Source organism: Neopelma chrysocephalum, unplaced genomic scaffold (assembly GCF_003984885.1).
Source record: "Neopelma chrysocephalum unplaced genomic scaffold, ASM398488v2 Primary Assembly neopelma1_23b, whole genome shotgun sequence".
Taxonomy (NCBI): domain Eukaryota; kingdom Metazoa; phylum Chordata; class Aves; order Passeriformes; family Pipridae; genus Neopelma; species Neopelma chrysocephalum.
Window position 1 is genome coordinate 760559 of NW_020897692.1, and position 144179 is coordinate 904737.

Consider the following 144179-nt stretch of genomic DNA (forward strand, 5'->3'; position numbering starts at 1 on the left):
TACTCATAGTTACAGCTCGGAAATGACTTTTTGATTAATTAAGTTTGTTAGACAGCAGCTGAGCTTCCTGAATGCTAACCTTATGGGGCTAAAAGTTCAGGACGAAGTTACTGGGAATAACTGTTGCTGTTGAAAAGGATTCTTGTGAATGCACTCCAAAAATTTTAATTATTGACAAAATATTACATTCCTACTTTGAAACTGACTTTAAACTTTAATAAGGGTAGGTTTATTATGAGAAGGATGCTGTGTATATTTCATGGGTTTGGTAGATTTGTGTCATATTTGAAACAAATTTGAACCGGACTTGCCTTTCTCGTATTGGCCTTTTTAGCCACCAACGCGCTTGCAAGAAACGTGGGTAGAGCCCTTCCCAAATCTTCGTTTGCGAAGCCTAGCCATGACTATGAAACAAATGCTGTCTTGAGGACATAGTTTATTTTGGGAGACTGGGATTTATTGACAAGAGATTTTTATCAAAAACATTTTATTGTTTTTACAGTTCACTAGCGTAGTAGATAATAACTAATTAATTAATTAATAATTTGAAAATAAATTGGGTATTGATATTCAATGAGTTCTGAACATGTTGGGTTATGCCCTATCAAGTTTACATTGCTGGTATCACATTCTGTAGCTGCTTTTATCTCTGAAATACTATTAAAAAAATCAGTGAGAACCCAAGGGTGGCACTCCACTAAATGTAGACAGTAAATGGTTTGTCCTTTCCCTGGTTCTGAAAATGCTAATAATGTTACTATGGAGGCTAAAGGATGAATACAGGGATAGGAATCTTACAAAGCAGCTAGGAAGGTTGTAATTTGCATACATCAGTGAGACCTTTATGATGATGGGAGAATGAAGAATTAGTCTCTTCTAGGGAGTAGCAGAGCATATGGAAGAGGGAACTGAATATGCTTGTAAAAAAGGGAAGGGAAGGGGGATACAGAGGGTAGTATAGAAAGAGTTATTCCTGAATAGAATTAAGTACATCCTAGTCACTATATCTCTGATAAAGTACAAGGGGTGGTGCTGTGTTGGCTGAAACTACGCAGCTGTACAAGGATGATTTAATTGAACTGAAAGAACTCCTCCCCATCCCCAAATTAAAACATTTCTAAAACATAATTTTAGATTATACCTCTGAAGTGCAAAGGTGTTGTAGATAGCCTGTTTTGCTGATATGTAACATACCAAAGGTAGTGACCTTAAACCCTCTGTAAGACTTCTTCAAATAAATTCCAACTTTTCAAGTCAGTTGCTGTTTCTGGGATATATAATTGAAGCATCTTAATCACGATTTATATAAAAACATGAAATTTAGAATACATGGCATGCTTTAACATCTGAAAAAATATTTTACTTATATTGGTACGATATCAAGTCACATGAGGATCATAATACAATCTTATGTATTGGAAGGCTTCCTACGTTCAAAGCATGTGCAAAAAAGATTTATTATTATTCTGAATTCAGTTTTTAGGAAAGTGGGTAAAATGCACTTATTTTTGCCTATTATTATCTATAAATATTTGTCATATAAACTCTGTAGTCTTAAACAGCTGTCATTAGGCACCATTCTAATGATTTTAATAGATCTATGGATTTAAACTTGTATTTCTAACTGAATTCTAGTCCTAGACAGCAGAACTTTCATTGGTATGCAGTGAAGACAACAGTGGGGATATTCTGATTATTTATAATTGGAATGCTAAACAAAATAAATTCAGGTACAAAACCCAACCAGTTTTAACTCTGCTTATTGATGTAACTGTGCAGTAAGAGTTTGAAGTATTTGTCTTACTCAGTCCATTTAATTTAAATACCCATTCCCTTCCTCAAAGCATCACTGCAGAATAAAACTTGTATTTTTTTGGCTGAGAATGTGTTGGATTTATGTATTTATAAACTTTCAAGTCTAAGGTGAATGTCTTTCTGCATAGAGGATTGTTTACATTAGTGTACCAAACTTCAATTTCATGAATAAAGGTGCTCATGAAAGTGTCATAGTCTGTGAAGCACTGATACAAAAAATAAAATTAACCTTTTAAGAGTAGATAAATTTGAGCCATGTAACCCTGAATACACCTGGAGCTTCAGCCTCCCCATCCACCAATGGCATCACTGTAAGCAGTCAACTTTTAGCTGAGTAAAGTTGTGTAATTCTCAACTGCAGTGGCACTTCTTACATTTCTTTAGCTTGCCTTTGTATCCAGAGCAGTTATCATTGTAGCTTCATTGACACTTCCCTTAAATATAATTTATCCACAAAATATTAACATTTTTATTGACACTGTTTACAGTAAACTTATATTTACAGGATTTAAGTAGACATGCTTAGTGTATTCGGAGTTATATGACAGTTGACTTCAAACAGAAGAAATTATTCCAAGCAGTATGCAGTCTCTGTTAATAAGATGCAAGCTGTTTCATTCTAACACTTCAATAACTTATCTTAAAGGAAAAAGCTATTTAAGTCATTTGAGTAGATCAGAAATTCTACTAGTTGTACAGTCTCTGGTCCCCTGCCACCTACCCAGTTGTACAAGAGTGATCCAGTGTATCTGACTTTCAAATGAAGGATGTGAAAGTAATACCAAAAACAGTGTTAAAACTTTGCAAAAAAATTCTAAAATAAAGGCTTTTGCAATCAGGATGTTTTGGTTGCTAGACAAAAATGGGTGGGGGAGTGAATGGGTGGTGTAAGTTCATTATGGAACAATTTAGTATCTGTTATTTTGAGCACATATTCAGAGTGCTTAAAGACACCAGAGAAACTCAATGTTTCGTTATCAGTGTGTTTTGCTATCTGTGAATGTGCCACACACCCACATCTCCCACATCCTGCCTCCATTTTTGCTTTCCCTCAAGCTAGGGAGTTATAAACCATAATTTAAATTCCAAGCATCAGTAATAACTTTGTCTAGAAAGAGACAGAGTGTTAAATCTCAGCTTCATGTTGGACGAGAAAGGTACAGTTTGATCAGTTTAAATCATTCAGTATTTAAGGATAACCAGCTGCTGCTCCTGAAAATAAGATGACAACCTGATCATAGATGCTGAGGGTTTCATCTTAATGCACTCCTGGAATGATGAAAGCAATAGGAAGATTTTGATCCAAACATTTTGACATTCAATTCTGAGTATCTTCAGAATGAGAATTTTTGCCATACCTAACAGGTATATCTACATCAATCGGTTGTTAAGCATCGGCATTTTTTTCCTACCCCTGCCATAGTTAATAGGTTGTTGCTTCCCACGTGAGTAAAAGCCAAGCTATTTTTGATAGTGACAGACAAAATGTAAAGGAGGTGTCACTGTTATTATTACTGTGTAGTTGTCCAAGTATGACACTTGGAAAGCTTGAAAGCTTTTGCCTGAATCTTTCATGAAAACCCATCTGAGTATAGGCCTCTGCTATTATTCTTCTAAGTGCAGAAGGAGGCCCAAATAAGATAATGGTAAACATATTCTCCATTATAACAAGCAATACTTCTCTTGACTCTATCTATTTACGCCATCATTTCAGCTTTAGGTTAAAAAGTAGTGGTCTTAGGGCTTTTTTTTCCTTTTTAATTTGTTGGTTTACCAAAAAATATGTTTATGGGTTTTTTCTGTAAGTAAAAGCATCTTTACTGTGTTGCTGTTTCACTTCTTGAACTCACTGTTCTCTTCTCTTAATTTTTTCTCTGTGATGAAATTATCTTTTGTTGGTTTGAAATTCTGAGGCTAGAAAAGCAGATAACCAATTTGTGCCATTTCTCGGTTTAGAATAATACCCTTAATCTGTTCCAATAGTATCAGCTATAAGATATTTAGAAATTACTTTCTTCTTTGCAATGTAAGAGTTAAAGAAGCCACTAATTTCTATAAAATTATACTTAAAAATAACAACAGCAAACCAAACAGGTAGCAACTGGATAAACCAGAGGGACTAAGTATGTTATTCATCAGATAAAATAAGTATTAAATGCTTAAACTTTTTGTCTTCTATGTTATATTCTTTATTTAGTTTATTCACATTTGGAAATAGAGGAATGGCTCAATTTGTTACCTTGATTATTTATAGGAATTTCAGTAACCTTTTAAGTATCAACCATCTATGTGTTTTACACTTAGTGGAAAATGAAATGTGTGTGGGTTTCCAAGGCAGCAGATGAAACAAGCCAACTTTACCATTGTTCTGACTTTTTCACAATGTCACTGTCTTGGATTTCACATGTGTGTGTGATGCTGTGAATAAATTCTATGGGTGAAGAAGCAGAAAATAAGGAGGAAAAGAGGATTTGCCATGTGGTTTCATTTTAACAATGTGGAACACAGGGTCTCACACATACAGGCTTTCCTTACTCCCTACGGGATATCTATCTGTAGGCCTCTATCAATTTCTAGGAGATTTTCTATGTGAAAGGATCCTCCAGTTAATTTCAGTGTATAGCTTGTTTTAGATTTATCTTTCTCTTACATCTTCTCTCTTCCTTACCCCTTTTCAAACCTTTTTTGAAAGGGGGGGAGAGGGATAGATTAGAAAAAAAAGGAAAAAGAAACAATGAAAGCAATGTTGTGCATGTATCTTTAGAAGCATTTTATGAAATACCAGTTCTTTGTGCTGACTAAAAATACAATTTGCTGTATTCTTCTTGTTGCTTATGGAAAATGCAGTATATCTATGCACCCATTATTCTTCACATACATACAGCAGTCTCATGACTGAGGAACATGATGTTTCGGGCTGTGTCAGAATAGCAGAAAAATAAGAACAAAGCTCAGGTAGCAGAGTGGAGACAGATACCACACTGTCTCAGCAACACATTCAGAGACACAGACTGTATTGTATGGGTAGTCTTTAATGTATTTTAAAATGTGGAAGCAGGTAAAGGGCGACTCGCTTTGTAAGTTCAAAAGATGGGCTTCAGTCTGATACATGCTGAGAACAATTCCCCCCTTACCTGACTGAAAATTGTGTGAACCAACACAGAAATCTACAGGTCACGAAGCTGCTCCTTTCAAATGTGATTTCTAACGTAATTTCGTTTTCTATTTGGTAAAAATAACCCTACCTGAAAATCACCTTGGCAAGCCAAGTGAAAAGACAGAAAAAAGAAAACCAGTGAGGCACTGTTGTGAGGTACTAGTTCTAGGGTCACTAGGAATATTATTTTAGAGGGTTTCAGGGTACTGTGACTCTTCCTTGAAAAAAAAGACTAATGTTAAATGTAGATCTTTATTAGCTGAAAGGCACTTTATCCAATATTTGTGAGAAATGAGACAACATTTGAGTAATACAGGGTAACACTTTAAATATTTTTTAAGTGTCGCTGATCTTATCACCCTGATCTGGAAAAAAAACCTGTTGAAATTGCATTGTAAACTGCTAATATAAACTGTGTGACTGGCCAGGAGTGGAACTAACTTGTGTCTTTAAAGTCAGTATGTCTCTAGAATCAGTGTAATTTAATTGAAATAGTTCTGCGTGTGTAAACAATTCCTTTGTTTAAAGAAGATTTCACTGTTTAGTTTGCCTTAAGTAAATGCTGCCTTTTGTTTGTCTGTAAAACATTTGATTAAATGTAAAGACTTACATAGACAGCTTCTCCTCATTACACTAGTGGCTGGAAATAAGTTGAAATGATGCAGGTATCTGCTGTCTAAGTAAGTATCAAAAAATATCATTTGTGTTTACAAGAAAAACCCATGGAAACATCTGAAGCCTAGTCCTAAAATCAAACTGAACTCTCCTAACACCAAGACAGTATTTAAAATGTTGAAACCATTCAATATACCAGATTCTTTCCTTGATTTCTTTAAAAAAACATTTTAATCAAACTCTAAATTTCCTACATGGCAAACTACTTTTAAATACATGACTTTCTACTGAATTAGTATTGTAATATGAGAACCCACACTTTATTGTGATTGTAATGGTATTGAAAAACAAAATAACCAAGACAGCTAGCATAGCATCATTTTCTTCACCAGCTGAAATCCTTCTATAAGTCATAATAATTCTTTCAATGTACTCTAGACAGGGTTAAAAGTATACCACATATTCAAATAACTGCATTTGCTATTAAAAAAAAATAAATGTTGAAACCACAAGTTCATGTTTGGTCCATTTTCCTTTGGAAGAATTCCCAAATTCCCTTTCAAACTAACAAAACAGAATTTGAGTCCAGTCAAGAAAAAAAGTACACAGAACAATTTTTTCATGTCCATAGAGCCATTCACAATGCAAAATCCATAATGAATTAGCTTTAGATCTTTATGCTAGTGTTACTTATAATATATCTTTTATTTGTAATGCCAAAACATGGGACATAGAAGTGGAACAGAAACTCATGAGACATAGAAGGCAGAATGATTGTTAACACTTTGAAGTCTCATATATAGCTGGATAGTGTTTTTTTCTTTGCTTGTGTGCTTTGGGAAAGTATATCCCTCATTCTCAAGACATTCTCAAGCCATTTAATAAGCTTTATTCAAGATTTCAAGTTAGGTGTCAATGCTGAACAGAACCTCAAAAATGCTCATTAAGCTAAATTTTAGTGGTTTTATCTAGCCCAATTCAAGGAATTTTTTTAAGTCCTTAAGTTCCAATGGGAATAACTGCTAATGGTAAATGACAAGTATTAATTTTTGAACAAATGTGAATATATTGGTAGTGTTCTTAAATAGTTCAAGGATTTTTTAATAATTATATAATTCTGAGACACCTGTCATGTCAGAATATAAACAAATACTACAGTTGATTGTAGCTACTTCTGTTACAGTTAATGTTGAGATTTATTCTGTTCATTCATGTTGGTTTATGTAAAAGAGTTATTTGTAAGTTATTTGTAAGGAATAGATACTGCCTTCTGTTCTCACCCCAAAAACATGGTGTAAATTACCTTTTCAAGAGTTAGAGTTGTAGATGATGATACAGGATTTAACTCATCTTTTTCAAGGTTAATTCAAAAAATGTCTACTGCCATCAATAGGGATTGAAATAAATTCCTGTGTCGAAGGCCTAGAAATCCCTGTACGTTAAACATTAAATAACCATGCTCTTACTTGTATGAACCAGGTACACAATTATATTTGCTTTTTTTTTTTTTTTTTGTAATATATGTCTCCTTTGATTAGGCAATGCTGGATGTTGCAGCACATCATGGCTGGCTGGTGACTGCTCTGAATATAACCAATCTGGTGCAGATGGTGGTTCAGGGTAGATGGATACATGACTCTTCCCTGCTTACTTTGCCCAGTATAGAGCTACAGCATCTTTACCTTTTTCGGTATGTAATTCTTTTAAGCATTAACAGTTTTGCAATTTCTTTCTACTTCCCACTGCTGATTGTGTTTGAATGTCATTGTTGTGCCTGAGAATGTTCATTAACGAATCAGAAGCAGAACTCTGTCTTTCACAGTGATGCTTTCCCAAATGGATTTTCTGTTTCTGTTTTCAATATTCATTGATTAATTAACCCCCACAGATTATTTTGAGAACCGTGATTCCAGACAAATTAACAAGAGATCACTGGAAGGGTTCCAAGTCCTAACAAATCTAACTCTGTATGTTAATTATCTCTTTATTTTAATCCATTATAAAACTACATTAGTATCCATCTTAACATCATAGATAATGCTAAGCTCTATAGATGTCTAGATGATGCAGTAATTAATGGTAACCAAAAATATATGACCAGCCTTTAATAACAGAAACCAGTATTGAGTTATACCACCAAAACAACTGAATACAAATGTTTGCTTTCCCTCCCTGGGCATATGTTTTTCTGTCTGTATCAGGAAGTGGAGCCAAGGCCAAAGGAAGAGTGTGCATGGAGGTTACCAAGGACCTATCGAGTGTCTTCCCGAACTAATGGCTGCCTGTGAAGGAAAAGAGAATGTTTTTGCTTCCATTTTGGACAGTGAGTTGCAAACAGAGCACATTTCACAGGTAACACTTTCTGTTCATGATTATTATCAATGTGAGTGGAAAGGAAGAGTACTTAGGAAAAGAAATACTCTCTCTACTTTCCCTCAGTAAATATCACGTGATGTTCTGTATGAAGCGCAACACATCATTGCTCTAATTTCAAGGTACTGCTACCTTTAGAAAGGTTCTTCTCTACCTGCTTTTTTTAATATTATTCTCATTTATTCCCTGCTAACCAGTAACAGAGTCTGGTTTATGGCTAATATTACCACATCTCTCTGCTCTAAAGATGCTTCTCTAGGCCATTCAATCTGGTTGAGTGTTATCCACCTTTTCATAGCCAGCTCTGCACTAGGAATACATGCATTGCAAATGTCATTGTAGTTGGTTTCTGAAGTGGTCTGTCAAACACCCTTTTTTCTGAGAATACTTTTAGTAGAGGATCCAGTACTCACTTTCTATTTGAAACAGAAAAAGGAGATGAAAATTTCACGCTTCATAGGGGAGAGAAAAAAATACTATTGCAAAATGTTGAGGCTGCTACAGTCTTATTTTCAGTTTGATTTTCAAGCCATTCCCAGCAAAGGACAGCTATGTTCTGTAGCATTCATCACATGCTAAACCTATTGATTTGAAATAAATGTATGAAAGATGAAAATTTTAAAAGCTATACTTCAAATGGTTTTTTATTTGAATATTTAAAAGGACAGCAATATGTCCTGTGTTTGACTGTTCAGCTTCAGTTAAACCTTTTACTGGTATGCAAACAAGAAGAAAAGTACTTAAATGTCTATAACAGACATCTGCATTTGTAACCAAATTAACATCAAAATTTTGAATCAAGAAAATATATTGACATCAAAAAAAGGCTTCCTTTAACAACAGATTTCTAACATAATACACATTGATTTCAGTCCAACTTTTAGATGTGATAAAAAATTAGAACATTGTTGTAATTAGTTCAGGGAGAACTCGGAAGTAAACTTACTTAATTTATTTGCATAAATTGCCATTCTGTTATCTTTAAAAGCAAATGCAAATTGGTTCTGTCTGATATGATGATGGTTATTTTGCTCAAAAGTGCTTCAATTTGCGTAGCAATCTGGTGTCGTCTCTGCAGTGAGGCGATCCCAGGTAACATACAAATCCTGAATTATTCCAGAAATTAGTATGTTTAAAGCATCAATTTAAGTGCTAATTGCAGTAGTAATGAGAAAAAGCAGTACTACTGTGAGATTTGCATCTACTGCCCCATCAGTATGCCTGGAACGGCTGCTGACTGGCAGAGGATTTGGCTGCTAATTAAATAATTGTATGCATGGCAGTGTTCTCGTCTGATTCAATAGATGAAGATTAATCCTCAGATAAATATGTTTGGCTGGTATTGAAATGTCTTAGCAGTTTCTTCAAAAATAGGTTGCGTGTATGTGGTGTGTACACTCACACTGTGCATGACTCTATGCCTCTATATGTCTATGTTTGTAAATACAGATGCATGTAAGAGGGAAGAACATACTGTCTTGGCATCACATAAGAAGAGTTTTATTTCCATTAGCTGGGAATGGCCGTACTAGGAATAGCAAAGCCATGACTATATTGTGTAGGTCATTACGAACATGAAAACCTTTATACCAATACATTATATTCTTTACAGGATTTTTTTCAGGAAAAAAAACTATTGTAGTAACTTGCACAGAATTAAAATTCAGATTGAGACTGCCTGTTGGGTGTCTTCATATGTAAAGTCTTTCAGTGCTCACATTGGCAGGGGCCAACCAAGAGAAAAATTCTTCAATAATGAATGCATCTGTATGATATATTTTCTATAAAGAAAGAATATTAGAGTACAGAGTTTAAGCCTAGCCTTCTGGCACAGACATGAACAGAGTCAAATAAAGTGGTAAGTATGCCACTAAATTGCCAAAAACATTCTTTTCCTAACAAACCATTTACTTCTCACTGAAAGTATAGTGAACCCGTATCTTAAACCTGTTACTAGCAGGAAACTGGTGAGAACTGCTTGAGCTTTACATAAATTTCAGGTAGACAGGAAAAGGAAGAAATTTCACATTTGGAAAGAAGAAAATATCTTTGATAATTAATTTTTAAAAAGCACTATTGAAGCTGCTCATGGATTTGGAATATTAGGCTAGGTCCTGGGGAGACAGATTATTGGCAAAAATACTAATCATGTTGCCAAAAGTTCATGAAGAATTTCTCATGTGATTATGATTTAAATCTATGGGCTTGGTAGGTAAACATATAGTTTATATGTACATGCACATGTTGGGCCTGTTGACATATTTAAAAGGAGGTAATATGTGCTTTTGTCCTATACAGCAAAAAAACTCAGTAAAATTGTCAAAAAATAACTAAGTGACAGGGGAGCCTGCATTTAATTTTCCAAAAGTTAGTGTTAATTCTAAACCTCATTGAAAGTCAGCAGGGCTTTAAAAGCTGGCAGCCTAAATTCAAAAACTATTTAGACTAACCCCAATCTTTGGTTGAAGCTTTATGTTTGTTTCAGTGATTCATTCTGAGTCATATATCTTTAACAAATCTTTTCCAGTTTCTAAGTCACTTAGACACTAGGCACCTTTTAAAGTATTAAGTTGATATTGATATTATTGAAAGAGAACAAATAAACTTCAATATTGAAAATAAATATTATCCCTACTGTAGTATTACCTACTTTTACTCTGGAAGTATCTGTGTTCCTATAATCTTTCGTTTTCAGCTGCGACTACTTGACTTTTTTCCCTTGGTGAGAAAAGCATTTCTTCATTTCTCCCTATTGCACGGATGATAAAAAGACAGCCTACTCTTCATACTGTACCAATGATCAAGCAGTTCTAACCTGGTCTTTAATTTTCAAATACACAAGGCCTGTAAAATCAAGGAATCATAGAATCCTTTAGGTTGGAACAGACCTTTAACATCATCAAATCCAGCTGTTAATGACCGGATGGCATATTACATCTACTTTCTTATCTAATTAGAAAGTTACTCAGAGTTACTTTAGTTTGTTTGCACTGTGAAAGCTACATAAGGACATGACAGTCTTTGAGAAATAGTATGTGTTTGGGTTGTATGGTATAAACCAACCCAAATCAGAGTCTTCACCAGACTGTGGGGAAAGTTACAGGTAATTCTACTAAAGGAGTTCATACATTGTGATCTCTGCTGAAATTAAACTTTGTTCTAACATATTTGTAACAGATCTTGTCCTCTGAGAGAGTACACATAAAAGTTTTCAAGTTAAATTATATCTAAAGTATAACAGAAGATTGGTATATATTAGGGTGCCTCTCCTGAGCACAGCAGAAGTAAACTGCTTAGATGCACGGAGACCCTCACAGAGTAGCTCTATAGAGTTTCTACAGTAAAGTTCTTCTTAAAAACCTTTACATTAAACGTAAAATCATTTGCCAGTTGAGATGTTACAACTCAAGTTGTCATCCAGTGTGATCTGCTGGAGGTGGCTTTAGTAGTCTTTTGTTAAATGTATCAAAATCCTGGCAATAATTAGTTCATTAAGAATGTCAGTGTGTTTTTTAATCCTTCTTCGAAGTGCTGCCTTTTTTCCCCTTTTCACTTCAGAGCTGGGACAGAGAGGGACATATTTTCACATAAAGTTCTAGCTGTTTAGTTTCTGTTACAATTTTTCTGTCCTTTCTTAGCTCAGACACCATTAAGAATATCAGTGCAATTCATCCATGTCCCCTGCTTTTGCACTGCAGTTCCTGAGCATTCACAGCTGGCCCTCCCCACCTTCTCCATTGAACAGACACAGCTGTTCATGCAGCACATGGAAGAGGAAAGAGAGAGAGAGAGAGATTAGTTTTTAGCTTAAATCAGTTTTCTCATTTGGTTCAGCCAGGCTCTGATAATACAGCCATTTTAATCCAAATAAGCCTATGCTGCAGCCTAAATAGGCAGTCCTGCCCTCCCCGTGCCGTTTTCACCTCCCCTGACCCAGCTCACTGCACAGCTGCACAAACGCTGTGTTTGGTTCAGGCGAGGAGGTGGGAATGAGCATCTGGGGACAGGAGAGGAGGAGGGATCATATCAACCCTCTCGCTGACAGGCAAAATGGCCTGTAGCCAAGTGGCTACGTGAATGTTTGTGCCAGCAGGGGAGGAGGCTGAACCACTTCTTTCAGTGGCACTGGAGCTTCATGCTTATTCAGAGTCACAGGATTAGAGAATTTGCTTCCACAATCAGCTTTATGCTGATCTAAGTTCATGCTGTCACCAAAATGATTAGCAAGATGATCCATCTAGGTGCACAATCCCAGCACGGTGATGCCAACATACCAGTGATGGAAAGGGGACAGCTAGCTGGTGGGGAAGACGCTGGAGAGAGGGACAGCACCACGGCAGTGCAACCTTAGGTTGGCTTACCCTGGCTACTGTATCCCTAATTATGTATTGACATATACTATTATTGCCAGCATGGCTCGTGGCAATGATGTCTGCAAGAAGCAAACTGAGCTTTTATTAGGGCTCTGGGCCTTCCAGCACAGAAAAAGTAATCAGACACATCAAGCACAATCTAAATGAAAATACATTTTGTTGAAACACAAGATAGTCAAACTAATACTTAAAAAATAAAATATGCTTTAGTCTTTTTCCAGATAAAACATTTCTGTTCCATGATAGTATGCAACAATGCCTACCCTCTTCAGTCCCACAAGTTCCCATTTTGGCATCTGATGGCTCTGTACCAAGATCAATATTCTTCTTTCCTCCTTCTACTTCCCACCCTCTAGCTTTTCATATATGCTGATTCCTGTTTTGTTCTGGGAGTGGAGGGGAACAACAGCAGGGCAGAGGGTGGTTCTTGGTCTTCTGGGTATTTTACTCCAGTGCCAGCCTCATCCATCTTTTTCAGCCATAGTAAGGCCACAAATCACTGCCTCCATTCCACAGCCAATCCCATGTATTTTTCCTAACAAATTTCATTGAGTGAACATGCTGATTTTCTTTTTTACTAAAGCCTGCATTACTCCCTTCCATTTTTGTCCCAGCTTCTCAGAGATGCTTTTCTTTGGTGATAGAGACCAAAATGAGAGAGACTTAGGGCTGCATATTCAGGATGCCTTTTTAAGGTCAAGAGACTGTCATATTCCGCTACACAAATTGTATCCTCTAGCAGTTCTCTGCACAAGGATAGAAGAAAGTTGAGGACCTGTTGCAGTTCAACAGAAACCACAGAGACTTAAAATTCCTCAGGAGGACACCAGGAAGGAGAGTTCATGAGAAAAACCTGAAAAAAATAGGGATAACTTTGGATATGCAGTTGAACTTTTGGTTAATTATCTGAACTGATCCTCTGAACTCTCTGAGGTTTGCCTATTGCTAATTAGCACTGCAGTGGCTTGTTCTTTATGGATTATGCTAAGGAAGTTTAATTTAAAACTTAATTATACTAGTTTTTAAGTGGCTTATAGGGAAAAAAGTACTTTAATCGGGAGCAGTAAGGAATTTTTCCTGTGTTCAGACATTAGTAGTCTTAGTGAGGCATGTGTAACGTGCTTGAGGAGTTTCACGTTTATTTTATTTGCTAAGAAGAAAGTCACATAAGAGATTAATGCAAAGTATTTTATGCTTATGATTGAGAGTCATATGATTATATATGATATTCTAATACACAATAAAATATTAATATAGAATAAATATGTGGACTGCACATTTAATTGTTATTGTTACAGTGACAATGATTGTATAGATTGTCCTGTAATCCACAGGGATCTGTTTTTTCTACAGGCTTGGAATTTCTTGTGCCGTTTGCCAATTCTAAACGTCAGTCTGAGCATTAAGGGCAGTTGGGATGACCCGGTTCAGCCACAGAATGAAGTACCTGTTCCTTCTTTGACAACAGACGCACGAGATGAAAAAAGATGGATCAAATTGCATGCTGATCAAGAGTATGTGCTCCAAATAAATCTGCAGAGAACCCAGATGGGGTATCAGGTAGATTATAATTTCTTTCCCAAGTACACAAGTGTCCAATAATATATTTATATTATCAATGATGCTTTATACAGTATAACAGGGGTTTTTATGGTTTGAGTATTATTTGAGTTATAAACACTTTCAAAGGCTTTTCTGTATTAGTAGTGAAGCAAATGGTTTTTTTTTTCAGGTTGCAATAGGATAGTTAATAGGCTCTTAAGGTAAAATCCTAGACCAATTCAAGTCAATGAAAAAAATTCAAACTAGTTTATAAGCTTCCCGATTGTATTCCCAGGTGCGTTCAATCTGCATACCAGTCTCATACCTATAAATATGTTTTTACTCATAACACATCCTCAGGCCTTTACTGAGGATGTTTTCCTTATATTTTACATGTCATGCTTTTTTGAGCAGCTCCTAGAACAACTTTCACATACAATTCTTTCTCACACCTACACTTCAGTCCCACCCCTTTTCCCATTTAAAGCACATCCCACTGCCTCTTGGGCTGATCACCTTGCTGGGCCCTCAGCAGGTCTTCATGTGCGAAGCCGGAAACCCCAGCAGCTGCACAGGTTTCCACCTGGTCTGCCTCCAGCAGCAGAAACTTGCTGTACCTGCTTGTCAGCTTTTGGAAGAGTTAGACCGTGCCTCCTGCATTCACATTGGGCACTGCTGGCACTGTAGCTGTCACTTATTTATAGATGCCTTTTTCTGTCATTTACATACCATGACTGGCATATGGACCACCATGATTATAGTTTTGCTAATTAATTTCTCTAACATTTCAAACAATTAAGAATTATAATTACCAGCATTTTTGTTAAGATATGAAGAAGAGCTCAAGATACAAGTGGAGAACAGTTTTAGATGTTACTTCTGAGACTCTTCAGACAATTTCATTTCGATAAAAATAGTAATGGAGATACATATGTTCTGTTGAAAATCTTGAAGTTAAATTAGTTAAGAATTATATTTGAAAAGTATTCTTATTTCCCCAAAGATTTCTTGTCCTGACTACAGCAGGTTCACCATAACTGCAAGGGGAAACTGTCTTATTTTAGGAAGGACAAAGAGTCAAAGCTCATCCATACATCATTCTATTTGCTGTGCCAGTTACCAACAGAGACTTTTCCTAGCCAGAAGCCATGGAAAAGAAAGGAGCAGAAGCATTTCATGCAGTGATCACTGTTTTATAAACCTCTCCTACAATTTGATCCCTCTTTTGTAAGAAGCAGCTGGATCAAACTGTTTCTAAAGCTTCATTGCTGTGGTGGTGCTTTTTCTTCTGTATAAATCTTCAGTAAAACCTTTCCCCCTACAAAACACAAAATGAATGCTGATTGAGTGTGCATCATTCTGTCTTCAGCTTCCAGCAGTAAAGTCACTGTCTTAAAGAATAACTAAAATAATCTTTTCTTTTGCTATGTCAACCTCAAATAAATATTTCTCGTGCTGTTTTTGTCTTTATATTAATCTTGAACAATGTTGTTTAGCTTTAAATAAAGACACCAGGTTTACAATTAACCCTTCTGCAGAGAATAACATTCGAAATATATTAGATTAAATTACAGAAAGGGAACCCTATTTCCATTCAAGTTTTAGTAGTTTACAAAATAAGTGGAATTGTATCTCATATTCTGGATTTTTATCTGTGGACTATGATTTTTCTTTTTTTTTTAAACCCTTCATCTAGAAAATAAAAACAACAATATTTTAGTCTGGCAAAATTACAGTCTTACATAACTAGTCATAACAATGTGTTTTCAAGGTGTTTTTCATTCAAGAAAAAATGGCATTTTGGAAAGGGTATTTATAGTTTTCCTAAGCTGTTTCTTTTCCCCAACAGGGAAAGCAGGACAGTAAAGCAATTGCTCCTCGATTCCCCAAAGTTAAGGATGAAGGATGGTTTTTGATATTGGGAGAAGTCGATAAAAGAGAACTCATCGCCCTGAAAAGAACTGGATATGTCAGAAATCGAAATACTGTTTCTGTTGCTTTTTATACTCCAGAAACTCCTGGAAAGTATGACAAGTTTACAAATAAAGTTCTCTTAATTATTATCTTTTCTGAGTAGTCAAGACCTAATTTCCAAAATAACAATTCTGCTTTTACATTTTAGGTGTATCTACACACTGTATATCATGAGTGACAGTTACCTTGGCTTGGACCAACAGTATGACATTTACCTGAAGATTGTGCCAGCAAGTACTTCAGCACAAGTCACTATGGAGGTGTCTGATGCCATGAGTCATCTGGCTCTGAAGTAAGGCCATCTGTCAGTCAGAAGTCCAATCAGTCAAAAGAACTGGTCTTGCAACTAAGACATCTGGTCATTCTGGGACATCCAAAAATGCATTTGCCTTAGTGGAACCAACTTCAAACCTCAAGACAACTAGGAAATTTAAAGTGACTACTGTATTGACTCTGATGACACAGAGTTAGCCACAGTGGCCTTACTCCTTTATGAAGATTTGTCTTTTCTTGTTTCATCTCTCTTCTTTGGGAAGTCCTTTTGTTAACTGAATTTTAAAACATCAAAATAAAAGACTGACCAATAATGTCATTTATGCAAATTCAGGGCTATCATCTTCATTTTGAAAAGTGTTCTATAGCCTGTGTATTAATGGCATTTAAATAGTCAACTTTTTTAATTTATAGGGAAAAATACAAAATTTGATCTAAGAACTGCTGAAAATATTGATGGATGTGTTATATTTCATGTTTAATAAAAATATGCCCATAAGAACATTTTGCATTGTATTTTTATGTGCAAAATATGAGAGATGTAGTAACAAAGTCCTCCTCTTATGCATAGTACATTTTGAAGATGAGAATCTAAAGGAAAATTTCACATATTTATATTAATTATATAAGCAGTAAATGGGGTTATAAAGGCAAGCTAATTAGTATAAAATATTTCCAGTGTAGCAATGATGCAATTTATATAATTAGATAATAAAGTTTACCCTTTACTCTTATGTACATACATATATATACACACACACACATATATGTTACAGACTTACAATTTCTGTAGTGGTTTTTCCTGAATTTTGAAGAATTAGGGCATATAAAACTGAGAGTCCTGTTCTAGGGCTCAGTGATAAAGTGGTTGACTGTGTTCTGTAAAAAAGAGAGCATGAGGCAAAAATGGGGTTTGCAACAGGTGGCTTGAAGAGTTCTACCAGGCAATAATAGGTACTGTCTAAGAGTTGCCCAGCTCAGTGATAGTACCTGCAAGACATAAATCTGAAGGGAGAAGGTAGCAGCATCTATCTGCTGCACAATAAAGTGATGAGTCTACACATCCTGAGGCCAGTCCTCAACCTTAAGAGGATTCAAGATGCTGACCATGTACTTGGAGGCAACATACTGCAGAAACATCAATGCATCTTTGTTTAGGTAGACTAGACCTTAAACTGAGTATTACTCTTTGCACTTGCTCAGCTTTGCATTGAGCTGATAAGGATTAGCTCTCTGAGGGATCATGTGGCTGTCTTTTCCATTGTATTTCACCAGATGAAAGAATACAGCAGAGTTGTTGCCTGGAAGCTTCACAGCTGCACCCACATAGAATCACAGCATGTCTGAGTTTGGACCTCTAGAGATCATCTGGTCTAACCCCTCTCCTTAAGCAGGGCCACCCAGAGCTGGTTCCCCAGGACCACATCTCCAAGTATGGAGACTCCACCACCTTCCTGGACAACCTGTGCCAGGGTTTGGTCACCCTCACAGTAAAAAAGTGTTTCTGGCTGTTCAAGGGGGACCCTTCTGTGTTTCCTTGTGTGCCTGTTGTCTCTGGTTTTGTCACCAGGCACCACTGAAAAAATCCTAGCTCTGTCCTTGTTAACATCTTCCATTCAGATATCTATTGATAAGATTTCCCTGAGCCTTCTGCAGGCTGAACAGTGCCAGCTCTCTCAGCCTTTCCTCATGTGAGAGATGCTCCAGTTCCTTCATCATCTTTTTTGTGGCCCTTTGCTGGACTCCCTCCAGCATGTTCATGTCTCTGCCCCAAACCAGACACACTGCTCCACTAGTGTGGCATCACCAGTGCTGATCACCTCTCTCGACCTGCTGGCAACACCACACTGCAGCGAGCAGGAGGCTGGTTGATTTCAGTGTCAATAGTTAACCATTAATTCTTTTCATTATATCCAGCACCTCTATATTGTTGGAAGCATTTTTAAGATAATCAATTCTGTAGCTGAGTGTTTTCATCACCTGGTGATGAAAAATTTTTTAATTTATTATTATAGGTAATATATTACCTATAGAAATGTGCCTAAGAAAGTGGGACAATAATAGAAAAAGTTGTGACTATATTTACAGCTGGCTAGATGATACAATTGCCACCTTTGCCATTTAGACTATAGCAATATAATATAGTATTGTGTCACAGAGCAAATGGATTTTTCAAATTGGTAGGCAGTAGTTTGGTTATTCACACAGTTTCTTAGTCCATTTTTAAGAGAATTGTTTCATCTAGTCCACAAGTAAGTTTTCACAGAAATTAAGTCCTTTCTTAGGAAAAATTCCTGGCTGAAGCAATGTATTGTCCCTCAACAATTTTAATTAATTAGGAAAAAGAACTATGCCACAGACAAACATCATACCAACATAGTGTTGCTTCATAAATGTACATCACAGAACAGTCTAACAGCAGAGTAGCAGACAATAGCTTCAGTATTCTGTATTAATCAATTAAAGAGTTTCTGTAATGTCATTTGTACCATTTGTACTTTGGTTTGGAAATGCTGTATTTCCTAGCATATTAATTGCTTTTAGAAATAGTTTGATGAAATTTCTAAATAACATTTTTGAAACTTTTTTCCTTACAAAAGTATTGTATTCATGAAGAAAAGTCTGAAGTAATATAGAATGAATTTAAGCAAATTGATTAGAATCAGTATTTAGCTGAAAAATCCAAGAGAAAGAACTCCTATCTTCCTCCCTCAAGAAAAAGAGGTTGTGGTATTTTTAAGACGGTTTGATTAACTAGTCTGACAAGCATCACTTCTCTGTGAAGAGGCTTATTTACTAATGAGAGGTGTTGAATTATCACTGTCTTGCCTTCCCTCCACATTTAGGGTAGAGTTCCCTTTAGCTCCTTCCACTTCCTGTAAAAGATATGAAAAAACAGATAATGTTCAGAGACATTATCTGCATTAGTGGCAGTAAATTATCATGGAATTACTTGAGCTCATCGTTCTGTGATGTGGTATATGCACTATTGTAGCCTATGAAGTAAGTAATAAATAGGGCAAAGTAAGGCAATACAAGCTAACCATATATGTTTTTTCCACAACCTAAAGGTCTCTAGCTAAATTGCATATTTGGGCCTTGATTTAGTTGCTTACCTGCAAGAGATCTCGTCGAGGACCAAGGGACCGCGGCAAGATCTGGTGCCATTTAGTGTGCAATATCTCATCTGGCCTCTACATTCTGCTCCAGAAGAACATGCACTGTCTGTAGAGGGCTGTCAGCTGTGAAACACAGTGCTGTTGTGTATGTCACTCTCTGTGCATGCCTCAGTTAAACTAAGTCATCTGAAATAGCATTAGGTATCTACATTCAGGTAACCAAACCGAGTCCCTATCACTTGTTTAGTCATAAGTATGCAGTTCAGTTTCTTAACTGCATCTAATGAAATTTAAAATAACCAAAGACATTCCAGAAGACAGGAAGTCTTTCATAGGTCATGTGTCTCTTCTATTGTCTCCACATCATGGGGGCCAGTATCATGAGGTGGATGCTTAGATACTCAATTAACTAATCAAGCCCATGCTATTTTGTAAGTCAGAAGAAGCATAAGTGTTTCAAAACTCTCTCTTCCAAGCAATTTTATGAGAAGGGAGAATTCTCCTGCTTCATGAGAAATATTTTCTGACAAAAGGTTCGGATATCATAGGATGCCCAGACAGACAGATCTACAGAAAGGGTAGTGAGGCTGCTGCTGATAGTGGTTACTCCCATTTCTACTTACACACTGTGCCTGTTCTATCAGCTATGTTTGATTCCCACGTGTCTTTTTAAAATGGCAAGTCTTCTCAGAGCGCACTGCACTTCAGCAGGTGGTGCCAAGACTTATGTCCACAGAAATTTTGATGCACATTTTTCTGAAGTGATTTGCAAAAGCTCGTGAATGAACAAACTGACTTTGTTACTAATGTCATACATTGGTAGCAGTAAGAGGTTAAGCTGCTTTCATGCAGTGCGTGAAAGGAAATTCTATATTAAAAGAAGAATGTTATTTTCTGGAAAGCAATTGTACTGCTTGGACTGAGTCTCTTCATAATTCCTACAGAGAATATAATTCCTATCTAGACAAAAGGAACTAGCTTTATAGTAAAGGATTCTCCACAGTGATTACACCATCTTGTAATTAAATATGTTTACAATATATCTTGTACTTAGATCTTCTAATGAGCACCATACTGCATCAACAGGATTTGAATCCAGGACTCTCCGAGTCTTTCTTCAGCATCCCTATCCCTAAGAAATCACAACCACTTTCTTTGCTCACGTCTCCTCAGAAAGAAAGAGCATTAAAACTTCACTAAGCCTAAGCATTAGGCTTCACTGCTGCTTTTTCCTCCAGCTTAGTCATGTCCTATCAAGACTCTCAATCAAAATATATACCTGAAATAGAAGGCTTGGATCTCTCCTTGCAAAAGATCCATACACAGCGGAATTGGTGACATCCCATTCCACAATGACAAAGATCACACAGATGAGAGGACAAGATGGAGATCTCACGGAAAATACCATGTGACCACTGAGGGGGATGGGGGTGCCTAAATCTAGACTTTACAACAGAAATGAGAACATGGAGGGGAAAGGAAATTAAATACAGACATTGGCTATTGTTCATATGCTAGAAAACCCATGAAATAAAGAATGAAAAGTGTTCTGGGATGAATATTATCATTCCAAACTATAAGATTCCCACTAATTGTAATGATAGCAGAGGTGAATTGGGCATTTTTGAAAAATCACGCTCTTGATAACGATACATGTACCAGTAGTTATAGAGCTATTAACTTTATGCTATTAACTACTGGCAAGAACAGTGGTAGAAAAGGGAATCTAGAAATATCACCATCCTTTTCTAACTACCCTCTGAATCTCTACATAAAATGTGATAAACAGCATTCTTCACACAGTAGCAAATTTGCACCTTGGATTGCAAGTAACTCAGCTTCTATCAGGCAGTGCTAATGTGGGAAAATTAGGCTTACGGTTTTGGCAGCACTAATTTCTTCTAGCTAACAGGATGAAATTTTTCAGATGCCAATAACACATGGTGAGTTCCCATTATGTATTTTTCAGCAAATCCAACTAATTAGGAACTAATTACGAATTCTGGTAGCACAGTAAGATCAGGTTCTGATAAACTGTCATCTTTGTAGCTGTGAAGATTCTGCAATTAAGCCTTATTTTATTTTCTCAAATGCTGGCAATGCCTAAAGGCAGAGCTGGAAAAAATATCCAGAGGACTCTGTCTTCTGTAACCTCCGTTAAAAGGCCCCTTCATAACAAGATTAATCCCTCCTTTATTTTTTTGCTTTTTTGCCCTAAAATACAACATAAAATTGTTCAACTCTGTACCAAGAGAGACTAAGTGACTATTTAACAGTTTACACCAATTACAGGATCTTGTTGTTTCTTTGGCATGGTTCTGCCCTGTCCCCCACCAGCCTGCTCACAGTCTCCCATGTTGCACTTGGACTAAGCATTCTGGGATAGGACCTTTGAGGGAACTTCATTCTCTCTTTATAGGAAATGTAGCAGAGAGAAAGTCCTGTTCCATGATTAGGTTCTTGCAAGATACAGTCTACAAATAACCACATAAAGCCCTACTGTGCTAAACTCAAAATATGATGCAATGTTACTTCGAGAATATTTTAAGCAAATAAGACAGGTGCAAAATATGCCTCAAAGTTAGCTGTATGATTGAGGCAAATGCCAGTTTAATTTTAGATTTTAATTCTAAGTGACTTGATTCAAAGAGAGAACGAGCTACTCTGGGAACAGAGGGATGTGGAGATTTCTCAGTTCTTGGCAATTAAATGCTCAGAACTGACAGAAGTGAAATAGTTATGGGCCATATCCACGCACATGATACACATCTAGTGGAGTACAAGTTTTGCCTTTGCGCCTCTCATATATGTTTACTTAACTCCTACATGCAAACACTGACATCTGTCAGCCTCATCCTTGTGGATATTAGGAAAACACGTGCTCTCCTCGAGAAGATAGCCTCCATAATTTACATACAGTAGCATGTGCATCAGAAGACTTCACAAAGACCTCTTAGCAAAAGGTTTGTAGGTTGCAGGACACATTCACAGAGGTTGCAAGTCACAGGACTTCGTTTTCCCCCAGTTCTATATAGTTGCAGTGTCGCCTTCTGCAATGCTCCCCAAATCACAGCCAGGTAAAGTTTCTGAAACTTTTGGTAACAATTTTTGCCTCCTGTTGATAAGCTAAACACAGAAATTGCCACCAGTAGATAAATATCCTTCATAAAAGTTGGTTTGGGTTTTTTTGTGGGTTTGTTTTGTTTGTTTGTTTTGTGTTTGGGTTGGGTTTTTTTGTTTTGCGATTGTTTGGGTTATTTTTGTGACATGTCAATATCTTGTAGCCAGACTGCAGTAGTAGAGGACTTTTGCCCTAATGCTGCTGATGGTCCCCAGGTTTCACCTTCACAGCATGACATACCTGAGGGATGCTGCAACAGCACTTTCATCGTGTTCAGTCTTATGAAAAGCCTGACCATGAAGTTAAAACTTGGACAAAATAGAAACAAACTTGCTCAACAGTGTGGTTTTTTTCTTGCATCTATATTCATCATCTGATTACTGCAGTCTCATTTCATAAGCCTACAAGACCTACAAGAATAGGTAACAGCTAACACAACAATTATTTTTGTCTCTAAACTGCTCGACTCAAGCTAGAAGCACAAGAAAGGAAATACCAACTGTAACCCTGAAAACTTCACTTAGACATCAAATTTGCAGAACACTTAATTTTTCAGTGAGTTACGGACTGTGTAACCTTTATGAGAAAGCAGCTGAAAGCAAAACTGTCATCTTGTCTGAATGAAATTAATTGATTTTACCTGTTCTAGAATTATCTAGAATTAATCCATCTAATATTTAAGCTATCTACTAAATCATTAAAAAAACCATAACTAAATTATAAATTCAAGTATTTGTAATCGTAAAAGGAACTGACTTAATCAATGAATTCATCTAGTTAAACCCTAAAGAGCCAAGAAATGCTACCAATCTCCTAGAATAATGTCCATTCATAAAGCCATGAGACATAAAGCAATGACACTCAAACTCCTTAGGTGCTTAAGAGCAGGAGAATGGACATTTGGGTTATGAAAGCTGAATTAAGCAGGATCATACTGTTGCAAAACAAAAGTCATGAGATAATTTTTTTTAATTTGTTGATGTGTGGAAAGTGTTTTGGGGTTTTTTGTTTGATTGGTTGGGCTTTGTTTGGGGTTTGTTTTGCTGTTTAACTCTTTCAGGACTGAAGTGTTGTGCATCATCTTTGGCACATAAATACAATCTGGACTTCCCTGGGAAATTGTCACAGAATGTGCATTGATAGATCTTCCCTTATAATGCTGAAACCAAAATATCTGCATCAATGTTTGTGTTCTCAGGAACACTCTGAGAGAGACTGACACTAGACACTCAGTCCACTTTCTGTCTAGTTTGTAGGAGGTACTCAGTGAGGTGTCAGCTTCCAGGCATTGCTCAACAACTCCTAAGTTTACAGGGAAAGTTCAAGCCCACTCCTCAGCCCTACAGATCCTACAAGAGGGGAGGAGTATGACAACCTGCCAGGTCATTCTTCAGCTTCCTTCACTGGCAAGACAGTATGCCCAGAGGGATGCTCTGAGGCACTGTTTTGGGAACAGGAGCCTAAATTTCTATTCCAAACTTAAATGCACTTCCAATAAGTGAAACTTGTCCAAAATTTTGCCAGGACTATGGTCTTCAGGGAATGCTGACCTTAAGGGACAAAAAACTTTAGTAAATAAGGGGTTTTTTCTAGAACAGGTCTGGATGGATTGCTAGAATATTCTATTTTTGTAAACATTAAATATAAGAGGAGAAACCTCACCACAAGAACATTGATAAGAATTCCAAACACTTCGTTTCTTCACTTTAAAAACATGTAGTGCCTACTTAGTTGTCTGAAAGTCCTGGGAAACAGCTGGATTAATTTAATCGAATCAGTGAAAATCTTTTGAGAAACACGAGTGCTTCTAAGGAAACGAACAAAACCCAGAAAGAAAGCCCAACATTACATGACCAAAAATTACACTAAAGTTTCTTTTCTGTTGGTGCATTGCCCTTTTGCTTCAGAGACTGAAGGATGAAAAACATTCCCAACATATATTATTAGCAGATTAAATTTAGTTTCTGCTGATACTTTCAAAGGATTGGGTGAACGGATAGTAGCATTAGTATTATCTAAACCTTCACTCAGATCGAGGACTCAAAGATTAACAGCTGCAGATTTTATAACATTTCTAATTCAGGGATAAATTGTATTTTCTAGAATTGGAGGCATAAGTAACATCCTAAATTCTTAGGAACCATTGACTTTACAGAAACAGACTAAGAACTCAGGACCATGAAAAGATGAAATTAGATGAAAAAAAAGATGAGGAACATAGGATAAGAATCTCATCTGCAAGGAGGAACAGAGCTTTGACTCCTGCAGACAGGGCTGCTGTGAGGCAGTAGTCCTGTTTGGTTTTATTATATTATCGCTTCTGCTTTCATTACACCATATAATTTTGACATGATGCCACAGCTTCCACAAAAGCATGCCTCTACCATTTACCTGATGATTAGGGCACATTAGGGGAAAATGTGGTCAGAAAAGGGAGGAAAGAACCGAAGGAAGGAATTTTGTATGCGAGCAGATGGGATAGTGGAATGCAGCTATTTTTAAATAAGAAAGCACAGATCCTATGCCTCATTCTGAAAGACAGCAAGCTTCTATTTTCAGGGGAAGATTCCAAGTAATTTATACTAAACAGAGAAGCATATCTCCTATAGTCTTAAGCAAGGTACCAAAGTAAGTTACATTTCTGTGTTCTATCCCTGTGCTAGACTTCCCTCTTCATAGGCAGTTACCCAGTCTCATTTGAGATACCAGATTTTCCACACTCACCAGATAGGGGAATTTAAGCACTTCACATCTTGATTTCTATTCTGGGTGCATTTACAGGTGAGATTCTTGCCAAAAAGCCTTTCTTAGGCTTTCTTTATATACCTAAAGAAGTTCATACTATTAATTTTATAAACTATATGTACTCTTCTTTCCATTTTACACACTTGCACTCGCAGCTCTCATGCTGTATCATACCAACTTGATGTTAAGAATAAGTAGTCAACATTAAAAACTGGTCTGTTTCCTTACATTTGGAAGCATAGCATGTGACATTAATAAAATGGAGTCAGTTACATCAACATTTCTCAGGGAAGGAAGAATAAATAGATTTGTGGTAGAATGTTACATGTATATATATAATCCTATACATTAAATATTTTAGTAACATGAGCATGTTACTTATTTAGGTGAACATAACAAGCCACTGAAGTTAGCAGTAACTGTTGCCACTGCTACTGAAGCTTCCTTCACTATGTACCCACTAAAACTAACATTTGGAAGGGAAATATTTCTTTGATTCCTTTGAAAGAGCAAAAGGATTACTGACTGGAATCAGATCTCTGTCTATGATTTAGATTTATGTGTAACTGGAGAAGACAATCTCCTTTAAAATTAACTTTCGCTGCTTCATTTCTTTACTCACACCCCTTTATTTTCCTGCAATTGAACAGGCAATTATGAATGAGAATAACAACCATACTTTGTCCACAGTCGTGATTTCATTCTTTTATCTGCCCCTGTTCTTTTCATGTCAGAATGCCAGTCCAGCTCAGATCACCAATGCCTTCTCTTCTCCAAAACATAAAACTTAAGGCTATGAGAAATAGCAATGCAATAAGATACAGAAAGAAGGTTAAATCAAGTAATTCCCTGTTTGAAAATTCTATTTTTCCTAATCCTTCTTCCTTTCCCATAATTATGACCAGTCTTCTGTTTCAGCCCTCATTTCACTTCCATTTCAAATCCTAATCAATCTAGTATTGCTTTTGCTTTATTTATATCCTTCTTTCTCTTTTCTGTGGTGTACCTACTTTCCCGCTGTAGGTAAAAATAAACACATGCACCTAAACAAGTTAAAAAATTATTTTCTTACTACTGCTGCTACTCAGAGTACCTTTCTCTGGTTTTTCTCTATTTTCCATTGCCTTTTCAAATTCTATGCCTTTGTCTTCAAACTGGGTCCCAATATCTGACTTTAGCCCTGCCTTTTTTTTCTTTTTTTTTTCAAATCACCTTTGCTTTGTGATCTGTTATAACCTTTATTAGAGTAGTTTGGTTTTGATCCCAAGTGCTAGTCACAAATACCTTTGTGGCAGATCAGGCTCTCCATTGAAGGAACTCCATGCCAGTATCTAATTATAAGTTACAGTAAAAGATGAGCTAAACCAAGACTCATTTTCTATCCATCCATTTGGTGTATTTGCTGAAGATTACTCCGTGTTTTGAGCGATAGGTGTTTTAGACCTATCTTATCTGTATGGGCAGAAAGAGGAAGAAAGCACTCCTTCCCTTGGGCAAAGAGTTAAATGGTGTTAGACATCTTCGAAAGGTATCAATATGTAAATACAAATGCTATCAGTAACACCTAGCATTAAGATTAGACTACCTTAGAGTCTTCCATCTTCCTAACTTTGGCCACCTTTCTCTTGCACCTTAGAACACCATCTGTGATTGCACTTGTCCCTGGCCAAACAATCACAAAATCAGGAAGGATTTTTTCAGCCACACTTTCATTGTTCTTTCACTCATACTGAAGAGGGATGAACACCACAAACCTAAATCAGCTTTCATTTGACCAAGGGGATACATATTTTTTCCAAGGTTAGACTGTCTCTTCTACCATCTGAGGCCCTCAAGCAACAGCTGGCTGAGAAAACAGCCAGGCCACAAAGCGTGTACAGAAAACTTCATCTCCAGGGTTAAATTCAGCTAATGCTCTCTCGGTCATGAAGTACTACTGAAACTGTCAAAGGCAAAGGTTGCTTATCATGTGACAGTTTAAAAACAGATTTCTTTCAATTTAGGTATAAAATAGCAAGTTCAAATATTCCACACTCGAACAACAGCAGTTGTCAGGCCCCACACGTGCACTAGATGGGATCATGACACAGAAGGATATAAATCTACATTCTTCAGATCATAAATCAGTCAGACGGACTGACTGACCGCAAACAGGATGCCCATAGGACTGGGCTATTTTCCAGCTGCCCCATGACGAGATTCTCCTGGTGTATTCAGCATTGTGAGAACCAATATAATGGTCTGATTCAGTTAGATCTTCTTGTGTTATGTTTCAAACTGTTGAATATAGATATCCCAGGATACTAAAAAATACACAGTTCCAGTGTGCTGAACCTATACAACTCTTCCCTTGACAGATCAATACATTTCCCACCAAATATTTTATTTCTGAAATAGTTTTTTTAAAAAATTAAATACATTTGAAAACAACTTGCCTAAGCATACATTTGAGGCAAACAAAGTAATTTTATGTCATGCTTATTTTTTTATCTATACTAAAAAAAAAAACAACCAAGCACCCTATGGGTTTTTTACTTTAAAATGAGGGGAAAACCCTATAAGAAGATCAGATCTGGGGTACAATTTTTACACAGACAATTTCCAACATAAATGCTAGTTATTAGGTGTCATGTAGAGTCAGGAGTTGCCATGGAATCCATTTGCCTCTAAACCAGCTCCTCCTGCTGGAATACTTTCTCATTATTATTTCTTTCAGCAGCACAAAAGGAGCTGGCTTACAGAAGAAATGTTATTTTAGTATAAAGTTTCTACGGTGTCTGCAATCAGACATGAAATTAAAATCTAAATTTAAAGCTATATTTCTGTTCAAGTGTAAAGCAACATTACTGTGGTCAGAAGAACAAAATCATTGTAGACTTTTTATAGATTCAGCGAAGCAGAGAAAAGAAATTATAGCTGAAGTCTTTCTTTCAGCTGTCTTCCCATAAGTGAAAATAAAAGTTGTATCTGATGTCTACTGTTTACATTTTTGCTACATTATTCTCCCATTATGCTTAACTTTTCACGTTTTCATACTAGTTATTCTGCACAACAGCAGCCTCATTAGCAGCCTAATTACTAATGTCCTGGTACACAGAACAGTGTGTGCATGCTGAACACTGGGGTTATTAGGCCAGTGAACTCACTTGTTGTGATGTCAGTTTCAATAGATGGATTTCAGAAGAAAAAATATAATCATGCCTTCAAACTCTTGACACACCAATTATTGAGTTTCAATTCTTTTGTATACAATGTACTGCAGTGAGGCTGGAGGACAATACTGGAAAGAAACCAGCAATATTAGAAAACTATGTCAGTGATTTGTAGCTTGGCATGTAAATACTTATTATTAATATTATTGTTTACTATAGACATTGACTAGCATTGCATCTGGAAGCCCTAAACAGAAACAAGATCCTATTGTGATCAACACTGTATGGAGATACACACAGCCCTTGCCTCCAAGAGCTTATATTGTATGGTCCCAGCCTTGTAAACCGATCTGGGTCGATAGATTCTTGCACCCCTGTGGAGTCCTCCAGCCCTCCAAGGCAGTCAGAGCTTCCTGCATAACCTTCCTATACGAAAAAGTGGCAAGCAAGCTTTGGGTGCAGGGAGCCTGTACCTTTCTAATCCATTTCTCTCCTACTCTTTAGCAGTTGAACTATGCCCAGACTTAGACTAGTCCACCCTCTAATCCAATTTCTGACCCTTATTTACATCTCTCCAACTCAAGAATTCTGGTCCTGCCAGAGAATCAGAGGAAGCTCTGTGCCAGGCAATACCATTCCTTCTCCAGCCCTAGGTTTTCTAAGGTCCCGTAACTGCAGATAGATTTCTGCACCCATGGAGAGGTCTGTGGTACCTCTCAGGAAGCTCCCCGGAGTGCAACAGACACTGGACAGCCACTACCCTTAGAAAAGCAAAAGAATATAGAGACAGAGAATCTTTTGCCCTGGAGGGAAAGCAGAAGGGTCATTGGAGCCCTACAATGAATAGAAGCAGCCCAGTGTCAGTAAACAATGAGGGCTGGGCTGCGGGGCCAGGATAGGGATCCGCAAGCTAAGTGTTGACAGCCAGAACATTCAGGCAGGAACCTCACTAGCCAGGGCCCGCCCCACATTACCTGAGTGAAGAGAATAAGGCCGGCACAGGGATGGCAGCTGGGCTCAGGGCAGAGCCAAGGTCATTAGACAAATCCATAGCGGCAAGGCAAGTCCAAGGTCAAGGTGGGAAGTCAGTCCATGGGGTCAGGGTCTAGGTCAACAGGGTCCCTGGTGAGGTACAGGCACTGGACACAGAAACCCCTATAGCCTGGCTCAGGCAAGCACTGAGGGCATAGTGGGAAGCTGCCAGGTGAGGCTGGTTGGGGCTATTAAGGCTCCCTGGTGCACTCAGGGACCTGACACCTACAGTCTTCTTCTCATTCTCCAGTATGGCTGCACTGACAAGTGGTTGGGTTCAGCCATGCACCAGGAGCATTTTGTGCTGAAGCCAAAATTAAAACCAGACTGCAACACCTCCTAAGGTTTTGGCGCATTTCAAAAATGCGGCATTGACATCACCAAGCTATTGCCAGACCAAAGAAATGCCAATTCCTTGTTCATCTTACCAGCTAAATCATACAGTAAATTACACAGAGCAAGTAAGCCCTTGAACTTCCTTGTTCCAGCTGCAAGTAGTGGACACTCCTCAGGAGAGGCACTGTGGGGAAAATGTCCTTTTAATAGGCTCTAGCTTCAGCTGGTTACATCCAGCTATCACAGTATATAAGTGGAGTCCCACCATCAGTGAACAATAGAAATCAGAGTTTAGACAAAACATTTCAACAGTGAGGCAAAACTTAAATAAAAAAATATTAATTATGGGCATGTAAGAAGCCTTGGGAATCACCCCTACCCCTCAGCAACAGATTTAGCATGGTCTGAAAGAGATTGAAGCTGGATTCAAGATTACAAGTTTGGTGCTGTTTCCCTATGCCCCCATCCAATATAAGCAATTGATCCCACAGTGTTTTCCTCAAAGACATCATCTCATCTACATCATTTCTGAAGAAACCAGTTACAAACTCGTTCATACTGCAGTTGCAATAAGGCATCTATTCACCACATGGGGAACGCAGAGGACAGTAGCAACAGGCTTGCAGAGCGCCCAAATAATTCAGAAAATATTAAGCGACAGAGACATTCCCAGTTTAGTGTACAACGCTCATAAAAGCAATTAAACTTGTAACCACAAACAAGTGAGACTAAAACAAGGAAAGATCCTATTAAAACTCATGCAGAGAATGCTTCCCACCTTGCCTTTCAATAAAACTGTAAGCATCATGATGATTATGATACACACCAAGTAGAAAGGGTACCAGCTCCAGAGCTGTCAGACAGCCTCACATGCTGTGTCCCTCCTTTTTGGTCTGATCAAGCCTATTCTCTGAGGTGATAGGAGGCTGAAGACAAGAGTTTCAGAGCAGCAGAGGGGGGTAGTTCCTCTTGCTATTGATTTCATCTGAAATGGGCATGTGTTATTTCAAAGCGAAGTGTGTCCTCAAGGAGGGTTAAACTGCTCTCCTCCGCTGAAACAAAGCAGTGATACAAGTCTATTTGTGACCTGTTAATTATCAGGTTGATAGTAAGAACAGACTGTGGAATGGATCCCACTATTTTAAGCATTATTCTTTGGGGTGCTGAAATTTAAACAGGCTCCCGCTGACAGATTTTCCTCCGACTAATGAAATAACTTCTTTGCTAATCAAAGCCAGGCCTTGGGAGAGGAGATTTTGGTGATAGCCAGGGGTTGGAGGAAGCCTGACATAGTTCCAGCTACACCAGCAGACGTGAACAAGTGCAGATCTTATTCTGTACCTGAGGCCTGAGGAAGCCCACCCTCCCGAGGAGGGTCCCCTTGCCATGAGCTCCTCTGGCTTGCCTGCAGCTGGAATGTACCTGGGCAAAGCTCCCACAAGGACGTTCCCTGTTTGGGACTGGGAGAGTGAAATCCAACATAGCATACCAAAGCACATAAAATACCATGAAAGGGACGTTTCGTACCCATCACCCCCTTCAAAGCTCAGACAAGCTCAGATGCCCCTCTCTTTTAGAGGTGAGGGGGGCAAGGTTCCAGGCAGGTGAACTTACAAACTGGGAGAAGAGCGGGGGGAAGAGCACCAGTGGTCGGCATTGTATGGGCCCCTCTCCACTCCTCGCCGGACCCCCTCGTGGGGGACACTAATTGGGGCGGCAGGACAACTCTGGGAAGTGCAGCGCTGTGCGGAGCGGTGGGCACGGGGGGAGCTGCGAGGCGCCGCTTCCCGCGCTGACGCCAGCGGCGCGCTTGTGCGGCGGGATGGCGCGGGCGCGTGGCGCTGCGGATCCTGCGCCGTGGGAGGGGAGGTGAAGGGAGGGAAGGCGAGGGCAGCGTGGGGTGCCGCTGCCGAGCCCCCAGAGAGCCCGCAACCGAACAAAGCCCTCGACAGCCGGGAAGCCTCCCCCGAAATGCTGCAGGGGCTCGGCGGGGCGGGAGCGCACCGGCATCCTGGCTCTGCCCTCCCAGGAAGAAGCGCCGCGGGGGAGCGGCGGCAGAGCCCAGGGCGCCCGCCCAGCTGCGCCTCTGGGGCAGCTCCCGCCATGGGTGCTAGGGCCCCCGCTTCCGCCAGGAGGAGGGAGAGGAATAGCGCCATGGCGACCTGAAGGGGAAAGGGGTCACATGGGGGAGCGAGCCCTGCGTGGGGGTGAGCTCCGGGCGGCGCAGGGAGGGTGCGGCACGGCCCGCGGGGGCAGCGAGGGCGTTGGGTGCCGGCCCCGGCTCCGCCTCCCGCCGTGGGGCCGGGGAAGCCCAGAGCAGGTGAGGAGGAGCCAGGACCGCCCGGACCGCCGGGACTGTCCAGGAGTGGGAGGGTAACAACATACGCCGGTGCAGCAGAAAGGATATCAGAGCTAGGCAGAATGTCTGTGAAGGGACAGGGAGGGCAGCAAGAACTTTCTGAATTTTGTAATTTCGTCAAAGTTCCAGTCCCGTGTACTTCCCGAACCTCTCAAAGCATTTCAACTCGATTCGGGAGTTCAGTGTACCAGGCTTCTTTGGAAGTGTAGAAGGCAAGAAAAAATGTCATTTGGGGTAACTGTTACTGACCACGAAGTAGATTTTTTTTTTTAACGTTTCTTTATATTTACTATATGTTTTCTTTCGCTGCTCCCCGTCACAGTAAGATAGCTTGACTTCCGATCATTAGCAAGAGTGTATTCAATAAGATAAGGGCTAAAAGGTACTGACCTCTGACTGCCCCGGAAAAAATGAATATAAATCATCTCGTTACATTTATACCAAAAACAATAAAATTGAAAGGAGAGCGTAGTGAAGTGTTCCTCCTCCCTGCAAAGCATCAGTTAAAAAAATCCACGGATATATCGCCAAAAATTGTTTGAAGCAGTTACCGAAAATAATGAACAATAATGCTAGTGGTGGAATACTCTAACTTTGCAACGTTTCGGTAATTATTTTTAAGAGCTGCATTCGGAACCGCTTGCTTATATCTGAGACCTGGTAGCCAAGGGTCTGTTAACTATTTCCTGTGTTAAAGATTCGGCTTTCTCCTTGTCCTGCTCCCCTGAACATCCTAATAAAATTAGCGAAAGAGCCGGAATAAAGCACCTAGAGCATGGTTTGAATCTTGAAGGTTAAGATCTAGATCAGTTAAAACATATTAATTACTTCTGAATGGTCTCAAAGAGCATTTGCCGTGTATATTTATGTCAATAAAGCCTTGATGAGGGCACGGATGGAAATTCACATCACACTCCAATTCACCAGGGTACCCAAGTGCGTGTGTCTGAAGTTACTAGGTTTTGAAAAAACATCCTTGGTCTCCAAGCGTCCATACTCTTTCAGGCACCCCCAGGGCTGGGCAAATGAACCGCGTCTCATGGACAGGCGAGGCGGTGGCGGGGCGCTTCCTTTGGCCATGAGGGTCCATGCGAGGTCGGATCCCACCTCTCGCCGGTTCAAAGAGGAAGGAGACTCGGCGTTTGGAAATCTGTCTGTTACTAATACCAAGTTGATTTTTTTTTCAGCAACTGGGAGAGCGACCCGCGTAGTTAATTCACTAATATTGACCTTTTTAAAACGCTATCAAGAAAGCAATGTATAAGTGATGTCTTATGTTTGAAAAGATTTTTCTCTCTGCATAACAAATGGCCACCTTATTCTTTAGAGGGAATTAGTAAATGCATCCAAATTCATAAACTAATAAATACATCAGAGTGCGCCCGAATGTGCTGGAGAAAAAAATGGATCTGATTTGTCCTATAGGAAAATGGCCCAGTAGGGTTTTTCTTTCTTTTTTTTTCCTGCTTTGATTTGTACAATTTTTACCCCTCCCCCTCCGCGCACACATACACATGCTCACTCACACATGCTGCAATATACGCTGCATATTGTGTCTGCCTACACAAGTTTTCTACTACGTATAGTTGGAAACCTGTCTATGAAACGCTTTGTTTTCACTCAGCCTTTCTTCAGATACACATTTTATTATGCGCCTTTTAAAATCAAATTGCGCTACAGTACCTATTTATTCAATCTTCCAGTATTATCTGTTTTCCAGAGCATTCTCTCACGAGAATAAATGCATCTGAACTGAGCACAGCTGTCCATCTGCTTCAAGCGACCGGAGGGTCTCTATCCCTCCTGGAGGGGCCGCAGCAGCCGTGCGCCCCCGAGGTTCGGCCCCTCAGCTCGCAGGTGTCCGCTCCGCTCCGCCGCTGCCTTGCACTCCTCTCTGATGCCTACTGCGCCGAGGAGTTACCGCGGTGCAGTCATCCCGCAGCGGTGCGTTCACTTCAGTTGTTCAACAACATCATGCACTCGAGTCCCTTCTAGATAGACAGGCTACAACGGGCTCGGTGACAGGGAGCTCTCGGCTCATATGAAAACTACGAGTTTAGCTACTGCGGGCTACCTCTGCCTATACACCTGGAACAGAGCAGTTCTAGGTCTGATTTCCGCTTTCATAAGTCGAGCGTTTTTGATGAAGAAAAACAAGGTTAATGTCTCTGAAACGGCCGAATTCTCCCATCATTCAGGGGCCACCTCTTGAAATCTGCTGGGAAATGGCCCTAGCGTTCTGACCCCGCGCTGGCGGTTCTGTGGCGCGCTGACTTTGTCCACGTTTGCTGTAACTTCGAAAAATTGCCCTTCGACAGCCGGTCCTTTCACATCTTTTATTTTATCTACCGTAACATTTATATATTCAAAATCTACACAGGGGCTCGTCGACGCCGAGCCTCCGGGCCCTGGCCACAGGGGAAACCGATGCGCCTGCTGACACCCATACGGGCTGAGGGGAAGAAACTGAGTCCTCGGACACCGCGAAAGCGGATCCTCGGTGAGCTATGGGCTTCACTGGCGCTGTGTGGGCTTGGTAAGGTGCATGCTCATGTCCTCTGGTATAAATTAGCAGAAGTGTATCCTACTGATCTATTTATTTTTCCCAAACCAAGGGTGTTGTAAAAGACATTCTCTGCAGCTCATGTTGACAAATAACTGGTGAGCTACCTGACAGTGTTAGTCCAGTTGTTGCCCATATGTCTAAATAGCCTCCTAGAGACGACAGTGCCGTGAGAATTACCTCAAATGAAAACCAGAAGGAAGATTTTTTTTTTTTCTTTTCTTCTCCCCTAAACCCACTTTACACCTGAGGGCAGTAATACACAGGGAAGATTTTTTAAAATTCAGTATCGCTTTCCTCCACAGCAGCGATCGCTTTACAACATGACGGAGGGCGGGGAAGTGTGCGCTTTCCCCCCCCTTTCTTTTTTTATTTTTTTAAAATCCATACCTTCACTAAATGCCTTGCATTCGTGTTTGTTTAACAAAGAGTCGCTTCGGTAAACAAGGCAATCAAAAGAACATTTGAGACTACGTGGATACATTTCTCTGCTGCTTGTAGACGCCTGAACACCCAGAGGAGCTGTTGAATGCCTCTCTTCCCGTCTTTCCTTTATTTCCCCAAATGAACACAGGGAAAGCTTTTAACCGAGAGGAGATTTAAGGTGATAAGCAACGAACAGGCAGTCGGCACTGGAAGCCTGCGCTTTGAGCTCCAGCCGGCCGCGGAGCAAAAGGGATTGAGTGCTTCAAAGGCTATTTTTTTTTTTTACTTTTCTTTTGGTTGACGTTTTTCTTCTTTCGAAAACCGAGACCATTTAATCTTCCTCGAAATACTCCTAGTGTTGCCTTGCCAGTGCAATTTCATTTTAAACAACTATTTTAGCCAAAGTCTCACACCGATTGGTTTGGCAATTATTTCAGCCTTTTGAGGCTTTTAGGGAAGAGTCTACAAGCCTTCTCCCACCACTCTAGACGCTCTCTCTCTGCTCTATCTACTCTTTTCAGGAGCCAGCAATTTTAGGAGCAGTCTGGTTTTTAGAGGGTTTTTTTTGTTTGCTTTGTGTTGTTGTTGTTTTTTTTTTTCCCCGGGGAATACGCGACATTAGGTATAGTCCCGCTCCCTGGGAAAAAAAGAAACCCCACACTCACTTCGAGGGCAGTTTCAAGGTGCTTCTGTCTCTTGTTGTAGGAGAATTCGGGTTTGGGTCTGGGGTTTCTCTCTCCTTTTTTTTTTTTTTTTGGTCTGTTCGTGGGACATTTCGGATTTTTTCCAGCGCGTATCAAGAAAACGCGTTAAAATCTTCCTCCATCCTTCTCCTCCCGCCCCGCCGCAGGACTCGGTTCAAGCTATCCCACAGCGCATCAGCTCGGGGGCTGAACAGCACACGGCTAAAGGTGGGGAGGGAGTCATGGACGCAGGAGACGTGACCGCAGCTCATTTCTCACAAGCAGGACCACTTGCTCGATGGGCTTTTGGGGTGGGGAATTTGGGGGAAGGGGGATGTGTAAAACTGCGGCGATCCTCATAACTCCGAGGTCCCGTGGGACCTCGGCCTCTCGTCTCCGGTGCCAAGCGGAGAGGCGACGGCCAAAATACCCACCTTAACAAAAATAAGCCCCTAACAGGTACACGCGGGGGAAGGGGTGTGTGTGTGGGAGGGGGTGTCTGTGTGTCCCCGTTCCCCCCGGCTGCGCCGCCAGGTCAGAAGGCGGACACGGGGAGCAAGGGGAGAGAGGGGAGGGAGTTGTGTTCGTGTGACGTCACCGCCCCTCCACCAGTGGGTGACCGAGCGCGGGCGGTGGCGGCCAATGGGAGGCGAGGCGGGTCCCTGAGTGGCACCGGGGGCGGGCCCTGCCCGGGAGGAGGAGACGGGGGGGGTTGGGGAAAAATGAAGTTGTGCTAAAAGGCTTTTAGCCATCAAGTTATTAGGCATTTCTCAGCCGCAAATTAGGGATTCTTCATTAATATCAACCTCGTCCCCCTACCCCACCCTGCCCCACCCCACCCCCCGTTATGTGAGACGGAGAGCCTGGGAGCCGATAAAGGGGATGGGGAGGCGGCAATGTCTGTCTGCCCATCGGTGCGAGGAACAGTGGCAGGCGCAAACTTTTCCCCGTGCCATTAATGAGCCAATTAAAGAGTTGGGCTTCTCACCCCGGGAGAGCTCTCTGCAGGCTGCCGGGCTAAGGGACTGAAGGTAGGTAAAAAGAAGATCACAATCCACCACAAGGTGCCTGCCGCAGCGAAGAGCTGCAGTGATGTGCGGGAGCTAGGCTGTGGGTCGCTTCCCCACGGTGAAAAATGAGGAAAAAAAAAAAAGATAATTTTGTTAGAAAAATGTGATGTTTGGGTGGATTCTGGCTCGGGGCAGGGCTGGGCAGAGCGTGCCTCCCCTGGCTAGTGTGCAGCTGAGGTAGACACCCCAGCCATCCCCCCGATCCAAGCCGGAGAATGAGGAGAGTAGCCGAGAAGAGGGGAAATTTAAAAGAAAAAAAAATGGGGGGAAAAAAAAGAAAGAAAAAAGGGAAAACAAGCAGAAATACTCCGTGATTGGAAATGTTTCTCCCACTGCGGGGCTGGCAGCACGCAGCGCGGGAAGGTCTGGCCGCCCCTGCGGTGCCAGCCTGAGGGAGAGCGGAGGGGTCGGCGCAGCCCCGGCAGCACCGAGACCGGTAACGCCTGTGCCGGGAGCCGGGGACTGGCTTCTGCCGCGGTTTCATTCTGGCCATGCAGTGCACACCTGGGCTGGGGAGTGCGAGGGCTGTGGGAGGAGAGTGCGGGGCAGGCTTCTCCGTGGGCACGCTAGATGGGAACACTTTTTTTTTTTTTAATTTCCCCTCTGGTGGGAGAAAATACTACACCCACCGAAGGCTGGTTGTTGATTATTTCTCGCGGGTCTGCTGCGGCGGTTTGTGCCGGCTCTCTCACTTCAGGACTGCTGTTGTCTTCACAGAGAGAGGCTCCTGGGAAGTCACTCAGCTTTTTGGGAGGCAACTCGCGGCCAGGCGTTCGGCCGTCGGATTGACAGTGGACAACGGGAAGAAACGGGATTACTATGACCCTCTTCCGAGGAGCTCTGCTGCCCGCCACGAGTAGGAAAAAAGATCAGATATATGTCGTTTGGTTGCCTGGTGCTTCAATCTTCTAGTTTTTATTCTTTTTTTTTTTTTTTTTTTTTTTTACTCCAGTTGCTTGGAGTGCTGGCATTGGATAAATGCCTTTGCCATCCGATTGACTCTGCTTTTCAGAGAATATATACTTTTTTTTTTTTTAAGAACACCTCTCTGCTCTTCAGTACTTGTTTGCATTTTACACAACAGAACGGTTTCTCAGAGTAGTGGGCGCATTCAGAATCACTGCCTGATGCTCCGGAGAGATGAATTGCAGCTGAGTTTCCCTTTCACCTTTGGATGAATCTCTGGAGTCTAAATTGTAGCAAGGAAGGGGATAAAAAACACGATGAAAGAGAAGTCCAAAAATGCTGCCCGGACTAGACGGGAGAAAGAAAACAGTGAATTTTATGAACTGGCTAAATTACTACCCCTGCCCTCCGCTATCACCTCGCAGCTGGACAAAGCATCCATAATCAGACTCACCACCAGCTATTTAAAAATGAGGGTGGTTTTCCCAGAAGGTAGGTGAGAATGCCTATTCGCCTCTATTTTCATTCCTATCCAGGTGTCGCTTATCACTTTTACCTTAAAAAAAAAAAGATAAAACCGATGAGGTGGTGTGCTCGGAGACAGAGTGCTCTCCGCTGTCACTTTTCTCTGTTGTAAATACTTTCCCTTTAGTTCCTATGACAGGTCTGGTTGGGGACTTACGATGCTTTTGTCAATACTTGAAGGCAAAGGCACTGAGCTCTGCTGCAAACTCGTGTTTTCTTTTCCCTTAGACTCCCAGTAAGATGTGCATCCCCCGCCAAGCACACGCGTGGCGAAAGAGGGAATGATTCACCCCTATTTATAGACATTCTGTGGGGCAGTTAGTATATGGGTAAATATTTACATAAGTCTATGCAAAGTCCTAAAGCCTTAGTTCAACTATCGAGCAAAGGTGCGGTGTAGAGGTACAGGACACGCATACAGGCGTGCTTACACACACACTCTAAATAAATAAGTCAAGCACGCCGAATCGCATCATCAATGTGCCATGTTTCGTTCTGGGGATCACTAGGGCAATTTGAGGGCTTTAACAGACCTCGGAAATTTTTAACAGGAGTTTTGCACCCAGACATCCAACCCCCCTGTCCACCCAGTGCTGCAAAACCAGAGTCCCAGCCTGGGCCTGATTCTCCTCAACAGGCAAAAGTAAACTTCACGTTGACTTCCACGGCAGCAGCAACAGTCCCGCCTGTCTAGCAAAAGAAGTCTTAAGCAACCTGAAGTTTCTCGTGTCTTTTGCTTTTAAGTAGAATTAGGATTTAAAGTGACAATCTTGGGGCTTCTAAATCGGCTGCCAAGAAAAACAAACAGCACGAAGTTAAGAGAGTCAGAATAAAGTTTTTTCTATGTTCTCACTCTACTGATTTTATAGGGGAAAAAATAAAAAATGTTTCATGAACTTTTTATTTAAATCAACTCTGTGGAATTGGATCTGTATGAAAGAAAAAGCATGAAGAGCTTTTCTTTTTCTTCTCCCAATCTAATACAAAATTCGCTACAACTTTTGTTGAAAAGTGTGTGTACATAAGAAACAACATAATGCAGCTATGTCCCCCTGTGTTTTCTGTAGCTGTATCTCGACTCGATTGGTCTGTACTTTTTTTACAAATCAAGAGTGTGTATATGCCCTGGTTTTGTTTTGCTTTAGTTTTGTGGAGGTTGGTTTGTTTGTCTGTTTTGGGTTTTTTGTTTGTTTGTTTGTTTTAATTCTATTTTTCCAGATAAAATTGGTGGACCATTGGTATTAATTCTACTTTTTAAAAATAAATATGCAATGTGGCAGTCATTTGGATGGGGGGAGATGATTCCCCCCCCCGGCCCCAGGTTACTTATGAATGCTTATACCTAAAGTCCACAGCAGTAATTTCCAATCCAGTGCATCTTACAATTTCTTTAAACAATCTTCCGTATTTCCGAGTCACTTATAACCAAAGAAGGGGTTAAATGAAACCTTTAAAAATAGTAATAATTAAAGCCTTCATCAATCCACTTTCCTCTTCTATATGATCTGTCACCTTGAAGATCATTATGCGGGACAGTCTTCTGTTTCAAAGGCGACCGAGTTGTCCTTTATATTGTCAGCGCATACTTTATAAAAATAAAGCTATTGCAAACCCTGATGCCCATGATGTTCCTAAAAGGATTATTAGCAATGATTTGTCAACTCCTGCGGTCTCAGTAGGCTACCTTTCTGCGTGATTTCGAGCAGGTCTCGTCAATTACTGGTGCCTATGTAGCGGGTTGTTTGATCAGAAGAAGCATATGGTGTTGCTTGTAGGCTGCGAGTAATCATGGGAAAAGAAGAATAGCTGATCCCCGTCCCTCGGTGGCAGCGCAGGATGCCTAAATGCCCTGGGGAACCGTGCGGCGAAGCGCGCCGGGGCCGCTGCCGGCCGCAGCAGATGCTAATTTGAGCGTGGAGGCAGAGGGGGCGGCTGAGCGGGGCTCGGGGGGCAGCGGAGCCCTCGCAGCCTCATTAAAGGCAAACTGCAAATTAAAAAGAGAGGCAGCGAGCAGGCACGGAGGGGCTCGCCCCTGGAGGCGCTGCCGCGGGAGGCCCGGCGCCGGGCGGGCGGCACATCCACGCGGGACCGCCGCCCTCCGTCCTCCCCCGGGGCCGTGCAGGGCCGCGGGCGTGGGCGCGCTGCGGGCTGGGCGTGAAGGCCTGAGAGCGGGGCCGCGGCGTGGCGTGGGGCCGGGTGGCTTCTCCGCGGGCTCCTTCGCCCTCCCACGTCCTTCCCATGGAGGCGGGTGGCCGCGGAGCGCGGCCTGGTCCCAGCCCCGCGGGTTTCCCTGCACTCGCCGCGAATAAACACGAGCGAGTCGCCCACGAGCGGCCTCCAGGCGCTGCCGCCGTGCCTGGCCATGCGGGAGCCGAGCCCAGGTGATTTTCCCCGGGACCCCGGGGGAAAGAGTGGGCTCCGGGAAGCCGGAGGAGCGGCTTGGGCTCCCGATGCGGGTGTGCCTGTACTTGTCCGGCTGCGGCGGGGAGGAGGGAGGCGAGGAAGAGGGGGGCTCTTCTGGTCTCCCAGTGTCCCTACTCAGAAAAAGAAATCATCACTTCGCTGGGAAGGGAGAACAAGGTAGTGTCAGTCGGGGAAATGACGCACGGAAAGGACAAGCCTTTCTGAAAGGAGGAGGCAGGGTAGGGATGTTGGATGGATGTAATGGGGGTCCGTTTGCTTGTATTTCCCTGGGGAGGAAAGCGATACAACTCATCGGGACAGATCGACGAGTTGGTCAAAGGGCTGGAGATGAGTAGCAGGAGGCTCGGGAGCACGGTGAAGTGTCATGCCGTACATTTAAAGAGAACTTGGAGGAGTCAGAATAGAGAATCGTTGTCTCCCTAAGAGCAAGCTGCAGTTCCAGAGTAACTCACACCCCCTCTCCCTGGTACAAGAGCGAATTTCCATCTGCCCGGAGAGTGCTTGCATAGGGCTGGTTGCAAATAATCACGTACAGAAAGATATACACTCCTCATCACCGCGCACACGCGGGGCTGGGGACAGGGCGGAGAGAATCGGTATGCGCTTGTCTGCATATTTTTATGTCTGAAAGGTCCCTATAGAGAGACAAAGTGAGTAGATTTCGGGCTCATTTTGGAAACAAGAGTTTTCTAGGAGTGAAATGCAGGTTGAATCACACACAGAATAAACACGTAAGGTTTCCTTCTCACCCCCAGATATCTAAACACAACCAATGACACTGGACAAACTTGATAAACGGAGCAGAGATTTTCCAACGAGCTCCCTCTCGTAATGGCTGTGTAGTTCTCCCAAGCTATTGAAACGCTATTGGGTTGTTCTATCTACCTTTGATTTCACTTTATTACGTCTCCAGCAGATTAAAACTGTCAAGAACGAAAAGTATTCAGTGGCGTAGGTTTCTCGCATCCTTTCAGTGTTAAAACGCTTCTGTTCAGGAGGAGAAAGTTATAAGACATATATTACTTTTCGGTGATCAGACAGCTTTGGAAAGAGTGAATATCTGTTAAATTTCTGAAGAGAGTAGGGAAGATTTTTAAATATTAGTCTTTTTTTGGTTTTGTTTTTCTTTTTTTCTTTTTTATCCCTTTTAAAGCAGAACTTTTTAATACACTAATTTGCGACTTAACGTTCATTAAAAATAACGAAACACTAAAATTTCAATTTAACATTAAACCATTAATGATAAGTGACGTGGACACAAAAAAATATGTAGAAAAATCTCCGGGGTGTCGAAGCACTAAAAAGAGTTTTCCGTCAAGAAAGATCCGATCGCTATTACTAGCAGAGTAATTCTTCACTGACCCTCGGCAGTATCGAAAAGTGAAGGGGGAACAAAATTAATAAAACCCAAACAAAAAGTCCAAGTGGCACAATAAATAGATTTTGTTGTTGTTGTTTTTCTTTTTTTTTTTTTTTTTTTTTTTAATTAGGAATACTTTAGGGGTCTGATTCTTCTTACTCGGAAGAAAGAGGGAAGAGGAGGGTTTGCAGACTGTCCTAATGAGGATGGATCCTTTTGGCTCTGAGGAACATTCGATTTTCAAGACAAAAGCAGAGACTCAGTTTACATAAACTTTCGCCGAATCAGAATGGTTAACATTTCAATATTGAAACCCTTAACCTTGTTTTATTTTAAAGGGGGAAGAGATCAACAGAAAAAAAAAGTCTGTTTCCCACGTGGATAGGTGATTTAATGCTGTTTTTCTTACTGCAAAGGGAAATGATTGAGCATTAGGTTTCAGTGTTTATTTTCTTACAGAAGTTTTTCTCATTTAAGCTACAGTTTACTCTCCACGCTGCATCTCTGTTTAATTCCAGGTTTGATGTGAACTTAAACTGTGAAGTGCAGAACTAAACTACTAGCATGATCGTTGAAAAAAGAGATTTATGCATTAGAAGAATACTTAGTGAGATAAGCGGGGAAAAAATCATATTTTCTTTGGGAACATGCGACCGTTTTCATGTTGGAGGATATTTTTCAACTTGCATATAAACAGTGTGTGCATTGATGCAAATTCTTCCTCCCCTTTTTCTTCGAAATAAGGGCTATTTGAATTTGCGTCTTCTGTAGAGATGAGTAAGTAGTTGGTGCTAGAAAATGTCCCTGATTTCCCCCCCCCCCCTCCAATTTGGGCATGGTTCCGTTTGTTTGCATTTCAAAGCGCGATTCCGTTACCCTGTGTGTGCCAAAATCCTGGTATTTCTTTCTTGAGTGAAACAGCTTCGGCATTACTTCCACTACCATTTTCTTAATAGGGTTGTTTGTTTAGTCAATAGGGCTTTTCCTTCCTGTTATTATTATTTTTATAAAGAAAGCGGGATGCTAACTTATCTGTGCTTCAAATGAACACATATGATTTACCGAGACAATAAATCTTTACAAAACCTTGCTAATGGCATCTGCAGGCAGTTGGAAATGAGTAGCTTTTTTTTTTTTTTTAACATAGCTTATTCTATTTCATCTGAGCCCTCCGACGGCGACCCAGTCCCTCACAGAAGCCTAGTTTGGCCAAGATTTTGAGTTATCATTAACCACTGCCTGTTAAATTAACTGAGAAATCAGCCTTGTCGGGCTTTAGGCGATGGCAGAACGGAGCGCTGGCGGCACACGGTTTAATTAAATGGTTAATCGAATCAAGCTAATTCCTCGATAAAACATCCAGTTGTCTTTTGGCTTGCCGGTGACTAGGGCGTGCAGTTTCTGTTCCCGCGGCTCCCGGAGCTGTTATTTGACCTTTTCCCTGGACAGCGAGGGAGAATGACCATGTTGTAGATGGTGCCCGAACTGTCCTGCCTCATTCTCCCACAAAAATTCTCGTGCCTCGCTTCTCCCCAGAGCAAACTCCCCGGGTGTTAAGGCGGCAACGGTGCTGGCGACGGGCAGTGGGAGGCAGGGAACGTGCTGCTTGAGGAGCCGCGCAAGGAGGTGATATGCCCCGCTTTGGAGCGGCTTCTCTGGGCAGGTTGCACGAAGCCGGTGTCCGTGCCCGAGCCGCCCCTCCTCGGCCTACCCAGCACGGCCAAGGCGGCTGTCGGGGCTGAGGGGAAGGGGCGAGCCCCAGGGCAGAGGTGGCCGGGGTTCCTGCATCCCGCGCCCTCCGCGGGGTCGACATCCCCCTCGACACCGGCGGGCAGGAGCGAACTGGTGCTCCTCCTTCTTTAATAACCAGAGAGCGGCTGTCAAAAGGGCAAAGAAAACGCGGCGAAACAAAAGCGAGCGCAGACGTCCCCGGGCCATGGCCTCCGGGAGTCTCCGTGTAGATCCGGAAGCGCGGCGGAGGGTTCTCTGTCCGGAGAGGGAGTTTGGAGAAACTCCTGGAAGAGGAACGCGAGATGGACCTGCTTAGACCCAGACTGGAGAAGAGTCCTTGCGGCTGCCCCACCGGACCGGAGCCCACCGTTGCCCTGCAGCAGCGGTCTGCCTCTGGGCGAGTCCCCTGAGCCTCTCCCTCTGCGCATCCACAGCAACAGGAGAAAACTCCCTGGCTACGGGGGCTTCGTCTTCAAGCCAGCATCTACCCAGCGTGCCCGGCTTCCGTGGGCCTCGCCGGGCTGCGCGGGGTGGTGCGGCCAGACAGGGGTAAGCCCCCGGTGGGGTGCCCAGGGGTTCCTTGCCCCCCGATGTAGCTGCTCTCCAAGTCTGACCCCCAGAGAAGCGGGTGTGGAGCTCAGGATGGGCTCTCCACTAAGTGCTATTAAATGGGGACTCTGCCGTTGCTTTCACGACCCTGAATCCGGATTGTGCTGAGATTTCATGATGGAGAATCCGTTGGGGAAATCGCAGTAACTGCTTTTAAAAGCCGGCAAACCAGCACAAAGTAGATAAGGGCTTGCATCTTCTTGCCACCCCACCCCCACCGGCCACCTCCGCCCCCCTTTGCTATTGCCAGACAAAGGAGGGAGTCTAGATGGGCTCTGCTCTGCAGATGCTCACAGAGGGACAAGTAACCCGGAGATCAACCAGGGCCAAGGAGCTGCCTCGGCCTCTTGGAGTCTCATTTCCCTGTGCCAGCCTTCTTCAGTCTTTGCCTAGATCAAATTAGAAATGGCTGAGGAATCTCTTCCCCCTTCCGTGGCACAGAGGAGCTTCTTGCGACAGTATCGCCACTGGGTAGGGACGATGTCCACCCAGCCCCTGGTTCCATTGGCTGTCGATATCAAGGCTTGCATCAATCAGAAGATGAGGGGAAGGAAGGACAGGGCCAAGTCAGTCGAGTGCAGCGGGTCTGGCCGTGAGCCTGACCAGGGGGACAGGCTGGCGGTGCGGAGAGGCTTACCCAGTGCCGGGGTGGGCATGGCTAGGTGGGGAGAAAGCATTTCACAGGGACCCGCCGGTGTAGTGAGCCCATCAAACCGATGGACACGCTTTTTGGTGTGGAAAGCGCAGTGGTTTTCCACTGGAAAATGCTGGGAGAAATGATGAGTCAGCACGAGCGCTCTGCGTAGGTTCCGCGCAATCTAGGTGCAGGCAGCCGGGTAACGAGGTTGTTCGCAAGCTAAGCGATAGCCTGGCTAAAACGCCTTTATTTATTTTCTTTCTTTCCTTTTTTTTTTTTTTTTACCCCCCCCCTCCCCCCATGACAGTGAACAGCTTCTTGTGGTACAAATAGTTTATTTTCTAAGGAAAAAAATTCCTTGAGTGGAAGAGATTTTTAGGTAGGAGCCTATAATCTATATTTTGTCAAGAGTATCAAATTCATTCTGAAATAAAAGCTCGATCCATTTTTTTTTTTCTCCTTGAATAACACAGCTGGATGATGCCTTGAGCTTATGTTAGACGGTTGCTCATCATTCATTCGCCAAGAACTGGCCTAAATGGTGCCTGTGGGATTAGGTCAATTTTAGTGGATCTACTTCGCCTCATTTGGTTACTAATTGGTTTCTTGTTTTATAAATCGAAATCTCATTTTCAGGAAATTACAAAACCCATGCAGCCAGTCCATTGAGGTAATCCGTGGGTCGGGGGTATTTAAATGGAAATGGTTCTACAATGCATCAAGTATTAAGCAACAGTAAAACTTCCCCTCTATTTCCAAATGAAATGTGAGCTCGCTAGCTCCTTAGATCCATAATAGATACATCCGTTCTAAGGCTACTTATGTAAATATGATAAACCAGACTGCGGTGGGGGAGGGGACGCAGGGGAGAAAGCAAATTTTATCTGCTGAGGTTAATGTGGCATATCTTCGAAATCTTCCAAAATAGATTATGTTTTGCTTTGTCTTCGGCCACTTTAACTGGGAAAATACTTTGCCTAAAAACGATTTAGTTATCCTTCCGCTCACAAAGCTACTTGTTTCTATTCCAAAGCTATTATGCTGCTGGCTCTCCAAATTACAAGAGAATCTTTAGATCTTGTTTCCAAGCGTAATCCTGAAGCAAAAGGGAGAGCTGATTTCCTTGTTTTGTTTTAAATAGACAATCAAAGGATTTGCAGAATATTCTGCGGTAGGTCAAGTGCAAGAAATCACAGTTTGCCCCCTCGATAAAAGAAAACTGGATGTTAAAGAGAATAGACGGGGGGGAAAGGAATAATAATGGACGAGGTTTTCTCTTATAATCTTTAAAACAATATTCAAGGGGCATCAGGAGAGGCCATCGATTGGTGAGAGACTGGGCTTGGCAACGAATAGAAATAGTCTCCGACTTGAAAGTCCTGAAACATCTGGGGAGTACAAAGGATCATCTCATGTGACAGGATTTCAAAAAGCCCGTTCAGGTAGACGAGTAAAAACGTTTAATTATAAACTATGAGCAGTCACAGCCCAGCAGCGCGGGGGTTCCATTGGAAACATAGCGAGGAGCTCAGCGCCCCGTAAAGAACCGCCTTCCCGGACGGGAGGTTAACCTGCAATGCCCGTGAGCTGTTCATTAACCCAATGAGGTCGGGTTATTTTCCTTTTTAGAAGAAGAATAATTAGAGCTGTAAACTTAGATTAATAAGCAACTTAAATCTTAGGAGGGGAGTGCAGATTTAGTCCTGACTAAAGAAACTTGTCACTCAGATTTCTCTCCGAATGGAGGGACGCGGAAAGGAGCCGCCTCTGCGCAAGCGGGCTGTCCTGCTTTCCCGGCAGAGAAACCTCTGAGGAGCTCTAGAAAAACAAATATACAAGGGCTTGTCTCTCTTTCCCTGGAAGCTGTGCAAGATTCGCCAGCTCCTTCCCGAATATAGGGGGCGGAGGTGATCCTCCATCCTGGTGGTTGGCTCCCCATTAATTGGCGTGGAGGAATAAACAGAAGGGAGCTTGTTTCTGGCTGGCGCCCTGGTACACGCTGGGGCTGTAGGATGAGGGACAGACCAGAGAGATGCTCCTGCCTTTGTAGGGCTGCGAAGTTAAGGAGGAAAGAGGGAAGTGTAGGAGTGGTGAAGAGTCAAGCTGTTGTGAAGAGGTGGACGAGGAAAGAGGGAGAAGAGAGGGAAAGGCGAGGACGAGCGGGCGCACTGCTCCGGCGGTGAGGAGGGCGGGCAGGGGCCGCCCTGGGATGCCCCGTTCAAACAGCGCGGAGGAAATCGTTAGCTTTGTTTGGACCAGCAAACACCTGGGTGAAGCCGGTCAACAGAGAGGGATGCTCGTGGCTGCCCTCTGTTTGCCTCGAAATAGCTGGAAAACGGGGTCTTGCCTTTCCCGAACCCCCCTCGCGGGGGGATAGACTCCTCCGGCTCGGGTCTCGTCACCCCCGTGCGATCTGCACCCCAGTCATCGATCAGGATTTGTATGTTTTCCCTCCCTTTTACTTTATCTTAGTGTTTGTGCGTGTCAGGCTGGGCCTTCTTTCATGGTTTAGGCATCAAAGGTTTTAACTAACCCTTTAAATTACCTCAGCAACAACACAGTGAAAAGGCATCCTCCATGAATAGTTTTACTCAGGTGAAGTAATTTCCACCTGGCTTTTATTTCTTATTACTTTGCATAGGGGAAAACAAGCGGCGTCTAAAACATTAGACAAATCCGGAGAGACTCATTTCTGGAGGGAGCTGTATGGAGGCAGATCACCCCTCCCCGCAGAGGGAATCATCCCGCCCACCGGAGCAGCGGGAAGAGAGATGGGGATGGAGGTGAATCCCGGAGACCGACTTCGTGGGGCAGGAGGAAGGGTGGTCCGTGCCTTCGGACAGTGACTTGCCTGTGGGATCGTGAGGTTAGGACGCTTTTCCTGAAGTTCAAGGGACGAGTTCCCAGTAGCCGAAGGCAGTACTAAAAAGCCCTCTTAACTGGGACGCTGTTTCACTTAGGTCTTAAAACTTAACTTCACCGTTAACTCAAAATAGGTATTTTTGTGTTTTTCTCTCACAGGAGTTAGATCTCAAAAAAACCCAAACCAAAACACAACCAAACCCAGAAAAACAAACCACAAAGGAGGGTTCTGTCTGCAATGAAGCCACACCTAGTTTTCAAAGATTGTTTTAGAGAGGATACAAGCAAAAATTTGAAAACAAAAAAAGTTCCTCTCTATCAGGTCCACACGAATCAGTTTTTCGTTTTCTGACCTTACTTTTTTTCGTTTGTCTTAAATAAGGACTCGGAGAAGCTTGGGGCCACTCCAGCCGAACCAGCCCACTGGATAATGTTGGACGAGAACTGGGATCCCATCTTTTGCAGGTACTGGCCTGGAAACGACAGCCATATGGTATTAATGATTAAAGAAATCGTTCCTTCTTCTGAGCTTTTAATTGCCACCTTGACTAATTTTTAACTGTCCAAGTGTTTAATAAAAAGGGAGACAGGAGGGGAACAATTTCAATGTTGTGTGTTTTCCTGGGTCTGTGATTTGGTCCCTCCGGGTCCTTTGCCCCAGCATCGTCTAACACTGGGTCCACAGTGAGGGATTCACAGTGTGTCCCAGTATGCCGAGATACAGTAGCATGATTCTTCTCCAAATTATTAACAAGGTAACAAGTCTCGTCAGCGTTCTGAAGGTTAGGATGGTGTTACCTGTCTAGAGACAGGTTGGGGAAGGCTGTCCAGGACAGAAGGACTCAGCGGGCACAGAAATTAGCAGAAACACGAGTGAGGCAGGACACATCTGAAAACTCACAGCGCTCTGCAATACTAAAAAGTAATAGCGGTTACCATCACCATGCATTTTTAGTGGAGTCATGTGACCTTCTGGGGGTCTATTCGGCTCTTGGCATACCCAGGAGTCCCATCTATGTCTGTTGAAATGTACCTGGCAAATTGTCTTATTTACACTGTGGAGAATTTTAGATTTCTTTTGATAGCCTAAAATCTCCTTAGCAAATATGCAAGCGCTAAACCTCCAGTGACATTCGAAATAGGATAGGAGTATTCAGGATTTCTGGGACCCACATAATAATCACCAAGTAACCAGGACCTCTTCTTAGATACTTCCCAGGCACTTTACATTACTTCTGAGCTCTGCCACTTTGAGAAGTGGATTGTAATTCTGTGGCCCAGGAGCTTTAGAGAGATTCCTGTCCAAGACTTGCCTATTTCACTCCAACTTTTTGAATAATCGGAGCCCGAGCATGGATGCCTGTTTGCCAAAAAACATCAGAGGGACAGGTATTTCATGGATCTATCTGTCTATCTACTGATATATTTATATTCCCATCCCTCACCCTTTTCTGCAGACGTTGGACGGTTTCATATTTGTCGTGGCTCCAGATGGCAAGATCATGTACATCTCGGAGACTGCCTCGGTGCACCTGGGTTTGTCGCAGGTACGCTGTGGGGGCCCACTAGCCCCCTGCTTGCCTGCACTACCCCCCGCGACTGACAGGCTACTGTGAACGGTGCCGGGGATGAGCCCCTCTCCTCCTCTTCCTCCCCATTCTCCTCCTCTCTCACAGGTAGAGCTGACCGGTAATAGCATTTACGAGTACATCCACCCCGCCGACCACGATGAGATGACGGCGGTGCTGACGGCCCACCAACCCTACCACTCGCACTTCGTGCAGGGTAAAGTACACAGCACTCCGCCCCCGCCCGGCCCGACAGTCGAGGAGGGGTCCGTGCAGAGCCAGCGCAGCCTGTAGCTCACCCCATCTCTGCCTTTCCCCTTCCCAGAGTACGAGATCGAGAGGTCCTTTTTCCTGAGGATGAAATGCGTCCTGGCCAAGAGGAACGCGGGCCTGACCTGCGGGGGCTACAAGGTGCGTGCCTGAGGCCAGGACCTGGTTCCCCCCTTACCAGCCTTTCCGTGCCCCTGTGCCGGGAGAGCGGTGAAAATGGGGAGAGGAGTCGGGATGAGCCCTCTGCTCGCCGAGATTGCCCCAGCCCAGGATTCTTTCATGTGGTTCATTTCTCTCGGAGTTTCAGGTTGAAGAGCTCAAACCACAAAACCAAGCAATCGAGATCGCCGTGGGCTGCTTTTGTTTTGGTTTTTTTTTTCGATTTATTTATTTTGCTTTTTAAACTGAACCTCGCACAACCACTGAGGTTTCCGGGGCGTCTGTGGAAGCTGTCAGGTGACACAACGGGAGCCCTGGGTTAATTTATTTCTTTATTGGGTAACTCGTCAGCTGCAGGGGCAGCTCTCCCAGTCAAAGGTTTTGTCCGCGTGCTTCACACGGTTCTGCCCGGGGCTCCTGGGTAAGGACAGCCCTGCGCTCCTGCCTCCTCGCTGCTTTTTCAGCCAAACAAAGCCGAGGAACAGGTTGTACCTATAAACCAAGGAGATGTACAGTAGACCAAGAACATCTGTTGAACTAACTCCACGAAGAAACACCCTAATAATAGAGAAGTAAGAGTGGAAGTAGACAGCAGTCATCTGCATGGATACATTAAGGAGATACACCTAAACCTAAGATACTTTTTGGCGATGGATCGCGCCTGTTCTATCTATATAATATACATATCTTACACATGACATACGCACACATGTAAACTCTTTCTCTTACACGCATACACTCCTCATTACAAAGTTTTAACTGGATTGGCACTTCCGCGTCTTTCCTTTTAGAAGAATAATAAAAGAGCAGTTAGGAGGTGGGCCAAAAACCACTTAAGCAAGTGGAAAAAAAGATCTCATTGACTTTAATGGGCCTTAGATCAACGCTGAACTCTAGTACGGGAAAGAACTCAACCCCGATAGAACTGTAGAAAACCCGCAGCCAGTGCCGCTTTGCCGGTGCGGAGACGCGGGACAGCGACTCTCGGGAACCCGGCAGCCTCGTCGGCACTGGTTGTCCGGGCCGTCTTCGTGGGGAGGGACGCCCGTCTCAGCACCCCCTTCCCCCCTGCTAGGCAGCCGCCAAACTTTCCTGTGTCTCCGGCAGGTCATTCACTGCAGCGGGTACCTGAAAATCCGCCAGTACAGCCTGGACATGTCCCCCTTCGATGGCTGCTACCAAAACGTTGGCTTGGTCGCCGTGGGCCACTCTCTGCCGCCCAGCGCCGTGACGGAGATCAAGCTCCACAGCAATATGTTCATGTTTCGGGCCAGCCTAGACATGAAGCTCATATTCTTAGATTCCAGGTAGAGCTGGGGTTATTTCTAAATCTATTCTCCTAGCCCCTCCCTTGTTCTCCCCCGGGCCTCCTCTCCTGTCCTCTCACCCACTTATATTTGCTGCTTATGTCTCTCGCAGGGTAGCTGAACTAACAGGTTACGAGCCCCAGGACTTGATAGAGAAGACCCTTTACCACCACGTCCACGGCTGTGACACCTTCCACCTGCGTTGCGCACATCACTTGTGTAAGGAGATGGTGTTCTTGTTAAAGACCTTGCCCCCCCTCTTCTCCCTCTGCAGATGGACTTTGGGGTTGCTGGGATTTACCTCTAGGTCGGAATGGGAAAAGCCAGCTCATTGGAGGGGAGAATAAGCATCTATCTATCTGCATCTATTTAATCAAGGTTAGATATAGACTGAACTACAAGCTGGAGGCGAGAAGGACATGGAGGGGGATCGGCAATGAAAAGCTATTTTTCCGTCCTCATCTCCTGGTTGTAGGACAAGCACTGCCCTGCCCAAACATTAGGAGCTCCATTCACTTCAAATTCTGATTAGGAAAACCCTTTTTTCTTGCTCCAAAAAGCCATGCCAGTGAAATTCAAATACCTTTGTTCCACTTCCACCCAGTCTCACAAATCTTATCTATGTATCTAATTTTGACTGCAGTAGTGGGCCTGATTCAGAGAGATGTTCTTTATTCTATTTTGATATCATGATGACATTAATACATGGATAGATGAATAAAAAGGATATTAATTTCCGGTAAGTTTCCTTTCAGAGAAGAGATAAAACTCAAATACAGATTTATAGAATTAAATCTCGATGAGGATATGTCAGGATGGGGGTGAGTCGGTAGGATTCGTCCCCCGTTGCCACTCTTCTCGCCCCCGCCGCCCCGCCCCGCCCCACCAATCTCCCCGACTAGCCTTTGATAACGATCTCAGCTACTGAGATCAACCCTGCCCGGGGGTCACCCTTGCCCACGGGGGGTTCTGTTCCTGCCGGCTCCCCATGTGATGCTAAAGGGTTCCTAACCCCTCTCGTCGCCCATAGGGGTCTGGGGGGAGTGTGCGCCCCCTTCCCGGGGTTGATCCAACTATAGGAGGGAGCCGCGCTGAGGCTCTCCCCGCTTTGTCCCCGCAGTGCTGGTGAAAGGGCAAGTGACCACCAAGTACTACCGCTTCCTAGCCAAGCACGGCGGCTGGGTGTGGGTGCAGAGCTACGCCACCATCGTGCACAACAGCCGCTCCTCCCGCCCGCACTGCATCGTCAGCGTCAACTACGTCCTCACGTAAGTCAGCCTGGGGCCGCTCCGAGCTGCGTGGGGCCGAGCGGGGCCGAGCGGGGCCGTGCGGGGCCGAACCCCGCCGATGGGCACCTGCCTGTGCGCCCCGCGCCGGGAGCTGCGGACTGGGCCCGCGGCAGCTTCTCCCGCCCGCCTCTCCCCCCCGCCCCGGTGGCGGCTGCTGAGCCGCCTCGTCGCCGCACTGACCAGGGCAGGCTCGCCAGGTCTGCTAGGAAACACACTGAGCGCTTTCATCTAGATGAAGGGTTTCCCGTCTGCCTATTTCTTTCTCTTTCGAGAGAGGAAAAGATTTAGAGGTTTGTCACCCACATATTTTTCTGCCCCCTCCTTTTTTTCCTTTTTTTTTTCTTTACTGTTCAAATGCACCCAGCATTAAATAAAATTTAATGCAGCGTAAAAGAAAAGGCTTCCACGTACCGAGTTATTTATACTCAACAAACAGGACATCTGTTTTTCTTTTCAAAAATCTGGGGTTTGAAGTTCTTAATTTCATCCAGAGTCTCTATCAAAGCTTGGAGATTTCCTTTTTGTTCTTGGAGTGTGATCCTTACAGTGAACCACAAGAAAGTTGGTGACCAGAAGGGTCAGTTAAACTTTTTTAAAAATAAAATCAAATAGAATTAAAAAAAATAGAGTAAATGCTGAGGTACCGCATATCTTAATACATCTCCCTGTATTTGTGGATGGCTAGGTTGTGCTCTAGCTATGCTACTTAAACTGAAACAAAGAGGCCCAGTGAGGAAGGGGAAGCTCGGTCAGACTATTTTCAAGTGTTTTTCATGGTGATTGTTAGCATCTCCTCTGGACATGGCAGTAGCTGCTGCTGGCAGCACTGATGTTTCATTAGGGTCGTAGGACCGGTCGACCGGTCAGGACGGCGGTACCTCGTTGATCCTGGGGGCCTGGATATTCCTCTGTTCTGCTGCTGCTTTTTTTTTCTTATTCATATATTTAGTTTTTTATTCTGGAGGCAAATGTAGGTATAGGAAGCGTCTGAGAGGCACAAGCCTCCCCTCTCCTAAAACTGCAGCGATGACAGCATTATGACCTTGCCGTTAAGGCTTTCGCATGCCCAGGTGGCGAGTGGTTTGGTAGCCCAGTTTAAGGCATGCTTCCCAAAATAAAGTGACTCGACACGTAGGCCACGGCTGTAGTCACGTATGGAGGTGCGGCTGGTGGAGTGGTAAAGGGGCTGCGGGTCACGGTGCATGCACTGCTAGGGCATAATCAGTCCCTTTGGTGTGTAAGGTCATAATGGGCGTAGAGCTCTAAGATGGTCAGACAGGGGTTACTGCGCCTGCATGAAAAAGCAGATATTTGGGTTAGCACTTTGATGTAGGGAGTAAACTGAGATTTCCCTTTAAAAAAATCCTTTTTATTCCCTTTAAAAAGGCATGCGGCGTAATACCTTGGCATTCCCTCAGCAAGGACCCCTATCAGCAGAGGCGTTATCACCTCTGCTCTAGCTATTCTGAACATTTGTATGTCCATTTTCCCTGTACCAGTCCCTCTCTGTATTTTTCGCCGTTTATGTTTCTCAGTTAAGTCCAAGCACCTGCCTTAGGTGAACGGGGAAGTGCAAAGAGGGAAATTAGCGTATCGTAACTCTAAGAAACAAGGAACTCGAAGGCAACTAGCACACTGGAGTGGTTTTGTTCCGGAAACGCTACTTGTTTTTCTACGAGCATTTGAGATTATCCGTCGTTTCCCTCTTCTTTAGTCCTAAAAGCGTGTACATCAATCACGGAATTCTACCTCAAATGATTGGAGTGGAAATGAAACATCCCAGTGGATCTGCTGAAAGCCAGCTGGGCATCCAGCTCAATCTGTCCCTTAGTTGCCGGGTGATGGACACGGCACCAGAATTTCAGGCTGGCACAGCATAGCACGTACTCTGGTACCCCCATGGGGGCCGGTCAGACAAACCCTTCGGAGCTGTGTTCCAGCAGCATGACTGGCTGTACCATGTGCCATCCTACCCCCTTGGCTGCGCACAGGTGCTGCGGTCACCACCGGTGTCACACAGCCCAAGTGTCTGTCAGCTCTCAGATGTTACCGAGGTCGGGGGCACCGCGGTCAGCCTGTTCGCAGGCCGTTTGCGCCTCCACAGCCCGCTGCTTCGGGGCGCCTCTACCCGCGGGGGCAGCCGCCGGACAGCCCCTGCGTGTCCGCGGCTTCGCGCCCGGGCGGGATTTCCCCGCCGCCTGGAGGCGGGGCGCCTGAGCACTCTCTCCCGCCCTCCCAAAACGGTGCTACAGGGAAGCCGGCTTCCCCCTCAGGAGCGGTACCCAAAGAAGGAGATTCCTCCGCCTCAGCTGACTTATCGTTGGAGGCAGCGTCTTTATATTTTCGTGCATGTATATGGATTTTCAGAACCTGTTTTCAGCCAGACTGACATGTAGTAGGACTACAGTTTTTTTAAGATGTCCCTTAGAGAATGAAGTGGGCAACTTCGTTACTCGGTGTAAGTCTCCAAGTCTCCCCTTGCGCCCTTTCCTTAATTGCCTCGAGTGCAGAGGACGGCAGGAGGGCAGAGAGGGAGCCAGAGTGGCTAAAGTGGGAATACTGAAAGCTGGGAGGTCCAGCATTGGCTGCGGCAACTGCCACTTTCTGCCGACGGCTGCAATCCAGACACCAACACTGCCTGGCTCTTCATTAGGGCGTTGCAGAAGAAGAGATCGCATCCTGCTTGCTTCTGCAGCAGGTCTGCTGCTGCTGCAATTGCTGCCCTTGCTCCGGGGGATAGGCATAGCTTCCACTTGAGCATTATTATTATTATTATTATTATTATTATTATTATTATTATTATCGTCATCATCATCATTATAATTATTATAATTATCCTACTTCTCTGCAAAAAACATATGGGGAGAACGGGCCTTGCCATGTGCCAGAGGGCTGTAAGCAGAGAAAGGGCTGGCTTTTAAAAAAGTGAGATGCAGTCATCCTCTGAAATGGGTAACTGGAGGTAGAGGGAGCTTTTAGGGAGAGGCTCATGGTGGCAGAGTTGGCCAGGGAGATGCTGAACTACCTAGACCAGGCTTAATTTTCTTAGTGAACTATTCAGAGTCAAGATGTTATCACTCAAATGAGAAAGATAGGTGGGAAAAATGTAGAGGAAAATGAGAGTTTATGAGAACTTGAGGTTTTCCTCTGGTGTCCAGCCACTCCAGGAGGGCTGGACAAAGGTCCTGTAGCACTCAAAATCTGCAAGTGTTTAATATACTTTATGCTGGTATAAATCCTATAAATACTGTAGTTTCTTAAGGATGGTACTGGATTATTACAGTAAACCAAGAGAGGCTGAAGTGAGCAGTACACGTGTGCACCACGGGTTCCTCCCATGCTTCACCCACCCGACAGTGGGTGTGTAGCAGAGCCCCTGGTGCAGCTCCTCATAGAGGCACAGGCACAAATTTGTGTGCTGCAGCCAGGTCCTGTTACAAACCCAAAGGGGAAGAACATGCTTACAGAACAGAAATACAAACCTTTGCATACAGACTCTTGTGTGTGGAAGCCAAGGAGAGAGTGAAAGAGGTACAAACTAGTGGTTTTTTGTTTTGAAATAACACAATTGCAATCCTACACATTTGGGATTGCAAGCTAGAACTTGAAAGATGGGATGACTCCCTTCAAAAAATAATTTGAAAATAGGAAATAGGAAAATCGCAAAAGGGGTCATAAGCTTTGGAAGATGTGCTGCAAATTTCTGACTCTCTGGGTCCCTGGTTCCTTTGCACAGTACTTCTTCACTCAGGGAAAGACTCAGGATTTTTTTCGGTTTGCTCATGGGATAAGGAGCTTTTTCTCATTGTTGAGAGGAGCCTGAGTGCTCTGTTTTGGAAAGGAGAGGATACTGAGTGCCATAAGTGCCAAACTGATCTGGAGCAGTTTCAGTGCAGGCTGAGCAGGAAGAAGGAGAATCTCTTGCCTTGTAACTTCCCAGCTCACCTGGGTGGTATTGAGGATGAAAAAGGAAAGAATGAAAAAGAAAGAACTCCCCACACCTCAGTTAAAAAAAAATAAAAAAGAGGTGATTTTCATTTTCCATAATTCTCGAGCTCTGAGAACGTGAATTCTAGGCTTGAGAACAAATGTTTGTAATAAGTATATATACTGAATTAAATCGGCACAGTGGCAATGGCATTTTAGGAATAAGAGGAAAGGTGATTTTTTTTTGCATAATAGCAGTGTATCAAAAATTAATATAAATGACCTTTAAGGACTCCATCTTTAAAGCATACATATTTGCTCTTCTTTGTATTCTGCTTGGCAAATGTGAGTACAGACACAGAATATTTGTTTCTTTTCTTATTTGTTCTGTACACACAGTTACCATATCATTGATTATTAGCTGTGCATGTTTATCATATAAAGGGACTCAAGTATTAGTCAATTAATAGAGAATGCAACTGCTGAAGTTAAGTTTATATTTGGATCGCAAACAACCCTCTCTTAAACAAATGGATAATGCAAAAATCCTTTGATTTTCTGAGCATGGGCAAATATAATAATTTGTCCCCAGAGAAAGCTAAAGAAACTTTCCTATATACATTTTGTTGTCCCTTATCATTTAAAAGAATAGCAATAGTGGTGACATATACAGATAACACGGATTAGGTACCTAATTGTGATTAATCTCTCTTCTAATGATATAGCATGTATTTGATATAGTCCCAGGTGACCTGATTAGGAACACAAACTGAATGCAATTTATTTGAAAGATTATTTCACAAATGACTGCCATATTGACAAATGTTTTACCAACAATGTGGTCAATGCAATTTAGAATAAATTAACCATTAATTGTATCTACACACTTCACCTTTGAATTATTATCACTATTCATAGCTTTGTGTACTACCAGATTTGAAATGATAAAGATAGCAAGGTACTCTCTTTATGTGTGATGGCTCAGACTTCAAAAGCAGTCCTTCCTGGAATATTGAGTAGGCTTTAAGGAAATTCGTGTTTCACACAGAAAAAAAGCTCTCCCCATATTTTGGACAGTTACGTATTTTCATAGCTTTTCATAGAAATCCTCTTTTTGTCCTCTCTCTAGGACATCAGGTCTCACATCTGTCTCTTCCTAGTCAATGGGAGAATCCAAAAATTTATTTCCACACCCATACGCCTACCTTTCTTGAGAATTTCTTTCAAACTGACCTAATTGGAATTGCCACATCGTTCTCTTCTTAGTCAAAGGTAGATATAGGTTATCTGGTATCTCCCAAGTGTGTGATGGAGTGTGAAGGATAGTGAATACACTGGGAAAGTTACTGCTTGCAGAAGTAATCCTGTTTATACTTTCTCATATCATTAGTGAAACTAGTTGTATGAACAAGCTTAGTCATCCAACATGTAATATTCAAGATAAGGCTTTGTAACTTTAACTGGATAATGTTTCGGTTTTTTTCTTTAGTAGTTGTAAATAGTAAATTTTCCCTGCTACTTTTCCTTTATATTTCTCTGTATTAATGGGAATTTTTGCCACTTGCTTAGTTGTGCACAGAACATTTTTTCTGTTCAGTCTGCAATGTACTTTTCCTCTGACTGCAAAGCCTACCATCATTCATGTAATTGGATTAGCAATGTAAATATATAGAGGAATTTTTTTAATAAATCAGAATGTTTGGGAAGCATATGCCTTGAAGAAAAAAATATAAAAGGATTCCTCTTGAAGTATAGCTCTTGCAGAAGAATCCTCTTGCAGTATTCTCTTTGTTCACCATTAGTTTTATTACAGACTTGTCTCCCAGGAACATTGTTTATGTATTTCTTGCAAACAGGAGACAGGCTTTTCCAGGTGTTCACAGTACATTTCTATAGTTTTTCTTTGTTCATGTAGGGACTTTCTTAGCTACCATTTGTTTAATTCACTCCAAATTTCTATGCTTGTATTTAAACCAGGTGACTGTAATGGCCAGGGCACTAAAACCAGAGCCCGGAGTCACTGTTCCTATGAAAAGTTTTATTTGTTAGAGAAAGGATAAAAGGACTGCAGCTCAGCCCCATGGAAAAAAACCCTCCAGTCATTAGTTTAAATGCATGCATGCTGAGACTCTCACATGGCACAAAATTCAAGATTGCAAAAAAGTGTCTTTATTCCTAGGAAGAAGGGTGACTTCAAATGCTTTCCAGTTCATCATTTGCCCGTTCTCTGTGCTGCCTTTGGAAACACTCTCCTCCCAAACACTGAGTTACAGATCTTGTAAAATGTTTGTCTGGGGTTGAGACACATTCAGCAGGGGCAGCAGCTGAAGCAATTACTATCTCCAGCTGTCTGCCTCAATTCACTGATGAAAGGTATAGGGCCTGCTCCAGGGACTCTTACTCCTAAAGCGCCACGGTTTATGGTCTAAGGTAAACTGCCACAGATTTTACTTTACATGGAAGCATTGGACTGTACACTGTAGCACAGCTGTTCTTGCTAGAGAGGTTGTTCACACTTTGTCCTTACTCTGCCCTTCTGCAGTCTGAATGGCATAAATGAGACTTGTGAACATCACTACAGCAGCTGGGCGCTTCAGTCCCTTTGGGGGTCAGTCGCAGTGGTCCTCCCTATGTGGCAGAGTGGGGGAGACAATAGACCATGGGGTTTAGAGTTATATTTACCGCTCTGTGATAGTTCAGAATGCTGAGGAGGAAGTTGAAAAAGTGGCTGCTGGTTTTACCACATCACGTTTGTAACTTGTCTGTGGACTGTGTTAGTAGCTGTGCAGAAGAGACAGGCCAAGCCGTCCACTATCAAAGGATTCCCTTGATGCTATCGCTCTCTTGATACTCTGCACAAAACCGGATGCAGAACTGGCTCCTGCTCTCATAACAGCACCAGTATGTTCCTTAAGCAGGCTTACAATTTTACTAGCTCTGCTTCTGTTTCCTCAATCTGTTGCATGTTTGCTCTTGTTGCTCTGTGCTGCATCTCAGTACTGCTGTCATTCCCACGTTGTTTCACTGTAATTATCAGAAGGTACAACAGGTGTGATACGTTACTAAACTGCTTCTGAAGCAAGATCTTGCCTTTACATTATGTTGTTCTTGCTAGTTTTTATTTGTACACACACAAATGTGACATTTTGACATGGCCTAAATTAAGTGTTAACAAATAAAACTCCTTTGTCCATTCAACAGTGACAAGTATCTGTTTAAAATCTAATTCTCTTCCCTCACCTCTCTTTTGTACTTTACAGTGTGGGCCAGGCTCCAGCACACATGTTCGTATTCAGTGGGTTACTTCAGAGGCAGCCCCTTTCACTTTGATGACACTATTTATGGAGGCAGGCACTGCTCTGTGTGAACAAGGGTATAGCGTCTGACCCTTCGAGATGGCTGAACTCTGGAATCAATCTCATGATCTTTAACACAGTTAGACAATTTATTCCTGTTCTTGTCTTTTGTTATGATCCACTTAGTGCAATTAGATTTCAGAAGTCCTGATTTACTAAAGCACTTGAGTGCATGTCAGGCTCTAAAAGTGCTTAGACATAACTTTCAGTACACGATAATATCCTAGTGAATTCAGTTTTGAAATACAAAAAAACCCTTAGACACACTCTTAGAAATGAGAATAGTCCTTGGCTTTGCCAAATAGAGATGACTTGAAGGACACATTTGTTACTGTGTTGAATTGGGACCTAATAAAGAACAGCCATAGTTTTTCAGCTACAGACCACTGTGTATAAATCTTGGGGGCAGCAATGTTGAAAATAAAAGCTATTATCTGCAGAAGTTTTAGCGCAGCTATGGAAACTCAAATGCCTGACTAATTAAAGTTTGGCTATATCCCTAGCATTGTACAGATATTTTGACATAACCTAGTGTGAAGACCTTTAAACCCATCCAGTATTCAATGTTCTTACATCTGTGCTGTCAGTGAGCAAGCGAACGTGCCCTGATGGCAGCCTGTTCTCAAGTAGCCTGTAGCTTTGATCGTCTCTGTACTATGGTTTGCAGCTCGTAGCCTGGGCTGCTGCTATAGAAAACTCTCCCTCTGACTTAAGCCCTGGCTAGCTAAAATCCACCCAAAGGCATTGCATGATATTTTTCTCTTGTTGTTTCCAAAGACTGTTTCATACACAGAACAAAATAATAACTCTTAATGACTGCTTCACGAGGCATATCTCAATAGAGTATTTGCTCAAATAGAGGCTGCTTTTGCATCCTCCCATTTGCAGCCAAACTTCTGAACAGTGTTGCCCAAAATAATTCTGTTGATCCTAAGCTGTTAGCAGGAGAGTTAAAGAAAACTTTTCACCTTCCAAAAGATAATCAGACTCCTTGGTGCTTTCTGGTCTATAAAAAAACAGCAATGGGGGTGGGGACATGGCTTCAGTCCAAAGAAAACCGCCTGCCTGCGTGACCATAACTGTGTAATATGGGAACATGCTATTAGGGCTTCCATGGGGATATTTAGTGAGTTCAAGAAAGCAATAAGGTAGAAGGTGCACAGCACCGTTTGCACAGGTGTGATACTCTGGAGTTGCTCTGTATGTGTTACAGAAGCGATCACCACAAGCACAGTAAATTTCACACATTGTGATATAGCGGACTTGTTGCATGAACCAAATCAAGTGTTCAGTTGCTTCAGCTGCAAATTGGCTGTAGTGTTGGTCCAAAGACAGTTGTAGGTTGGCAGTGGAGTTGATCTGCATGAATGCTGTGGACATTTTTATGGGAACAATAAAAGTGTCTCTGCTTAGTCAGAGACACTTCTAAGCATTCAGAAACCCTTGATGAATGTGCATGTGAAACAGTGACAACAGAATGACTAAAGCCAGCTAAGGCCTCTGCCTGTCCTAGTCAAAGCAATGACCGAGAAGACAAAGGTACTAGGCAGATGATAGATTTAGATTTCCAGAGAAGATGAAAGCTAGATGTTATTGTGTTTTATTACGTTATTTTTATTTATTTATTGAGAAATTTTAGATATTCCTATTAACTATTTTACTACCTATAATCATTTGACCCACTGGAGACTCATTCTTCCGTTTCATAAGCTGGATTTTAACATGGGCATGCATTTCTTGAACTGTGTATGTTAATGATGAATTGTTGTTAACCTAACCATCAAAAAAGTCTTTTGAATTTGATAGAAGACGTGGGGCAAGCAGTATTTTTGCAATAGATAGTGGTTTAACTTATTCTGTGGCCCAGAGAGTCTAGGTAGTGAAACAAGTTATCCTATATCAATTTTAACATTTAACGGACCCACTTAATAAATACAACCATGTATAATGTACACTTTGAGGAGACAAGATTAGTGATTACTAGGGAAGAATCAAATAAAATGGAGAATTATGTATTACCTTATGGCCTCATGATATTGTCCTTTCTTGCTATTTGTCTCCTGTTTCAACAACATCAAATTTTGTACATTGTATGTCTATCAAAGCTGGATGACCAAGGCGATATGAACAGAGACTTAGACCCAAGTGGCTAGTAATGTGGGTGCGATTTGGCTGCAGTAGAGATTTGGCTGTGCATGGGAAGGAGCTAAAAAGCAGTCTAACTCTTGTACAAAAATGAAATGAGAAAACAGGTATATTAATTTGTAAAAAACCCAAAAAGCCATTCTCACCAAAAAGCCAAAACTCCAGTGAGAGTCCGTGCCTGTCTTCCTCCCTTATCTTTAAAATTTAAGCAAAAGAGGGCTGAGTTGAAAAGTAGTTAAGTATTACATCATGCTTTTTTGGTAGATAATGGCACATTATGGCCCTCAGAGGCAAAGTGCTCTCCCTTGGCTAAACCTGAGAAACTTTAGACAAGCGAATCAGAAAGACTTTTGTTTTAGAAAAATATTGCTTCCTAAGAAAAGTGGAAGTCTTATGACAAGGAAGGACTAATCCAATGAAAGAGAAAGGGATCTACTGTAAATGGGATATCCTCACCAGAAAAAGTTCATGAATCCTTTTGTGCTCAACATGCCTCTTCACTGTGAGGAGCAGCTGATCAGAAAAAGAAGGCTGAAATGATGGGCAAGTACATTATGAGGCATGCAGATAGAAAATTTCCAAAGAGGAACAAATAGAATGAACAGTAAATAATTTTTCAAGCACAAATGTTTGTCTCCAACAAATTATTCCCAGATCCCAAAAGCTTATATGGAAAGTCATCACAGAAAAGCCAATTAATTTTTCAAGTATTAACCTTAGGATCTTAGGAACGTTGTCACAACAAATCTTTATTATGGGAAACATAGAGGAGTTGATAAAACCTGAAATATCACCAACTTAAGTTTTACAGTAAATTATTAAAAGTAATAACAGCAAATTGCCAGGACCACTCTTCACAGTTTCAAAGGAACTGAAGTACAAAAATGCTTAACTACTGTGGTATAGAGTGTAAGATAAGAACAGCTATACAGAATCAGACACATACTGGTAGTGACCATGGGAAATACTTTGGAAAGAGTTAAAAAATAGGAGAAGTATCCAGTACTTTCTCCCAGTCTTTGAGAAGTTCAAATGATTTCCTAGAAAGAGGTGAGATCTTTGAGAGTATTAGTTGTCAATGTTTTTTGGAGGTTTTTTTCCTCCACAAATTTACCTGTTTATTTTTTGAAACCCTGTGAGCTTTTGCCAAGGTTAAGTAAATGTAATAAGAAAGACCCTTTTTTTGGTGAAAGTGCCATCTTTTTTGTTTTGTTTTTTTTTTCATAGCTCCTATTTCTTCTGTTAGAAGAAGAAGTGAAAAACTGCTTCCTAATAATTTTCTCTATGTTGCTCATAATTTACCATTTGTTCTCCCAGTCACCTTTTTCAGCTTGAGAGTCCTTAATTGTTTCTCATATCGAGGCTGTTCTAAGCCCATCATCTTTGCTGTCCCACTCTAAACTTTTTCAGGTTTTCAGATAAGATGGTCAGAATATACAATATTTGAAATAGAGCATGAGGGGTTTATGTATAGTATGAGGTATAATCCTTATCTTTATAATCCTCATTTACTGCATAGTTATGCTGTGATATGCATTTTCTTACACACAGGGCAGTCTGTGTTATATCAGTGACCACTCTGCAACGTGATTCTTCTTACTTTTGTGAAACTTCTCAGTGTAAGTGGAGAATCATAGAGATTATAGGATTCTTCACCAAAACAGAGTTTAAGAACACTAGTTTTAGAAATAAAAATCTAAAACTAGGCTTTTAAGCCCCATAGAGAAGAGTGTTGTATATGTCCCTGATATCCTAGAGTCCATAGCTACATAAGTGTATTTTGTGAAATGAAACATCCAGATATAGGACTTTTATCCAATTTTGTGCCAACTTTTCAGTTACTTTTACAAAACATAGATCAGTCAAATCTTGAAAGCATCTTAGCTGGTTTTAGCCCTTGCCATGAGGGGACAGAACTAGTATAAGGCCTTTATCTCTGAAACAGTGCTTGGATTTAAAATGACAACATCCAAACCCCATGAAAATCATGAGGAGTTCCTGTTGGTTCTCCTTACTACATACCTTAATGTGCTGTAGAAATCCTTAGTCTTTAGAAACCTGTTAATTTTTAATCTCTGCCAAAAAATCATCAGGGTCCTCTCAAATCCTTTTGTCCAAGCATATCAAAGAGCTATCTAACGTGCTATTTCCAATATTTTCTGCTCAGTTAAGTACACAATAACAATGGTATTACATGTATTCAGTCAAATATTTTTATTCATAGAATACATCTCAAATTTATTTTAGCGGTTTAAATAAGTGAGTTTAATGTCTATTTAGTCAAGCATTACAGTAGTGAGGACTTAAGTAGATTAGAAATAAATGAATCCAATTAAAGAACACGTCTGTGAAATTTTATATGTCATTGGCATGAATGAGCTGTTTGAACAGCCACTGTAAAGAAATCATTAATGATTAACTATCTACCAGAGGTTTAATCAAGGATAAATGATATAGGATATAGTTAAAAATGTTTGCGTTGAATACATGGAGACTCTGAAATAATAAAAACATGTTTTGCATTAACAGTGACATGGGGACTGCCCTTGGGAAATGTATTTTTTGTTATCTGTGGTGATGTGCAGATGAGATGCAGCTCAGAGTTAGCTCAGTAATGTCAGCTATCGTGCATTGATATCATAGCAGGAGGTTGCTCCTTCCACCAAAAAGCTGAAGTTTAATAGGTGACACAGACAAAGATATTTCACGAAATAAGTGCTACCTACAATAGCATATAGTTATCTTCCTCTTCAGAGCTAATAATACAGCAAATGCAAAATGAGGAGCAGCTAAGCAAGCTGGGGCTGTTTAGCCCTGGAGAGGAGGCGGCTCAGGAGTGACCTTATCACTCTCTACAACTACTTGAAAGGAGGTTGTAGCCAGGTAGGGGTCACTCTCTTCTCCCAGGCAGCCAGCAACAGGATAAGAGGACACAGTCTTAAGCTGCACCAGGAGACGTTTAGGTTGGATATTAGGGAGAAGTTCTTCACAGAAAGGGTGATTGGGCATTGGAATGGGCTGCCCAGGGAGGTGGCTGAGTCACCACCCCTGAAGGTGTTTAAGAAAAGACTGGATGTGGCACTTAGTTCCATGGTCTGGTTGATAAAGTGGTGTTCAGTCACAGGTTGGACTCAATGACCTCAGAGGTCTTTTCTAACCTCGTTGATTCTGTGATTCTGTGAAAGTTAAAGTAAAGATTCTCAGAAGTGATCAATGCTGGCCTAAATTAAAAGTCCCCTTGGCTGCCTCAATGGTAAGCTCAGGCAAGTGCCAAATGCTTGCTAAAATCCCAGGATACATGATTCATCCTGTATGGCATCAGTAGTCTTTGGGAGGGTTGGGAATTGAATCCAGGTCACTTGGCTACCAGATTGGTGTCTTACCGGTGTCAGTGATATTCAAGGTATATTTTTTTAACACAGAAAAATATTAAGAATTCTGATATGGGAAAATCTACCCTTTATAAGAACAGTCTGTTGCATTGTTGTCAGTCTGGCTTTCTGCGAAATGGAAACCATTCTACAAGGATATGAAAGATCTTATGTTTATGTGACACTAATTCTTAAAGAGGTGCTCTCCACATGCACTTGCTGATGCACTGAGGTGACATTGGTTTTAATGGGCTGGTTGAAGGGAGTAGCTGGAAGAAAAGAAAATTAGAGTTTTTTAAGTCTCATTTAACAGGCCTTTTGTTTATTAAGAAATATTACCTTGAATATGCCAGTGAATTTAAAGTAATAAAACACCCAAATGATTACAAAGTCACCATAATAATTTAGTAAAGGCTGACGGTATGAACGTGATACATGGAATTTTGCAGGTAAAGTATTCTCAACTAGTTGAGAAAAAACAACCAAACAAAAAACCATAGCAGGCTCTGAGGCCATGTCCCTCTAAAACAATTTTCTTACTGTGAGGTAGATTCTAATATATAACATATTCTAACATATACAAACATTTATAAACTCCTGTCAAATATATTTCTCCTTTTAATTTGGCAAGAACTGAATATACATCAAACACGACATTTTTTAGGCAGTTGTTCTCCTAAACATCTTGCATTTGAAAGCAAGTACTCCCAATATAAATAAATGTTACAGAATTAAACTTAGGTCATCATATTTCATGAATTAAAGTATTTTTTTCAGTGCTATCTGTAACTAAAAATTATAATTAAATTTATATGTAATTAGCCTGGCATATCTTAGGCATTTTATTCACAAACAATAATAAGTTCCTGGTGCATATTTTCATCTAGCAAGTCTAATAAATAAAGGCAAATACAGAGTACAGAGATCTCCTTTTTGGAGCCAGAGATGGCTAGGCATGTGGTTTGGAATGAAAAACTGTACCTTCAGGCTGCTGAAAAATCTTCCACACCATGATTATCTAGAGGCCAGGAAGTTTTGTTTAACTTTGACTGGCAGGTAGATGACTGCATTCTGAGATGAGAAACGAATCAGGGAATATATAAAATTTATCTGACAGAAGTTTTCTAGAGGATATCCTCAGACATTTGTGTTAAATGACCTGTACAGTAAAATCTGTGCTTCAATTTTTCTGAATGAATCAAATAATTTAATGAACCTTCCCGGTTTGGATTGCTTCATGTTTAAAAGCAAATACAGAAACACAGTATCATGTAAGTGAATCTCATGAGAAGCTGTAAACTTTGACTCAACAAGATGTAAACAGCTACTGTTGCTTGTGCTATTTATGGAGATAAATGGGTGCCTGGAACTTAATGAAGGGATCCAATATACAGTACTCATACTTCTCCAAGTAGATGCAAGGTTTAACCATTACGTGTACTAATAATAAGCAACCACTTGAAAGAGTTCTGGAGGGTCTTTCCAATTACTTTGGTGACCAGTAGGTGAGGCCTATATGGGACTCTTCACTCAAGAAGTTTTAGAAAGGAGAGTTGCTAACATCATCCCGATAACTGATAGAACAGCTGAGACAGGGAGTACCTCTGAGGTTGCACAACTGTATGTCAGCATAGTTTCATAACAAGCAATGAAGTTCAACAGCTTTTTTCTCACTTTGTCCTGAAATTTAGCTTTCTGTATGAGCTAAGTGAAACCTACTTATTTTGACTGGTTCTGCAGGATGCTAAGGGGATTGCATATGCTTCTTCTGACAAATCTCGTGAGCAGATCGAGGCCTTTGTAAACATTTCTGAGACACATTGTACATGAACAGAGGACACAGCAGATGAGGAAATTGTCTGTTTTGTTGTACCATCTGCTGATTTAGAAAGCCATGAAGATGACAAACAGCCAGAATCTGTTCTCTTTTCATTCATCTGCTGAATGGTGCTCTGTTAGCATTGCATGAGCTGGAGTGTGGAAATGTTAAAAGCTGCAGGCATTGTTTAAAAGTAGAAGAACGATATATTGCAAGATTGTGGTCAGATATGCATGAGGAAGTGCCAGACTTTTATCACCTTCATGTCTGTTTTTAACTGAACTGCAATAACTCAGCAAAATAGACTGAACATTAATGACATTGACACCTTTGGTTTAATCTCACAATTTCTATTGCTAGACTGGCAGAAAATCTGACAAATATAATTTTTCTGATTTTTAGCTAAAAGAAGTGCAGACTGTGTATGACTTTTAATAGATTTTTCATGTAAAACTAGAGGAAATTAAGAACATATATCATGTATTCAATTGAAATAATAGTGCAGCCAATTATAAGTAAACCTTGTTTTCTTTTGTATGAACAATATTTTCTGCTTTGCTTGAGTCATGTGAATGATTGTATCAATGGAGTAGGAACCTGCTCCAGTAAGATCACCTTTTACTTTCAACTTGTACTTCATTAACTACTTTAATACATGTAAAGAATGACATAGGTCTAGATCCAGTGTTTATCAGGTTTAGGTGCTCCCATGATACCTTTTTTTTCATTATTTGCTGGGATTTCCAGTGACAGTATGATCACTGCATATTGTTCAATTGAAAGATACCTAAGCATAAGAGTTCCAGCTCTACTGATCTTTTGACTGCTGCTGGAGACAATGAACTGAAACACATTTCTAATCCATTGCTGTAACTCCATGTATGAAACCTGAATTTCTGTTAATCTTCTTTAAGGTGTCTAAATTTTGTGTCTTTTGAAGGAATTAAATACACTGTAAATATTTGCCTCTTTGTTGGTTATCTCAGTCAGTGTCTTCTCAGTCAGTGCAGGTGTAGCTTATTTTACCTTTCCGGAATGTAGTAGTATTAATGTAAAAAGATGCTTTTTCTTATGGCTTTTGCAGAATTTTCCCTGAGTTGAGCATTTTTCTGTTCTTTTCTGATGGTTTTCTTCTTGCTTTGAAGGTTATGCTGCTTATGACTGTGAATATATAAGATCTGTACTCCTGAGTCTGGTTGTCCCTCCTAAATACTTTTGGGATGAATCTGGATATTTATTCTTTACTAGTGGATGTCATTATTTTACTTCTTCCTCTGGATGCATCCTATTTAGCTGCTCTTTCTATTTGAAAGCATTTTTCAGGGCTTAAGTTCTCTTTTGTTCCATAGCCAACACTGTTTTTAAGTAGGGAGTCTCAATAGCTTGAAAACTATTTGTGCCTTTAGCTCTCTAATGTTAATGTCTAGTCTCTCTTTAGTTTTCAGATTTTGGTGATAGTAGTCCCAAATATAACCCAATTAATTGAAGAAAGAAAATTATAAAAAGGCCCAACTTGTCTGTATGTACTGTTTTGGTTTGTCTTGGGCCACACTGTGTCCACTGGGCCTCTATCACTATTTCCATTCTTTCCCAACATTATTTCTAGCAATGCTGACTCACCCTTTTCTCATATTTTTTCCTTCAAAAAGGCCACAGTGTCATGGTGAGCTCTAACCACATGCTTAGTCACTGTAGTTGTGAAAGCTTTGCTGTTTGCATAGAATTCAGGTTTTGTGGTGCTTTGATACTCCCTTACTGTTGTTTTTTTTATCTGTCTGCTAATGATTCATTATCTCTTCCTCAAACTTTGATTAGACAGACCGTTGTTACCATGTTTCATATAGTATATTTTGGCAATGGTGGTAGACAGAAAGTGTCTTCTAAAGCTGAATTGTGAGAACTCTTCACACAAGTGTTGCAGGTCCATCTGGCATCTCAGTGATGTGCAAACAGACTGGCTTCCTCTTCCAAACGTTTTGCTGCTTCAGCCTTTGTCCTTCACCACCTTTGCAGCTTACTGTAACTAGATCCCTTTAGTAAAGAGTGCTTTGTACTCAACTTTCAGATGCTTCAGTGCAGAGAAATGCAGTTGGTACAGCCATCGATCCTTGGTTCTTCATGGTGTACAAGTGGTACACCAATAAGTACTTTCAAAATTAGGCCCAGCTTCGTAAGGGGCATTGAAAGAGCCAGACACATGGCAGAGTGGAAACGCTTCTGGGAGTTAGATCTGAGAAGAAAATGGGAACCAGCATATTGTAGCAAGAGGATTTTACCCTTTGTCTTCTGATTTATTTTTGCTTACAGTGAAACATGGTAATCCAGTCTGTAGGTGCCTGGTACATTGACCATACTGGCCAGATTCTCATGTGGGGAGTGAGGGAGACAAGACAGAGGAAAAATAATACATTTTTTTAACCATATGCTACCAAAAGCATATGCCTCCGAGTTTTTTGAGGAGTCAAAGAGGACCTAGAATTTCCATCCAACTGTGGAAAGAATGGCTGTTTCCCATCATGAAAAGGTGGAGGTCTTCAATGTGTTTCTCTTAGCAAAGAAGCATCACTTTGGTCTTGTCTGGATTCAGTTTGATTCATCTGTTCTTCATTTAAGAACTAATTTCCTGTAGTTATTCTGATGTTTTATAGTGATGATAGTTGCATCAGAAAATGAGATAAATAGTAGATTGTCAGCAACATACTGTTAGCAATTGAACACATGCCATATCACTCTCTCTCTCAGCGGTCTCATGTAGATAGATGTAGATTGTATGGATCCCTGTGGGATCCTGAAGGTGAGGACCTTGGAGGAAGAGGCTCGTATCCACCACCTTTTTTTTTAATTACATGTAGAAAACAAGATGCAGTACTGCTGTTCGGCTAGGACTGTGTAATAGATGATTCAGGTGTTTACGAATAGAAATCTGGAGATTATAGTTCCATGGTTGGTGGAAGTTTTATAAATTCCTCCCGAAAGCTGTCAGAACTTCCATCTGTTGTTTGCGTATCACTGGGAGCCCTGCTTTCTCTAGTGCCTTGCCTTGCAGTGCGTACTCAAACATTTTCATTTCTTGGTGGAACATATTTTGCATTTGACATTGAGACCACTGGACTCTTTGACTCTTCCTCTGTGTTTTCTTTGCTTGCTTTTTTTCTTTTTTTTTAACTTCTGGTATTTATCTTGGCCATTTACTGATGGTGTTCTGGTGTGTATCTTGGTTATTCTGAAGGGCAACTGTGCTAGGACAGAGTTGAGAAGGTATTGAATCATGACTCAGTGATGCTAAAAAGTCCAGGTGTTTCATCTGCAAAGAGAGCAAGGATGTGTTCTTTTTCTAAGGAACTTTTCTTTTGGCAGCAAGAACTTCAGGTATTTTTCTTATTATCCTTTGTTTAATGATGCTACTGTCTAAGCAACTGCTTGTAAATACCAGCTTGTGGTGTTTATTCTAATATGTGGTGTTCTGGGACAATGACCCCTCACCATAATGATACCAAGGACCTACAAAAGTAATGTTGAAATGCATGTAAGTTTTCGGTCAGTCTGGTTTGACTGGGTTTTTATTTAGTTACCATGACCTAGAAGCATTGTAGAGTGTGCTCTCTATGTTTTGAATGCTCAGCCCTTACACAGATTGTAACAGCAGATAAGCAGTGTTAGAGTGACAGTCTGTGGTCTGAATATCAGGGTGGTATTTAGTCCAGTTTTTTAAAACTCTTTCACTGACAGGAGACAGCAGCAGACTGTTACAAGGTGGCATACGCCAGAGATGGGGAGCTAATAGCAGAAGCACAGAGCTATGGGTTCTCCAGCAAAAAGGGAGGTAAAATGGGTGGTAGGTTCAAAATTGAAAGACAACCTTGTCATACCCCCAAGTCTGTGAACAACTTATCTATTTAGTTTTGGTTAATTTTAGTTTCTGGAGGCAATATTTTCTGCATCTGGCACTGAGACTGCAGGACCCTCCTCTTATAATTAAGTAGTCAGGGGGAATGTGTTTATCATGATGAGACTGATAGTTTTTTCAGGACTATTGATAAAATCTCATGCTATTGTAGTGGTTAAATATGAAGATTATTGGACATCCTTTGTTTCTGATGTTTTGTATAACATAAAGAGAATTTGGTAGGAATCAATTATGGAGACAGATGCTTTGCTTTTCAAGCCAAAGTATCTGGATGAAAATTCCGGGAGTAACCACAGAAAAGATTAATGATTTCAAAATATGTGGATGGGCCGTACCTGTCAAATAAGCCAAAGTGCAGCCCCATATTCAGGTGCTTTCACTGCACACACGATATTGGAAAGGCAGGTATTATAGCAGAGACCTATCTCTATTAAAGCCAAAATTTGAAGAAATTACCTCATTAATAACTAATTTTGCATTACAAAGCATTATTTATACTTGACCAAGCTCTGTCTGCTTTGGACTGGAAACAATGTAGTCAGTGCACTTCTAATGTCACGGATTCACTTTCATGTGTTATGTATACACATAGTCAGCATTGCCAAAAAAATCCAAACCTATTCAACCAACAAGTTTGCTGCTTATCAGATGAAAAAAAATTATTGTAGAACTGGGATGAATTAATTTGTATATTCTGCAGGTTTATCTGAGCCTGCTCAAAGATTCATCCTATTTCACTTATTTCATTGATTTATCAAGTTATCCTTCTGCCCCTGACTTTTATCTGAAAACATTTCAGTGTACTAAGCTGTGAGATGCTCAGGTTGTGGTGCAGCTCCTTTTTAAAAAATGTTAGACTCTTATGGCTTACACATCAATATATGTGTGATTACAGAGCAAGATATTGTTGCTAAAGCTGGGTAAATTATTTATTAATATAAATCATTAAGTATGAAGTATGGGGTAATATGTGAATGAATGTTATTGCTTTGACTGCATAAGAGAAGCATTATTCTTCCCTTGTTCTCCTACTTCTCTACTGGTAACACAAAGAAAGAGAAAAATCATGAATCCTCCCTCTTTTCCTCCAGGTAGGTAGGTCAGGAAGAAGCTCTTGCTTTGCTCTCTTTTAATAAATCATTGTCAGAATAGATTCCGTATGACTACATGAAAGCTGGAGAGCTCATTTCTTACTCCCCCGGGTATCAGCAGACATGCAGATGTGTGCAGAGGGGTGCACTCCAATGCATATGCCCATGTTATGGTTAGTAAGATATTGTGAACAATGCCAGTTTTCCTTACTTTTACGTATTCATTAGAAAGTTTGAAGAATCTAACTGAACTTCACAAGCTCCCCATAGAAAACCTCTAGTATTTTGTGAGAGATGGACAGAATATTTAAATCACAAGATTTGTATTTATTTAGCTGCTTTCTCTGACTGGTAAACTGGTATAAAAAATTCTGAATGGAGGAATAAACACTCACAAGACTAATAGAAGAAACAAAATTTCAAAAATTTACACCAATTGCCCAAAACCTCAGAAACAATGAAAAATATGGCCTTAAAGATCAAGTGTTTTCCATTAAAAAAAATATGTTATTCAATTTAGTTAGTCAGCTGTGTAGGCTGTTACGTGCACCCCACATACACACATGTGAAAACATACACACATACAATTATGTGGTAAGTTTGCAGTTGTATGGTTAAAAGAGTTTTGAGGAAAATGTATTCTATTAACTGCTTAGCTATGTGGCTAATGTAGAACTGTAATATAAATCTCAGAAATATCCATCCCATTGGCTTTTTATTATTGCAGAAAGTAGATCAGGATGATAACAGCTGGATGCAAAAAGCAATCATATTTTCCGTATAAATATGGTGTTATTGTTTAGTAAGCTATACTCCATAAATGTATTAGGGGGATATACTGGCTTGCCCTGGATTGTTTTATTCTTTTTCCTGAAAAATATCTTTTGTTTCCACCCCCCACTTAGAAGGAAGGAATGTTTTCCATTAAGTTATGAAGTGAGTTTGTTTTTCACTTTTGCCTTTTATATAGGGATACTGAATATAAAGGACTACAGCTCTCCCTGGATCAGGTCACTGCTACCAAGCCGGCATTCTCATATGCAAATTCAACTCCAACCATAACGGATAACAGGAAGGGAAGCAAATCTCGCCTCTCGAACACAAAGTCAAAATCAAGGACATCACCATATCCACAGGTAGCTGTCTTTGAAATAAGAAATTAAATCTTGTATATCTTGATTTTGCCTTCTATTTTGCACAAGTAACTTGAATGGGCCAAAGAACATGTTTCTTAAAGGGAATAAAGGACCGCAGGTTGTAAGATCTTGAGGTAGGAATATGTTTCTTTAAACTGTTTCTAAAAATCTGGAAACATTTATGTTTCAGCATGCATAATAAATCATCATCAACAACAATAGCAACACAGGGCTCAGAGTTAATGAGGAGCGGACAGAAGGACCAAATGAAAATGTTGGTTTTGAAATACTTGGTTTGAGAGGACTATGAGTCTTGCCATTTGAGAAAGCTTGCTTTTTCTTACTTACTCTTTATTAATTCCAACATATCTAAAAGCTGCCAGATGTTTGACAGCAGTTTAATACTGAAATCTTGGTCAAAAGGAGTGAGTTTTGAGAAGGGAAAGCAGCCAGCTAACTTGCTGACTGGAAAAAGAAAGCTTTTCTATGTACAAAGCTTTGAAAGGAAGGAAACACTAGGAGGTGGTCATTGGCATCAGTAGACTTTAATTTCCCAGATTGGGTCTGTGAACTGAAGCTTACCCAATACATTTATGCAACTGGATTCTGCAGGCAATGCCACAGCACTTACATACTTAACGTTGTCAAACTTTTAGCTCAAATACATCTGTTTGTTAATATAACCATGATGTTTACTAATGATACAAGTCTTACTGCCCTTATGCCTCCACACAGTGGATATAAATGTATGCGTTCATAATGTAACATTGAAGAGCTATGTATTTTTAAAGAGCCCAGGTCAATATTTAACTGATAATGACCTCAATGATTACAGTTTCTCTGTAGGTACAGTGTTTTCTAAAATGACCTCGAAGAGTGTATAATGGGAGCCCAAATGTCTACATCACTTCCTTGTTTTCTTTCTTTTTCCCCCTCAAAAGTACCAAGGGTAAGGATTTAAATTAAATGACACCTGCTTTTGGAAAAGGGAATATTTAATGATATGAATTCACACTCCTAATTTTAAGAATCTAATTTTATCTGAGGTTGTTATATCACATTTGTTCATATACATTTCTGTGGGTTGTTAAAAAAGCCTTTTTTTGAATGCACTACACCAAACAATTGTAATCAAACTGTTTCAAAGAATTGTGGATGATACCAACAAATAATTCTAAATTAGATTTTTAGAGTACCTTTGATTTACTGAAATTACTCTTCATCTCCCCTTATACAGTCCTTTCCAAAGTACTCATCTGCGATCAGGAAAATCCCAGCTCAAGACTTGTTATCCTTGTTATCCTTCCACATCAATCTGATTTCTGAAAGTGTGACTTTCATTGGTACCTGCTTACTCTTTCTGCCACCAGAAAAAACCGCTGAACTAGCAGTGCAGTGTTGTGACTGCTGGTTTATCAGGGATTGTTGTCTGGAACATCAGGGTGCTCAGTCTCCAGTTTCATTTTGCATCCTCATTACCACCTGCTTCATAGTACAGTCACAGATTTCATCATTCAAGAAGCAGCCGTGGTAGTTGCCAGTATCTTGAAAAATGGTCATACCTTTCATTGCAGCCCATCACCACAAGTAATGCTGGCAGCTTGTATTTGTCTCCCTCTCATCCTTCTCCACCACTGAACAAACTGTTGAAAGACTAAGAGAAGCCCTTGTGAAGAACATGGAGCAGGTGGTACAGCCTGTGTTCTTCGGTCTCCTGCCCACGTAATTTGCCAGTCAGCTGAGGAGAATTAGAGTGTGACTTAATAGCCATGGCTGAAAAGTGAAGTCACGGGTTTTGGCTTACACAGGAGCCTGGGTTGTGGTGGGGAAAGGAAGCAGGAAGTTCATTAGTAAAATAAGGGCAGTGAGTGAAGTACTTCCTGAACTCAAGGGCACTCTAGGAGATTTTAAATGTACATAATTTCTTTCTTTTTTTCCTTTCCTTTTTCATCTTTTCCCCTTATCATTTACTTTTCTTCTCTCTTGAAGAGAAAAAGAAATCATATGCTTTACTGGGTGCTAACTGCGAATCCTCTCCCTTGCCAGCTGTGTGCACCTAGAATAGCTACATGAGATATGAATTGTATGAAAATGATGCTAATCAATCTCAGCTGAATTTTTACTACTAGGGCAAAAAGTGGATGTTTTGGTTATCTAAGATAGTGTTATTTTTTTTTTTCTCAGATGTTATGCAAAAGCAGGCACAGCATAATACAGGTCTTGTAGACACTTAAAATAAAACTGAGTTCATTAAACTGGAAGGATTTGTCAGCATCTGATTAATACTGCCTGATGTTAGTACAGTGGACTAGTGGGTTCTGTGAAACCAGCCTCAGGCAGGGGAAGGGCAAGTAAGAGGAAAGCAACCTAAAATTCATGATAAAACCTAGGATTTGCCCAGACACTTTGAACAGTGCTTTTTTAGTCTTGTCCTACCAGAGGGGTGCAGAGCTGAAAGAGATGGTGGGAGAAAAACCTGGGAGATGAAGATTTGATAGATATTAACAAGAAAAGAAAATTATGAGTTGGTAATAATAATAATAATAATATTAATAGTGAGTGGCTCCCAAAATCTAGCCCCAGACCTCATTTATTTTGTGCTCTCAAAAGCTAGCCCTGAACCTCATTTATTCTGTACACAGAAAATAGCAACAAGATTGGAAAAACGTTTTAATTATGATCATCTGATCTGCTTTGGAGTTTAATGTCCCATTAATTATGATTGTCCAAAGAAAACATTTTAAATTGCCTGTTGTCTGCCTCTAGTGGAAACGTTTTATGGTCAGATCTGGTAAAATGTTTGTTGCTTCATATACCATCTTAGTTCTTGGATAAAGATCATATATATATAATAAAGAATGCACACATACAAGTAATGATGTACCCAAGAGCCACTGGATGGAGACTTTGGTGTGTATACAACATTCATAAATTTTTGGAAACCGGTGTATATTAATACACCTGATTTCAGAGGTATATTGATTTTATAGCTCCTTTAAATGAATAATCTGGATTAATTTTGCAATCTACCTCCATTTGGGAGTATCACCCAATGGGATAAAGATAACCGAACGAGGCTGAATTCTAGCCAGTCTGGTTTTTGGTTTTGTTTTTTTGGTTTGGTTTTGTGTTTTGTTGTTTGGGTTTTTTTTAATTTCTTCTTGTAACCTAAAGCTTTGGCAACTTCTGGTGTATTCAAAAGCAAAGCAAACCACTCTTTTTATAGTAAACATAACTCTTGGTCTGGTGAAGAGTCACCAGCAGTGGGGGTTATTTTAATGGACATGCTGTATTACTTTAATCTAAGCCTTTCACCATCTGTTCTGCCTATAATAGTAAATGTGAAAAGAACATATTTTACATTTCAGGATTACATTAGTAAAAAGTAAGATAAAAGTGATTTAAAAGCATGCATATGTTCTTAGTACAATGCAGCTCGCATCTGTGATTTTTTTTTCTCATGGTTAAGACACAAATGAAGAGGAAAGCTGCTAATGTTGATGTAGTGAAAGTTTTTCATGAAAAAGAGGACTCTGTGAGGGTTTCATTAGATATTTAATGTTTATAATAATAAAAACCTGAGTAGGCTGCCAGAAAATTATAGATCTATAACATCTATTGTTTGAACATCTGGCATGGTATGTGGAGCAGGCTGATGTTGCTGTGTATGACAGGATGAGTCCTCAGGCCAGTGAGACACCTGTAGGAATGGAAAGTCAGGAAAAAGAAAATCACCTGAGAAATATTAAATTGTCTACTGGCCTAATACACTTCCATGGGCTCTCATAGGGTAAGCTTTTTTTAGACATGGAATTTATATTTTCCTATTTCCTTGCCCCTTGATCCCTCCTGAAGTTTTTCTTGGAGTGAAAATAATATCAGTGGTGGCCTATAGCCCCTTTCTATGTCAGTGCTGATTCCACTAGTGTGCTCTCACTGTGATGGCACACTGAATTAACACTCTGGAAGGCATTTCTAATTTTCAGAGGTGGCAATTCAGTTTCCAGGAACCAGCTGGAGTACCACTTAATTTATATTTTGTTGTTGTATATGCCAGAAGACAATTCAGAAATCACCTGAAAGGATTTCAGATGTTGCCTGTCTGAAGTTCTTTCTCACTGCTGGTTAAACTTTGTCAAAAACCAGAAAGTAATAAATTACTTTTGTCTCCTGGATCCTGATAGAAGTCAGAAGGCAAAAATTAATAGAAAGGAAAACACTTCTGCTGAGGCATGACTGGACTTGGAAAAAAATATCACTGATTTTAGTTTGCCGTAATTTTCATTAAATCTGATTCCATTTTTTATGGTCTTTCATCACATATGGGAGCCTCATTCTGACTTGAGAGATAATGTTTCCACTCCCATTCCAGTAAAGCAATATCTTTGATCATCCTTTCATTTCTCTCCCCATCAACATGTCACACATGCCCATATTTGAAGTCTCCACCTGTCAACATTCGATTTCCAGAAGAGGCAGCAGTAGGACTGCAGTGGTGGAGCAGCCTCATGACACCAAATAGATGTGTGGCTACCTTTAAAGGGAATTAGATATATTTTTACCCTGTGCCTTCTGATGTTTTACCTTAAGAGTAAGTATTTATATCAGACTATGTCTGTTGGCAGACAAGGTGGGCCACAAACAATTCACTTAATTTAATTCTGTCCATGGTCTGTAGCAGCTGCTGCAGGTCAGATCTCAAATAATTATAATTTACATCAAGTACAAAGAAGATGCATTGAATAAAGTTGGTCTTGACTACATTGTTGTATGACATCACATGGTGCATTCCTGATACACTAAAAACACATGCTTTGAGAGTATTTCCATTTCTCTAAGAAAAGTGCACAAAGGCCTGTGCAATTGTGTCTTTTGTGATTAGGTTCAAGATAAAAGCAAAAACTAATTGAGCAGGTTTTCAGTTAAATGAAGAAATTCCCTTCAAGAGAAGAGATGCGGGACCTTGAAGTGTCCTTAGAAAAAGAGAACTAATAGAAGAATATCTAGTAGAGCTACAGGAAATTAAGAGCTTTCAGTCTGAAAGATTCTCTGGCATTTATTATCATAATAAATTGTCCAAAATTTTTTCATTACATTATTGGAAATTAATTTTCCTTGCCCTCCCCATGAAAGAAACATATTCTGTAAGTTTTGTTTTTAATAAGAAAATAAATGAACTTTTGACTTTTCTATACTTGCATTTAGGCTTGCTTATACTGTATAATATTCCAGCTTAATTTTTAAAATTAAAAAGACTAGTTTATAAAAGTCAAATCCAAAAAGACCACTAAAAATAATTCTAAAATTAAGAACGGATACAAAAGTATTTTTCCTGTTGTCTATTTTCATTTCAGCTAAAATTTAGTAATTGTCAATAGTCTTGTTAACGATTTCTAATTTTTTTGTTGAAAAGTTAATTTTATCTATACATTTTTGCCCAAAAAGTTTACAGTCATTCAGCTATTTAGAATATATCTTTGTGACTAACCAGTTTGTAGACTTTAGATCTGAAAGGATGCTAGAAGAGTTAGATGCTCCAGTTGATCACATAACATTGTGATGATTGAATAAAGTTCCTAGTTAATGTATACCAAGTTACTGGAATTAAAAAGAACACTTTTGTGGCTCTGTAACTATCTTACCTTCATAAAAAATCATATTTTTCCTTTAATCTCTAAAACCTTGTGATGTGTATAGTGGTACTAACTTCCTGACCTCTTCCATATCTACTGGTAGGCATTTGCCTATGGGTCTTCTTCTGACAACTAATAACAAAATATAATTGACTTCCTCAAAGCCATGACCTTTCCTTTGTTTCCTTTAAATAACCTATCATGTTAACAAACAGTATTCACAAACATAAACTGCAATACTGAAGAAATACCCAATTAAATGCCAAAACCGCTATTGATGTTGCACAGATGGTTTAAGTTTCTGTAAGTCAAACATCTGGTCAGTACTTTCAGTTGGGAAGTGCATAAAACTTTGGTTCTGGTTGGTAATGAGGAGTTTCATAGCAACTTAATCTAATGAAAAGGCAGGTAAGCTTATGTTAGACCTATTAAAAGAAAACGGAGAGTGGACAGCTGGAAGGTGAGTGAAGGAATGGGAGAATTCTGAAGTTTCATGTTGTATTACACTAATTCGTGACATGGGTGTGTAGTGCTGAGGACGTGAACACGTACAGCTTTGGTCTCATCCCAGTCCATAATCATGGGAGAAATTGATTTAAAGCTATTCTCTGAAGTTTGACAGTTCCAATAAATAAAAAGATTTAAAAACGAGAGAGGTAAATTCTAGGAGGTTTAATAAGCTTTTTTTTTGCCTTTCCCAAAAATTATCTGAAAGTTTGAAGCATTCATTAATAGCATCTAGAAATCTGTGAGATTTAACCTAACTCTTACTTCTCTCTAAACAAATGCCCATGCTCCATGCTCTGGACAATTTTCTAACTGCCTGCTAGTTGCTTATGCTGTGTTGGGAGGGCCCTGCTTAAGTGAGGGTGCCAAATGCCCACTATGCCTGCTTTGCCTATAAGTCACCTTTTCTAGCAGATAGTTTCTGGGTTTTCCTTGTTCCTACATTGCATCAGAGCTTTAATTTTTAGCTTCTTACCTATCTGCCATCACTTTGGAGCTTTATCCTGTAGAAGTGTTGGTAGCCCAGGATCGACAAAAGGCTTTCTTTTTCCTTCAAGTAGGAGGAAAGAAGTTTAAAGATACAATTCCAGGTAAGAAAAACAAAACTATCAACAAACAAAATATGAGGAAAAGAGAGTGAACCCTTAGAAAAAAACCCCTTGAAATACACTCGGTTTCAATTCGACATGTGAGAATGCTCCAGGAACAGTGTTGTTTCAGCCCCTTTTGGAAGCGCTTTGCTGAAGTGCATTGGAGCACCATTGCTGAGCAGAAGGACTAGCTTTCAAAGCAACAAGAAAAACCTGGACATATTAAAAAAATATTGAATTGCAGCGTTGATATTGCTGAGCCTAATATTACACATCATAAAGAAGATGGCTATTAAGGGTCGACATGAGATGTTTTAGACTTTCATGAGGTCTGTCCTGTCATCTGTGAGCTCATTACAGAGTGTTGTACAGGAAAGGACCAGGAGTCCAATCAGAAAGTGCAGACATGTGGGCACGCTCACACAAAACACCCTCTCACATACACACTCTGCCTTTCCAGTGCAGTCACTTGCAGATTTCATGCAGGTGTTGTAATTTCCATGCTACTTCTCCTGTTTTGCAGTATTCTGGATTTCACACTGAGAGATCTGAGTCTGACCATGAAAGCCAGTGGGGTGGGAGCCCTCTGACCGATACAGCTTCTCCCCAGCTCCTGGAGCCTGCAGAGAGACCAAGCTCCCAGCACCACGATGTCTCCTGTGCCTACAGACAGTACTCAGACCGCAGTGCGCTCTGCTATGGCTTTGCACTAGAGCACTCCAGGCTGACTGATGACAGGCACTTCCACACTCAGGCCTGTGAAGGAGGCAGATGTGAAGCTGGACGGTATTTCCTTGGCACACCGCAGCCAGGAAGGGAGAGCTGGTGGGGTTCTCGTTCAGCATTGCCTCTGACTAAGTCGTCCCCTGAGAGCAGAGAAGTGTATGAAAACAGTATGCCCCACATAACGTCAGTGCACAGGATTCATGGTAAGAGATAACAAAGATTTGCGGAAGTGACACCATCTCAGATAGAGCAATATGATATATACATTCAGCTTTTCATGTGAAAAATGGAAAATGAGAGAGTCTTTTGATCTATGTTCTTGTCTCTGAGGTCACATCTCTGGAGATGAGGGATACTTGAAATTCAAGTTGAGTTTTACAGTCTGGTTTATGTGCAACAAAATACAATTTCGTTGTATATTCATTAGGGTGGAAGTGCCTGACTGATGAGATTTTAAGGATGATCATAAAAACATAAACAAAATAATTCACTTGATAGAAATATGTTTTTTACTTGACTTAAGATCAAACTACTTTGGATGGAGTATGTTTAGCAAAAAATTAGAGCTAAATCCAAGTGAGATATTAAAAAATTGTTCTCCAAGTGTCTTTTTTCTCTAGTGGTTATTACTAGATTCTGTAAGATTTTATATTTGTTTTTATTTAAAATTGGCAATTCAAATTAATATTTGCTTTTGGTTTCAGACATTTATCCTCAGCTGTAATTTTCAGCCAATTGGAATCTCTCCATCCTTTCAGCACCAGGCTTAAAGTTTTGTTTGACCTGTCTGACAGGTTGCAAACTCAGTGCATTAGCACATTTTGAGAGGCTGAATCTAACAAATAAATCACAGTCAAAGCCTGATCTTGGGTTTGGAAAAGTCTGAAGGTGCTTGATTCAAAAGTTGTACACTGAGTCTTGGAAGACAGCAAAAAGTCAGAGTTCAAGGTTTTAAGGATAGATGCAGCATCAAAAAAATAAAAAGTTTTTCTAGTAAAATAGTCTATCAAAACATAGGTTGCCTCTAAAGAACTCATAAAAACTAATTACATTAATACTAGTCCATTGACTTGCAGAATGAGGCTTTGTAAATAAAAAAGATCTGTGTCATTTTACCCCAATCTGAGGAAAATTATGTTGAGAATAGAAAAAATTATCAAACAGCTAGTTATAGGAAATGCTGTCAGATGAAAATAAGGAAAGGAAAGGAGCCCTAAATTTTACTCATGAGGACTATTCTCCACTTTTCTTGTGAGAAAACACCTCCTTTTTTGTGTCTGTTCTGTATTTCTGTCTTACTGGTGTTTCTCTAGCTTTTCCTTCTCAAAAAGAGAACATAGTGAAGTATGATAATTTTGCTGGCAAATTTTATGCATGATAATTCTTGCTAACATAGCAATATCACACCAAGGTGCAAATGCAAAAAGGTTAGATATTTATTCCATACGTTTAACAAGGATAATCAATGCAAATAGATCATATAATTTGGTTTTAGTTTGTTGCTTGGTTTTGCTGTAATTCCAAGTGCTACATTTATTTTCTTTATTGTATCAAGTCTTAGATTTTTCAGTAGGCTTTCAGTCTGAATGTGGCTTTGGGACAAAAACCTGACGTGGGTCTTAGTTGAGGATAGTAACATCTCAGCTTCCCTTGCAAATGCACCATTTTCATTTAGGTTTCAAATCTCGACCTTTCACAAATTAAATTCTTGGACAATAATATGTGAACATTGCTGTCAGAGAAGTTTCTTCAGGCAGAAAATATTTTCTTCTTTTTCAGTTCTTTTAATGTATCTTCTGTTAATTCTGGCTTGGGGTCACCTTACAATAACGATTAGCTGACCAGTAGATAATGCATATGAGCCCATGAGTTTCTGGTTATACTCAGGGAGTCTGGGACTGTGCAGATATGGTTTGTGCAGTGAGATATACTCAGCATGTGGTTCAGAGCTGCAGCTGACCAGCTTCCCAGTGCATCAAGGAGTGCTGGATGTACCATGCAGTCCAGTGGCTGGAACTCCCTTCTACCTCCAAGCCCTGGCATTTTAAGTCCAGATCTTAAGAGGATGTGAAGGATAATTTCATGTCCATGATACTCCACAGTGCAGTACTTCCCCCAGAAAATGGCGGGATACGTTTATTATAAAAGCCCATCACTGATTTTTGTTTTGAACTCTGTAACACAGTGGTAGTGGTCTGCCACCCTAACAGATCTGTATGACCTGACCCAACACAGAACAGGGGGAACTCCTTGTGCTAATCTGAAAATGGGTTTCCTTTGAGGAGTACTGTCAACCAACCCAAAGGGGTTCATCCTCAAAGAGGACTTTGTATGTGCTGAGGCAAAGACATCATTAAGTAATGTGTGCAAGTCTGACAGGCGCCTCTGCAGGCATGTATTTCAGCAGGTCATAATGCAGCCTTAGCTGGCCACTCAGGTTTTGGGGTCACTCACTTTCTAGTGAGGACTGACAGGTCTGATTCTGTCCTTTCAGCTACTTGCAAGCTGAACACCTTCTCTAATATGTCTATGGGCCTTATTTTTTGGAGAGAAGTAAAAATGTACTTATATTTTCCCATTCCAAAAGGAAATATTTAAGCATTGGGATATGACATCACATTTATATAGTAACTCTCTCTAACAGCTATGGGTTCTTGTGCTCCTGAAGAAGAATTGCTTCATTACTTGTGGTTATTTATTGTTGTGTAACCTGCATAAAGTCACTACATGACCACAAGCTATTTCTCAACATTGTCTGTGTTTCAGCTCCTGGAAAGACCTAGGAACACATGCTAGAATGCTGCACATTTTTAATTCCCTGAGATTTTTGGTTTTACTATGGCCTCTATTCATTAGACCTTGCTGATGCAAAGAGGGAGTCGTTGGGGGTCTGAACACTGGCAGTGAAGGCACTCTGACATGCCCTAAGGTACCCTGTATGACCTCTAGCTGCTTCAGAAGACAGAGTTCCCGTAGAGTTGGTGCTGTACCTGTTGGGCTTCTGCAGGTGCTTGGTTAACCTAGAGTGTATCAGGTGGCACTGGATGTCTGTGTTGAGGGACTTAGGTGTCTCCTTTGTATGTTTCCAACTGTGTTGCTTGTTCCATGTGGAGACACTGGAAATCAGAGTTTGCCACTGAAAAGCAAGGGGTATACAATGGTCATTTTTGGTCATTGTTACGAGTCACTTGTCTCCATCTTGGTTTTCTGTCTGTAAAATAAGGTACAGATTACATGTTCTTCAAGATCACTTGCTTCCTTAAGCCTCAACGCTTTTCTCCTTTCTCTCTTTCCTAGGAAGAGGACACTGGGATGAGGACAGTGTTGTTAGCTCACCTGATCCTGGCTCTGCCAGTGAATCAGGTGACCGATACCGTACTGAGCAATATCAGAGCAGTCCACATGAGCCCAGCAAAATCGAAACACTAATAAGAGCCACACAGCAAATGATTAAAGAAGAAGAAAACAGACTACAGCTGCGGAAAACCACTCCTGACCCACTGGTCTCCATTAATGGCACAGGGAAGAAGCATGCTATCTGTTTTGCAAACTACCCTCAGCAGCAGTTGGCAGGGGATGTCTGCCGTGTCCCGACGATTGCCAACACTCCTCCCTGTGAACACATCCAGCAGCGAGATGGAAAGATTATGAGCCCACATGAAAATGACTATGACAACAGCCCCACAACACTATCTAGAATAAGCAGTCCCAGTTCTGACCGAATATCAAAATCTAGTTTGGTACTTGCTAAAGACTATCTGCATTCAGACATGTCCCCTCATCAAGCCCAAGGAGACCACCCAGCAGCCTCTCCAAATTACTACAGCTCCCACAGGCAGTACTTTGATAAGCATGCTTACACACTAACTGGATATGCCCTGGAGCATCTATATGACACTGAAACAATTAGAAACTATTCACTAGGCTGTAATGGATCACACTTTGATGTGACTTCTCACTTAAGGATGCAGCAAGATCCAGCACAAGGACACAAGGGAACATCTGTTATAATAACGAATGGAAGCTGACAGTTTTTTTTCTGAAAACTGTTGTGCTTTAAAAAATAACCTTTGAGATCTAATTGGAAGATATATATTTTCATGCCCTTGTCCTTACCAGCATTTCATATACCACAGTGCACTAGAAAAAAGTACCTAAGGTTTGGGGGATAAGTTAATTAACACACATTACTTTAAAAAACATGCACTGACATGCAGGGTTAGAGTGAATGGAGCTAAAGTCAAAGTTGGTGCCATGCAGGCTGAAAAGCATAGAAGAGGTCTAGGCTGGGAGTGTTTGGGGCAGGCTAACAGAGCAGTTTATGCACATTGTGTAAGAGGTGGTTGATTGGAAACGCTGCCAAGGGCAGACCTTCTGTACTGCATAGGTCCCAGCCAACAAAACTGCTATGCACTCTTTTAACACAGAAAATTGGAATGTGTTCCGTTGAAATACACAACAAAATGTGTACTTTTGGTGATCTGTTTATTCCCCAATGGCCAAGCATGTTATGCTGCTCCATGATATAAAGCGTCCATGGCTGACGAAGGGAAGAAAGAAGTGAGAGCTTGAATTATTAAGTCCTTGTGTACTCACATGCATAACTATTTACATATGCTTGATTTGAAAAGAGTCAAATGAGCAGTATCTTTCCGACTAGTTTGGTCAAATATTTACTTCTACTGTATTAAAAAGAGAGGGGCATTCTCAATGTAGTTTTGAGAAACACAAAGGTGTTGGTTGTCTTGCTGTAGAGCTGGGAGGTTGTTCTCATATTTTTGAAAGGTTGCCCTAGATGGGTAGTGGAGTGAAATGGAAGAAAATTGCCTGGAGAAACAGGGAGAAGAGACTGGCATTAGGAATGGTCCAAGGTAAACACAGTTAACTCTATAGCTGTGTATGCCATTTAGTGATAATTATAAAATAAGAAAAAGTTATTCTAAATGGCTGAATAATTAAGAACTAATTTGAAACACAGAGGGAACTCAATAAAATCATAGAAATTTTGCTGTAAAATACAACTGTAATTGTGCCAGTGTAAAAATATGAGAGGAGAGAATAGGTAAAACCTGTTTGGTGGTTTGTCTAACTTCTGATAAAGTTTTGGAGTACATTAAGGAAATATAGAAAATTGTAACTACTCTGACATAAAGTAATAGGTGTGATTTCAAAAAAGAAATATGAATTCTTTTCTTGCTTGCAGCAGAAATTTTAATGGATATCTGAAAATATTAGGGATATCAAAATCAGTCATATGTACATAAAAAAGTACAGAAGGAAATCAGTGTTCCAAGGAAATAAATTGTATTAAAAATGTTAGTATTATCAGGGCCTGTCCTAGAGTTATAGGAGACATCAAAAGAGGCAGAGAAGCTTTTTTAATTTTTAATAACTTCATGAACAAAAAGACTGATTGATTGGAAAAGAATAAATACAAAACATATGCTCAAAATGTAAAATAGGACATTTTTAGGCACAGTTGCTAGACCTGTCCTTCTTTGTATTGCATTTATATGGTCCCAAAGTTGACTGCAATGGGAGCAGGACCACTGTTCCCTCTTATGCCAATGCGTAGATAAGGGGAATTGAGGTGGTTACTGAGATTAGCACTAGGGCTAGTTTCATTTGTAACATTAAGAAGCTCAACATATGGGACTAAGTCATCAATGGGACTAAATATAAACCAGCTATGGGTGGGTTAAAAATATCTGTTTCCAAATAAAACTAATCAGAAGCAAAAGCTAAATAATAACATTATAAACCACGTAAGTAGAGATGTACTTGAAAGCAGAGGAAATTACCTCTCTGAACTTGGAATCTTGTGTATAGTCCTGATCACTCCAAGGCAGACTGTGAATCTTGAATTGAGTAGTACCTTACTCCATAAGCAACCTTTGTTGACTGCAGTGTGATTGCTCCTGGTGAAATGCACATTGAACACAAGGAAGGGCAACACAGTCTGGTCTTTATTATCTAAACCTCATAATAGAAGAGGTGGAGCAGAGCTCCACAAAAGATAAAGAGACTGAAAGATCTAATAAAACCTTTAAATAAACTGGGTCTGTCATCTTTGTAAGGGAAAAGAGGAAGGGGTAATGTCACTGATGTGCACCAAGCTCTGCACAGAGGAGAGGTAAATAGTGGTCTGAAACTATCTAAACTAGTAGCAGAAATGAGAGACAGGGCATGGAATGATAGCCAAGGCAAAATGAGAACAAAATGATTTGACTCATTGCCAAATGAATAACAAAGGTCATAAAAAGCAGCAGCTAGAGATTTTTGGTTTTTTAGTTGTTTAAGATAAAAACAAGGCAAATAATTGAAAAACATTGACAACTGTTAACTCAGAGGAAGTAATGGACCAAAATGGACTTCTTTCAGCCCAACAATTGTATATATTCCTAAAGCATAGGAATAAGAAAGTATTTTTGATAAATCTAATTCTGGATATATATTATTCCTATGAATAATATGAATAAACTTGTATTTGGAGTCTCATTTTACAGTATTAAAATACAATTTGCAAAGTGAATTAGAGTAGAGGTACATGGTATCATATTATCCGTACTAGTACATATAAAAATAAGTCTAAGTGTCAATATTATTTTGTATTACAGAAGAGTTTCCTAAACTGTTTGAATGAATGGGATTTTCTCAGCACCCAAGTTTCTTGGGATCTCCAAGCACTCTTTTTATCAAGCTTTTAATTAGAAGGCAATAGAGTTCTGCAGACCAGCTGCAGTTCCCTGGCTAATGTCAGGAAACCTCAGTTTGGTCACTGCTGTATTTGCATCTGACAGGCACCTTTGAAAAATAGAGGACTTATAAAACAAACAGGCACAAAGTAAGATGCTTGTATTTTGTATGATTTCACCTAGGAAAAAAAATCCAGGGTGCTATGCAATAAAAATTCCCCAATCTTATTCACAGTGATCTCAAAATAAGACTTCCCAAACTGTAGTTATCTTATTTTCAATAGTTCCAGTCCACTAAAAATACAACAAAATGCACTGTAATGAATGGAATAAATCAGTCAAGATGTCTGCACATGCAGCCTCCTTGTGCTCCAAGCGAAGGCTGATGCTTGTACCCCTCATGGGATTCCAGCAACTGTTACTCCTTAGCACTTCAATACAGTATGCCGGAGATGGATGCCTTTTGTCAACTTATTTGCCATCCTGCTTCTTTAGATAGCCAGGAATTTCTTCTTAACTGACAGAAAGCATGGCATGTTGTAAACACAAACTCCCCATGCTACATGAAAGCAAGTCTGCAATCTTAATTATAGCATATAATATCACAGTTCATATTATGTATACTTTTCAATATGGTATAAAGCTTATTTTTTCCATTACATATTTATTTAATACAAATTTTCATTTAGTATCCTTCAAGGATATCTTCTTCTCTTCTTATGTTTCTTTCTTTTCTAAATCAGATGAAAAGAGACATTTTGCAAAATTGGAAAATGCAAGGCATTTGAACCAAATAAGTTTCAAATATACCACATTAGCTAAAGGTTATCACTTTAAATAAGGTATGTATGTTGTGTTTTGAAACAGAAACAATATAAATGACTCTATTGCATCATTTCTCTAATGTAATACTGGTTTGCTATTAACACCAAATTACTATTTTGTAACTACTGCAAATACAGAGTGACCACTGGTCTTTGAAACCATTTCTTATTGATATCAGTGGATGGTGAATTATGTTTTTTGTGCATTACAATTTTAGTATATCTCTTTTGTTTAAAGGATTAAAAACCTCTTTAGTCTTTGTACAAAATCACACCCTAGGGGAATTGAGTTTGTGATTTTGGACAAATTTGCAAACCAACTCTTAAACTAGAAGAAGAGCCTTACTCAGCAATTTGTCCCATTGACTCAAATGGGAATATTTGTGGAGTAAGGTACTACTTAATATGTGTGAGGAAAAAAAAGCTGACACGTGATAATAGGTTTGGGGGTTGGTTTATAATTTTTTTTCCTTAAATCACAAGATGTGAGTATGGAAACTGGAGGATAATAGCTGTAATGGCTATGTTTCTATAACAGAGGTATTTAAGCATGTTTTGAAAAATGAATGCATCTCTGCACTGAAGAGCCCCAAAAATGTTTCTTAAGCTTTAAGCTTTTAATTGGCTTTTGTTGACGTCTCCACAATACTGCCACGGGTTGCACAGTGAAATTCTGCTTTTTATAAACTCTTTTAATCACTGTTATCCGAATCTCATTTTTGCCTCTGCACATGCAGCATTTATTCATTAATGTCCTTAAGTATGTTAACCACCATATGTTCATTTGTGTGAGCATGCTGAGTGAGTTGGAAAAAATATAAGGTCGCATAGTATTTCTGGAAAAGGCACAGCCACCCCAAAAAATCAGACTGGCTGTTCCAAAGGTCAGATAACCTTTCAGTCACGGAACAAAGCTGTGGCGTATGCATTGGTTTCAGACCTTCTGCATACAAAGCTGTGTATAATGGGGATTATACCACACAGTTCCAGGATTAGACTTAGCGATGTCTGTTTTAAGGTGGCTATAGTGAATGTCTTGCAGCAAAAGGATTCAGGCCCTGGTCTTTCCATGAGTTGCAAGTTTACTTAAAACACCTAAGAGTCTAAAGGCAATACAGCCTTTGTTATTAGGAACAACGGTGGATCAACATGCTTTCCTGTAGGTATACTGACTTAACTCCAGACATCTCTGCAGTGTGGAGAAGAGCCTGTTTTATTTTATTTGAAGTTAGTATTGATGGTTAAATATTTTGGCTGCGTAAAAAACCCCAAACAACAAACCCCAAACCCAACAACAGAAAAAAATCCCTCACAGATTTCTGTAACCCTTAGTTTGGTGTGATTAAAGCTTGCTAGAGGTGTAGCTGAGGATTTAGGGGTTATTTTGAAGATCAAAAAAGTAAATAGTCTTCTGTTCACAACAGTGAGAGCACTAATGTGATTCCATTTCACATTTTCTAAGAGCATTTATTAATGAAAAAAATGGAATGAGGTTAAACGTCACTGTGGCATTTAGCTTATGTATATAAGAGTTCTGTAGATAAATCTGGCTCTAAGTTGCTAGGAATACATCCTTTTTTGAAAAGAGTTAATTTATGACTCCATCTATGAAGCCGTATTTGAAAGGACAGATCAAATACAGGAAGAAAAAAAGCTTTTTGTCTGGTTCTATTCACTATTTAACTCCTGTCTCACACAAAGTTCTCAAGCTTTCCTATTGTTCTAGGATTCCATTTTAAACATTTTTATTTATTGCAATTTGGACTGCATTTATTTTTTTTCCTTTCAGCTACTGATACAGTGGGAAGTTTTGAAATGCAAGAAATAATCTTTTTCACACAATATAAAACATTGGCACCTTTACATTGTAAGGAAATAAAGTCTATTAGGAAAAGTACTTTTAGGGAACTGCAACTTTTTCCCAAAGTAAATATTTCAGTGCATAAAATATACTAATCTAACAAAAATAGCACTTGAGACATGATGAAGCATTTTGTGTTTACTTTAAACCAACAGTTACATTTATGGAAAAAAAGACAGAGATTGCTAGTGTTTCAAATACCATGCCTTGCAATGTAAAGGGTCTGGTGACATTGTAGCATAACATCTGTTGTTTTCCTTTGGAATGTAACGTAGAAATACAATTTAGCTATGTCAACAATATCTTGCAAAGTGTTCCCATTTATAATTATTTATATTGTAAATAGCTTTCTGAAGTAAATTTGAACTTAATGTGCATAAGATGTATTTATTATGTGAAGATTTTTTTTTTTGGTTGAAAATATAGCTACCAATATGTAATTTTTGTCTGTTTTTCTACATTTTTAAATTTAGGATTGTCCTACCCTGGATACATTTTCAGGAATACATTTTAATTAATGACAGTATTTCTCCTAATTGGGAGGGGACATGGTAAAGTAATTTATTTTGATTTCTGGAAATCCTAAGTGCTCCCTGAATCTTGAGTGAAGTTTATCAAAATATGAAGGGACACAGATAATATGCTTCTACCCCATTCAAGATGTCTGAATCTGCTCAAATACTATTCTGTCAGGAAGAACTGACTCATAGAGGCTTAATTAACATTAATTTTCTACTTTATGAATAGTTTGCTTTGTTTCTTGAAGTCATCTCCCATCCCTGTGCCTCAGCCAAATCAGCTTGCTGACTTGGAGCATGGTGCCCATTAGGTGCTTAAAATACTATATTCAAAGAGCAGAGTTCTGACAAAGGAACAGGTGAGAAGTTATGTTAAACTGCACTCAGATCTGAGAGCTGACTATTACTTGGGGTTGTGTGCTTGTATAGTTCAATCGACTTGTAATGAGTCATTATGCAGCAGCTTAGCCGCTGCAACCCTTGCCTGGCCTGGGGTTTAGGTCCTTCTGAACTCGAGTTCTGAGTCACAGCTCTTACTTTCTAGACCAATTTCTGAGTCATCAAACCCCATCCTCTCAGATACTGTCATTGAATCTCTTCCCTGCAGGCAAACAACTGCAAGATAGATGGTCCTAGAGAGTAGTGGGACCCTGATATGTGGTTCAGTGAGAGAGCAGCTTTCTCTGGAAAGTGGTTGTTCACATATTTCCCATTCACAAGACAGAGCAAATACTTAAGCAGAAGGGATGGATGTAAGAGGCATGGAACAGCCATTTTTGTCTCAAGTCAATTAATTGCATAAAATGGAGATGCAATTGTGTCACTGACCCTTTGCTCCTGCATGGATGTAGGCACAGGGTTCTCAGAGATACTCCTGGGATTAGGCAATACTGTGCAACACTGAGTTAGAAGCTTAAACTACATTCATGATGTTAGCATTTCCGATGGGGTAATTTAGGCAGTTTCCCTCACCTTGGCCTGAATTTTGGCCCTGGTTCTCATGCAGGCAGGAAATGGTGTCATCTTTTCCCCAAATTATGCTCTTTATCTGTGCAAAACGTGTTGAGTTTCTTACTTTCTTTCTTTCTTCCTTTTTTCCTTTTCCTTCTTTTCTTTCTTTTCTTTCTTTCCTTTTTTCTCTTTCTTCATCAGTGAGGGGTTTCAGAAGTGCCCTTTTTTGACCTATCTCTCTGTCTTTGAAGACCACACTGAAAAGAGACACTGAGACCAAATAGGCAGTCGTGAGACCACATTGTCATCCATAGGACAATAGTAGTCCTAGTTTCTCCATGTTAAGCTCTGCAACAAAACTGAGTATCGTCCTTGGCTCTGTGTGCTTCAAGTCCTGCCACTTCCATGCTCTTCAATCTCTCTCCTAGTGCCTGAAGTGTAGATATTGATCACTGGTATCTATTCACTCGGTTTCTATGCTCACTGGCAAGTTGATCTGCACTGAGGAAATCTGTTGTCATGGCCATTGTAATAAAAGTGTGCAATACCATCAGGAACTTCCTCTATCCCCATATGGTGGCCATCAGAACTTCAGCATCAGCAATTTCATTTGATACAGCTCCTCTGACTGTCAGAAGGTCACAAATAGCCTGCTGCATGCCTGTGTGAATGAAAGGGCTATCCACCACACCACAAAGCCTGACGGACTACACTTTTTTTTCATGGATGTTAACAGGAGTCTCACTACACATACACGCAGCACTCTAGACTATGGTCCGGAGGCCAGGTGCAAGGCTGTGTATACATGGAAACAGCTGGGCCTCACCATCATAAAGTCTGCTCATCCTTGCAGACATCTCTCTCTGCCCACAGTCTGCCATTGCCTTTCTCCAGCAATCTGTCCTCTCATTTCTGTCTCTCATAGGAATTACTCCTTCTATTTCCCTTTCTTCTCTTCTGCCTCAAGTCCTGGGCTGTGATTTCACAAATCCTGTTATCTAGCTTGCTCAGCAAGTGTCCTCTGTTGATCTTGAAAATTATATTTTCCTTTTTGTGAGGAAAATGGCTATCTGGCAACAGTTTCCATCACTTGTTTCCCATTTCCCTTTCCCTTCTTTATACAGCTGGTATAAATGCCATACTGAGGATCCTGCAATGTTTTTCTCACAGGCATTAGTTCTGCTGCAAGAAAGCTATTGGTTAAGGGAATGGAGGTGATGAACTTTTCAGAAAAGCTACAGACAAAAGATTATAGATGCCTTCAGCATACCAAATGCACATGCTACTTTAGCTGCATTGCAAAACATTGTCACTTTTGGCCTGCAAACAGAACATGAAGATGAAAACTGAAACCAGAGGACATATGCTTTATTTGAAAATAACAACAAAAGCTACTATTATATGCACCTGAGAGAGAAACTTAAAAATAGGGTCATTGTCTAAATATGCATTAAATGACATGTGAATAAATGTTTGTTATTGCTGTTCATCTCACTATTTTTTCTTTTTTTCATTGTTATCATGATCTGTCATCAGCATTGTCCTTTTTATCATGTTATCTGTATTTGTCCTTTGAGATATATACTCTTTTTTCGTCTATAAATAAAAGTATTCTACAATAAAAATATTAATATAAAACGCATAGCAGAAACTGACACCTGGAAATTAATATTCCAGCATATTCCAAGCTTTCAACTCACTATAAGCTCCACAGTTTTTACCCAGTATATCAGGTGTTAAGTATCATATGGGAGCCAATTTTCACATCCAGCCATATTCCTAGGATTGTTAGTATGACATATTTCTAAGTTATACCAAAGCTGTGTTGCAAACAGCTTGTACATTATTAAATGTGGTACATTAGCTTTTTTTCTCTTTTTCTGATAAGAAGAAATGTGAGAATATGGTGATGAGAGCTTAAGGTACTTTTTTAAGCGGGGTGCTTTCAATTTCCCCTCAAGATGTAATTCAGAGATCATTTGATTCACTTTCAAAGGGCAAGCTGGACTCTTTCTATGCCTGCTTCTACCTCCCTTGAAGCCTGAGGCAGTTCTGAACTGGCCAGGTACTTGGAATCTGCTAAGAGCAGCCTTGAGACTACACCGACTTGTACCACCTACCACGATTGCCTACTTGTTCGTCACATATGAAAAACAACGGCCCTCTGGCTTGTATAGAGTTGTCAAGTGCAAGAGAACTGAAATAGCAGCGAGCATCTCACCACCATTTAAAGCCACTTTTTTACATTAGTATTATCTATTTTGTGAGGTAAAGCAGGTTAGGCTGCCACCTGTGTCCTGTGCTATTAACTTCACAAAACATAAGAAAAGCAAGGAAGAAGGTACCAGAAGATGTGAAACTATACTTTTTCTCCCATGCTGCCCAACAAAACTCAGTGAAGACGCAAAAGATTCTTCTCTTTATAAAAGAATAAATGCTTGTCCAGTGGAGTCTTGCCTGTATGTAACCAGGTAAGGCAAATTTGTTGAGAACGCCCTTTTGCTCTGCCAGTGGGATGGTTGGTGAAACCACATTAGTACGTACGCGGTATGTATGACAAAAGTTCACATATAAACGTCAATGTTTTCTAAACTGGCAATGTGTCCTGTAAAGGACACTAAGACTGCTGTCTGCTGAGCCTTTTGTACCTTTCCTTTTACTGTTGCATCCATTTGGAGCCCAGGATGGGAAGAGTCAAGACTGCAAAGCAGCTTATGCAGCTCTGACAGGAGTCAGATGCATTTTTCATCTGAAGCTTCTTGGTTTTGAATCTGACACAAAAGATTTCATCAGCTTATGAATTATTTTAACAAAAGCAGGACTGTGTTTTGTGTGTCTAGTTTCTCTGTGGGACAGTTGTGTCATTTTTTAAAAAAAGAATACCAGGGAAAGGCACTTTTGTGTTTTCAATTTGGAGCGCGTCAGCGAGGTGAAAAATACAGCGTAAGTGTTAAGTCTATTTCAGTCAAGGGCACAACTGTGCATTTTGATGTTATGTTTCTGACTTTTCTTTAATCACAAAGGAACAGTCTTTTTCTCTGCTGCTTTCTATTTAACCTCCAAAACAACTGCAAAGTATTAGAATGACTCCCGTATCCTCTCCAGCATGTTTCTTGAGCTCAAGAGAAATGCCCATGGTTTCAATAGGCTGGTTATCTGACAGATTGCAAAGAAAACAGCTGATTCTTATTCTTTTTTTTTTTAACTGAACAACTTTGGCTTCCTGTGATCAATCTTCTTGGCTACAGTAGTAAATATGCTAAACTGCAGGTGCCAGCAAGCTTTAAGACAATCTGAGGCTTGAATGTTGACCCATGTTTGTGTTTTGTATGTCATGAAATAGCCTACAATAGTACAACTATTTGGTCTATTCGTTTACTTGGGCTTTTAACTTAATATGTGCTTATTTACTTAGGGAATTAGATCCATTGTGGGAGAGATGCAAAACAGGCAGTCGTTTAGGAGTTTAGTAAATAATCTCACCTTTGTTCAGTTTTGCTCTGGGTCAGGCTGCTGCATGGAGTAATTCCATATGGCAACCTGATTTGAGCTCACTCAAAGTAAACCTTAAAATGGATTTTGGCAAAATCAAGCCAGCCATCAGGAACCCATTCTCAGTTTCTGCTGAGGATTTCCTGATAGCTTTCTTAATTTAAAAAAAGCATCAACAAAAAAACAACAGAAAACAAGAAAAACTTCGAAGCTTTTTTACTGTCTGAAATACCCTTTCCCCTCTTCCTTAAGATTAACAATCAAAAAGACCCCTAGGCTGCTCCAATTTTTACCAAGAGCTATAGAAGTTAGGAGATGCAGACACAGCTTAAGTGATTTTACCTTCCCCTCTGGGCCTTCCTATGCGCCCTGCCGTTGGCGTTGTGGTGCATTGGGTGCAGCCTCTTGTGAAGGAGAAGCCTAATGGGGAGGATTTTCTGTCCTTCTGCCCTGGTTCCTGTGTCCTGGTATGGAGCAGCAGCTGCCTGGTCCCTCACTAGGCTGTGTACAGTGGTGTGTGGGCTATGAAAGCCTCTGCTGCTCTGCTAAGGGTAAGAGGGCAGCATGAGAATTTGAGCTGTGAGAGGGCCTCCAGTGGTGGTTCTCTGGGGTGCCTCCAGTATTCAAAAAGACAGGGGTGAAATTCTGGCAGTAATGAAGTTGTTGACAGAAATAAGTTGGTCCCACTGAAGCGTGGCCAAAAATGTAAAAACATTTTGAAAACAACACTTGAGGCAGCTCAGTGTGCCTCCCTCAACAGAGCGAGTGAAGCATAAGTAAACAGAAAGATTTACTCGTGTTGGTAACAAATAAAATTAAAAAAAAAGTGGGTAAGGAAACAAGTACACGCAAAAAATCCTCTCTTGTAATTTAGCTCAATGATGTCGAATGTGAACAAAAACCCTGAGATAAAACCTGGGCTAGAGAGTAGAAATTCTGGCAGGGCTATTTCAAAGTGGAGCTCTTAGGAATATCTGCTGATTGAAATCAATACAGCAAGACCCAGAATCCGAAAAGACCATTTCTAAGATCTGAGAGGGTCACTGAGCAGAAGTGTCAGTTGATAGTATTGAGGCTGCAATTGCCTTCACCAAGGTGCTTCAGTGTTTGCTTTGGTGGCTTCTTGCAGCCAGTGGCTGAGCATACATTTAACATCCCACCTGAGATGCCCTGCTGGGGAAGGGAATTTTTTAAAGACTTCTGTAGCTTAAACAACTCCCTAATTAGACACATCAGCATGTCACAGATTCTGCATACTAATCAATAACGTTCGATTAATGTACTGCATCAGATTAATTAAAGAGGTTATTATTTATAGAGAAAATTTAAAAGGGATTGAAGTTCTATGTTTTCTGCTTCTATTCTTTAAAATAGTTCATGCATTTGAATTTTTAGCAAGTTCTGATTTATCACGTGAAATGTTTTTAAACAGACCTTAGTTAATAGTTTCATTTTTTCACACAGTAGTAATGGATTATATTTTGGTTTGAGTTTATTTATTTATTTGTAGCACTTGATTAGGTAATGGCTTCACAGGGCTGGGCAAAATACGGGTACTTTATAGCATTGGAAATTACTGTGAATATCCTGGTAGTTTATCAGAAGGCCATGGAAAGGTGATTAGAAAATAAATAGAGGAACTGTATTTCTGTTTTATACATGGCATTGTTTTTCCTGCACCAGAATGGCACTGTTACAGAAATGCTATCAAAAAGTCAAGAGTAAGAAGTGAATTTTCATTTATGCCCAAAAGAATTAACTATATTTTGATTACAGGATATTTGTACAATGGCTATTCTGAACTGCTGGTTTTAATGTTCACTTAAAAACATGCTACTATATGAATATGCGAAGAATTCATTCGAATTCAGTTACACTGTACTTGTATTACAGGGAGGTGCAGAGGAGAGTGAGCATTCAGGTAGAGTTTGCCCAGCCCAGTAATTCCCTTTTAATTACTATCTATTTTTAGCACTCAGATTCTCAGCAAGTCACTTCAGCTCACCGAGGTAAGTGAAGAGGTACTGACTTGTTCCAGCTAAAGATCTCTAAATCTCTTTATAGTTGTCATGGTTTGCTATGAGAATGAACTTCATGCAACCACATTGTTTCTTTGTCCATCCATCCATCACTTCATCTCATTTTTTTATTGCAATTCTTCAATGTAATTGAACTAAGTTTTTAAAAGAGATGTCAGTCTAAATTTTCACAATTTTTGTAAAAATAGGATGCTACAGAGAGGCGAAGGAACCTTCCGTGCTGCAGCTCAAGTAAAATGAGACACAAACTTTCCTTTACACAACATTATAACACAGAAACTTAGACACACGACACCAGACCTCAGAGAGTGAAATTCAGTGTATTATCTTCTCACAGAGCTATTTATTTTATTGTATTTAATGTTACTTCATAACTATCCATTCAAATCTAGGTGGGAGCTCACTTTATGTGCCTGAGCCTGGAAAAAGCTAGATGATCTCTCACATCAGGAAATAAACTGAGATTAAAAAATGTCCCATTACAAATGGATTTAAATCTGTAAAGTGATTTAATTTTAAAAAACAATAATCTGATTAGGAATGCTTGCCTGAATAAGTATTTTCAAGAACTTTCCTTACTTCTACTGCAATATTTCAGTTCAGCAGAGTTTTTTACCATAGCTTGGGAATTATTTGGAGTGATAGTGAAGACTGCTTTGACAATGAATACATTGTCATAAACAGTAAACATGTAGTTTTAAAATCCAAGCATATCAGATAAAAAGATATTCCCAATGATATCAGACATTGCTACAAAGAATACATAAATTCCATGGGGTGAAGAAGAATAAGGAGAAAGCATGCAAATTCACAGTGGTATGATGCATTTGCAATATGGATTGCACTTATCTTTTTATTTGCCACAGACTATGTAAATTATGCGTAACAGAACAGAAATTCAAATGATCCAGCATCTGCATAACACTATAAATTACTCTGCAGTGAGCATGCTAGAGAAAAGAAGACTTTGTCAGTATCTAATTCAAATGAAACAGTGTAAAAAGCACTGTCCGATAAGCAGATCCTCACAAATATAGAAGTTCAACTAGGTTTTGCTGTAAGTGTATTATACATATAGGTTTTTCAGATACGCTCTTCCAATTCACTTTTACTGTCAGTCAGAGGCAATAATATTAAAATAACAAGCACCTGAGATAATCTGAGGTTTTGCAATGTTTATATGAATGTGTCTAGGTTAAGATCTTTAGTGTCTCTCCCACTGTACTGTATTCCTCACACTTTTGTCCGCCTTAAGAGCTTCCTCTTCTGGTGAATGGAGAATGCTTTGCCAGTTGTACACCTCCACACCCTGTAAAGTGCTTATCTATTGCTTGACTGCTGCAGTTGTGAAGGATCTAGTCACTGTCTTGGCCAGTCTTACTCCCAAAACTGCAAAACAATCTGAGTAAATTTATTTTCCATACATTTTGCATATTTGAATTTACTTTGTTTCTGACCTTGTAGATAACTTCAGATGAAAGAGATTTCAGAAGGCAGAGGAAAAAAATGACTGAGGCAAAAGTCATTCAGCTTCTTACAAGACAAAAAAAGAGGCACACAGAACTACTGAGTAATATTATGTGTGTCTGGAAACTGATGGATGTGTGTAGCAGGAAGACAGACACAAGACCTCGGCATGAAGTTGGCAGGAAGGCAGTTAAGCTTCCTCTAACTTAAAAAGATTCAGAGGACTTGCTAGCAAATGGTATGCTTTTGTTTATCTGTGTTGGTTGATTTGTTCTCTTTTGCATGAGAAAAATAATTTTATCACTATGGCAAGCCTACCCACCTCTACATACCTCACTCCAAAAATATTTCGGTAACTCCATCAGTGGTTTTCCCTGAGTAATCAGTGGAACACCAGGTTTTCAATGCAAAGAAAAGAACAGATATAGTGTTTTAAAAAAGGCTTTGTCTTATATCTGGGAAGTAACACAAAGACACCTGCCTGTGAGTCTGATCACTTAGAAAATAGAAGAGAAATAATTATTTCTCTTTCCATCAGAGTCTGTGCTTTAGGTTTTGTTAAACCATACAATTTACAACTTCATTAAGGTGAGGCTATTCTCATATAAACCAGACAGACAGATGCTTTTGGGTTATTTTTTATTTCCATGCAATCATAAAAGAAGACACTATCAATTGTTTGGTTTGGGTTTTTTGTTTTGTTTTGTTGGGTTTTTTCTTTTTTCTTTTTGTTTTTGTTTTGTTTAAACAATGACCTTATTGCTAGCAGACAATGAAATGAGACATACAAACAGATTTTCAAATGCTGTTAACCTTGACAGGGCACCAAGTGTGTGGTTGAAGACCATTTTTTTTAGTCTTTGTGGTGATTCCCATCTCAGTCACACCAGTGCGGGGTGGGAGGACTGCCTCCACTGCAGTCAGAAGCCATCCACCTTTGTACAGCTTTACAGCCAACTAATTGTGGCAAATCAGCGAGAAGTATTCCTGACTAAAGATGGTGTAAAAGAAAAGGCAAAATAAGCCTTTTTACAGCAATATCCACCATGTTCATTGATGCTTAGATGTCATAAATCAAATAGCAGGTGTTTTTAACTGATGAAGTTATCCTTACTAATTTTTAAACTGTCACAGACAGATCTGAGGTAATTTATGTGGTCGAGTTGGAGTGGATTGTTTTTTTCTTAGAAATGTTCAAAACATTCAGTCTTCAATTCTGAAAGCGGAAACATCTTGGCCTCGCCTGGGCATGCAGGCTTGCTGACTCAAAGGAAGAATGATATTTGCTTTAAAAAAAGCAAGACAAAAGTTTGTAAAATATTCCAGAAAGATCAGGTCACATCTTCCCCAAAAGATCCTTAACATCTTTTGTAACAGTACCAACAACCTGTAGTTTGTACTGTTTTGAATGAACTGTGCCAGTAACAGTGCAAAAAAAAAAATCAGAGGCAGAGCTATTGCTAATCAACAGATTGATATGTTCATGCACAGTTGCTCTGAGACCCTAGACATGCTGGGGCCAAATTGGCAAAATAGGTAGCAACTGTGTTCTTGCAGCAGCCTCTGAAGGAGAGAGGCAGATGTCTATTCTATCTTGCAAACACATTCTTTTACAATGTGTTACTTCATCTCTTTTATTGCACAAGAGGAAAGTGAGAGACAGAGAATCAAGGATAACACTAATGATAGACCATATGGAACACATAAACAACGTTGTTCTAAAATAAGATGGTCTTTAAAGGGGGCGGGAGCCTTATTGTACTTGGGCCAGACATTACCTAACTCCTCAGGTGAAAGAAGGAGAATAGGTGAGAATAGGGAGCAGACACTGAAAGCATGCTATTCAGAGCAAGGCTTTCTGGAAGATATAAAGAGCAGCTTGAACCCCTTTAAAGGTCTGAGTTCCACTCTATTAAAATAATCTGCTCCTGCTTGCTGGGAGCTGAGCCTTCCTCATGAAGACTACTGAAGAAAATACTACTTTGAAACTGGATTAAGATTTTGTCCTGTTGTTCGTGAATCACTTAGGAAATCCTGCACTTTTATGTGAAAACAGGGGGTCCCTAGGGAAATGACTGAGAGAACATCCTCCAGTACAAAATTCCCTTTCTTTGACAGAGGGAACCACTAATAACAAAAAAGACTGTCCTAAAAAGCTGGGCGCTGCCACTTTTACAGTCTTTTAAAACTCATTTTGGACAGCACTGTACTTGGCAAGTCACCCTGCTGGAAGTAGTCATTGGTCTTAGCGCTGGTATCTGAGCCAACTTAGTCTATGGGCCAGCAAACGGGCCAGCTGTCTGCAACAAGGAAGCTAGAGGAGTTGTTTCTTTTCCTATTTTGTCTAACTGGTCAATGTTTTAGCTGCATGAGCACAGAGAAGAATGATAGTGTCTGTCTCCCCCAGCATATGTGAAGGTTTCAGGTTTTGGTCTTGCTGTATTTGACCTCATTTAGGACAAGAATGCTTTTATCTAAATCAAAGCCAATTTCTAGTATTAATCTGAACTTGTGAAGACCCCCAGTGAACAAAAATATCACAGGAATTAGGCAATATGTTGAGAATGCATTTTGAAGTTTTAAGCATGTGCTTAAGTGCTTTTCTGGCTCTACTTTAATGAAAGATGGATATGTAATGTGGAAATATGACTGAAATATTCTGTTTCATTAAACTTGGAATGAATCCCAGTGATGAACAAAACTCAAAAGGAAGAACCATTTTGAGACTTAAAAGTAGCTTTTCTTTGTATTTGTTCTCTCCATTTTCCTGCAGCCTTATCTGAGCCCATGGCAAGAACACCACAGCGAGCTTGCTTGCTACATTTCTAATGTGATGTAAAATATAATGATTATTGGTTAGTGGCTTGTCACACTAGAGCATACTAGAAGGACAGCACAAACAATGGCTGAAGTACGGCAGAATAACATATTCTGACTGCTTATCTGAGGTTTATCTGACTTCCTTGAAAAGGCTATAGACACAGAAATGGGTAAGAGTTAACAGTTGATAGAGAAGAAAAAAAGGCACTTCTGTTTTCATTTCTTCTTTGATATAATTCCATAATTTATCTAGTAACAATAATAAACTAGAAGCAGGTTGAGGGAGGGACCTTTATCCGATGCAAAACATGGTAGCTATGCTGACTTCTGCACATTTATTTGGGGGACAAGGCATGAACACTCTACTTGGTGTGTCCCAAAAGGGTTTTCTAGTTTGGGGCCTGTATCTTTCTGCAGCTGTGACCAAGTCACGAGGCAAAAGCTGCTCAGCCATCTCGTCCAAGGCCAAAAAGAGGAGTCAAAGCAATGCACCCTTTCTGTTGTATCAGAGAGAGGCAGGAAAAATCCCAAGGAGAAGGCAGCCAAATGCCTAGGGAAATAGTCAGGGATTTTAGGAGAAACAATACTGTGTTGTTTTCTGCAGGATCTTCTGGACGGGTTACAGAAGAGGAGCCTGGGTTTTATGTCTCTGCACAAGAAGAACTGAGAACTTGGGAGGCGGTAATTATGCTGAGACTTGGTGATCCCCTGTCCTGGGAGTACCTTGGTGCTCATCACACATCTTTGCTTTGGGGGCTGAGGTTTTTGTGAGTGCTTGTGAGAACAGTGCTACCACTAGCATGGCAGAATGAGCATTGTGTGATGAAGGCTTCTGGACTGGGTCTGAGCTCAGTGGATCGCTACAGGTGTTGACAGGCAACTTAGACAGTCCTCCTCTTCTGTATTTCCTAGATCTATAGATTTTGACTATAAGCCGAAAGCTAAATGGATCTAAACTGAGGAAGGATAGGTCAGTCAGTTGCTAATACATGTGATGGTCTGGATGCAATCTGGATGATGAGAATGGGGGGGGGAAGTTTATCTGTGCACTCTGTTCCTTATGTGCAGCCATTGTCAGTTACTGTTGTAGGATGTGACAACACAGTCTTTTAAAAAGCATCTCATAATATCAACCTACCACACCTTTTCCTTTCTTAATTTGCTACAAGATAGGCAGCAAATCTTTTTTAATGAAAATATTGAACAGTTAAGGATCCTGTAACACAATAAAATAAAATGGCAAATTTACCTCTGAATAGGATCAGCTCTTTTTAACATGTATACCCTGAACACCGATGAAAGTCCAGTGAATACTACATTATTATGGGGAAGTACATGAAAGAAAAATGGACCATGAAGATGATATATACTGAAATTTTTCCTATTGTGACTTTTAGTACCACTTTTTCATAGCTCAGCAGGAGACCTGAGCTATGCTGAGCAATTGCCAAACAGTATGGTAAACTAACAAGTGGGTCTTCTGTATGTTATCTCCGATTTAGTGGAACTTTGTAGAGCAACAACCCACTAGTAGATCACAACTCATTTTGGCAGGCCATTTTGTGTGCATTATTGACCTTTACTTGCTGTCCATAAATCCTTGACAATGCTGACACAGAAACGCACCAACTGACCTTTCAAAAAATGTTGGAAATAATCCGTTGCAGCTGCAATCTGAGGACACTGACCATATTCAAATATAAATCTCTTCATCAGCACCATGGACTGCTGGCAAGAGCACCATACATACTCCCTAAACTGATTCTCCACACCAACAGGCCTGATGTCCCTTATTAAACAGAAAATTCGCACTGGTTAAAAGCAGGAGGAGGAACTCCCCTTTTTAAAGCTGATTATGTGAGGAAAATTTAGGACTGCACTGGTTTGACCTTCCCCAAAAACTGGCTAGCAACTAGAGTATCCTCCCTTGACAGCTCTTTGTGTAAAATGTTCTTAACACCCATAAGTCCTGAGGACCTTGCCTTCAAGCCCAGAACAAAGTGTACATTTCTTGTTTTTGAACTGGCATCCTTTCATGTTTTAAAGCACAAAGATTTCCTTGCAAAAGTATTTGAACATTGTATTCTCTCCATCTGCAGAGTGCAATATTTGTTTTATCCTTTCTTCTAAAAGAAAAACCCTCACAACACCTTGAGAGCTGAGTCTTCAGCTGTGATAAACTACTTCATTTGTGCAGGAGTCCTCATGAGACTGATTCTTGAACCAACTGTCTGGGTTAGCTAAGCTATATTAAGGGCCAGTTACACGGGGCCACTGCCCCATGCGTGGAAATGGTCTGGACGTCAGCAATGGATGAGATGCTTTGAATAAGCTCTTGATGAGCATTTTCTGTAGGCTGAGAGCAGAGTAAGTTTGCAGACTGCTTTATCTTGAGCTGCTTTGTTCACATTCCTGAATTAGTTTGCTTTGACTTCTATCCAGTGAAGAATTATCCCCTAACTTTTCTATCAAGTTATAATAAAATATATTAGTATTCATGTGAGATTAATATAATGTACTTCTGAATATCTGTACAAACTTCTGCATTTCTTTGGCAAGGACTTGCACTAACTCCTCTTTCAGGGAGACTTATGTGCCTCTGTGAAAAATGCAATTTGAGTAACTGATAGACAACCTAGAGCTGAGGCAGCAGCACAGAGATTTGTGAGAAAGTAGTAAAGACCAACCCCTTGGCAGAGTTGAAAGAGGAACTGTCTTTTCATATGATTGACAATTACATGCAGGGTGCAATAATTAAGGTTACAGAAAGGAAGATCAAATATCTCTCACACTGCCAAACAACAAAGTTCTCTCACTGGCAAGGTAAGGATAAGATGCTGATGGCAGATTCTGCATGTTGCAAGGTGACTTCTGAAATGTGTGGTGTCAACCTCTGTCATGCATAAGGGAGTGTTCTGTTTAGAGAAAAAGGAAATATAAAAAAAACCCCACACCTAGTTCCTTCAGGATAAGAGTGAAAAGAAAATTTTTATCATATAAGGTTACAAAGCTCACTGGATTGTTATAATAGATATTATTAATATTAATAAATATAAAATTTCCACAGCACTGTAATTCAGTCTGTTGAAATTTCTTTCCAGAAAAGTTATTGATTTGTGTAGTAGGGAAAAGATGACTAAATAAATAAATGTAAGTTTGCAACAAGCAATTTTTTTCTTCTGTTTCTTCCTGATTAAATATCTTGGGTAATAATCCTCAAAATGTCTTTTTTCAGTCCCCTTTTCAGGATCTGTTTTCCTTTGTCACCCATGGGCTTGATTAATACAGATTTGCTTTTGATAATATGCTTCTTTCTGTTTGCTTTGTGTTTAATTCTGTGAAAGAAGTAGTAGTAGCATGTTGTGCATATAAAAATGCTTCACATTTCCTTTCCAGCTGGCTAGTATATATTTTTTGTAATTATTTTTTCTACATTTGTTTCAAATTTCCCTGCCTCCTTGAAGTAAGGCATAATAGTTTTGAGAACCAGAGCATGGGTATTAAACTCATCTGTGTAAAAGGGAATTCCAGCAGCTTAGATGAGATTCTAACACTTTTTCTTCTTCCTCTTGTAAGGCCAGGGACCATGTAATAATCTAGTCCAGCCTTTCATATAAGGCCATAAACCTCACCATGGTTCCACAGATTATTTTCACTGTGTACTCTCTGAATACAGTGCAATTACTAAGCAAAGGAGAATCTGGTAAAATTCTTCTGAAAAGTCATGGTGAGAAAAGCTGTAAGTATAAAAGCTGGGCTTTTTGGTGGGTATGCAATTAGCAGATACCTATCATAACTGCATTTAAACCTTTGGCAAAAAGCCAAAATAACTTGGTCTAAAAGACTTGAATATTTCAGAGCAGTTAGAACTTAAAGGAAAATGAATATTTAAATGCATTTTTTCTTGACAGTATAATTTTTGTGCAGAATGCTTCAATACTGCTTCTTCAACAGCATATCTGCTTCTTTTCATAGTGTCCTTATGGAGATCAATTATTCTTTAACATCTCCAGATGCTTTCTTTATATTCTACCTACACTTGCTGTAAAAAAGTGACAATTTGTTCATACTATGACTGTATGCCTTCAGCACTGACATTCTCTTGTGCCATAGAAGATCCTTAACTACAGTTCCAAAAGGTCCTCACATAGAAGGAACTGGAATCTCTAAGTTAGAATTGCACGTTTCCCTTAGGGTTTGTTCTGCTTTGCTTCAGCAACTCACTAGTGAGACCACTGAAGACATTGGTAGTGAGCAGCAGAATGTTTCCATAAAACGAATACTGAGGCGCTTTTCATCCTCTCTATCACTCGCTCCTCTAGTAAGTTTGAAATGGATGAATAAATGTGAAAAGGATTTCAACGGTAGATATGTTTAGCAGCATATTCCCAAAAGTTTCCTTTGTCCTTTGTGCTTTTGCTGACGAAATGTTAAGGCAATCACAGGCTCTTTAGTGCTGTGATCACTCCTTCTATTTCAGTGTCATATCTTTATGCTGCATTTATGAAGAAGGACCTAGGCTAGAGACCTGCTTTTATAGTACAAGCTTTTCTTGGGAAGCCATTTAAACCAACTTTCCATTTTTCACTTTCCTCTTGCTCCCACTTCAAGTGTCAGTAGTTGAGGTATCAGGAAAGGAGTTTTCTCCTTTGTTTACCTTTCATTCTCATCCTCAACCAATCATAACGCTGACATCCCAAAGAGTAGATATATGCAGTTGTCACTTCTCCAGAGGGTAAACAGTTCACTACACTACCAGGCATTGGCCAAGCTTTTAGTGTTGTGTTAACATTTGACAGCAGCAATGCTTAAACCAGCTTAAGTGATTCTTGTCTTTGGATAGGTACCCCTCTGCTGGATAACCACCAAGAGAACTGAATCAGAACTGTGATATGGCTGAAAAATTACCTAAGTGAGAATGTTGTATTTCTGTTGGATCAGCTCCTCAATCTGGTTCACTGTGCAGCTGCTAGAGGGGGAAGAGGCTGGTGGTGCAAGCACCTTGGACAGAGATTGCGACCATTAGCAGTGCTATCACAGGAATAATGCTGTTAAAGAAGTATATGTTTCTGCATAAAACATTTTTTAATCAACCTCAGATGAAACTTCTCCCTTCCCCACAAACTGATGACCACCCTTGTACCAAAACTGTGATGCCTGTAGGTGCCTCTAGATTTCGTGAAACAAAATAAGAATTATTTTTGGGGTAATGAGTTTGGAAATGAACTGACTCAGCTAGCAGAGCCTTTGAGTTCAATGAATTTGTGGCCCAAATAATTCCATTGGAGGAATTATAAAGATGGTTGGAGTAAGTCAAGTAGTTTCCAACCATAAAGAACTGATGAAAAGTGAAGTTCTTTTCTGTGGTAAACATCCTAAAAGTATGTTGGTATAAAGGAATAGTTTCTTATTAAATCATGACATCGCTGAAGGAATTTTCTGAAAGGTGCAATAAGGTACAAGTTGACCATAACTAGAATGATAATGACAGCCTTATCATTGTCTAAAACAGTACTCAGAGATTTTTATTGCATCTGGATGATTTGGGTTTCCAAATATTTAACTTTGCATATTTATCTAAAAATCTTGACACTGAGGCAGGTTGGCTTTTGGTTTTGTTGAGATTTTTTTCCTTTTTTTTTTTTTTTAATGTTCAGAAATAATGATTTTATATATATAACTTAAATGGTCCTTTTAGTTCCTTTGAGGAAGAATAGATTGTCCTTTCTTTCACCTCTTAGTTCTGCTGGGCTAACAACTCTATTTCGTAGTAAAATGAACAATGATTTTCAGACTAGATATACAGGGAACACTTTGTTGAACATCAAATAATTTTTGTAGCACACTACAATTCTTTAAAGGATAAATTCTGGGAAGTAGTAACTGACAATTTTATTGAAATATGGTTTCACAAGAATGGTATCCACAAAAATGACTTTTTTTTTCTACTGGATAGTAGAGTACACACATCTAGTAAGAGTATAATGGAGTGGTGTAATCCTGTAAGAGTTTGTAACTTCCTAGTGGCTTAAATTGCTGGCAGTTAATACAGATGTTATTATACCTAATGCATTATCTTTGGCCTTAGTATAATCAGAAATAAGGAAAAAGGAAAGTCAGTATTTCACCCACAATGAACTCTGGCCTTGAGGATTCCAAGAGAATATAAGCTTTGAAAGCACAAGCTACAATTTTTAAATGCAATGTAAATAAAATTGCTTCTCATGTAGAAACAGTAATACCATCTATGGGAATGTATCATCAGTGTCTGCTCTCTCAGATGATTTCTGGTAAACACTTCTTATGAGTCTGCAGGTTTGTTTATTTGTTTCTTCACATTCTTTGATGCAGACAACAGTCTCCAAATTCGATCAGCTTCCTCTGATTGGCCACATGAACTCAAAAATTCTAGGGACCTTTGCCAATAGTCCGTGTTTTGAAGCACCTAGTACACATAGTTTCTGTGTATGAATTCTCAGGGCTGGATGCTAGGCTATCTTCTCTTTTCAGTGGAGCAGATAAAGCAAAATACAGGAGAAAAAAAAATTTCTTTCCAAAGTGGAATGTTTGAAATTACTGTCCTTTGGCATAAGACATATAAAAGATAACTTAGGGCCCTTAGAGTAAGAAAATAGGGGAATAGATTTAGATTCCTTTCTGAGAATTTTTTTCATCTGTAAAACTTCCAATAGTTCTAGGATCAAAGGAAGGAGTGTTGTAAATAGAGTAAGAAGATTGCTTTCAGGAATAAGCAGGAAGGATACACCTAGGTACACCTAAAGGTCTACGATTTATAAATTAAGGCCTCTGGTCAAACTCTGACTGGCCTTTACATCAGAAGAAGATTTCAGGAAATGAGAGTCAAAAGACATGGTCACTGAATTAATCCTTCACATTCACAGAACCAAAAGTGACTACAGAATAATTACAGACTCACTTAGGTAACAATGACTTCTTATGCATTAGGACAAAAGTCAGATCTAGTCCACCCAGAGACATTAAGTGAATTCATTTGTCATACTTGTATTAGTGCAGCTTAGTGTTAGTCATTAGGTAGTAGAAGAAGAGACTTTTCCATTAGGCAGCCTTTATCTGGTGTTGATCTCATATTCATGCCAAAGTTCCCATCTGCAAATGCAATGATACCTCAATTTCTTTGCAGAAATGCGATTAACAGCAGCATTTCTTAATATCTAAGATTTAAGCAAGATTAACCCCTAGCATACTGGCTACTTGTTAGTGTTTTCTAACATCTTCAAATTTGTAATAACTTCTGGATTATTATTATTTTCTTATTTTTTAAAAACATAGTATACATATTTTTATAATTTTTTTTTGTATGATGTATTCACTTGCTGAATTTTTAAATTGTTTTTAGTAAAGTGCTTTAAAAAACTTATATCTTTAACAGGACCTTGATTCCTTGAGCTCTATTAGCTCTCAGTACATATTTGTGAATTAAGAGAGTACTCAAAAACAGGCAGGAGACCCAGGTTCAGACTTCATGTTCTTATTCCCCCATCTCTCTGAGAGCCTCAGTGAACAAAAGGAATATTGAAATTATCAGGCTGTAGGGCTCTGAAAGAATTGCCTTAACCACTAGCCTGGAGAGCAAAATTGTTCTATCTTGGGAACTCTTTATGTACAGCAAGAAAGGGGGTAAGTTCATGTGAATGTTTCCCTACAGGCAACTTGTTAGGATACTTCTACTGAGGGGTAAGCATAAAGTGGATTTTAACCTCATGAATGGTGAGGCAAAAGGCCAATATCCCATGGAGTGTGCCAAGTAATAGAGAAGATATGGAAAGTCCTTTCTTGTTCCTACTAGAGCTGCTCCACTGCATTTAAACTGTTTCTAAAAGTGTCCCCTGAAACAAGATTATGTTTTATACAATATTTTTAGTCATAGTCCATGGATAGTATTTCTAAGATCTTATGTTTCTATACTGGCATCTTTCCCCTGACCTGCATCCCATCTGCAGGACTAAAGCAAGTTTCCAATGAAAAAAAGTATGGCATACTGCCCTAGTGTTACATGGAATTGGCTGGCTATACTAGGCTCAGTTCTTATCAGATCTTCATACTTTTCTAGCGAGATAATAAGCCTTCAAAATAGAAATATAGTAGGATCAGCTAAAGTCCAAATAGAAAAAATAGCTGTTGACTTGATTATATAAGTCAGTAATGGTTGATCTCAATCAAACCAAAAAACCTGATCCATGTGGGTCCTCTTTTCCAGTGCTAATGGATTGACTTACCTAATACTAGTGTCATTCCTCTAAGGGAAAGGGAAACACTAATAAGAAAGTTCAATAAAGTCCTGTGGAGAGAATAATAGACCCATCAGTTAACATAGAAACTCAGCGCACATACAGTTTTGTTCTCAGTTTTGTGATGTTTCATTGAGATGTCTGCTAATGTTTTATATGTCTTCTCAAGAAATATTCTTCCTTGGTTTTGATTCAAGGTATAAAGGTATGTCCTGATAAGAGCAGGAAACCTGTGCTGTGTTACAGGCCTTTCCACATCAAAGTTATTTATGGGATAGCTGAACGGCAACAGAGAGCAAATGGGACACAATGTCTTTCCTCTGTGAAGTTTTACTTGTAGCTTTTTAGCATTAAGCACTAAAAATGCCAGCTTAATTTTTCTGTAGAATAATCTTTAAAATGCTTAATCCTGAATATTCAGTCATCCAGTGAAAACCTGGAGTCAGGTACCTAGCAGTAGGATCTAGTGAACTAGGAAAGAATCTTCTCATTCCATCATGGAAAAGCCAAATAATTAATTTAAAAGGAATCTGTTTCTAGCAATTAACCTTTTGTTCTGTCGGGAATTCACTACCCAATGCACCCAGCTTCCACCTGGACCTGCCTAAATTTCTTATGCACAGAACAAGGAAAAATATATAGAGGGTCATGGAATGTTCTGCAATTACATGAGCTAAATGCTGTCTTATAAAACATTTTTCTATCTATTCTCTTATAAGAAAATTCTCACAAGCCATTCATTAGGCAATACTTTAAACCTATTTAACATGTTTGATTACGAACAACTTTTTACAAGAAGACTTTTTTTTTTGGCAGTTTCCACTGAAGGTCTTGGAATTTAAGTTAATAAAGTATCTGTCACTTATTACTGAAAATGAAGGCAGTGGATACCTCCACTAAATAAGAGGATGAACACAGAAGAAAAACAAAGAAACAAGTAAATGTTTCTGTATTCTACGAAGGATCTGGATGATGAACACCAAGTAATTATGGGAGCAACCCAAAGAACAATTTGTTTAAAAAAAAAGTGTTTGAATAATTATGTACCAAATCAATACTGTCCATATTGTGCATCGCATGAGGCTGAATGAAAGAATAATATAGTTCATAAAGACTACCTTATACTGTGTATGCATAAAGATTTTGAAGTAAAATTGTACAAACAACCTTAGAATGGATATCTTCTGAATTTTGATTACTTCACTTAGAAACCTTAATGTGTTTACTAAAGAAAGTAAATTCAGGCGGTGGTATCATTTGGACTAAGGAACTAGGAGGACAAAATACAGGCAAGACTTGTTTTTACTTTAAGTCAGAGTAGCAAAAACTCATTGGTACTCTATCCAAACTTGAGAATCACACTCTCATCCTAACTGAAAAATAATTATGTTGAAAATAAGAGAAAAATGTGAGAAAATATATTGGATTTAAGGTTTAAATAAGAGAAAATGTGTGGACAGAAGGATTATTAAGCAAAGGAAATGCCATTCTAGAGTTCCTGAGGTATAGAGCGAGCTGTTAAAATGTGTAAGATAGCAGAAGCTGAGCCAAGTTAGACAGCAGAAAGGAATTCCAAACAAAGAACAAAAGGTCGTTTAGCCTTATAAATAAAATGAAGATGAAGGAGGAAGGGAGACTACTCTGTATTTGGAAAGGGTAGGAATGAATGGAAGGATGTCCCACCACTAAAATAATACTTTGTTTCAATTTTTAATGTGTGATATAAATTACAGATGTAATTCACTACCTGAATTAAAAAGATTGAAGTTATTACATTTATGGGGGAATAAACTCTGAATGTCATGTCCTTTCCAGAGTTCTGAGAGGACTAGCATATGAAATTGCAAGATTGGTGGCAAGTTATTTAAAAATAAATTTAGCCACTGTTACCATAATAACAAAAGTAGGACGCATTTTTATAAAGGATAAAAGATATGCTGAGTTTTAAAAAAAGTTTGAGAAATGCATGCAGCAGCTTTTTTTTTCCTATAAGTTAAATGTAGTAGGTTACTGTATCTCTGAGTAAGCTGATATTGTGCTCTGTGAGAAATTACTGGTGTAAGCAGAAGAACTGGTTAGAGGGAGACTACGCTGAGTGATTAATGAGAGAGACATGCTGGGGTGTAAGGAAGGTGCTAGTGCTAGTCCTGAAGATATGACCTAAACATATTAAAATACAAATAAATTGAGTAATCAGCCTGTACTATAATTGCAGTGAAATGGCCCTGAACAGAGAGATTTACAAATTTGTGCCTTTGAGGGTTAATAACAAAATTCATTGGTAGAGGAGGAGAGAGATTTTGCATGAATTAATCATAAAATGGCTGTAACTACTCACAGGTGGGATACAACAATGGGAAGGACAAATTCAGTCACTCAATTTATTATGCAAAGGTTTTCAATAGAGGTAAGGGATGAATTTAATAGTCATCCAGGGTAGTCTTCCAGAATATTGTGCATGGGTCTGTTCATCCATCTTCTAGAAATCTACAATTCAACTAAAAATTCAAAGTGAGAAGAATAGGGTGATCAAAAGATGCAGAGTGACATGTGACAACAAACTAGAGGAGCCGGCTTTCTGTGGCATAGCAAAACAAAAGTTGGGAGAAACGTTACTTCTGTCTCAAAATCTATGATGGAAACAGGCCCTAGGGAGAGAAAAGAGTTATTTACGCTAAAGAACAGCCTTGATCCAAGGGTGTAGAACACAGCAACGTTCTAGAACAAAAAAAATAAAGAAAAAGATTAAAAAATGTGGCAGCTTGTGAGCTGTGATTGCCTGTGATAGCAGCTGAGTAGGCCAAGTGATTATTTGCCTACCCTGTACTCCTTATGAAGTTTGTATGCACAACATGTAGTCATGAAATACTTATGATATTGATTCAGTTTTTCTTGAATAACAAATACAAGGACTGCAATGACACTAAAATAGAAATAGTGATAGACATATGTTACAATTTGATCTACTTTTATGAATCAGAATTTCCCTTTAATTGAAACAATAAAACAATGTCATAACAGATTTTCCAAAATCCTTCAACTGACCCTACATCAAAAATTTCTAAAAAAGGCAATTACTCTATTATATTTGTATGCATTGATTTAGGAATCATGAGTCATCTCCCTATGGTTTCGCAGTGTCACACAGCTGAAATATTTTATTTTTCATAGCGATGACTTATTTCGCTTCCAGACTTCAAAATGTTTCCCATCTTACTGGTTTGCAGTTGGTGCAAAAGTTCCCAAACTTTTGGTTTGCAGTTGGTGGATCACTCCCTATAGTTTTAGTGAACTTCACTTGATATTTTTCACCCCTATTAATCACAAATTTAATGGTTAAATATCCTCCTAATCCTAAATATATATCATCTTTCAATTCATCCAAATATGGGAAGCCCTCAGGAGACCTAGTATAGAGTCCATGTTCATCAACTTTAATTGCCGTGGAATGAAAATTTTATAATAATATTTGTCACACTTCAACATAAATTCTCACCACTTTTGTCTATCAGTTCTCATAAAAAATAAATTAATGTGCACGTAAGACCTTTAAAGTACTTTTGAGAAGTAGATGCAAGTATTAAAGAGCAAACCTCATCCGTAGGAGAGTGATTATCTAGTTGTATGACCACAGAGGGAATAAATTATGTACTCTAAATTAGACTTTGTGTACGAGCAGGTAATTAGTAAAAGCTGGTAACTTAGGAAGAGGGTCATAGTGAGTTATAAAGGACTGAAAAGGTGATGGGGCAAATTTAAGAAGGAGAGTAATCCGGAGGAGGTTAATCCTTCAGACACTACAAGAAGTAACCCCTTTTACAGTTCACATACTGTACTTTTGAGACTTCTCTTATCACAGGTGAAGAACATTAACTTGAGTGAGTTATTCTTTGATAAGCACAGTAGAAGCAAGTTGGTTTTGATAAAAGGTAGTACTTGTGTAAGAATAGGCAGGTCATCTCCTGAAGTCCTTTCCAGCCGAAATCTTTTTAAGAGTCTTTGATTGTATAAGACACTATATTTCTATATGAGATATGAACCTGTGTTAGGCTTAAGTATTTTCTCAATGTTTTTCATTTCTTTCCAAGTTTTACAAAAATTTTTGACATTTGCAAAAAAATTCTCTTATTTCTAGTTAATTTTCATTCATGTGTAGAACAAACTGTATGTGTATAAACTGCCACCAATGTCAGTAGGACCTTTGGAAACTTCAATCTGTATAGAGGTTTACATTTATGGGGAATATGGAGTAGAGAAATGGAAAGGATACAAAGATTTTTTTCCATTTTTTTTTAGGAATAAAACTACACTATCGGGAATGACAATTGTGTTATTGAACATAAATTTGACAACCCAATGACCATGAATTCAACAGGTTGATCACAGTTGATATGGACATCCCAACCCTGGAAATGTTCATCCCAGGTTGGATGGGATTTTGAGCAACCTGGTCTAGTGGAAGGTACCCCTGTCCACTGAGAATAATTGAGAATAACCAGGGGGGTTGGAGCTAGGGAACCTAGGCATCCCTAGGAGGGAAGGGAAGGAAGAGGGAAAGGATCTTTAAGGTTCCTTCCAAACCAAACTATTCTATGATCCTGTATCAGTAATTTGAGGACCATAAAGGCAAATTTCAAATCTACCCCAGAAATTACCTATTGAAATGTCTCCACAGGTCTCTTATAGAACTGTAGGGTGAGATGAATGTGTCAGACCTTAGGGGGAGGCACAGATCTTCTTCTGCAATGGTTTTGTCTACTTTTTTTTTCCTAGAGATTAAAGTTAATAACATATTTTCTGCCTTTCTGTCTTTCCTGTTAATCTGGAGTGTAAATGCAAAACCAACTGGTTAGTAGTGCAATTCTACAGTAGCTTCGTGTTTGAAGAACCACTACTTTCTCTAAATTGTAGCAAAGTGGAAAGGTTATGGGCCAAGACAAAGAAAAGCTTTATTGAGAATGATAATAATTTTTCCTCCCTGGGAGCGGAACATGGGGTTTATGCCATGCAGAGAGAGACAGAGAAGTTCTGGCTTTTTGGGACATCTGAACCACCTGTCATGTTGCAGAAGCTCTCTTGTGTTTGTATTAATGTGGGTCAGGCAGAAGGAAAAAGCTGTAACAATTTCCAAAAACTTAGCCTTGCAAGTAGGATATTACAGTCTCCCAGAAGCTGTAACATGGCATATGATATAGCTTTGTCTTTCTGTCTCTCACTTTTGAAAATACTGGTTCAGGCTTTACCTCAGACCTCACAAATTAGCCTTTTCTACCCCCACAAGACTACCCAAATGTCACAGCATCCTGTGATTTATAGCAATTATACTGTTATCTCTTTTTGTCTCCTTGTCTGCTGGTGCTCAGGAATTGTGTCCTTGTATTTTTTCAGCCAGCTGTACTTTGCTAATCACCTCTGCTTCTGTGAACCTTTGTGGAAAGTCATCAATGCTTGCAGGTTTATCATGAGATCTTACTGTGACATAGGCAGAATTTTCTCCTCTTTCATGCTTGTAATCTCTAGTTCTGCTGAGGAGAGAGGGCGATATGGTGGAAGGAGTATAGACCATGATTCAAATTACATTCCCATAAAAAGGAAAAGTTGAAGGTTGGTGTGTTTTCTTCTCCACTGAATACTCAGTCTTTCTTTAGTTTCCTGATACAGGTGGCTGCCATTTGTAGAGCTATCAATTTCTTTGCCCATTTTAAAGCAGCTATTATTTATGCCAGTCCCTGCTTATCATCCTCTTTATTCATTTAGACAAGAACAGCTACAAAACATTTTAAACAGCTTGAGATAAAGGTTAAGCTTAAAGTTCACATGTTATCATGCACAGCTTCAAAATAATGGGTTAAATCTGCTTCAACACAATGTTCCGAAATCACGTCTTTAATGTGCATTTAATTTGTGCCACTCTTTCAGATGTAAGAAATGTGAAAACATGAACCAAGCTAAAAAGCTATGGCCCATAAAGAAAATCATCTGCAGTAGCATAAAAGGTACATGCTGCACTTTTTTTCACTAGTCTTCATATGCAGAATCATACAGAACTGAAAAACACACCCTTTTTCAAATGAATTTTATTACTTTATGTTTTAATAATAGTATGTATAAGTGATATATATCTCACTAAAGAAATGTGATTGTTGGAGGTTCTGCATTTATCCTTTATGTAATTTTAGAAGTTTTTGCATTGGAATTATTGGTAGGCTCACAGCCCTGGTTACAAACAATAAATTATCACTACATGTCTTGCTATTGAAACAGATTACTTAGCCACTCACCATTTGCCATGGGATGCTCTCCAGATGTGTTGCATCTGAATTTCTCTGAATTTTCACTTGAGTACTGTGAAGTCAATCTGTTGTTTAGCACACCAAAAGAATCGTTAATATCTGCTAAACATTATACCAGTTTGCAGAGTTTTGGTGTAAGGATTTTTTTATTCTCTTTCTTCCCTCTCTCCATTCCACTGATCTTCTGCAATACTCCACTGTTGCAATGCTGCTCTTTTTCTCCCTTCAAAGTATAATTTTATGCTAATCCTTGAGCTGTTGAAGAGGGCATTAGCTTTCAGCTAATTTTCTGCTTTGCTGTGCTAGGAAAACTTTGTTACTTACAACCTGGTACAACCTGAACTTTCCACAAACATTACCTATTACTTCCGTAGCTTAAACATTTTTTTACAGTTTGATAGAGATTACATGAAAAGGATGCATGGTCCTTCTGTCTACTGTATATCTCACAATCTAATTGCTGAGAGGACTGCACTTTCATCTCTATGTTGGAATATGGCCCAGATTCTGGATTTCAAAGCAGAAGGAAGACAATCATTAAGACAATGTTCCCTCAAATCCCAGTTCAAATAATCTTAAAGTCTATGCAAAACACAAATGTTGACCTCACAGAACTCCCCAACCTCCAGAACGGTTCACAAAGCTCTGAAAACACTTGCAAACATATTTATGAAACTTCTTTTATTTTTATTGTGGGCAAAATATCCCTTGGTTGCCATTAGTTTTGTTTAAATCCTGTGGAAATATTCGAAGCTTCCCAATGTATTCAACAATTCAGAAAAGTGGCTCATCACCTCAGTTTAGCTCAGTCTGCACGATTGCTTGTTTACTTAGTCTCCACTTATTTTTTTCAGGTTCACTATCAGGCTAGACAGCTCTGTCAACTCAAAAAGACATGCTTTTTTTCAATCTATTGATCTCTGTTGCTCTTCCAAATCCTTTAGTATTGGCTCTTAGGATTACTATAATGCTATAATCATTCTGTTAAGGATTCAGATTTGTGGTGGACTAAAAGATGGTAACATCAAAAGGATTGAAATGCCCTTGAAGCAATCAATTTTTGTTCATCAAATAAAAATGCTGAGAGGCTGCTTTCAGCTAATAATTTATAACTGAATTAATGACACATGGCTTCCGTCAGTAATGGTCTCCTCTCTGGTATCTTTTTTTTCCCTTTCTGTGATCTGATTTCATTTTCTGGGAAAGGAAATCAGAGTGCTACAGAATATAATCAGAAATGGGGACTGTCTGAAGTTAAAAGCTTGGCTTTCTTGCTTCAAATTGAGTGCTGCTGAAATCTTTATATTTCAGTTTTGGCAAAGGTGTAATTTTAAGCCAATCCTACTCACGTGGAATTGTATTTCAACTTTTTATTCTACTCACAAAGAATAAAAGAGTTTTGGGAAGCATGTTGCAAAAATTTTAAGTCTCTTGGATGTTTAGGTCTCCAAACATTTTGGCGAATGAAAAATATTTCATATTGCCAAAAAAGGCCATAGGCAATTCACCTTTTCTCCTCCGGCTTCTGTGCTGGATTCTGGCAACAGATTCAGTCCTGTCACAGTCCTATTTCTCCTTTTGTACTTTTCTGATGATTTGAGTGGGTTTTTTTTCAGAAAGGTTGTTCAAAATATTGAATTTTTTTTCTTTTCTTTCCCCCCCCCTCCTGAATTTTGTGTGGAAAGGGGAATATGCTGCAGGCTTGCTATATGTCAAAACATTCTGAATAAGCATAGAATTAAAAAGCCAACACCAGATAGGGTTAGAAATTAAGGGAGGGAAAAGAAGGCAAAAAACCCCAAAAAGCCTTTATAGAGGAAAAGTCATACACCTGAATAAGTGCCAAATTATCAAACACTTGCATAAACTGATCTCAGCTTCATGATGTCTCCCTTCTGCTAGATTGATTAAGAACAACCTAATAACACTAGCTGTGGGATGAAGTTGCTCTGTGGTCTCGGTCTGCTATGGTGTGGTCCTTTTTATAGCTGTCAGATATGCTAGTTAGTGTTTGGGGTTGATTATGCAGGGAAGCAATTGCTGTGGCAGAAGGGAAAAAATAACTATAGTATCAGCTTTAGGAATGAAATATCCCATTAATCTAGTTATTATCTCTTCCCAACTCTTTTTTGCGAAGCAAAGATAATCAGAATCACTGAAGTAACTTAAGTGTTGTTTACACTTTTCTTACATGTGCAGCACATGGCAAGATTTACAAGTAATCTTGGGTCTACAAATTATTAGCAAAAATGGCAGGTAGGTTGTCATGTGTCTGTGGAGAAACCAGAATCCGATTGGGAAAGATACAAAGCGTGGAGGGAGCTCTACAGAAATTGAATGGACTGTAGATTGTCCTTTTGGTCTTATAGGTAATATTACAGATGTGTTTCCCTTCATACAAACCATCTGTTTATGTCCAGTGAATCCTTTTCTCCATTTCCTTTCTCCTTTTCCAGTTATCCTACACCATCTCTCTTCTCTCCCCCAAACTCCTTGTGGCTCATAATTGGTTTAGAAATAGATCAAGTTACTTATATTTAATAGCTGAAAGTACTTAGGATAATTCTTTTATGACAATTTGTATCCAATTAATACTAAATCTTCAGTCATAGCAAATCTTCAACATAGGTCTTGCATTGGAACTTATCTATAGTGCTTACGTATTAAAAGTATATGCGGCATGGATATCATCAGACAACATTCTTGATGTATCAGTTTTCAGAATTTTAAAACCTTTAATAGGGAACTAACTTACAGAAGGTGCAGAACCAGAATTTGTTGAATCTCTATTAGAAAAGAACAGCTGAAATTCTGCAAAGTACCTCAATAGATAAAAACCAAATACAACATGAACTTTTAAAAAAATCAAATCAAAAATAGTCACGCAAAGTTGAAACTAAGTACACCAACTGGGCCTTGCAAAGTATTCACATGTAATGACGCTTGAAAAAGCAATGTAATTTTAAAAAAAATCAAATAAACCGTGACATATTCCAAATAAAAGTTACAAAATAACTGAAGAACCATAGTAAAAATGATCAACGGAAAAAGCTTTTAAACTAATTGAAAACGTCGTAACATTAAGCTTTAAGACAATCATGCTCTTTTCCTTACATGCAATCTTTGGCAGGAGAAATTTTGTTTTAAATCCTCTCCTGCTCTGCAGTTTGATGCAGTCCAAATGTCTTCACTACTGAGAATGGAGCAAATACAGCATTTCTTTTCACAGAGATGGCTTGTGTCCCAAAGCTCATTTATGACAAATACCTGGACCTTCTCTAGTTTTGTTTTCCCAGTCAGGTGTTTTCATCATCTTTTATTTCCTTGGTGTTCTCTTCTGTTAGTTTTTCAGTGTTTAAGCTGAGATGAAAATATGCTAGAAGTTACACCTCACATACAGTCGTGTGGAAGGGGCCTCAAAGAGTGGACTCTCAAGAGGCCTCAAAGGTGTTAAGCTATGTTTGGCTCCAGAACAAAAGAGAGAAATGTCTGTTTCTTCAGTGGAAGGTTCTGTAGGTCTGGGTTCCTTTTACTTTGCAGTGTATCAAGTAATCTTTTTACTCCTTACTTGCATCTCTGGGCTCACATCATCTCAATGTACAATGCTGAGAATGTCTGCTGCAATCATAGGCATCTCTGGGCACATGAAATATTAACAGTTGCTGCAGCGCCAAGATAAGATGAGGACAGCAGAGAGCTCACGGCTTTCCCTTTGCCTGAGCTGGAGTCATAGAGAAGCTACTGTGATTTGAAGTGCAGGAATAGCTCCTTCCAGAAGCAGCAAGTCTGGATCCCCAGGGCTGTCCTTTTTTCACTTTTTATTACAGGAGCAACCCTATCCTGAGCCCTGAGAGAGGCAGAAGAAAATGTCACCCATACTACCAGAAGCTGGCTCTAATTACCAGACTTTAATAAAGAGGCATGATGATGCTGAGGTACTGTCATCCTACAGACACATGGGTATGAACTTGAAATCTGCAACTAACTTCAATGGGCTGGTTCACATGCCTGAAGGTTCAGTTAGCAAGTAACTTCCTGCCAGAAGACTGGTCATAAAACTTCTGAGTACTTCAATGACTTTGGGGGCAATGGACCACCGAGTGTTAGGAGGTACATTTTGTGTGAAGGCAGAAGAAAAGTCTTCAAATCAGCTTCATCAGTAAGATAATAAAAATTCTTCAATATGCTGTTTATGCCAGCAGTTCCTAGCACTGCTCTTAACCGGGACACAGTCTCAGTGACATCTTGAGTCTGTGGTAATGATAATCTTCAGAAGCAGATAAAGCAGATACCTTAGAAAACAAACATCACTTTAGTAGGATAGTAAGCAATGTCTTCCCTGCCTTGATCAGGATTGTGGGCAGGTGTTCATCACTTTCCTCTTAATTTACTCAACTCAAAACATTGTTAAGAGAAAACTTTAAAACTCCTTCCCTAACCTTGTTTGGCAATAAATAGTCCCAGAGGTTATAGCTGATACCTAGAACATATAACTGGATTGAAAAGTGCTAGTAAAACATATTTTTTACTTCTCAGCTGGCCTTTGAAACACAGAAGAAATGGAAGTGCTGTGTAAAAGATATGTGACCATATTTGATAGACCTTTGAAGTCTCATCTGCTACAGCAGGTCCATTATAGCCTTTTTTTGGCCTGTAATAGACATCCTTTGTCTGAAGAGGGAGAACAAGAAATGCTGAGAACATGTATTCAGCTCTATGCTAATGCTGAGGACTAGTCACTAACACTAAAGACACAACACTTTTCTCCTGGGATAGAATCAGGTAGGAAATCCTACACCCACTCTGTCAACCATAGGTGAGAAGGAAATATTTGCTTTTCTTCCTCTGCTGTGTGATATGTTCCTGACTACAAGTAGCTGTGAAAGAGTTTTCATTCAAAAGTCTAATTTTTATTTTAATTTAAAAATCAGGAAAGGCCCTAGAGATCTACCTGGTTCCTTACATGTTCATACTTAGGATCTGCAAAGTATTCTGTTGTTTCAGAAAAATGAGTGTGGGTTTATATGGTCAGTGCTTTACAGGCTTATATTTGTTAAACAAAATATAGAGTGGCTATTACTATATTTTTCCCATCTTTGCTGTATATAGTATAAAAAAAGTCATTATTTTCAGAAGGATGATCCATCTCTAAAACTTTTTCATCATGTGTGACAAATAACTGAAAAATATTTCATCCAGTAACGACAGCAAGGACTATGGCATCTAAGCTGGAATTATAATTTGTTGGGGAAAAAAATACATCTAGAAAATAAATATAAAAATTTATTAAGGCATAGGGTAAAAATCCCACTCAGATGGGAGGTTTAGGTCAAAATGTGAAGTAAATTATACTCTTTGTTTCAAAGACTTTAAGTTTTTTGCTGTTATTAAATCTTTCTTTTCATATACCCAATAGATTAAGAAAGAGGATTTAGACTCATTTGTTTCACACAGGCACCAGCAGAATAGTATGAAGTTCATATACTGAGAACACAAAATATGGGGCAAGTCACTTAAAAAAAAAAATCACACTTTTCCGCATGAATTCTCTCTGGCTTTATGTGTTGCAACAAGGTTGGCTAGAGGTGGAGGTGTCAATATTAATGCAGAGTCTGGTAAGGTTCTTGAACAGCCAAGGCAGCACAATTCAGCAAAGGAAGTATCATTTAACACTGGTTGGGAAGGAGGGGTAGGGAGTGGGTGATGTAGTTTTCTGTGGTATGAGATGGAGTTCTTCAGGTTGATCTGAGCAGTTCCTTGTGTGCCCCTCATTTTGTCACCAGTTAATCAAAGCTGAGACCTTCACTTGCCACATACTGCCTCCCCTTTGTAAATCAAATTGTGATCTGAAAGCCAATGCAGTGCAGGGCTCAGGTCCTCCTGGTAGCACTTCGACAACCACCGGTGTGGGCCTGATTTTCCAGCTTGCTTGCATTTGCTCTGAGTTATTTTTATAAGGATCTCGACACACCGAGTTCATTCTTTGTATTTTCTATTGATTTTTCCACAACTGATGCGAAAGAGAAGTATCTTTTAGGCTCTTTGTTTAGCTGCATTTCCTCATGTTTTCCCCCTTAATCTTTGTAAACTTAGGTCTTCCTGAAGTTATAGCAGTATGTTTGTTATCACTTTGTGTCATGTGATATTTATCTAGCTGTGATTGTGATACTGCTGATGTTTCTGAAAAGACACTGGGCTCCTCTGTTATCTTTTTGCAGGTGTTGGATTTGCCTGTCTCAGTGAAGTTTGGTATCCTCAGTAATTGTTGGTAATCTTTAAAACCAGCTATCTGGGATTTTCCCTGAAAGTTTACCTCTTGATAAACTGGATTCTGCTTACACAATGAGAATATACCCAAAAAGTAAGAGGGGAAAAATAGCTCGGTGGATTTTTGCCACTTGATTGGCTAGATCAACTGCACATTTCAAATCCTGAAATGCAAAAGGAGATAATCAGTATAATAACTTGGGACTTAGACGTGATGTCAGTTGTCAGGATTCTTCCAGTGAGTACAATTAATCTCAAGATTCTGTTTTCAAATTACTGTAGAAAATATGGATTGTTAGATTTTATAACTTTAAAAGTGTAATCTCACTTCTCAATATGAAGAGTTTATACAGGGGAAGGCAGTTTAAAGCCTTCACTTTTCATTACAATTTGGACATCTTACGGAGTAAAACCTTGGGTGCTTGTCTTTCTGAAGTGCACATGGAAAGTTGTATGTCTATGAGCTCAGGAAAAACTACAAGTTATTTACTTAAGAGAGCTGACCTTTATTTAGAGGCTGAAGAAAATGTAATCTTAGAGAATCCTAAGGGTGATTGTTTAACTGTGGGTATATTCTTCATGATTTACTGCCGACAGAAATTTGTTATCTACCCAGAACCATGGGCTTTTTTTTCCCTTTATTTTGATGCCTGAAAATACAGTAGCAGCAGCAGCAAAATTTACCCACATTGCAAACTTCAGAAATAAGAGGGAACAAAGAAAACTTTCAAATGGTGGTATTTTAAAATAGACTGACTTTCTTCAATAGTTTTCAAACATCAAAGGATTGTGTACTCTGTCTACAAGTTAGTTTTCTGAATAAATTATTATTTGATTCATCTCCCCATTATCTATTTTTAGCCATTTGGGAGACTTTTGAAAGCAAAAGTGCCTTTTTTTTTTCCCCCTCCCTTGGTTTGGATCATATGGTTTGGAAGCTTATGGTTCTTTCTTGCTGCCTGACAGATTCTCACGCAATTACCCTTCCAGCAAATTCACTCTTGCTGGAACTTACTTCTTAGGCATTCCTCCAGTGCCCCTTGCACTTGTGGACGTCTGTATATTCTGCTGATCAAAGAGTGTTCTTCTCTATCCACTTATCAAATGGTTTATTTTTACATAATGTGCCTGTTGACACCACAGCTGCTTTTTTTGAGCTGGGGAGGGGAGAACTGCTGTTGAATAGAGATTACCTTAAAACTGAACTGTACATTTTTGCACTAGCTGCAGAGCCATAGTTGTGCTTTGGGGGGATTGTTGTCCTCAAATGCCTTGTTGCCTACAGCCAAGTTGATTGTCCGTGTAACAGTCTTACAGGACAAGTGTGGTCACTGACAGATGCAGCTTTAGTGGAGCTACCCATCTGCTTTGCTGAACCTGAGGCTAAACTATATAGTGTGCTATTTCCCTACATAAAGTTAAATTTAATGCAAATTCAGAGGAAAAAATATGCCTCCTTAATTGGATAATCCACTTGAAAGTGGCATTTACCCACACGTCACTCCTGACAACCACAGACTGGAAACCAAGTTGCAGACAACTCTAACAAGCCTATGTGAATGAAGACTGTAGATTCTTGAATAAAAACATATGCTTTAAAAAAAATTATTATTAATTTGGCTCTAGGCAGATCTGTTTTTTTCTATTGTCAGTTTTGGGGTATCACTTTTAGTTAAGGTGTATTTATTCCATACCCATTGTTATGCTGTGAGGAATAGTAGTATTAAAAGCCAAGGTAATTTTCTGTCAGCTTCCTGGATTTCCAAAGGAGGCAAAGCATGTCCTGTTCCTCTCAAAAGTTTTCTTGAAGATGTGTTGTAGATCACATTACATCTGAACACACCATACCTCTGTGAGGGCCCAGTCCCACCAAAATTTCCATTTCTTTTAAAATAAAAGGTTCAGACTTGTAATACAAAATACAACTCGTGAATTGCTTGTGTTGCTCTGTCTGACTTCCGTTAGTTATGAGGCATATAGGCATTAAATAGTCTAAAACCTTCTCTCTCTATTGTCAGAAAGTTATTTGGAACCATCTACGAACAAAGGATGTGCAGTCTCCTCCCCATGAAATATGAATACCTTTATTATATTTAGAGAAGTTTTTGTTTTGTTTACCCCTCTTTATCATCATGGCTAGGCTTCGCGAACGAAGATTTGGGAAGGGCTCTACCCATTTTTCATGCAAGCGCGTTGGTGGCTAAAAAGGCCAATACGAGACAGACACGTCCGGTTGCAAAAGACACAGCAGAAAGACTCCTTAGATGGTATATTCTGCAAGGCTCGATTCTTTCTGCGTTGTCTTTTCTCCTCAAGAGTGATCCTGCGTGCCTTCTCAAAAGCATCAGCAGCGTTATAAATGGTCTGTCTCCAGGCCTCCCGATTGGAGGCCAGAGTAGACCAGTTATGGTGATCAATATGCCCGAGGCTGAGTTGTTGCTTCAGGGAGTCCTTGTATCTTTTCTTCGGAGCTCCTCTCTTGCGGCAGCCGGAGGCAAGTTCACCATAGAGCAGGATCTTAGGGAGGCGGTGGTCCTTCATCCTGGGCCCCTCTTTATAAAAATTGGATTAACAACACTTTGTGGTACAACCAGGATTTTGCATGCTAATTTAAGTATGAATTTCTAAAGTGTTTTTCCTTTTTGCTAATGTCAAATACTACTGTCCTGCAGGCAATTCTAATTTTAAACAGAGGAATGTTTTTCAGCTTTAAGGATATAAAACCTGAAGTATGCAGATGTTTGCTTATTGTTTTAGTGCACATAATAGCCTACTAATAATTAATTAATAATCACTAAATAAAATACTTGCAATTGTCTATCATACTTTTTTCCTTTTTTAAAGAGTCCACCAGAAATGGTTCCATTCTTTGAAAGCATACATTTATATGTCACTGACTCTTTAATGTCAAAATCAGAATGTGCTTGTACATCTCATCCAAAATCCTTAAGAAACTATTCATAACAAATTAAGAATCTTTGAGGAGCTGTTGAAATCGATAATACAACAGAATGTTTTCAAAGGATAGTCAAATATCAGGGGACTTATTGTTCCAAAAATCTTGTGACTATTCTATAAACTACTAAAGTGAAATTATCACTTACTAAAGTATTGGCATAAATAGTAAATGTCAGTATTCTCTGGAAGCACTTAGCACAAAGGAGGGAAAAAAATAGACTGATGGAGGAAAAAGCATCTGGAGAATGTGATTTCAGTAGAAAAGAAGTAACCCTGTCTTTTATGCCATTTTATCTTATGTTGTATTTCTCCTTGATATACCTTGTGCATTTCCATCAATCTTTCTTCTTTTATCCTGTGGTACAGCTCTAGTACCATTGTCTCACCCCACTGTCTTCTTCAGCAAGAAGTCCCTCAGGCCCTTCTCTGCTTGCAGAAGATTTCTGCTAACTCCCATGGGATACTCTGCATGAGAATTCACTGGCTCAAATTCTCTAACTTATTGCAGCAGTCTTTCTTGAAAGATGATGTCTGTCCCATTGCAAGTTGAGTGAGAAGAGAGAAAGCTTCCCTTCAGTTTGTCCCCCATGTGGTTGGCTTCTCTGCTGTCCTACTTCCCCATGCTGGCTTCCCTTCAGTTTGTCCCCCGTGTGGTTGGCTTCTCTGCTGTCCCACTTCCCCATGCTATTGCCTCTTGTTTTATGTCTGGGCTTGACAAAGGTGTGAAAAATGGTCAGAGTAGTGCTTCAGTTCATGCATTTCTGCCTTTTCAGGGGATGCCATTACCTTGCATGACAGTGCAGCTGCAGTTCCACCATTATGATGCCCAGCTGTTGTATAATACAAGGGCAATTTCCTTTGCTTTCATGCTCCATATCTCCATCTCCACACTTGGTTTGGGGTTCTGAGTTTCCCTCCTGAGCTGCTCTGTTGCTTAGAGGCACCTTGTGGTGAGGTTAGTGAGTTCTCTGCTCCAGAGCGGCAGCCCGGGACTCATACAAGGAGAAAACCCACGACGAGATGAAGGAAATAACTTTATCCAGAACAGATTGGCAAATGCTCCTGTGGCAGCTCTTTGTGTGCTTCTCTGCATTGCTGTGATTGCAAAGACCATTTGAGGTAGGCAGAATTTAATATAAAGTTCTGATCTGGGAAAAGTGGCTTAATCCCTTTTCTGTCTCAATTTCTTACCAGTTAAATGCTGATATAACAAAACAATAAAGACTGCTGTCAGCGTAGGTACTCTACTTTCAAATCTGAGCAGCTTCGCATTTGTTTCTGTAGGTTGTTTATTTGGCCTTGGCTCATGGTAAATTTCAAGTTAAAAAACTTGTAGCGTGTATTTCAAAACCTGCAAATAGTCAGTGCTTTGGTTTTCCCTCTGACCAGTATGTTTCCTAAACTTTTCTGTGTTCATGTGTTATTTTGTTACTCAGCCACTTTTTCTCCCTGCAGAATGTAACCTACTCAAATAACAGTGATTATACATTCATAATTGCAAAGTCAAAATAAAAGCCTAGAGCATATGGAAATGATCAGAATATGGTGTAATAGCAGCAATGCCATTTACTGTATATAATCAATTTAGCACACCAATAAATACATACATATATAAACCTCTGACAAGCATACTATTGTATAAAACTTTTCATTTAAATTCTGGTGCCATTGTTTTAGAATAAATTTTCTTGTCACAAAGATATGGCTTTTTATTTGATTCAGTCTTATTGCATCATTAAAATATTGGTATCTTTTATGTTTTGCAAACATTTGTGGACACACCATTAACCAACATAAAACACAATGCAGTAACAAATGCCCGTTTTATGACTGCTGTCAGACTATATATACTCTCTAATGGTCTAGCATTATCAGCAATCTAAGCCTAAATTATCACAAGTTAAGTCTATGAAATACAAGACACATATATAACCTCCAGGAGCCAACGTATTGAAACATTAGAATTAAAGGTTCAAACAATCAATTCAGCCAAAAATGCAGTTTTGCAGAGGTATTTTTCATTCAAGGAGCAAAATGGAAAAGGAAGGAAGCAGCAAGTTATTATCAAAAAGATTGCCTATACCCAAAGAAGATATAGTTTCTCTGGACATTTATGTACTGTCAGCAGGAAGAAGGAAAAAAAAGTGAGCTAGAGAAAAGGAATTTGATAAAGGTGGAATATTTATGTCTTTATCACTTTTATTGTAAATGCCTTTTGTCCAATGAAATCGTTCCTGTTTGTTAGATTGATTTGTGTTGTTCCCTGACACTTTTTATTCGACCTGAGAATTTTACTGTGTGTCTGTAGGAGCAGAAGAATTTAAGACAAGGATGATAAATTGCTAGCAACATATGGTTTGTTCCAAGTTGTGTGAAAGTACTCTGTGTTGCTGGAGAATGCAACTAATGAAAGTGTGTCAGGGACACTAGATTTAGATAGTGATAAAGTCCAAGGTGTTTTATTGTGTCCAGCACAGTTGGCTCTGGTCAATTGTGAACATGTACAAGGAATGAATTTGCCTTTTGCATGATAACCATTCAAAAGTGCTTGGTTGGGGTTTTTTTGTTTGTTTGTTTGTTGTTGTTTTTTTGTTTCTGTTTTTTTTTTTTAATCTCCTGTGTAAACCCTAGAAATGAACTTTTTCTTTTGGTTGTCTTCTCTTCTAAAGGTGATGACAGGATCAATTTCACTGGCTTAGCATGACGATATTAATCATGAGGGTCTGTCAAGATATATAATGGCAATATATATTGAAGAAGCATCTTGGCAGAATGTGCTTTTTAGTATGAAACTCCCTTTTATTGTAGTCTTTGACAGCAACAGTTTAAAGGGTTTAGTTCTAAAATCCTGGCACCATAGACAGACAATGTCGAATAAAGAGAAGCAGACAGGAAGAAAAGCAAACAAGTTTCAAAGAATGTGTCCAGACTCTCAAATGCATTTCTAATCAAACAGCAAAGCAATTGTGATTTAGTGAGATTCTAAAGTATGCCATTTACTCTCCATCAAAAGGTTTGTGTTTTTTTTTTAACTTTCCTTTCTTAACTAAAAAGGTAGAAGGCACACAAAAGTCTACTACCTAAGATGGTTTCAAAACACAAATGTTCTTTGTTTAGTTTACTCTTTGGATTAGATGTGTCAGTTCCAACAACCCCAACTAACCTATGCTCTTGCCTATCCTCTCTGCATCTTGTTCTTCTTACAGAGATTATACCTCATCTATTAGGCTCTTTTTTATTTTTGTTCCCACTGCTTCCACAGATTTTCTCCAAAAAGTTCACCACTTTTGAAGATCTACATTCTTTCTTGTTTGTTGTCCTCTAATGAAAGTGTTGGAGTTGTTTATGGAATACTAATTAAAGCCTTTTTATGTCCTTCCCTTTGGAAATGAAGTGGAAATATTTCCATTGATTTAAAGAAAAATAGGTGGCATGGAGCTGACTTATGTTGTTAACATGGAAATCTGCTGGACATCCTCTTCTCTTGCCTGTTTACATTTTTAAGACTGTGTAACAGTAATTAGATTTTAAGAAATATTTGTTCTCTATATATTTATCTTTTCCTGATTAATCCAATACATAAAAATTGCTAAGTATTGTTATGGTTTACTATTCTATACCTTCTTTTTGAACTCCTGGGCCTTTGGAGTGATTTATAAAACTGCGTTATGCTTTTTCTCTTCCCCCTTTTTTTTGTGGAATACAATATTACTTGGAAATTATAATAAGATTTATTGTAAAATGGGAATGGGAGTTTCCTCATGAGTAACATAACAATTCTGCTGAAGTCTCAGGAGATGTACTGGTTTTCTCTGGCCTTAAAAATTTATAGTAACTTAAAAAGCTAAGAGCGGGATGATCCATCATGGCCTAATGAACTAATTCTTTTCCAGTTGTACTGAAAATGAAAGCATAACTGATATGCATTTCTGTAGGGAAACTGCAGTGTTCAATATCCTCCTAGAGTAGACACAAACTGCATTTATGTAAACTCTCTTAAATTCATTGGCTAATACTTATTTGAGTAAGGACTGCTTACTCAAGAAAGGATTTTCAGGCTCAAGCCCTGCCTCAATATTCTCCACTTTACCCAGGCAATTATCTCACCCTCCTGAGCAGATTACAAATTATGCAAAACTATAAATGAGGTTGAAAGAGCAAGAGGAAAATAAAGGTAATGTATGAAGTATGCATCATGCTATTAGAATTCTTAAAAGCAACATGACTTACAATTTGAATACAGCATAAGCATTAACGTGAAGATGAATGCAAGATCTTTTGCTAGCTTGAATATTGGACGTAAGACTTTAAAAAATGAAAATTAATGGAGGAGAAACAGAGGCACTCTGTGTGCTACTTGTTAACTCGCACAACAATTTTTGTAACTTAAAAAAATAAAATGCAATATACAAATAAAAGAGTTTATTGATAAGGGAAAAGTGTTTTCTATTTAATTTTTCACAGATTCTCAAGTTTCTTTTTGTGCTGTATTTTAAAGGGCTGTGATTTGTTCAGAAATAGGTGCAAATCTTGGGAAAGGAGTGATATTAACAAAAGGAAATTGAAGTTTTTAGGATGTGGCATTACAGAAGCATTTTTTAATATGTCCTGATGAATAAAAATATGAATATTTTTGTTGGAAATATTGCTGAAGTAAAGTGGAGTCTTTCACTAATCAACAAACTTCCTGAATTGGATATGAAGATGGAAAAACTCTGAGAATAATTAAAATGAACATAGCACTGGTGGCTGACTAGAGATAGAAAAATCAGTTTGCAAGGAGCAGATTATGAGGAACATGCCAAGGAATTTACTGCAACAATACTTAAGTCTCATCATCAGGCAGATACAACTGGGGTTATTTTTCCCTTTCTTACTTTTAGAATAAAATGATGTCCTTTCTTTAGCAACTGAAACTGTAGCCGAACTCAACAGAGGTAGATTTGAGAAGAGAGAATTGTCCTTTTTTTCAATTTACTAATCCATTATATTTAACATAAACACTTTTCGACAACTCATCTTGCAATAACAGAAACTTGCTGCAGTAATTCCAGGAATTGAAAAAATTATCTTCTTGTGGTGTTGGTCTCCCACACTCTGAGTTAAAGGTGCTGTTCATAAGTATCTAAAACAAAATGTTTTTATTTTCTCCTGGACACTTTCTGCAATATCGTTTCACACATAGGATTCCATAAGTAAAAGTGCCTGCATAAGATCTTCTGGAACAAATCTACATCATGGCACTTACATCTTTTTTTAAACTAGAGTTTTTGAAAAAAAGTCTGAGTTCTTAATGCTGTTATTCAGGTGTAGGGAAGTCAGACAATACCCTGCTAATTAACACAGTGGGGGGCAATTTATCTTTTCAGTGTCAACAATTTTCCTTGATTATCTTTTTCTATTTTTGGGTGAAGTACTCTACCATACAGGAAAAAATACAAATAGTTTAATCTTAATTTGGTGAAAGGCTACTATATTTATACACATTTAGCTGTATTGTTTACATAAAAATTGAGCATTACTTTAGTAATTGGATACATTGGATACAAGTTAGTCACACTACATGGTCTGTATGCCTGATCCTCAGTTTGTGTTCCTCTTTTTGTCACAAAAAACAGTCCAAAAGACTGCTGAACAAATTTCTTCCTCTTACCTGAAGTTATTTAAAGAGAATTTTTCTTGAGATGTGTGCTGATGGAGAAGTAAAAACTGAAACAAAATGAGCATGACAACTTCGCATAAATATTCTGTAAGAGGTTTTTTGTGTTCCTCACCCACCTCTAATTACTGTATCTTGAAAATGGTTTCCCTATTTCACCCTCAGCCCTCTTCTCTCAAACAAAATATTAAAATGGAGTACTTATTCCGACTTACTGCTTCTGGAAGACTTTGTAAGCAATAAAACTACTATAGTTCTGCTGCCTAGAGAAGAAGGATGTGGGTAACAGTGTCTCTGTTTTGCAGATGTGTTTCATTTGGGCTTCTCTACCATTGGCTGCAAGAGTTTTTGAGAGACATGGAATATTAGAACAATTACATCATTAGCTACAATAAAGACCTTGCTTGCTTCCCCCACCTCCCCAGTTTGATATTATCTAGTTATTTACTATGTCTTTTACAGATTACATTACTGAATAGCAGAAACAATTTCTGTTGATTTATTCATACCTCTCTAGTAGCAGATCTTTGCTCCATGTGGGATCAACATACAGTGCCACAAAACATATCTTGACCACTGCTGTCCAAACTAAAAAACAGATGAAGTTCTTGGTACGCCATACTGACATACCACCAGTGATTACACTTGTATCACCTCTGACAAAAAAACCCATCTGATTTAAAGCTAGTATCATATTAAATTTATTAAAATTAATGAGTAAAAATTATAAGGAGATTGTTTTCAGATGTGGACTATGATCTAATATGAATTATCATTTACAGTGAGAAAATGTGTCTATATCTGGTTAAATGATAGAAAGTACTGCATTTAATAAATGGGTTGAGAAGAAGGGAATCCAAATGTTATACTGACAAGTTGCCTTCTTGCGATATGTCTGTAGGGTCATTGCATATGGCTTTAAATCTTATTTTTAGAGGCTCATTATGATTTACTTTAAAAAGCAGAGAAAGAATTAAAAAGACTTCTCTTAACAGATCCTTGTAACATCGTTTTTATACCATATTTTAAAAAGTGTTCATACAGAATTACTTTGAGCTTTAATATTATTTATTATTTATTTTCATCCAAATTATATTTGATGGCTTACCTTTTTTTAACATGTTTTAAGATATGGATTCGGTTGGACTGGTTTTTAAAATATTAGATTTCTAGATTTTTACATTGCTGTATTTAATGCACGTTGCTTTGCTTCTGCTCATATAAAATATTTGGTTATTTGTAAGGATTATATCTCATGCCATGAAGATAGGAAGAACTGGATGAAGAGAGACTGTTGAGTCTTTTTTTTCTCTTCAAATTCATCCTGGATTTTTAGGTCTGTAATTGCTCCTGAATAAGTGGTGCTCCTTGAGGACTTAGAATTTTCTCTGAAAGAGTATTTTCTGCATAGGTTTCTCATTACAAGCTATGTGTTTGTAGTGTCAGATTTCTTCCATGGCTGTCAGATTTTTCCTTTTTCCCAAATATTCACTGCCAATATGCCTAGACTTTCTGCTTTCATAGACTTTTTGTGCAAATTCTGTAGAATAATGGTTTGCATACCACTGCCAATTGTTGTACAGTAGAAAAAACTAACTGTTGATATCACTGTGATATGGTGATCTGACACTTGGACACTAGTTGGAGAACAGGCTTATACTTTTTCCTGCTTTCAGATGTACGTGTATATTCCCATAACAAACAGCACTTGGTTAAAAAAGGGCAAATCAATATCACATCAAAATTCCTTTTCTTGAAGAAGAAAAACCAATTCTAAAATTTTTTCAATGTTAGTGACATCCAGTAAAATTTTGAACTGGAGTATTTAGTTTTGTATTAATCCATGCTAACTTTGGTTGTGTAGAAGGAGATTAGGTGCCACTTCAGATCAACCACACTGTATAGGAACCTTTTTTTAAAACAGTTTTTTAAAATAATTCTCTATAAAGTTATGAACAATTTTCCTATTTACTACCAGAAATAAAGCATTAAACATTATAAAATGAACCCCATCTTTCTGTTAAAGAAAGATAGTGCCTTGGGTTTGTTGAATTGTACAATACAGAGGAGAAATAACATGTCACATACAATAATCCCTGTCCTTTATTATGTTATGAATTTAAATAAACTTGTCTTCTAAAAGTGCAGTACTAGATTGATCAAAAAAATCTTTTAAATACAATGTGAATCTGGAACTTAATAGTAATAACTGAATGAATACAATAAATTAAAAATATTCCATGACCCATATTTTAGTAGCAAGTATGAAAATTTGCTCTCAGACTATTATTTACAAATAATTATTCCACTGAACTGCTTATATATCTGCCTTGCCTGTGTCACAGTGCCCAGGAACTAAAAGTCTCACTAAGGTTTCATGAGTCCAAGTGTACACAACACCTGAGAGAGCTGTGAACCTGAAGCCATAAAGTGAGAACTTCAGTCTCTAAACTTTTTAAGAGGCACTGACTGCTTTGGTCTTTAACATAATTGATTAAGGTTTTCTTTCTCATTTCTATTTAAATAGATTTTGGGGTTTAGCTTTATTTTTTTTCTTCACTTGCACGTTTACAGAGAATGTGGAAATAATATCACAAGAAATGGAAGTCTCATATTTCAAAAGTCTGGCGAAAACTTCTCCAATTGAGTTGCCTTATTCTGGGCAGTTAAATTCATAGTTTGAGAGACAACACCTGTGGGCCACACAAGGGCCATTTTGATCGCTGTGAAGTTCACAGATTTTATGAGAAGTGTTGAAGAAAAGTCGAAAACAGAAAATTGAAAAAGCTTAGTCACTTAGCTGCATTTCTCCTAGTCAATGATTTCATGAAAAGCCCAAGCATCTGTCTCTTGGGAGACAGTGGGAGTTACAAATTCAGCTTACTGAGCCATTAATTTTAAAAAAACCTTCCCTCCCTATTTCGTAAACCTGAGGCCTTGGTATAACTCTAGTTATGTGGGAGGTTTTAAAAGAATAAAAAAATTCATGTAATGTATTGCTATGCAAAAGATTAGAAGAAATATTCTTGGAAGAATATTCAGGTGGAAGAAACAAATCTCTCTGTGGAGCCACCTGGTTGGTGGCTAGTTTCATCTGAAACCGGGCCTATGTATAAAACTCTGCAGCAAGATAAATTGTGTGTCTGCAGAGGTTATGGATGGATCAGGGATTGCAGAGAAATGCCAGAAACAGGATGGCTACACACAGAAAAAAAAGAACAAAGATGCTCTGGAAGTATGACTTGAGAAAATCTGAGATGTAAGTTTTGAGTCAAGTGTTGTCTGAAAAAGCAGTTTATGTCTGCAGGCAAATCAACTGTCTTGTATCTGAGCTCTTTTGGGACTTCAGATATGCTCCATAAGTAAACAGGATTTTATCTAAGGATTTTATCAGGATTTTAACTTGTCTGTACCTTGACAGAATCAGTGTCTCCTCTGATTACAGCAAGCTGCAAATCTGTTAAATTTGGCTAGTTGCTCACATCAAAGAAAGACAACAGTGTGGTTTTAAGTGGAAAAGCATCTTAATTTAGATCTTTTAAAATCTGTAAATAAGTTTAGAGTACTTAGAATGAAATGCTTGGTTCAAATTTACTGTTAACATTTTTACTTACTGGAACATATTTTCTGCTTTATTAAAAAAACTCATTTCACCCTGTCATTTTTATCAATGAGGAATATTCAGGGAATTTTAAAGAAAGTAATAATAAGTGTCCCATGTTGTTCTTAGCTTGTATTAGTGCATACAAAGATGACTCAAATGCACCATGCAGTGATCACTGAGCATTTAAATATTCCTGTAATATCTTGAGCTGCTTCAGCCAGCTTGCTAGGGTGGGATTTTTTTTGCAGACAGTTTGATGGCCTGATTTTGCCCTTAATGTGAATCAACAGACAAATGGTAGTGAACTAACAGTCTTGAAAAAAGTACATGTTCATCAAAGTCATTCTGGTAAACAAATTGTGGCAGCTCTATTAATCATGTCAGTTTTATGCTTCCTTCTTTCTCCCTTCCCCCATTTGGTTTAGCTGTCACATGCTGTGACATGCCTTATGTCAGCACAAGGATATTGGAATGAAGATAGACAAACCAATACAGAAATAATACATTATTTAAGTAGTTCACCTGAATCCCACACCCTGTATGGCTCACGGTCAGTAAGTCAAACTTAGTGAGTCAGTGAATGAGGACTGAGATATTTTTTCCACTAACTTGATCTGAAAAAAAAAAATTACAATACTTTTTATTCCTGAGCTGGTTTAAAAGCTCTGCACTAAGCTGGAGCTTCAGTCTATGTGGCTGCTGTCTATTTGCAGAAGTTGTGATTTTATTTTATGCCTGCAAATTTGCATCACCAGGTAACCACATAATTTCACACGTGTAAATAAAGTTCCCATAAAATCTTACATTTGTGCATACGGAAATATTTGTGGGAAACTGCATGCTCATTTTACAGTCTACACTCCTTTTTCTGAAATTAGCTATGCGGCAGTAAGATTGTTTCCAGATCTGTAAGTTTTTCATTTTTATAAGAATACTGTGACCAAAATCAGAAAATGAATCTGTGGCTTTTTCTGTATGTATTCATATTTTTCCATTTTGCTACAAAAAAACGCCCCGAATAAACCTTAAGTAGAAATTCTGGGAGAAACCTCATGTATAACCATCTGTTTTCTTGCTAGCTATTTTTTCCTAGCAGTTAGTGTGGCTTCTTTAGCTTTTACCAATTGCCAGGTTCAGGTCTTCCGCCCTGAGGAATTGCACACCTTGCAGACAGATGTGGATATGTAAGAATCAGAATGACCCTTCCTCCCTTCCCTCCACATACTCATATCCCCCCACACAAGGTTTTATAAAGGGAAGACTTGTATAACTTTCTAACTTTGCCCCATTAGGGCCAGTCTGAGCTGTTAGTGTAGCACAGCAAGAGCAGTTTCATCAGGTAGTGATCTGGTGAACTGTAGAAAGAACCTTTCTGAGCAGTGGTCCAAGCCTTAATAATTCAACGGCTGTAGAATTGGAAACATCAAAACTTCTTTTACCTCATGCTATGACTTGTGAGCCCCTTTAAGATGCAGGTAAGTATGCAAGAGCTGACAACAAATTGAACATTGGGGCAACTGCTGTTTGACCTCCATATGTTTTGGCATGTCAAGAAGTCTTCTCGTGTATAAGTGGGGATCATGCACAAATCCTATCATTCCATGAACTATCTCTCCTAGGTTAAATAGTAAACTTTGCAAAGATTTAAAGGGAAAATGGGCTCTACCCTACCAGTGTCACATTTCATATTGACACTGTGTATCTTTTTAAACATTTAGATAACAGATCTAGTCTGTGGTGGAGAATTTCCTCTTCATCTCTTAAGTAAATAGTGGCTCTGATATAAGTAGTGATACATATGGGAGCTTTAGCAAGGAAACAAAAGACCACCACCAGCAGTTGCTGGTGCAACTTGAGGCAAATGGATTCAGTACAGCTATGGACCCCTTCTTGGTATTTTCAATTATAAGAATAGTGTCCAAGGAACAATGGGAATGGCAGATTGACAGCATAAGAAAAATATGAAAAAATATGAAATATTAAATTATTGTTACTGGTTTAATATTACACAAAGGACTGATTTTTTCAGCAGAGATACTTTTAATGCATAAAATATTTTTAAGACATAAATATTAAAACAAGACACTTTCAATACATAAAAATATGTGTTACTCATTACAGCAGTGCTTAACAGTATATGATTTTTTTCCCCTAGAAAGTATGAAATATGTATTTCCTTGCAAATTTTAGCTAGAACTATAACTGGACTAATTCTTTGTGTTAACGATTTTTACAGTATGCATAAAAACATTTTGGTATGGGAAAAAACAGTCTAAACCAACAGCTTGATTTTGTATTTCACCCTATTTTAAGGAAACTGTAGGTATAAAAGATCAAACATAGAAATATCTAAGCACCGGACTCACATTCCTGCTCAAAAACTTTTATTCTGCTCTATCATTTGCCCAGAGAAGTTGTGGATGTCCCATCCCTGGAAGTGCTCAAGGCCCGGTTGGGCAGGCCTCTGAGCAACCTGATCTAGTGAAAGGCATCCCTGCCCATGGCAGTGGGGGTGGAATGAGATGATCTTTAAGGTCCTTTCCAACCCAAATCACTCTATGATTCTGTGATCATTAAGTGCGAATTAGCCTGATGTGCTTCAAGCTCTGAAGAAATAAAATTGTCAGCAGTTTAGGTTAAAAATTATGTCAATTATTCTAAGGCAGGGTCTTTTTAAGGGAGTTCAACTGTGGTATTAATATCCAAACTTCTTCAGCATTCTGTAGCTGGGGCTTGCCTCTGTCAGTTGTGATACTGTTGAGTAGATGCTAATGGCTAAATAAAAGTTTGAAAGCTAGTGCAGCTGATTTGAATTAGTTTATTGATTCAAAGCTACACAAAAGTAACCAACTAATATTACACAAGACCTGACTGGAATAACAATTTATTGATGCATGTTGCTGCCATTTGCAAAAGTGCAAATCTAGCCTGCAAAATTGGTTACATATTTTTATACTTTTTAAATTGATTACAGAACATTTACCATAGTACTTTATTTACACCTTCTTGTTCTGAAAGCAACAAAAGATTAACAAAATGCTGGGTTTATAATGTTTCATCTGATGTTCTTAAGAAAGAAAACGTTGCATACACAACATATAAATCCTCTAGAGACTAAAAACACTAACTAACCTGTGTCCTCAATAAAGTAAAAAAAATAAAAGGGCCTTGGTTTATTAACTGTTGGGATAATAGATTAAACTAAAGGTTAGGGGAATTTCAGCTAAATCCTCAAAACAACAGAAGTGCTAGAAAATTTTGATTCAAAACTTGGAAAGGTTGTTAAAAATAATATTTTAAATAAATTCATAAGTACTTAAAATTAGAAATGAAGTCCTCCAGTTAACAGCAGAGACCAGCAAGGCAAAACACAATAAGAGACAACATTCAAAGTCCAGAAATTCAGAACAAAGTAAGGTTTTTTTAACAATTCTCTTTTACTTTTTTGAAGATACCATCCCTGGCAAAATAAGCACGGCAATTATTGATGAGGCAGAACTATGTCCAATGAGCAGAATCACTACTTCTTACTAGCAGAACCATATTTCAGTCAAATAAAACATTCAACTTTTGGGGTGAAAAGTTTGGCTTTCATGGAGTATACTTGTAGAGCCTGCAAACTTCTTGCTCTAGTTTTATGGATGTGTGAGTAGCATGAGAAAATATTTAGTGCTCCGAATTAGAACTAACTCCAGAGAGTTACTGCCTTCTTATGTCATTGTTCAGAAACTTTGTTTAAGGTCCACTTCTTTCTTACAGATTCCTCTCATTATTAGTCACTTCCATTGAAGTCAGGAGTAGATATAACCACCACCAAGACCACTCTCACAGGTCTTTTTTTTCTTTTAACTGTGTCAGAGTGAAAAGAACATCAGAAGACTCTTTCGATAATAATAGAAGAAAGACTTCTTCATAGGCTGAAAGATAAATAAGATACTAGAACATTTGGATGCTTCATGGACAAGCGACTATCAGAACCAGATTATACCATCCAAATGACTTTAAAAAATATTACAAGAGAATGTAAGGTTTAGCTGCTTGTTTATAACTGTGAAGAAAAAGTCTATGGCAGATTTTGGAACGTTTAGGATGTCCCCCCAAGTTCCTTAAAATGATCATCTTACTTCATGAGAACCAGCAGAGCCAAGTCAGATATGGTGACGCACTTTCTGAGCCCTTTCTAATAACCAGTGGTGTGAAACAAGGCTGCATTCTAGCACCAACCCTATTCACAATCTTTTTCAGCATGATGCTCCAAAGGGCTATGGCAGATCTCAATGATGAAGATGGTATCTACATCTGATATCCTACTGATGGAAGCCTATTCAACCTAAGGCAACTGAAGGCCCACACTAAGACCTTAAATCATCTTGTCCGGGAGCTGCTTTATGCTGACACTGCCACCCTCGTCTCCCACACAGAAGCAGCTCTGCAGCGTTTAACATCCTACTTTGCAGAGGCTGCTGAGCTTTTTGGGCTGGAAGTCAGCTTAAAGAAGACAGAAGTTCTCTATCAACCTGCACCTCAGGAAGTCTTCCATCATCCCCATATCACCATTGGTGAATCAGAGCTCAAATCAGTCCAGCAGTTTAATTACCTAGGCAGCCTCATCTCCTCGAACGGTAAGATTGATGGAGAGATAGACAACAGGTTAGCAAAGGCATAAAGTGCTTTCGGAAAACTCCATAAAAGAGTTTGGTGAAATAAACACCTGAAGAAAAGTACAAAGATCAGTGTTTACAGAGCCATAGTGCTGTCTACTCTTCTATATGGATCCGAATCATGGGTCATCTACCGCCACCACCTGCGTCTCCTAGAACGCTTCCATCAGCGCTGCCTCCGTGCAGTCCTAAACATCCACTGGTCAGATTATGTGACTAACACATCTGTTCTAGAACAAGCAGCAGTCACAAGTATTGAGGCCATGTTGCTGAGAACACAGCTGCATTGGGCAGGACACGTCTCAAGGATGCAGGACTACCGTCTCCTTAAGATCGTGCTTTATGGTGAACTTGTCACTGACTGCCGCAAGAGAGGAGCCCCGAAGAGGAGATACAAGGACTCCCTGAAACAACATCTCAGCCTTGGCCATATTGATCAACATAACTGATCTACTCTGGCCTCCAATTGGGAGGTCTGGAGACACACTGTCTTTAACGCTGCTTCTTCCTTTGAGAAGGCACGCAGGATCACTCTTGAGGAGAAAAGACAATGCAGAAAGAACCGTGTCTTGCCGATACCACCTAAGGAGTCTTTCTGCTGTGCCTTTTGCAACCCGACTTGTCTATCTCGTATTGGCCTTTTTAGCCACCAGCACGCTTGTAGCAAATGTGGGTAGAGCCCTTCCCAAATCTTTGTTCACGAAGCCTAGCCATGAGATGAGATAACTGTGGAAAGTCATAAAGATCCTATTCAACCACTGCCTAATATGGAAGGCAACATAAAAATGAATGGAGAATGTGATTTCTGAGTAGGCCCTCATGTTTTGTTTCTCTGTCGATACCTGGGAGCTTCTTGGTCTCAATAACACTGAGCAACCTGGAGTCTAATTCCTAGCCAAACCCCTCTGTGATTCACAAGATTCATTTCTGAGGGGCTTCGTCAGCTATCCCAATAAGGGATTAATATGTTGTGTATGCTCCCCCTCAATACTCAAAAGTATTGCAATGGTGATGCTTCTTGATCTTCTGGATGGCATCTACCTTGTCTTATTGATGAGCCCCACATGATTCCCTCAGGCAGTGGTTCCCTGGATTTCTGTCGTGGCCTTGACCCATGTGTACTGCGAGTGGGTTGCTGGGAAATTCAGGTCTGGCCTTGCAGCAGCCTGCTACATGTAGCTTTGTGCTGTCTCAGGAAATCCTTCTCTCCCCTAGATTCTCATTCCATTTGAGGAATGAGAAATCTGGGCTCAACACTGAGCACAAACAAGAACCCACACATTGTCAAGTCTTCTGAAAATCTCTACTACTCAGATAGTCTCCCTTCCTGAAGGGTTGATCTATACAGTTTATACCTTTCAACTCTACCTACAACATCATGTATCTGGATGACACGAGCTAATCACAACTTAGTGACAACTGTATGCCTTGACCACTTCCTGTACACAGTCCTGGCCACTGTTTGCCCTCTGCCCCACCTCTTCACCCCAGGCAGAACTGTTTTCTTCAGGTCCCAGCATGTCCTATCTGCCATGTGTGTAGTCAGATTGTAAAACAGATATAAGCTTTGTTTGCTGCAAGAATCATTTTCTACTTCAGCTTGACCATTTTCCCATCCCATACTTTGCAGTTGTAATGCAGATATGAGGCAGAAGGGCAAACTACCCTGATATCAGAGATGCTGAAGGTTCATGTAGTTTAGTCTGGAAATGCACATCTTGAACCAGTTCAGGGCAGTGGGTGTTGTTGTAGCAAGTCATTGCTGTTAGTGACAGGAACCCAACACGAAGCTCATCATTTTGCCTTTACTCAGTGATTTACTCACTTTGGTGGCCCGCACCATGCCAAAGCACTTGTTGCCTTTGTATGTTCTTTTCTCTCACTTGTAGATTTGCACAGAGCACAGCTCACTGGGGTCCAGATTGAAGAAGGATGAGGCTGCTGGGATAGCATTGGGAAAAGGGTTTCTCAGGGAACCTTGAAAGGTACAAATACCCCCTAGGGTATCATATATTGCATTGTTGTATCCAGGACAAAACTAAGGTGCTATGCGTGTTTAGGTGTAATAGTTTGGATTTAGACTGGTGCTTGAAGGTGTTTTATGGTATTTTCCTTCTGGCTGAAGTGCTCATGAATAATTTAGCTGGTTACTCTTTTGTATTTGTTGCAGAAGTTTGTTTTAGAAAAGACCTTCTAGATAGCCCAAGACTACAAAACCAGCTGTTAGATGGACTCATCCTGAGATGAGCTACAAGATTGGTGGGCAAAAGTGGAAGCCCAGATTATGAAAAGTTTTGGGTGAATATTTTTTTCTTTGCATTTTTAGCACTAGAGGGTGAATTCTTCTCTGTTGAACCAAGGCGTCTGTGCTAGGCTGAAAGAACAGAGTGAATTGTGTTGATTCAGACCAAAATTGTTGATGAGAGGATACAGTTAACTGGAGAACCATTACCCAAGATGCTCATGTCAGTAAAATCTTTTTTTCACATCTCTGAGCCCTAACAGTGTGGAACTGATTGCTGTTTTGTTGCATAGTTTCAAGCAGGTCAGGAGAGAGTATCCTTCTTTTCCACCACCTTCTGTAGGAGCTAGAGGACTGTAGTACCCTTCTGTCACAAGAATTTTGCCTGTTCTTTTCCCTGTCATTTGTGAGAATAACAGGATGCTTTATCTAGAATAATGATTATATACTCCTCAAACTTATAGGATGTCATCACGTCTTGTCTCCTGCGCAGTGGTGGCAGAAATTGCTGGAGGAGCCCTCATTCTAATAAACACCTGAAGACACTCTTATTTGATTTTCAAAACTGTGCAGAAGGCTTAATAATGTGATTAATTCTCTCTCTCACTGAGGGGCAAAGTGTTCACATATATGTGAAACTGTTTGAACACTTTATGCTCTCTATGTCTGACATAGGCAAAGACTCCAGAAGCAAGCTCTTGGTTCAGGTGCGCTGAAAGACAGCACGAGTTCACATGGTTGTTATAAGAGAAGGGATTGTTTAAATAATTTAAAAAGATAAAAAAAAAAAAGAAACAATCAGACATGTTTACATGATTATACAATAATTTCTTTCTGAAATTAACTGCTACAAAATACTGTTACTTGCAAATTTCCCCTACAATATTAAAACGTTTTTATTTATTTGAACAAAAAGAAAAAGAATTAAACAAAAGAGGCTAAGATCAAATTTTAGGATGCTGTATCAGCATGAAAGATTACTTCCTAAAAAGATGTATTTTCTCCCATTAACCCTTTTTTTGCACACTTTAAAGGATCCTTGTGCACTTTTGTGCCACAGATGGATCAGGATACAGGACCTCCCATTTAACTCAGTTAAAATTTCTACATTTCTAAAGGAGGATTATACTTCTAGTGGTGCTGTCCAACAGGTTATTTTAAAACCTTGATATATTTTGAAGAGTCTCCATGTATGCCTGACTAGTGGCTAACTTCTTATGGGGAATAACAAATATGCAGCACAGAAAAAATATATGAGACCATAAATGGCACAAACAGCAGGGGCTGTTCTCTCTCCCACTAATGAGGAACTAAGATCAAAAGCTGAAAAATTACTTGCTTTATGTGGGAACTCTGTGATAGAGCAGAGATCTGCGTTCTCTGCTGTCTAGTCCTGAGTAGGTTTAGCCTGGTCTGCAGGTAGCTCTGTTTTGACCTTTTAATGCAATGCAATTAAATGCTAACTAATCTGGTTATTTCAGCCTTTTTTTTTTCTGATTTCCCATGATTTTTAATGTTCCCCCCCCCCCGCCCAGTAGTTCTGGGTAAGCCAAATAAGAAGTTTTTCTAGTCCTCTCTTACTGCTCATGCTTCCCCTCTGGCATTTAGCACATTTTGGACAAGACATTCTTCTTGTTCCAAATGTAAATTAACTTTTCAGGGATTTCTTTGGTGATACAGACAGAAGATAAACCAGAACAAAATGTCGTCTCTGATAACCAAAGTTTCCATAAGAGGTGCTTTCTCATTGTAGAGAACTTAATCTCAGTAAAATATGAAAATCAAATACTACTCGAGTTTTTAATGAATATTACAGTGAAATACCCCAAAATAGATCTTCACATTAGCTCATAAGTTGATTGCAATTTATTACTTTCTTTTGGCTTATGTTATAATATAGATGCTGAGATTTTGGGAACTGGAAACAGTAACAGAAGAAAAGAAACTATTTTTTTGTAAAGTAAAATAAAAAGTCATGTGAAAAAATGGGGGTTTTGACAGCTATTCCACTTTTATGCTGACTTGTTGGCAGGCACAATGTTGTGCTGTGCTGAATCACATGACAATTTTAGGTGTAAGATGAGAAATTTTCCTTGGGAGGAAAAAAAGTTAAAAAAAATGGTAAAAAAAAAATTTGGCAATTGAAGTTTTCAGAGAATGCTCTGTAAGCTCCTTTACTTTCTACCATATCTGTAATTTGGATCAGCCACCAGGACAGTGTGTACTTGAATAGCAGAAAAGTGCCAACAAGGCTCAGGGAGAAAGCTCTGCAAATTGCTGGCTCACCTCTTAGCTCTGGTGTGGATTATAGGATAAAAAGCCATTACAGTACAGGCTTTGTTTGCTCTTGTATGAGTGAAAACTAAGTTTATTGTGCAGAATGTTTGGTGGTTGGGTTTTCACACATGGAGTTGAACAGGCTTCTTCATATTTCTGAGTGACATTTTCAGAGAGGTTGAATTTGTTTGGAAATATCTCCATATTTGTGGGTTTGTAAGTTTAGCTCTCACAAATACCAATACTTCACCAATACCCTAGTGAATATGGGTAATTTAGTCATAACTGCCCTTTTCTGAGTAGAGGCCAGGCAAAAATGCAAACATTTCCATTTCCAATGGCTGTGTAAGACTTTAAAGTTTAATATATTTTACTGGAAAAAATTTCTGGCTAGAGTTATTCTCAAAATCACTCAGTAATGTGCTGACTATGCTCATCCTTGAATTAGAGGTAGAAAAAAAATCAGACCAATATGTAATACTTCAAAAGTTCATTCTTAGAGTTCACTAGGTATTAAATTCTGGTGAGTGGTCCGGGTTGCACTAAGAATTATCTCTCCTGTTACAAATTATGCCACATGTATAACTTAATGGCACCTTCAGAACAGTAGTTAGGTATGAGGGGAGTGAAGATGCTTGTAGCTGTTTCAAACAATTAATGCATATGTTGAAATAATGGAAATAAGTCTTAAAGAAAAA

General features: G+C 39.4%; 2 protein-coding genes across 6 annotated transcripts in view; both read left to right on the forward strand.

Moving 5' to 3' along the window:
• ASCC3 (activating signal cointegrator 1 complex subunit 3) overlaps positions 1-16626 on the forward strand; it is a 267886-nt gene extending 251260 nt beyond the window's left edge. For both annotated transcript variants that reach the window (XM_027694522.1, XM_027694514.1), the window contains exons 38-42: positions 7126-7277; positions 7789-7939; positions 13687-13893; positions 15725-15900; positions 15998-16626. In XM_027694522.1, coding sequence (XP_027550323.1) covers positions 7126-7277; positions 7789-7939; positions 13687-13893; positions 15725-15900; positions 15998-16145 — 834 coding nt within the window. In that variant the 3' untranslated portion in view covers positions 16146-16626. The remainder of the gene's footprint in view (positions 1-7125; positions 7278-7788; positions 7940-13686; positions 13894-15724; positions 15901-15997) is intronic.
• A 19393-nt stretch (positions 16627-36019) lies between these two features.
• On the forward strand, positions 36020-89409 carry SIM1 (SIM bHLH transcription factor 1). 4 transcript variants are annotated; one of them, XM_027694547.1, is made up of 12 exons: positions 36020-36117; positions 37446-38126; positions 48165-48247; positions 49240-49329; positions 49459-49567; positions 49676-49761; positions 50887-51086; positions 51199-51305; positions 52207-52354; positions 72962-73127; positions 80381-80786; positions 83881-89409. In XM_027694547.1, exons 2-12 carry the CDS (start codon positions 37952-37954, stop codon positions 84609-84611), a joined length of 2301 nt encoding a protein of 766 aa, XP_027550348.1. In that variant the 5' UTR covers positions 36020-36117; positions 37446-37951; the 3' UTR covers positions 84612-89409. The 4 variants fall into 4 exon arrangements, with proteins under 4 accessions (XP_027550348.1, XP_027550340.1, XP_027550332.1 ...); XM_027694539.1 differs by lacking the exon at positions 36020-36117 and adding an exon at positions 36386-36689 and having other exon boundaries at positions 37426-38126; XM_027694531.1 differs by lacking the exon at positions 36020-36117 and adding an exon at positions 36386-36689.
• The last annotated feature ends 54770 nt before the right edge of the window (positions 89410-144179 follow it).

Bases quoted from the DNA above. Each gene is read 5' to 3' on its own strand.
- SIM1 (XM_027694547.1), top strand. From the start codon at position 37,952: ATGAAAGAGAAGTCCAAAAATGCTGCCCGGACTAGACGGGAGAAAGAA. The intron at 52,355-72,961 runs GTAAGTCAGCCT...CCTTTTATATAG, and splicing joins AGCGTCAACTACGTCCTCAC to GGATACTGAATATAAAGGAC. The intron at 80,787-83,880 runs GTAAGAGATAAC...TCTCTTTCCTAG, and splicing joins GTCAGTGCACAGGATTCATG to GAAGAGGACACTGGGATGAG.